Here is a 144,179-nt window from a genome sequence, read left to right as displayed (position 1 = left end):
GTAATTTGAATCCCCAGTTAATGAATCCTCCCAGGGTTGAATCTGCAGGTGCAGCACCCAGGGATACAGAGAGCCGCTTGCACATTCCAACAGAAAGAGGAGGTAAGCTTGGACAAAAGAGTCCAGTATCCCAACTGAAATGCTTGTAAGACACATTGTGGTAGTGGAGCCACTATGAAATGGCCTAAAGATATTTTGTTGAGATTACAGAAGGGCAGCAAAGGAAGTGGAAGGGGAAATGGGGAAGTGGAGATGGGGGATGGCAAGAGAGGGTACAAGGGAAGGTGGATGTGATCAAGGGACATTATGTGCATTTATTCAAAGGTTGCATTGAAACTCATCAACACGCTTGGTTTATATATGATAATAATTACATTAACAATCTCTATTTACGAATACAGGAAGAACTTTTTGGGTCTTTTATCTAATGCAAAAATCACTTATCTGTTAAAGGAGTTTTTTTGATGTTTGTTGTTTTTACATAAAATGAACTTTTGTAGTTGTTTCAACTCTTTGTAAGTATTTTGTTTTATTGTTATTTTTATTTCATTTTATTATTTTATTTTATTGTTATTTTTTTTCTTTTGTTTTGAGTCCTGTTTTATGAAATTCTCTCCTTGGCTTATGATTATTGCTTCCTCCTCTCTGTCTTGGTCTTCCCTGACCTCCATAGGTAATGCAAAAGTAGGGCAATGACAGATGGGTCCAAGGATCTGCAGGGGAGTTTAGGATATCCCAGCTGGCCTTGATCCTCAGTTAGGGTGACCAACTTGTCCCCGTTTGCCTGAACTTTCTCACTTTAGAACTCAAAGTCCTGCATTCTGAAAATCCCCTTACTCCATTCTGGACAAATCGGGAAGATTGATTACCCCAACCTAATGGGATGAAGGATAAAAATTGGTCTGGCTGCGGCCTGCCTATAATATTAGCATAAAATAACCAAGAGGCATTTACCTAGAGTTCCTTTCCTTTGGAGTCAGGAGACCTTCTATAGGTCAGAGTCCCCAGGAGGGTGCATGAAATATGTAGATTGCTGAGCCTACCCCAGGGTCTCTGATTTCCTAGGTCAGAGTGGCAGGGAGAATCTACCTTCCTGACAAATGCCCAGGTGCTGCTTCTGCTGCTGGCCCAGGGACCACACTTTGAGAAGCAGTGTTCCTCCATGGGTGGACCTTTTCTGCAAAAAGTATGGGATTCATCCAACTACTATTATGGCGGAACCATCTTGCCACTAAGCCTGACCTTGTACATGCCCATTGAGCCATTTTGTTCTTGCTAAAGTCTTTATTGTTCAGAGGGAGGGTGAGTGAGAGACCAGCAACATGACCACCATTGATTAATGAGCCCCCTGCTGCCCCTGTGCCTTCGGGACACTCTGGCATGCAGCTTTTGCCCTCGGAGCCCTGCATTTGGGGGAAAGAAATAAGAGGTCTCTTTAGAAAGCCTTGAAGGGTGAAGGCTAGAGGGGTTGGGCAAGGCTACAGATCACTGGAGCAATACCAACCTGACCCTCTCCAGCCCACAATAAAAACCTTTTCTTGAGTGATTAGCCTCAGAGAAAGGTGATTTGTTAAAACCCTGGGTTCATGCTTTTGTGTCCTGGGCCTAGGACATCTGGCAGGAGCCAGAGAGCTCTCTGATACTGGGCTTGAGCCTCCATTCTCATCCACTGGACTGTGCATCATTGAAACACTGGCTACTCATTCTCATGCTAATCCGTGAACTCAGAGAGCAGATGTGAAACATTTGGTTCTGTTCTTGCTCACTTGTAAAGAACTAATGCAACTTTTTTAAAGGGAAGGGCAGAGTTGGACTGAGAGAGGGGTGAAGGTGAGGGGGAGGGAGGCAAGGAGGGGAACGGGGTGAATTCCAGAAAGAAATGAAAGTTTACTTGAATGGCTTGCTTGTGGGCCCAAGTGCTGCTGTTCATGTGAACTTCAACCAGATCAATACATGTAGGAAATGCAAATTCATATTATGAGATATGCCCAACTTGCAATGCCGATAATATTTATATACAAAAGGCAGATGGACAGAAGTTTCTCCCCAGGGAGGCCTTATGAATTTTTTCTCCTCCCTCCAATAAAAGAGGGGGGGGGGTGGAGAAGAAAACTTTATTCCACTCCTCCCCCAAAGACTTGCTGGACAAATTATGGCATACTTTAATTATTTGTATTTAGAATGCATTCAAGAATTGAGAATAGCTTCAGTAGAAGCTGGTGGTTGTTCAAAAGAAACATCTGTATTTCTATATGCATTTCTTTTTTCTTACTAATAAAGAAATATATATATATATATATATATATATATATATATATATATAGGCTGGGGATGTGGCTCAAGCGGTAGCGCACTCACCTGGCATGCGTGCGGCCTGGGTTGGATCCTCAGCACCACATACAAACAAAGATGTTGTGTCCGCTGAAAACCAAAAAACAAATATTAAAATTTTCTCTCTCTCTCTCTCTCTCTCTCTCTCTCTAAAAAAATTAAAAAACCCCCATAGTTTAAAAAAAAGAAAGGAAATGTATATATATTTATAAAATATATTTATTTATATATTTATGCATATATATAGAATAGATACAATAGAAGAATAGATAAATAACTTGTAAACCTGTCAGGTATTTAATACTGTCATTCCTACATGGTTCATTTGACTAAAGTGCCTATATTATTGATGAAATTGTAAATCTGTTAATGACAACATTGATTCAGTGGAATATCTAGATTTGTTTCCTACACGGTCATCGGGAAAATTCTGAGGGAGAAAGACTTATGATACATTTGCTGATGGCAACTGTCCCTCTTGCCCAGGATTTGTGGTCTCCTTAATGCCTGCCACAGACGCAGGCTGACATCTGCAGAGCACGCCAACTCAGAGTGGTTTATCACTCTCCCCCCAGTGCCCTGTGCTTCACACAACTAGCATCACTCACGTTAACAGTTCTGCTGTGTCGATAGCCCCGGCCAGCTAAGTGGCCAGGCATCCACCTTCCACCCTTCAACTTTTGTAGAAGTCTCTTAAATGAATGGTGCCAAAATTTCTCTGGTGATAAGAATGAGCAGGGTGCTTGTTAAAATCCCCAGAGGGTCCCCTAGAGAGTCTTTTTCAATAGGTATGGGTGGGTAGGGGTTCTGACCTTTCTATCAGACATCCTCTGTGAGTTTAGTCAACCAAAAATCTGAGTCACGATGCCCTAAAGAGTGTGTTGGTGGCTCTGTGTACAGGGTGAACAGGGGCTAAGATATCAGCTGGACTGTGTACTTTGTTCTGGCCATCTCTCCTCTCCCAATGTCTTCTTGTCCACCCTTGCATATCAAGTGTTTAGGGACCATTTTTGACCCCTGATACCATGAGACACCTCTTCTCTTCCTTCCATCACGTCGTGTTCTTGGCTACTACTCGAGAGTGGTTCTTTCTCATCACCTTTATGTGTTTAAGAGGAGGGGCAGGGGGACCTTGAATGATTAAGTCCTTCCGATCCTCTGCAGAAAAGATTCTCTCAGTGATTTCAGACCCCGGTAAGATTATTATTTAAAATTTCTCCACCCTGAGAAGGGAGTAGTTCAATCACAATGTGCCACTACTCTTAAAGCCACCCCACCATGATTGCCCTCTCCAGAGTTAAACCCACACGTGAGTCCTTCTTCTTTCATGGTGATTTTCTAAGAAAATCTTCTTCTCCTTGTTCATACCTGTAAACGAGGTGAATGTGCAGGAGTGTCCACACAGGGTGTACCTCAAGTGCGTCTGCATGCACATAGACAGACTTCAGATATATTTTTTAAAAATATTTATTTTTTAGTTGTATTTGGACACAATACCTTTTACTTTATTTATTTATTTTCATGTGGTGCTGAGGATGGAGCCCAGGACCTCACACATGCTAGGTAAGCGCTCTACCGCTGATCCACAACCCCAGCCCTCAAATGTAATTTTTTAATGTCTAGCTCTACCCATGGGGTAAGTCACATTTCTCGAGGGCTACGAGGATCACCCGAGGCAGACAATGCAAAGAGGAAACTGTTCAGGTGATCTCCTCCGTAAGGAGAATTTCTCTACATCTTGAGTTCAAGCAAGACCTCACAAAATGGGGTCCGTCACCCTCCCAGGTAGGTGTAGGCAACTTAGCCAAGATGCCTTGTTCCCTACCTTGTAGAAGGTCTGCCGCTCTTCCTAGTGCCTGTCTGTCCATTCTGCCCTATTTTTTCCTGTGTTCACTCCTGCCCTGATGATGCTGCTGCTCATGCAATTCTTCTTCTTGCTTGGACCGTCTCTCCCTTTCCTTCCACCTAGCCAAACCCCAAGCACAAATACAGGAACTCTCCATTCAGCCTTCTTTATTATTGAGATAACAGCAAGCTCCTTCTTTTAATGAATTTCTATTACTGTATAAGATCTTTCACACAATTGTGCACCTAATTACATACTATTTCTATCATGAAATAGCATTCAGGTATAAATTTTAGGCTAGGCCTCTTAATTCTGTGATGAATTAATTCCATTTTGACATTTGGTTAGCCAAATTCTGTTTCTATTTTTGAGTATTTACTTTCTTCCATTTGTAGTTAATAAGGTTTTCAAGTGTCTATCTTATGTTCCTAACTAAATTTTAAATTAGTGGATCCGTCAGCAAAGACCTATTGAAACCAAGCTTATGCCAGGGGACAGTCATTAGCAAGCAAGGCTTAATGTCACCTCTGTGGTTCTGACAATCTTTCAATTTCCTTCAATTAAAAAATATTTTTATTTCCTCAACAGCAATGACACATGCTAAAGTCTTTTATTACTAATGCTAAAATACATGCAAAACAAGACGTAATACGAACATCCTGTATGTTTAGCTATGGAAATAATAATTCCCATTGACAAGTCTAAAGAGTTAGTAAAGTGAAATAATACCAATAATAATATTTACTTGTATTGAGCACTATGAGCCAGATACTCTACTAACCATATATATAATACATTAATATAACTGATATTATCTTTTACATATTATATAGCATATATCTGTTGGTTATACACACACACACACACACACACACATACATATACACACACACACTCATGTATTACTCATAACAACTTGATTACGATACTCTCATGTAATGCCAATACTATTATTGTCCCCATGTTACAGATAAGGAAATTGGATCTAGGAAATATAAATAACTCAGTTCAGGCAGCTGAGAGCAGGTGGAGCTGTTGAAACACAGGTAGTTCATCTCCAGAACTCAAACTCTTCACCACTGGGACTCTGTCTTAAATCCTAATGTTCCAATTTCCTGTGGATTACCTGGAGTACTGAGATGACCATCTGATCATTATAGTTGCTCAATAAATACTATTAACCAATGGCTTATTGTACAGTTGGGTTTATCATTGTCCAAGTATTCATTAAGAAAGCAGTAGGCTTTAATTATCATTGTCTTATTGCATTGTAATCAGAAAATAAGATTTATCAAATTTGTTGTTTTGAAAAAAAATTGAGAATTTTTTGTATTTTAATTTGCTCAGTTTTTGAAGCGAGATATTGACTCATAGGGCACAGGAAGGATGAAAAGGTAGATAGGTGGGTAGATAATTAATCTTTCAATTTATCTTTTGACCAGATTTTTAAAACTCTAGGTTCTAATGGATGAGTGTGTCTCTTTTATCCTAAGATGGAACTCGTCTATTTGGTTTAATTTGAATCATTTTAATAATTTATGTTTTCTTTTTCTTAGGCTTTCATTCTGTTTTCTGCCTTTTTCATATCCCACTATCCAATCTAGGAAATTCACTATATGTGTGTTAATTTGGAAGATATCCTGTCTGCTTTTAGTCTTACTAGTGAGGTCTTTCATATCAAATAAGTACATTTAACCCTATATCCATTAATTTTAAAACTACAAAACCAAAACGATCATTGTTAATTCCCCTCCCTGAAATGTGAATTCAGTTACACCGTCTCTCGTTTTCTGTTACATTTTGAAATTTTTCTTCCAGTGTCTTTAAATGATTGTTTAATTTCAAATTTGTTAAATTTTTTTCAAGAATTATAAATTATCATTTATATATAAATTATAGATATAAATTTATATATATAATACCAATAACAATATTTACTTGTATTTTTCAAGAATTACTGCTTATTTTTAGCCATTCATTGTTAATGAATTTTAACATCCTTTTGATGATGATTTTACCTTTCAAATTTTTAGTTAATGAAGTGGTATTGGGTTGGTCAGCTTTTCATCGCTATGACCAAAATATCTTGGACATAAACAACTAAAAGGAAGAAAGATTCCACATCCAAGTCACAGGACACCCTTGCTTTGGGCCCTAGATGAGACAGAACAGCACTGTGGAAGGGCATGGAGGAAGAAAACTGTGTACCTCACGGCAGCCAGGAATAGAGAGAGAGAGAGAGAGAGAGAGAGAGAAAGTGCCCAGTAACCAACTTCCTTCAACCATGCCTCACCTGCAGAGAGTTTCTACAGCCTCCTGTAATCCATTCAACTACCAATGGACTGATCCACTGATGATGTCAGAACCCTCAGGATACAATCACTTCCCAGAAGCGCACCTCTGGACATTGCCACACTGGGGACCAAGTCTTCAACACGTGAGTCGTTGGGGTACACTTCATATCTAAACCATAACAAGTAGCTTTAATTAGTTTTTCAGTAGTCATCCAATCATCTGCTCCAGTTTTTGCTAATGTTCCTGAGGAAATATTTGAATCTGATGGATGAACTATGGATAGTTCCCCAGATTTATTAAAAGTGGTTGGTTTCAGAAATATTTCATCTTTGCTATATTGGTTTCTTCTGATTTATTTCAGACAGCCATGTATACAGGAGTTCCATCTCTCCCCAGTTTTTGAGGAAATTTAAATGTACATACATGAACTTTCATAAATAGCTGCTGCCAAGAGTATGCCTAGAATTTTCTGGCATATTTCAAATCCTCTTTTGTATTTTAAATTATCATATTTTCATATCAGATATTTTTACTTGTATTGAAGTCCCTAACCATGTACAAAAAGTTGGGTCTTTACACAAATTCAATATTGTTAGTAAATTTAAAAACTATTTTTCACTTGAGATTTTTTTTAACTCATATATTTATATTTCTAATAGTATATTAAAATTAAATGAAATTAAATTATATTTAAATATAATATCTTTAATATTATAAATATATTTATATTTTTTCTCTAAATATAAATGTACAATACTTTCTGAATTTCTACATATGTAATTTTTACATTGCTTTCCTGTGAGGAAAAGAGCTTTAATATGTATTCAACCCTTTGCTTACAACAGCTGTTCTTTAAAACTTTCCTGTTGTTTGTGAGCATTTGCAGTTGTAGGAAGCTCTGAGGCCAACCTACTTTTCATGGTATTGAAATAGCCTTTCCTTTCTACTTCTCTTTATTAATTTTCTGTTACCTGGCCACTTCTCTTCATCTGGAGATTTGCTTTGTTTATTTTGCTTTGTTCGGATAAAGAATGCTGTCCTGTATTAGACACTGATTCTTGTTTGTGATACATTTGTTTTGGAACAGACTTCAGGAATGCTGAAGATTTCCATGTTCAGTTCTTTCTTCTCCGTTTTTATTTCTTCTTGCTCATGTTTTTATTTATTCTTCTTTCTCCTGCCATTCTAGCATAAGTTCTCTAATTTACCCTCCATTTTCCATTTTCCAAATCTATCTTCTTAAGGGTAAATTTGGTCTCACTTTTTCTAGTGAATTTTAATATATTTGTCACTTGGTAGGATGTCATCAAGTTTCTCTCTGGTTTCTATTGCAGAGTCTCCCTCTTAATCTCAATTTTTCTTGTTTTCTCATTCTTTTGTTTCAGAAAGACAATATGTGTTTTTAATTTTTTTTTGAGAGTCAAGCAAATGCCTTCTGAAACATACCAGGAAATACAATTTTGAAAATTAGATTTTTCATCATTTTTTATATCCTTACATTTACATTTTCCTTTCTTCATTCATGCATGATGAGACTTCTATCTAGGAGGTATTTTTTGATTTCTGATACATTAAATTGGTTCTCGTATTCTTTTGAACTTGACCTGTATGCTTGATTACAGTCTCAATGTCATGTCATCCTCATAAACAATGAGCATGGGGAACATGAGAAGATTCTGTAACATAAAGGAAAACAAAACAAATTTCAATTCAGATTTCTTATACGTGTAAAGGAGATGATAATACTCCAGTCTTGTAAAATACTGAAAGACTAACTGAGCTAAGATGTTTTATATCCCATGGGAAATATTTAGAGAATATAGCTCTTGTTAGTACTGAGTAGCAAATCTAGTTGTTATCCAGAATATTAAATTGATGCAAAAAAAGTACCTGGCTTTCAAGATTTTGAATATGTAAAAATAGCATTTATAGACAGAATCCCATTTCTTGCTAGTACCATTGTACAGTTGCCAACACAGCCAGTGATACTTTCTTTTTTTTCCCCCCTACCCTAGAAAGAGTTTGAGCAACGTACCCCCAGTGATTTTCTTTTTAAAAAATATTCTTCTGCATTCTTGGAGAGGGAGCAGAAATTGCGTTGATTAAACCAAACTTAGACAGGTGCTAGTAAGTCTGCGGTGAAAAACACAGTAAGTAAATTAAGTTCACTTAATGATGTTGGGTGGCCAGTCTCACCAAATATTTTTTACCATCTGCCCTGTCTGAACCCAGTAATTTGTTGGATTGTTTTTCCATAACAAAATCCTTTCTCTGCTGGCACCATGAGGTATTCTGAGATTCTATAATCTCAGAATCTTGGGAGGCTGTGGCAGGAGGATCACGGGTTCAAAGCCAGCCTCAGCAACTTAGCAAGGCCCTAAGCAACATAGCAAGACCCTGTCTCTAAATAAAAAATATTAAAAAAGGGCTGGGGATGTGGCTCTGAGGTTAAACACCCCTGGGTTCAACCCCTGGTATTAAAAAAAAAACATTCCTTTTCTTAGAAAAGACTAATTGTTCCCTCTTATGCTAGTCTTCTCTTTACTCTCAACCATGGTCTGAAAATGTTAAAAGGGAAAATGTTAGAAATAAACAATTTGTGTGAGTTCTAAATTGAGTACTGTTCTAAGCAGTGAGATAAACTCTTGAACCATCCCACTACTCCACCCCATCCAGAACACAAATTGTCACTTTGTCTGGTGTATCCACACTGTATACACTACCCCACACACACACTAGTCAGTAGTCATCTTGGTTATCAAATCCATGGTCACAATATCACAGTGTATGTATTCCAAGAACACTTATTTCATTTAATAATCGCTGCAAAGTATAAGCATGATGATGCTGGCAATTCCAATATGCTGAAAGAGAAGCCTTCATCTCTTTCCCCTAAATATCATCTCTCATAATCACAAGAAAAAAAGGTGAGTACAGTACAATAAGACAATATTTGAAGAAGAGAGAGAAAGAGCACATTCACATAATTTTTATGACAGCACATTATTACAACTATTGTAATTTAATATTAGCTATTGTTGTTAATCTCTTAGCTGTATCTAATTTATAAACTAAACATTATCATAGGTATGTATGTATAGGAAAAATACAGTATACATAGGATTTGGTATTTTTTGCGGTTTAATACAACCACTGAAGGTCTTAGAATTTAGCCCTCTTGGATAAAAGGGGGAATACAGTATATTCATTTTCTTTCCAAGTCTTTAACATTTCAAAAATATATATTTATATTTCAGAAAGTTTTCACACTCGGACACATAAATAATTTTCTCTTCTCTCCCCTCCTGAAGTAATATTTGAAAATTTCATGGCTTTATAAGCTTACCAGTTATAATTTCCTTTCATATTTTCTTTCATCATAAGAATCTGCTCCTACTGTTTTATAAGGACACAGTATATTGATTTATAAGTATCATTTCCCTCCAATAAATATAAAAAAAATTATTACAGAAAGGAAAGATGTCTACATTTCAAAGGCATTTTTTAACAAAGCGACTTCCAGTTCAACAATCTTATAATTTATTTCTACTTTTTCCTTTCCTTGTCTGAAGAGGGGTACACTCAAAATAATGTAGAGCAAAAAAGAAAGAAAGAAAAGAAAAAGAGAAAAGAGAACAGCAAGATGGAGTTGAAGTTCACCAAGCTGAGAAGCTCTAATGTTCAGGGTTATACTTCAGGCTCACGCACAGCAGCAGAGAGTAGTCACCAAGTACTTAGAGAATGAACCTTGCTGTGGGATTCAAATCCTGATCACCCTCCATAGCACTTTAATCTCCATCTCAAAATGGGAATAATGATTGTTATTTATTTTTTTGGTTAGGTTGTTCATAAAGGGCAAAAATATTGACATGAATAAAAGAAACTAGAGTAGCGCTTTATAAAGGTGAGCTACTCTTTCACCCAAGCCCTCAGTTCCTCATCTATAAAATGATGTTACGTATGAGATGTTAAATTAGATCAGATGCAGTCCATCTCTGATGTACAGAAAGGAAAGATGATGCCTTTCCTTGATGCAACTTGCATTTTTTTTGGGGGGGAGGGGTTTACAATGGTGCCAGATCAATACACATTCAGTAGAAACTGTGCTGTGAATTTTGAATTCTGATCTTTTCTGAGACCAGCAGTATGTAGTTTGAAGCTCTCTGGTGATGCTAGGCAGCAGCAAGATGTCTCAGTTCCCAATCAGCTCCCAATCAGCCACAGGATCACAAGGGGGAAACAGCTAATACCGTGCAGTGTGCTGTATTGCTGAGCTTGGATGCTTAATAGGTTAGGTAGATTATATGCATTTTTAATTTGTGATATTTTCAATTTGTTGGTTTTGGGGGGTGGTGTAACTGCCTTGCCATAAATCGGGAGCATCTATATATTCCAGTTGATTTCTACAAGGAGCATATGAGCAGAATTTCATCTGCCTAAAAGTTCCAAGGATTTTTCAAAATGAAAACTTTATTGAATTAAGAGTGTTGACACTTAGTAATTAAGTATTAGATTATGAATCATCCATGATTCAAATGTACGTGAAAGTAAATTTTATACCTATTTTCCATCTGTTGGTAATCCTTCATTATGTCGGTTTGGTGATGTAAATTAAATGGAGTTAAATTTCAGCAGCTCAAACTTGTGTGAGTAATGATGGTGCATGACAATTACAATTGGTATTTGATCCAAGCTTTTCTATATCTGGCAAGTTTAGTGGTGCAGCAGAAACCTTAGGCTGTGGGCAAGAGCTTGCTGCCCTGAGATGTCATAGGAACCAGCCAAATTGATAAAGAACATTTACTAATGAGCCTTCTTAAGCACACCTTTGACCTTCAGAAAACTTCAAGTGCATATGAGTGGAAAGACCCCAGGCAGGCAGATCCCAGTTGCACCCAACATATACTTGTTCAACTTTCTGAACTTGACCCAGCATTTTTAAGATCCTAGAGGAGTGCTCTAAGGATTAGTTGATACAAATAAAGAATCCAGCATCCAACTAACCCTATTACCAATTCAATAAGTTGTAGAATTGAGGGTTGAAATTAATGTATAATGGTGAATAATAGTGAATAACAACACAAGGCAAGAATCACTCAGACTTTCAAGTTCAACGACCTTGGGTATATCTTCAGCTCTTCCTTTTTCTAGGTAGATGACTTTGGACAATGTACTTCAAATATCTAATCCTTGGTTTTCTCTCCTGCAAATTGGGAATGATACTAGGAGGACTTGTAAGTCTTTGTTTTGGGTTCCAAATCTATCTACCACCATAATTAGAAAAAAATTAAAGTATGTGTAGCATGATTTGGCTGAATGTATCACAATGTCAATGCTCAATGCAAAATGTCCTATCTTATATTGCTTCCTCTTAACCACTTCTCTTATTGTGTCTTTCTCATTCACTATTTCAACCTACTTATTTCTTGCCTTGTTGTGTATCTTTCTGCAGCCAGAATTGTGTCTTGTTCTTAACTCTATTCCCAACAACTGGTATATGTAAGGCAATTAATAACTGTTTGCTAAATGAACACAGCAAATTATCATAATGATTATTATTGACACAAATATTCTATTTGACACAAAATGAGTTCCTCCAGTTTTTCTATATTTTCATTGTTTCTTGTATTAAAATGATCTCCCAACCCTTTCATAAGATTGGTGTCATGAGTATGTTTCACTGTAACAAAATATTTTCATGCCCTTTTGCCTAAAGTTCAACAACTCAAAATTCATATATTATACTGTAAATAGGGCTTGTTAACATAAAATAGGTTTCATAGTCTGTACTTTAATAAGGAGGATCTGCATTTAATTATGTGCATTGACGAGAAAGGGATTCATGCAGGTGGAGTTAATTACGGAGATAGATAGATTTGGCCTCAAATAGAGAGATCCAGCAATGGTTTTAGAGATTAATGACCCCATTATTACAGATACCAAGAAACTTAAGCGAACAGCTTCCTGAATGTCTCTTGACCTCTTCTGACTTCATAAGGAGGCTAGGAAGACTAGGGAAGTGAAGTGAAGACAAGAAAGTGAAGATGAGAAAGACATAGAAGAGATTTCAATTTTAAATGTATTCTCCTAAAGAGAAACAAACTGGCTGGGTGTGGTGGTGCATGCCTGTAATCCCAGCAGCTCAGGAGGCTGAGGAAGAAGGATTGCAAGTTGGGGGCCGGCCTCAGCAAGTTAGAAAGGCACTAAGCAACTTAGCCAGACCCTGTCTCAAAATACAAAAGGGCTGAGCATGTGGCTCAGTGGTTAAGTGCCCCTGGGTTCAATCCCTGGAACAAAAATATTTTTAAAAAATTAGAAAAAAAAAAAAAAGAAAATAGAAACATACAGACTATTGACCCAAGTTTGCCTCTTTTTAGATTATGTTTGTACCCTGAAATTCTATAATAGCACACAAAGTTTGTTTATATAGGCCACCATGTTTTTAGAGATAATAATAATAGCTATCAGACTCCGCTTACAGAGATTTATTAAATTACCTTGTCACAAAAGCCTCTGAGCTATGTCATATCATTTCCACTTTAGAGATGAGGAGGCTTGGAATAGCCCGCCTGAGGTCTCACAGGTGCTGGAAATGACTGTGCTGTGATTTGAACACAGATGAGCCCACAGTTCTATGTGCTATTATAAGGGTGCTCAAAATGTGCCCCTTCCACCAGAAACCCTTGGTTAAACTCATTAGAACTGCAAGCTCCGTCCTACCTCAGACTTCAACTAAGTTAGAAATTCTGCGGTGGGGCCAGCAATGTGTATTTTATGTGCATCCAATGCAGAGTGACATTTGAGAACTTCTGCTATATTGCCCACTTCTGTGGGTGGATGTAATTGAATGTATCTTTGCTAGTTGTACACTCATAACTTGATTTGTTAAATGATCCTCTGAAATCAGTGTTCATATTTGGATCAAACAGCCCAACTTATGCAAATTGCTGATTTAATATTTTGCCATATTATAAAATGAGTATAAAGTTGGAGTGTCAATTACAAACATGCAGAAAGAAAAGTTGTATTTCCCTTCACTAGAGGCAATTACACTTTTAAAGTAGAATTTCTAGAAAGATATTGGAGTTGGGATTGTGTGGGTTTTAATCGCAGATCTTGGGCAAATGTAGCTGTGATATTGGATCGTGGGACATTAAACCTTCATTGATATATGCAAATAACCAAAGATTCAATTATAAAGACTCCAAAGTTGTCTTAGATAGTCTAGGCAGAAAATCAGCTTATTTGTATATTGATTCTTCTTTGGAGGGCAAGGCATGTCGATTTCTATTTGAAATGGAAAACATATGAATGAGCAAAAATGATAACAAGCATTCATAGTTACTTACTGAGAGACATGAAAGCATACTTCCATATACAAATGCTTACAGCAACTTATCTGCAATAGCCCCCAAATGGAAAAATCCAATATGTCCATAGCAAGTGAATGAATAAACAAACTACAGTGTATCCATACAGTAGCATACCACTTAGCAATAAAAAGCAACAAACTATTGATACATACAACATAGATAAATCTCAAAGTAATAATACTGAAAGAAGTCAGACTATAGTAGTCATATCCTACTTACATAAAATTCTAGAAAATGAAAAGTAATGCATAGAGTCAGGAAGAAGACAGTGCTGCCTGGGTCAGAGACAGAGCAGGGAGGTAAAGGAAGGGAGTGATACATGTTTAATATTTTGTTGGGAATATGATATGTGTGTGTGTCAAAAGCTATAAGATTATAATTTTAAGTATGTTCAGTTTACTGTCAGTCAATTATAACTAAAAAAAGTTTTTAAATTTCCATTTAAGTAGTCACATGTGAATAGTGGCTACAGCCTAGATAGAAAAGAAAAAAAGATGATTCACCATCAGTTGTAGTGAATTGAATGTCCACATTGATGAAACATTCTAAATCCTTTTCTCCCGATTGTTTGATCATTTCCAACAATTCTTTCCTTCACCCCATTTCTGCCACTCACTTCTACAGTTATACCCAACACTAGTGCTGTACCAACTATGATCCATAACCCATTAAAATACCATTAAAATGGAATATAATAGGTTGCAACCCGCAATTTAAAAAATAGAATAAACTGGAAAAGACAATAGTATTTTTAGTATCATGTGAGTGCATTTTAGTCATAAAGATCACACAATTCGAACTTCACCAATGATATGTAGAGAGGGGTGTGGGGGGGGGGGGCGGCGCGCGCTCGCATGCATGCACGCACATTGAGTTAGATAGGCTTTTTTTCTATAAGTCAAGGTAAAAAAAAAATATTAAATACTGTGTTATATCTTCTCATTACCCATTATAGTCACTCACCCCATATAGTTTTTTTCCTATTTTTCACTGATACCCACTCATGCCTTCTCTTTTCTCAACCAGTATGCATCCTCCTTAAATTCCCCTTTATTCTTTCACTTCATAGTGTTTATTTAAAACATTCCTCCCTGATCGATCCCAGATCTTGAACTATTTTAGCCTATACACTGGCGTGTAATCAGGGATCAAGAAAATGCCCCTGTGCTGAACTGTCTTACTTTGAGTTCCTGATTACAAATACCAAGTGTGCTGTCTGCATTAGAATTCCTGGGTAATTCACTCTCCCAATAAGAAAGAACCCAATCTCACACTTTCTCTCCCCACCTCCCACCTCAAAACTCCTCTATAGAACTCCTCACTCTATCTTGGAAAAACATAAATGATCTGGGAAAAATGCTAAAGAAAAAGTGTATTGGAGACCCATTGAGATAATAAAACGTGATTATCTGAGAAAAGTGAGCATGCACAACAGAAAATAATGGGTGGTACTTGAAAAAGTAGCCATGCTTTATCCATCCACACCAAATGTCAGATCCCCTGCATGTATGCTCAGATACACTGTGTCAATTTCTGCTTCTCTCCATTTCCCCCACCTGGGTACCAGATCCCCCCACTTCTCACCTATGGAAGGACTTGATTTCTATAGTTATCTCTCTTCCTTATCAACATGAAATATACCATATCTCCCTCCTAGTTCCCACTCCATTTCTCTGCTCTCCTCGGTTTGCCAAACCTTCCTCAAAGGTTACCTGTAATTATGTTTCCCTCTATTAGATTATTTCCACAAAGAAACAAACATACTATCCATATGTAATATTTCCCATCTGGAAAATATTAAACCCTCCCTAGACCTTACCAATCTAATAAAACTATTCTGATCAAAGCTCCAGAACAAATTACATCTCACCAAATTCTGGCCAATTCTCATTTCTAATTCTGGCTGGTCAACAGCACCATTGGACCCAGTTGACATAGCTGATTCTTCTTGAAACAAGTTCTGGCTGTTTCTTCTTGCTCCTTGTTATGGTAGCAACATCTCCCATCATATTGGAGTTGGAATTTGCTCTACCTGTAAAATGCATCTCAAATATCCTCTCTTATCAGTACCTTCATCAATAGCATCCTAGTTCAAGAGGGCAAAGAAGGCAAAATCCAGGTATTGCCAATATCATAGTATTGAGAGGTGGGGTCTCTAAGAGGTGATGAGGTTATGAGGCTGTACCCTCATGACCCTCTAAGAGGTAATTTACCCTCATGACCAGGTTTGGGACCCTTATAAAAGAGGCTTTGATGGCATTTGGCTTTCTCCTGTGCCCCTTCTGCCATGGGAGGACACAGCCTTCCATTCCTCTGGAGAATGCAGCAAGAAGGCACCAACTTGGAAGCAGAGATGAGCCTTCACCAGACAACTCTCCTACCAGTGCTGTGATCTTGGACTTCCAGTCCTCCAGAACTGTGAGAAAATACATTGCTGTTCTTTATAAATTATCTGGACTTATTTTTTATAGCAGCGCAAACAGAAGAAAACATTCTTCCTTTTTTCAAATTTTACTATATAATTACTCTAGATCTCAGGGTTTTCACTTTTCTGTTTTACACTGTCGTCTATTCTTTCTTCAGTACAACATTAAATTTTTCCCCATGGTTTGGAATGCATCCAATAAACTGGTGTCTACACACTAACCTCTCTAATCACAGTTTCTCTTCTGATCTCCAGACATACCTGTCTCTCTGACAGCTCCATATGGAAAACTACTAGGCATCTTAAACTCGCTATGAGTAAAACTCGACATTTGATTCCTGCTCGGGAGGTATTCTACTTGAAACCATTCATTCATTAGCCAGTATGAGCCATCTGGATTTCCCTAAATAGGAAATAAGGACTGTTTGGATAAATGGTATAATCATTCTCTGGGCTGTTAAGGTCAAAACCTAGAAGCCATTCTTGATGATCCTTTTCTATTTATTCCTCACTTTGGATCCATCAGTAGATTTATCGTTTCTACCTGCAGAATACATCCTAAATATCTCCTCTTATCAGCAACTTCATCAATAATAGCCTAGTTCCAGAGAGCAAGGTTTTTCTTCTGGAAAACTGCAACAGTCTCTTCGCTGATATTTCCGCTCCTTCTGCTCTTCCGGTTGAGTATTTCCTCTCTCTCTCTCTCTCTCTCTCTCTCTCTCTCTAATTGATTTTATTTTTTAAAATATACGACTGCAGAATGCATCACAATTCTTATTACACATATAGAGCACAATTTTTCATATCTTTGTATATAAAGTATGTTCACACCAATTCACGTCTTTATACATGTACTTTGTTTTTTTTTGCATTACAATTCTTATTATACATATATATCACAATTTTTCATATCTCTGTATATAAAGTATGTTGACACCCAATTTGTTCCTTCACACATGTACTTTGGATAATGATGTCCATCACATTCCACCATCCTTGCTAATCCCCTGCTCCCTCCCTTTCCCTCCCACCCCTCTGCTCTATCTAGAATTCATCTATTCCTCCTATGCTCCCCCTCCCTACCCCACTATGAGTCAACCTCCTTATATAAGAGAAAACATTTGGCATTTGTGTTTTGGGGGATTGGCTAACTTCACTTGGCATTATCTTCTCCGACTCTATCCATTTACCTGCAACTGCCATGATTTTATTCTCTTTTACTGATGAATGATTCTCCATGCAACATTAAAGCCATCTTTTAAATAAACAAATCACATCGCTTTACTCTTATTTAAAATTCCTCAATGTTTTCCTACCCCTCTGAATGTTTTCCCTGTCTCAAGAGGGTATAACTGATGCTCACTCACTTCAGCAGCACATAGACTAAAATTGGAATGATACAGAGAAGATCAGCATGACTGCTGCATGACTGTGGCACACAAATTCTCAAGTGTTCCATATTTTTTTTTCAAAGTAATTTTTTATTTTTTGTTTGTTTTGTTTTTGTGGTGCTGGGGATCAAACCCAGGGCCTTGTGCATACAAGCAAGCGTTCTACCAACTGAGCGATATCCCCAGCCCCTAGGTGTACCATATTTTTTAAAGTGGAAGTATCAGGGACTAAAAAGGAGCCAATTGTATTCCATGCATGTATGATTATGTCAAAACAAACCCCACTTATGTGTAACTATAACTTATAGTTACACATTACATTATGTGTAACTATAATGTACTAATATAAACATTCAAAATATGAAATTTGAAGAAAAAGACATAATTATGTTGCAAAGTGAAATATAAAGAGAATTTCAACTCTACATTAATATATATCATATTTAATACAGAAATAAAATATTTCTGGAGAGACCTAAAAAATAAGAAACTATAAATGATCTAGCCTATATCTCTCCAGTGTTATTTGTGTTAAATGAATGAATGAATGATAATGCATTAATAGAGACCGAAGATGTTACTGATTATGAGTAAAAGTACTAGTATTGGATTACCCATGGACACATTTTGGAACAACTAACTAATAGTTATAGGACCTGGGGGTATCCATTTTCTAAGGACTGTTTGAATTCTAAATAATAGAAAATTATTTCAACTTGCCCAAAGCAAAAAAGAGAATGCATTGGCTTATAGAAACTGGAAATTCAAGGGATGATTTTGGCTTCACAAACATTTGTTTGTTGGTATTCATATGGTAGTTACAGATGGTAGGTACCCTTAAAATGTGTCTGATTTTCTCCATAAATCAACACAGATATCCACGTGTGTGTGTCTTCAACATCAGACAATCCCTATCCACAATTGTTGGGAGTCACTCCGGCTCCAAAGACTAACTTCCCCATCCCCCAAGAAGAGCCGTCCAATGGTGAGCCTTGCTGGCTCACATGATCCTTACCCACCAATCAGACTAGCCCTGCTGGCTCACATGATCCTTACCCACCAATCAGACTAGCCCTGTTGGCTCACCTGATCCTTACCCACCAATAAAAAAGTACCCCATGCCAACTGTCACACCATCCCCGGCTCTATAAAATATGCAGAGCTATTCCTCAATAAATGGGCATTTTCTCCTATGGCAAGCCTTGATGGTTCTTTCAACAATGGGGTATATTGTTTTATAACTAAAGATTTCATGGGATACAGTTTTTTTTTTTTCTTTTTATATTTTCCTGGGAATTCCAGCATGACTAGGTTTGGGTCACTTGCCTTCTCTTGAACCAATCTCTGTGGCCAAGAAATTGTCATTCCTGGCTCATTTGTTCACTGGTCCCTGTAGTCAGGCTGGACCCATGTGTTCGAAACAACAGGAACTAAAAACAGATGTGGTGGTTTCCCAAACAGAGGCTTCAATCTCTTTATACTTAAAATGCAGCAAAAGTGTTCCTACTCTTAAGGTTGCTACAATGGTTAAGTGGGACATTTTATATTAGGCTCAGAGCACAAGGCCTGCCAAACAGCTTTTCATCTATTATGGTCAGATACAAACAGCACATAGAAACACTTTTGAAGGAAAACACTGTCTTACACTGATGTAACTTGCAACCTCAGATAAAATTTACAACTCTCAACACTTCCACCAATGAATGAGGAAAAATAAGAATTGATGCATATGTTCTCTGTTCTTGCTTAAGATGCTAGAACTGCATGACAAAACACATCTGAGGAAAGAAGAAAGGAAATAAAGCTACAAGCAAAAATCAATGAATTGGAAAATAGGAAATAGTAGCTATATTTCTTAGTTGCCTTTTTGAACAAAATAAATGAATAGACATAACTCTGGCAAGCTTTAAAAAAGGAACATAAAAGCATATTAAATAAGAATTCGAGTTATGATTTAGACAGATGCAATATCTTCTAAAATTACATACATTAAAATTGCGTACATTATATAGCATACATTACAAGCTTTGAATGTTCATTAACTATTAAACAAATGAAACATAAATATATGACTATGGAAGAAAGTCAAGCTATTAAGTATAGAGCAAATCAAGAATGTTCTCTTTTCCATATCCCTTGCTTTGTACTCTTCTCAAAGATATGGGTGTTCATTTTTTATCCTCACTGATGCAATTGAGTGTGCATGTTTTTATGTCTTGTCTGTCGCTTGGGAAAATCTACTTGTAAGATCATTTTGTCCATTTTGCTCTGAAACTTTTTTTTTTAACTTCAGCAAATAAGTTGGTGATAAACCTCGTAATGACATATAGTTCTAACTCATCCAACTTCAGAGCTTCAGTCTATTTTCCCAAAAGGTTGTCTTTTGAACTGTTAAACCACTTCTCTACTGATGGACATTGCAAACTATGTGGAAATTGAACATTTCTGTGTATCCATCTTGGGGCACAAGCACAGGCATTTCTTTGGCATGAATTCCTGGAGGAATTTATCATTTGTACTTTGATAAAGGGTAGCAATTTGCCTTCCTAAAAGTCAATATGATAACTTTTCCCCTCTTTTAGATTTCCTGGTTTTGATTGGTTCTTGAAAATATTTTCTATCTCCAGTGTTTTCACTCTGCAGTTTTTTTAATCTTTATTTTGTTGATTTATTTTTATGTAGGGCTGAGAATCGAACCCAGTGCCTCACATGTGCAAGGCAAGTGCTCTGCCATGGAGCCACAACCCCAGCCCCAGTCTGCAGTTTTTGTTTAATTCATTTCACACATTACACTGCTCCCCAGCAACAGTGTCTTCTACTCATTGGTCAGAAGATCAAAGGATAAAGACACCCCCTCACTTTCTTGTCTCTATGCTCAGTTACATTAGTAAAAAAAAACCAGAAATTTCCCAGAATGAGTTTTGGAGACTGAAGACAAGTATCAGAGCAGAATCAACCCTATTCCTCTACTTTACTTTAATTGAATTAGAAAACTCTTTTCCTCCTCCTTCTCTCCTCCTCCTCCTCCTCTCCTCCTCCTTCTCTCCTCTTCCTTCTCTCCTCCTTCTTCTCTCCTCCTCCTCCTTCTCTTCTCCTCCTTCTTCTCTCCTCCTCCTCCTTCTCTCCTCCTCCTCCTTCTCTCCTCCTCCTCCTTCTCTCCTCCTCCTCCTTCTCTCCTCCTCCTCCTTCTCCCCTCCTCCTTCTCTCCTCTCCTCCTCTCCTCCTCCCCTTCTCCTCCTCCTCCTCTCCTCCTCCCCTTCTCCTCCTCCTCCTCCTTCTCCACTCCTCCTCCTTCTCCTCCTTCTCTCCTCCTCCTTCTCTCCTACTCCTTCTCCTTCTCTCCTCCTCCTCCTGTCCTCCTCCCCTTCTCCTCCTCCTCTCCCCCTCCTCCTCTCCTCTTCCCCTCCTCCTCCTCCTCCTCCTCCTCTCCTCCTCCTCTGATACCTCCCCTTTCTTCTTCTTTTTTCTTTTTCCACCTTCTTCTCCTCTTCTTTGTCCTCCTCCTCCTCCTTCTTTATAATTGGTAGATTGGGCTTGAAATTGATGTCAATCATTTCTTAGTTTTTATCCATTTCATCACACTGGGAAAAAGATTTTCTATGAAAAAATTGCAACCTTATAGCAGAAGTCTAGTTGACTTTTTTTTTTTTTTTTTAGAAAGGCAATATTTTCTTGATCCTAATACTAATTTTACTTATTAAAAGTGTTTTTATGGTTGTTTCTTCTGTTCACTATTTTATCTCCCGGTGTTCTTTCTTCTTTTCATCCAATCAAATATTGGCTTTTTCCAGTGGTTCAAATTAGGGGGGACCAGATGTCATGACTGATGTTTTGTTTTCTTAATTGACAAAATCCAAAGTTGCACATGGTTCAGCCTAACAGTCGGAAAATGTGGTGAGAATCATGCCTTTGCTTTTCCATGCAGTTTGGTCACTGCAGTGAGGCACAAGTCAGGTGGGCTGGGACCCCTGAAAGTGTCCACTGCAGTGCCACACAAGCAAGGAGCCTACACTGGGGAGTTCAGGAAAGAGAGTTGAGCATCAGTTCCTGTTTCTCCACCTGCAGGAACTGCCCTTTGCTTTCCCAACATGTCTCCCCTGTCCACTTGGGCATTGGGACCACTTGGGGCCACATCTATCCCTGAGATGGTTTCCTCCTGGGTATTCCAAGCAGCTCTTGGCTCCATACACATGACCTATTCTTCCATCTTGCTGTCATGCAGTCTGCAACAGTTCTAGTATGCTTTTATTTTTCCTTTTTCTCTCCATAAGCTAATGGGTTCATTTTGAGTGATGGAGAATGTGGGTGTGTTTAGTTTACCATCTAGTTCTTACTTCTTATGAATGGTTTTAAGTAACAATTACTGATCAAAAAAAATGGCAGAAAATCTCAATATAAATACTATGAAAAAATATTTTTTAATTAACAAGGAGTTGCGTTTCCCATGAAGACTTCAGATCTGAAGTACTCTATGTATAATTCTCATACTATTCTCAAGAAATGTGTAATCTACTTTCTTAAGGAATCTCATTGTGTTTTTATTTTAATAAAAAGATTAAATTTTTATAAGCTCTAAAGTTTGAATGTTTAATCCCACATCAGAGGTTCTATTGGCATTTAGTGTTACGTTCATCTACCTAGATTCCTAGATCATCTCATTTTTTTTATTATTAGTTGTTCAAAACATTACATAGTTCTTGACATATCATATTTCATACATTTGATTCAAGTGGGTTATGAACTCCCATTTTTACCCCGTATACAGATTGCAGAATCATATCGGTTACACATCCACGTTTTTACCTACTGCTATACTAGTGTCTGTTGTATTCTGCTGCCTTTCCTATCCTCTACTATCCCCCATCCCCTCCCCTCCCCTCCCCTCCCCTCCCCTCCCCTTCCCTCCTCTCCCCTCCCATCTTCTCTCTCTACCCCATCTACTGTAATTCATTTCTCTCCCTTGTTTTTTTTCCCTTTCCCCTCACTTCCTCTTGTATGTAATTTTGTATAACAATGAGGGTCTCCTTCCATGAAAGGGAGAGAGAAGGAAATTGCATGGAAATGGAAGGTGTAATCTACTTTACTTAATCTGACTTATACTTAATCTGATGTATACTTTTTTCAGAGCACAGAAAAAAATATAAACAACAAAAACAGAAGAAAAAATTGAAAGTTTTCACATCATTTTAGAAACCCAGCTTAATCTTAATGAAAAACATGACAGAAATTGAACACAACAATAGGCTGGGTTTTTGAGTAGTGAGAATCTTATTTTGGGGGTTTTGGAGACTGAAGACAAGTGTCAGACTATAGACATAATCACCCCAAATAAAATCTTACAAAATGCATATGATAAAAAATAAATAATAATAAAACCACACACCAGTGGGTGAATTGAAGACACTTCAACATTAAAACAAATTGATTTAGAAACTTGATAAAATGTAAGAGATCACCAAAAACAAACAACTACAAAAAAGAAATATATCAGTATTAGTAAAATGTACTAAACAAAATTCAACCATTTATAATAAATTTGTATTTTTAATATTAGAAATAAGGTTGGCTAGTTCCTTATTAAGAAAGAGACTGTATATTGGAATAAAAAGAACACATGTTATAAAGATCACACTACAGAAGCATCAATATTGATAACCTAAGTAGAAGAATATCTATTATTTTACTATTACTAAACCAAAGAATATAAACCAAAGATTACTTTGCAATCTTAGAATTCTAACCAAAGTAACGTGGCATGAAAGACAATGATTTCAACTTTTTGAAAAGAGGATTTTTGAATCTTAATCATCAGCAGATTAGATGATCTTTCTACCGATAAACCATAAAGCTAGCAGACCTGACTGGTAAAGACAGCAGCTATGGAATATAAATTTGGAAAATATGGGGGAAAAGATTTATTCACAAAAGAATCCTATATCCAAGACATTTAGGAATGACTGTAATGACCACACTGGGATCTTATTAAGATAAAAAAAAAATTTCCTGTATGATAAAATGGTTTCATTGAATGAGGATAAAAAGGCACATGTTGTTGGAAGAAATCATATATTATTTTATAAATATGTGAAGCCTTCTCCCATGAACCAATAAAGGTAAAAAAAATTTAATGAAAGTATAAATAGCATAATTGGGGGGCGATTTATATAATATACCAAAAAAATGGGAAAATCAATTTGAAGAAATAATCATTTTTAAATACTGTTGTCTTCAATAGTTTGGTTTTAAACAATGGACCCTTATTTCTCCCAGTTCCAGAGGCTTGAAGTCCAAGGTCAGGGTGCCAGCATGTTTGGATGAACCCTGGTGAGGGCTGTATTTCTTGTGTGAAGAAGAATCTTCTTTTATTGTTATTGATTTTTTTTTTAAATAAATGACCGTGGAATACATTAAAATTCTTATTGCACATATACAGCACAATTTTTCATATTGTATACACAGTCTATTCACCCCAATTCGTGTCTTCCTACATGTACTTTGGATAATAATGACCATCACATTCCACCATCATTGCTAACCCCTGCCCCCTCCCTTCCCTCCCACCCCTCTTCCCTACCTAGAGTTCATCGATTCCTCCCATGCTCCCCCTCCCTACCCCACTATGAATCAGCCTCCTCATATCAGAGAAGACATTCGACATTTGTTTTTTGGGGATTGGCTGACTTCACTTAGCATTATCTTCTCCAGCGCCACCCATTTACCTGCAAATGCCATGGTTTTATTCTCTTTTATGGATGAGTAATATTCCATTGTTTATATATGCCACATTTTTTTTTATCCATTCATCTACTGAAGGGCATCTAGGGTTAGTTCCACAGTTTAGCTATTGTGAATTGTGCTGCTACAAACATTGATGTGGTTGTGTCCCTGTGGTATGCAGATTTTAAGTCCTCTGGGTAGAAACCGAGGAGAGGGCTACCTGGGTCTTCTTGCCATCTCGTCACATGATGGGGAGAGATCATTTCTCTCATATCTCTTCCTATAAGGGAAGTCTCCATCCTCATGATCTCCCAAAGGTCTCATCTCCAAATGCCAGAGCTTCAGCATATGAATTCTGGAGACACACAGAAATTCAGTCTATAGCAGCTGCTTTAGGGATTGGAGCCAAAAGGCAATGCATTAATTATGATAGTAACGTGGGACACAGATGAGAGTGACAGATCAATTGAAGAAAATAAAATGTCCCTGGGCATATGTCCAGTTCAGTATAAGATAAATGTGCCATTTCAAGTGATGAGGGAAAGAAGGAAAACTAGTTAATCATTTGTGAGAATAGTCATATGGTCACCTTATAACCAAAAGAGACCCTGATTAGGAAAGCGCTAACCCAAACTCATGCTGTGTTTCCATCATCATATAATGGTGGAGACCTTAAGAAGTGGTTTGGGTCATAGGGACTTTTGCTCTCATGAACGAGTTAGAGTAGTTTCCTACAAGAGCGGGTTAGTTACGAAGCATCTATCCCCTCCTCTTTATTCTACCTGCCCACTTGCCTTTCTGCTTTTTACCATGAACTGATGCAACAGGAGGCACTCATCAAATGCTGGGCAGATGTCAGTGTCATACTTTTGTATTTACAAAGCAGTGAGCCCAAACAAACCTTTTTCCTTTATAAATACCTAGTCTCTGGTAATCTGTTACAGCACAGAACAGGCGAAGACATAAGAAACGTTCTTTGAATCTCCTTCCCTGTAACTCTCTCTGGTCTTCTAGTATTACTCTCTTTCTTAGGATATTTAATACAGAAGGTTAAATTTCACTATTAATAAAAGTCCTAAACATACACAAGCAGAGTAGGGAATTTTTTTTTTTAATGTCACAATGTAGCCTTGCCTAAAAACATTATTTTGTTTCTATGAAACAGATAATAAAATGTCACATTCTTATATAGTTTGGGAGTTGAGTTATCAGAATCCTTTAAAAGAGTGAGTCCTGTGTCAGAGGTCAAACTGTAAAAGGATTAAAGGTAAACTTGGACTTTCAATGTTTAATTAGTAAAGTTAAGCATTATCTGTGCAGCCTCAGCTAATACTATTTAACAGTTAAAGGGCAAGATGCTAGAGCACAGAGACAATCAGATGCATGAAACACTTTTTTTTTTTTTGATTGGGAAATAAAAGTTACCTTCAGAGAACTGAACTAGCTCTCTCAATATCTCTCTCTCTCTCTCTCCCTCTCTTTCCTCTCAAGAATTATGAAAGCGGCAAAGTCTATAAGAAAATAATCTACAGTTTTTTTCCTAAGAAATAGAAAAAATAAAAATGAGAGAATGTCTAAGAGAAGATAGACCATAGAGTTTTAACATATGAGGGTATTTCTTTTAGTTCTACAAATGTGACCAAGATATAGCAAAGAGCTGCAGATTGACTTGAAAAGGTGCTTTTACTGAAGTCTGTGATAAAATTTGTGCAACTTTTTTTGATACCAGGGATTGAAACCAGGGGTGTTTAACCACTGAACGACAATCCCCAGTCTTGTTTATTTTTATTGATTTTTAAAATTTTGAAACAAGTTCTCACTAATTTGCTGAGGGCCTTGCTTGCTGAGGCTGGCTTCAAAGTTGAGATCCTCCTCTCTCAGCCTCCCAACTTGCTGGGATTATAGACGTGCACCATCACACCTGGCAACAAAGACCTTTGAAGAGTAAGTTGATTAACTAGGGAGATGCCCAGCCTAGTGATTAAGGTCATTGGATTTGGACAGAAATGCATGAGAGCCTGCTCTTGTTACTTATTCGGGCATGGTTACTCATTGTTGAACCTCAATTTCTCCATCTATCAAATGGGATAGTAAAGCCTCCTTTCAAGGGGACCTTATGAGAATTAAATGAGGCAACATTTGCAAGAGTCTAAAAATATTAATTATTATTACTAAACTAATTGCATTGATACATGTATATTATGGGCTATATTACGTTCTCAAAAGATATGTTCAAGTGCTAACCCTTTGTACCCATGAATACAACCTTGTTTGGAAGTGATATTTTTGCTAATTAAGATGTAAATTAAAGTGAATTGATACAAGATTCAGGTGGACCCTAAATTCAATATCTGGACTCCTTAGATAAAGAGATACACAGAGAGAGAATGGACATATCACATGGAGGCAGAGATTAGAGTGAGGATCTATAACCCAAGGAATGTAGGGTGTCAGCAGCTATTGAAACTTGGAAGAGACCAAAAAATTAAAAAAAAAAAAAAATTCTTCCCTGGAGACTTGGCTCTGTCAACACGTTGATTTCAGACTTTAAACTTCCAGAATTATGTGAAAACAAATTTCTGTTGTTTTAAGTATAAGGTGATTCGTCACAGCCACTCGGAAATGAATACAATGTGTGATATCTAATCTTTCACTTTTAATTGCTTTATAATAAACCTGGAAAAATATATACCATTGAGTGTTAGGTAAAAATTATAACTACAAATGGGCATTGTTTTATACTGTTGTACTCTATGTTTTTGTTGTCTAAAGATAAACAAACCAACCAATGCAATCATTTGTCCCTGGAAGGTCCATTGCGAGTAACTCATACAGAACTAAGAGATGAGGAAAGAGGAGGTGGGTATTCATTCTATGGGCCTGACATCATTTGGATCTTCCTCTTTGGTGGCAAAAGTGCCATGGAGGAGGAAAGAGAGAATGTGGCCAATAGTGCTGTGAACCTGATCCCCCTGTGTGGAAGAGAAGTCTGTGGAGGACCACAGATACAAGTCCTCAAGACAACCACAGCCTGTTATCATTTAGTTACCTGACTATGCATCAAGCTTTTCTTTTTTCCTCTCTGTGTGATTTTGCAGGTAATGCGGTACTCGCCTTCATCTCTATTTTATGCGCTTTCTCAACTAGTGACTGAAGTTGTGTGACAGTTTGGATCTATGAAGTCCCACAAAGGCCCTTGTGTTGAACGATTGGTCTCAACCTAAGATGTTGATGGGAGATGGGAAAACCGACAGGAGTAGGGCCTAGAGGGAGGAGAAATCAGAGGTTGGAAACCCAGCTCCTTCCTCTCTCTTTCCCTTTGATTTGTTGCTTCCACAAAGAGAACTGACCCCCTCTGCCCCCACATGCCTGCTGGGACCACAGACTGAAACCTCTGAAATGATAAGCCGGAATAAATCTTTCCTCTTCTTAAGTTGACTATCTCAGGTCTTCTGTTGCAGGGACAGAAAGCCGATGAACACAAGGTGGAATCTGCTTAAGTGGAATACTAAATCACCCAAGGAGCATCTGCAATGATCTTTCTAATTTCAGTTAATATTCATGCTCAGGCACATTCATCATTTTTTTTTTTTAACGATTAAAAAATTCAGTCTCCGGAAGGGAAATGAGATGAGTCCTAAGAGGACAATCAATTCAAATCTCTTGCAATAAATATGAAGCTGTTTGTGTTTCTGTGTGTCTGTATGCTGATGCAAGATGTGTTTCTGCCTTCACTCAGTATTCCAGAGAACAAGGAATAAGACATTGTGTTAGCAAAGAGAGTAGAGGAGGTATCTCATCTTGAAAGGATGTCAATCTTTACAAACCTTATGAACATGTAATAACTGGACCAAATGAGATTTGTTTACCCTGTTGGAGATCAAACCATCCAAACTTTTAAAACCGTATTTAGATGTGACCAAGTTGATGTGCAGAAAGATCAGCAGTAATTAATCTTTCACTTTTAGAGCTTCATATGACTGAAGCAACTCTTTGTTGGGCAGGAAATAAGAAGCAGAACTAAAGAAAATAAGAAGTGTTGAAAAGGATGGTATGGAGAGGTGTTTCAAGGTATGACTTACGTGCTATGTGTTAGTAAACTCATTTAATCTCCATATCAGTGAAGGTTGTAGACACAGAATCCCAGGCTGGGCAATTCATGTGCGAAAGACAACGTCCATGTGCTTTTGGAAAACTGAACTGCATTTCCATTTTGAAGGTTGCCAGTCTGCTTTCTATTGGTAATGATGCTATACCTCAGGCTAGGAAAATAAAGAAAAGAGCTTTATTTTGGCTCAAAATTCTAGTGGCTGCCTCTGTTCATGGTCTTCTTACTGTTAGAATCTGGAGGATGTGCAGAGTATCACATGGTAGGAGATGTGCATTTGTGTATACACAAGAAAGGGGAAGAGACAGAGAAAGAGAGAAAGAAGCATCACATTTAAAAAATAAATAAATCATAAAAATAAAGGAAGCAAGAGAGAAAACCAAGAAAGCCGGATTTACTTTAGAACAGAATGATGTGCTCTCACAGTAAGTAATCCAGTCCCAATTTCCACGAGGAAAACATGAATCTCTCTAAAGATCCTGCCACTTCCATTTCCATATGGCTACTCAGAGGAATGAAGCTTCCCTGTGAGTTTTCGTGGGTCGCACCACATTCATACTACAGCTGGAGTTTCCTGAATTCATTCTGGGTTATATCAGGATCTATGCCCCCCCACCTCTTCTCCCACCAAGTCCTTTGTCAGTTCTTCCGTTTCTGTCCCCAAATCCTCGGGGTACTCTTAGAGAGCACAGAGACATTTTAGGGAACTGGGGCTTGGACCCAATTCCCTAGGAATTGGGTCCAAGCCCCAATTAAATATTAAATGTTCATAAGGATTGTAAAGATGAGATATCTCCTCTACTCAAGTTGCTGCAGGCCACTTTCTGCTGAGGAAATCCAGGGCTCTTCTTTTCTGCTTCCAAACTGCCCTGGGGTGGGGGTATCTCTTTGAGATTTCCCCCTCACTGTAGTCTCTCAGAGGGTCAAGAATAGGTAGAGGTCTCCTTTGCAGTCAGAGTCCCTTGGGCCTATCTAGAGATCCATCTCTTTCCTCCAGCTCTTGCTAGACTGTGGTTTAGGAAGGGAGTTTTGGTCAGGGACTGCTGGGGAGCATTCTGATCCTTTTCCTCTTGTCTTGAAACACAGGATTTCTTTTAAATCTCCTGCAGAGGAGAGAAACCTATGAAATTCAGATTCTCTTACATTTCAGGTGTATTATTCATACCCCACAGCCTTCTAAGATTCGCCTAAAAGATAATTTTATTTACTAGGAAAAGTACAGGATATCTTTAAAACAAAAGAAAATGACAATATTGGAGTAAAACCAAGATAATTATGGACCCAGTGTCCTCAACTTTCAGAAAACAAGCTGGGACGAGAGAAGAAATAAAATGACCACAGCATCCTCGCTGAATCAACTTTTGTCACTAAGGGATATGTTTAGCTATATCTCATTTTCTTCCAACCAAGAGTTCTTATTTCTTCTGATGCTTAATGTTTATTTCAGCCAATTTTGAAAACTTGGATGATTTATTAAAAAGTGGCTCTTCATTCTATTGCAATATAAATGCATTTCGTGATAGGGTGTCTTTCCAAAACCTATACCCATTGCTTTCATATGTCACATAATACAAGAGATTTAAATTAAAATAGAAGCAAGAGGATATCCCAATGTAATTATCAACCTTTCCAATTATTTTTGGCCAAATCAATAATTCATGAAAATTACCATTTGTCAAGACCTTAGTTAAAACCTCATCCCTTAGGGGGAGTGGGACCCCAGAGAAATAATAGAACAATGGAAATCTCAGATACTTGGTGAAATATGCCCCACCTGGTCTCTGACTAAACCAATCCCTCACTGTATGCAGCTGTGTCCCCAATGTGTTCAGAGAATGCGCATCTTGAGTTCCAGTCAACAGCAGGCTTATACGGATGAGGGTTCTGTTTCTTTTTTTGTTTTAATTTTTATTTGTTCTTTTTAGTTATAAATGACAGTAGGATATATTTTGACATTTTAGACATACGTGGAGAATAACTTCCCATTTTTTTTCTTTTTTTTTTTTTTTTGTACACAATGTGGAGTTACACTGGTTGTGTATTCATATAGGAACAGGAAAGTTATGGCTGATTCATTCTACTGTCTTTCCCTTCCCTTCATTCCCTTTTGTCTAACGCAGTGAACTTCTGTCTTTCTCTGCCCCCCCCCCCACACACATTAATGTGAGATAGCATCTGCATGTCAGAGAGAACATTTCTGCTTTGTTTTTTGGGATTAGTTTATTTCACTTAGCATGATAGACTTCAGTTCCATCCATTTACCAGCAAATGCCATACTTTCACATATTCCTGGGTAAGACATGGGTACAGGAAGTCTGTGGCCTTAAAGACCTGGAAAACATTGGTATTAGACAAAATTTAACTAGTTTCTTTTTGCAAAATCATCTCAGTGATTATAATATGCATGCTTATCATGAAAGTGTCTTAGCCAGCTTGTCTTTACCACTGTGACCAAAAGACCTGGCAAGAACAACATAGAGGAGGAAAATTCATTCGGTGGTCACAGTTTCAAAGGTCTCATTCCATAATGGCCAATTCCATTGCTGTGGGCCCAGGCAGCTCAGGACATAGCTACCTCAGAGAGAGAGAGAGAGAGAGAGAGAGAGAGAGAGAGAGAGAGAGAGAATGCCACTCACCAGGCATAAAATATGTACCCCAAAGGCAAAACCCCAGTGACTCACCTCCTCTGACCACACCCTACCTGCCTATAGTTAATACCCAGTTAACCTCTATCAATGGATTAATCCACTGAATAGTTTACAACTCTCATTGTCTCATCTTCTCACCCTGGAACACTCTTGCATTGTCTCACACATGAATAAGGATGCTAAAGAAGGGGATATGGCTTCCCAAATTTATATCATCACAGAATAATATTTTACAGAACTTTCCTAGGATGAGGGTTACGTTTGAACTCACTCTCTCTAACTCCCAGTCCAGCAATGAACACATTTCTTTTTTAAATCATCATCTCACCAGAGATTGAGAAAGTGATTTGGCTCCCAACATGAGATCAGTAGGAATTGGGTATGATTTAGACAGTGGTTGAAGTAATCACCGTGGACTCCATTTCAGGCCCACTGTGTTCTTGGGTGATAAGTAACTGGCAACCCAGGCTGTGGGCTCAAGTCTGATAACCTTTATCCCTGCTTGGCTACTTGTCTGCCACCCACTCAGTCCACCTGTCCAGTCCTATTGGCACATCCCCAAGTCAATTTAGAGCAGGGCATCAGCATGCCCGACTGCAATGACAGATGCCAAAGCCAACTAGCAAACACATACCAGGCTACTGCGGAAGGACAGATTCAATGGTGGTGCTTGAAGTGACTTTTGCCTCCTGTCTTAAAGTTCACCAGCTGTATTTGCTCTATCACAAACTTTTTAAAATTATTATTATTAGCTGTTCAAAACATTACAAAGCTCTTGACATATCATATTTCATACATTTGATTCAAGTAGGTTATGAACTCCCATTTTTACCCTGTATACAGATTGCAGAATCACATCGGTTACACATCCGCGTTTTTACCTACTGCTATACTAGTGTCTGATGTATTCTGCTGCCTTTCCTATCCTCTACTATCCCCCCTCCCCTCCCCTCCCCTCCCATCTTCTCTCTCTACCCCATCTACTGTAATTCGTTTCTCCCCCTTGTTTTTTTTCCCTTTCCCCTCGCTTCCTCTTATATGTAATTTTGTATAACAATGAGGGTCTCCTTCCATTTCCATGCAATTTCCCTTCTCTCTCCCTTTCCCTCCCACCTCTTGTCCCTGTTTAATGGTGATCTTCTTCTCATGCTCTTCCTCCCTGTTCTGTTCTTAGTTGCCTTCCTTATATCAAAGAAGACATTTGGCATTTGTTTTTTAGGGATAGGCTGCCTTCACTTAGCATAATCTGCTCTAATGCCATCCATTTTCCTGCAAATGCTATGATTTTGTCATTTTTTTAGTGCTGAGTAATACTCCATTGTGTATAAATGCCACATTTCTTTTTTTATCCATTCATCTATTGAAGGGCATCTAGGTTGGTTCTACAGTCTAGCTATTGTGAATTGTGCTGCTATGTACATCGATGTAGCTGTATCCCTATAATATGCTCTTTTAAGGTCTTTGGGGAATAGACCCAGAAGGGGGATAGCTGGGTCAAATGGTGGTTCCATTCCTAGCTTTCCCAGGAATCTCCATTCTGCTTTCCAAATTGGCCGCACCAATTTGCAGTCCCACCAGCAATGTACAAGTATACCCTTTTCCCCACATCCTCGCCAGCACTTGTTATTGTTTGACTTCATAATGGCTGCCAATCTTACTGGAGTGAGATGGTGTCTTAGGTTGGTTTTAATTTGCATTTCTCTGACTGCTAGAGATGGTGAGCATTTTTCTGTGTACTTGTTGATTGATTGTATGTCCTCCTCTGAGAAGTGTCTGTTCAGGTCCTTGGCCCATTTGTTGATTGGGTTATTTGTTTTCTTATTGTTTAATTTTTTGAGTTCTTTGTATACTCTGGATATTACGGCTCTATCTGAATTGTGAGGAGTAAAACTTTGTTCCCAGGATGTAGGCTCCCTATTTACCTCTCTTATTGTTTCTCTTGCTGCGAAAAAACTTTTTAGTTTGAGTAAGTTCCATTTGTTGATTCTTGTTTTTAACTCTTGTGCTATGGGTGTCCTGACAGATGAAATAAATTAAAGGCATAAAGATAGGAAAAAAAGAACTTAAATTATCACTATTTGTGGATGACATGATCCTATACCTAGCAGACCCAAAAGGTTCTACAAAGAAATTACTAGAGCTAATAAATGAATTCAGCAAAGTGGCAGGATATAAAATCAACACACATAAATTAAAGGCATTCCTGTATATCAGCGACAAATCTTCTGAAATGGAAATGAGGACAACCACCCCATTCACAATATCCTCAAAAAAAATAAAAAATACTTGGGAATCAACCTAACAAAAGAGGTGAAAGATTTATACAATGAAAAACTACAGAACCCTAAAGAGAGAAATAGAAGAAGATCTTAGAAGATGGAAAATATACCCTGTTCATGGATAGGCAGAACTAACATCATCAAAATGGCGATATTACCAAAAGTTCTCTATAGGTTTAATGCAATGCCAATCAAAATCCCAAAGGCATTTCTTATAGAAATAGATAAAGCAATCATGAAATTCATCTGGAAAAATAAAAGACCCAGAACAGCAAAAGCAATTCTAAGCAGGAAGAGTGATTCAGGTGGTATAGCGATACCGGACTTCAAACTATACTACAGAGCAATAGTAACAAAAACAGCATGGTACTGGTACCAAAACAGGCGGGTGGACCAATGCTACAGAATAGAGGACACAGAGACCAATTCTCAAAATTACAACTATCTTATATTAGACAAAGGTGCCAAAACATGCAATGGAGAAAAGACAGCATCTTCAACAAATGGTGCTGGGAAAACTGGAAATCCACATGCAACAAAATGAATCTGAATCCCTTTCTCTCGCCATGCACAAAAGTTAACTCAAAATGGATCAAGGAGCTTGATATCAAAACAGAGACTACGTCTGATAGAAGAAAACGTTGGATCTAATCTATCACAAACTTTTACATTTCTTTTTTTGTAAGTTAATTTAGATTTTTTTCTTTTTCTCTTTTTACCCTCTGCCAACATTGCATTTGGGATTGTAGGATTTCATGACTGGCATCGGATTGTAGCTTCAACACTGGGTGGTCTACTTTAAGCTGTTCCTATCTATCTCTCATATAGTTCTCAAAGTTTTCTAGAACACTCCCTTTTTATTTTATTCCTGGAACAGAGAACAAAAATTAGGCACTTGTATTTGAGGTCTGAAAATCCTGAACTCTAATATTTTTTTTTTGTCTGTTTGTGTTTAGCTATAAATACACCTGAGCTTTTGAGAGCAGGTAGCTTTACATTCCAAGAAGTACTGACTCAGACTTCTAATATCTTAACACGGTTGTGATTGAAATAAGTTCAGAGATGCGAATAGCTTTCATGCATGAATAACTGAATGTTTTAAAAACTGTATTGGAGAGGTATACACACATAATCCAAAGAAGCAGATGAATTTTTGTATCCAAATTATGAATTGGATCTCAAAGAACAAAGGATCTCATAGTAAATAATTTAGTAGTATGTTAAATATATTATAGGGTAAATAAAGAGGTGGGATAACTACCTCCACTTGTGCTAGGCTCTCTGGAGTCAGGCTAGGTTACCACAGTCCAGGTCAGGCTGGTATGCTGGAGCCCAGAGAACAGGTACAGTCAGACAGGTGAGAGCAGACGGTGCCTGGCGAGTCTTAGCTGATGAGCAGACAGCAATACTGGCTGAGGTCATTTATAAGACCACCACCAGCAAGGACACCTGTAGGGTGGGATAGAGAACCAAATCTGATAAAATCAAGACAGACATGATGCTCTCACATCCCGATGAATGCTGAAAACAACAATCAACAAAACATCAATGCATACAACTCCAAGCACCCAAGTATATATGAATCCAGAAGCCTAGACCACATTTCCTAGAATCAATCTCTCTCTCTCTCTCTCTCTCTCTCTCTCTCTCTCTCTCTCTTTTACTCACCTCTTCATGCCTGTGTTGACTCCATCAGAGGAATGCACAACCTGTAACAACTCTGCTGGTACCCTTTCAGCCTGGCATTTCTAGAGAAAAGGGTACATTTTTTTCTAGTAATTCCAGAAAAGTCTTGCAACTGAACCTCTGTTCCTGGCTTTATTTTCTTGCACCTTCTAAATCAAACCCTCTGGACATAAAGATGGCTACTTTGATACCTAAACCAAAGGATGAGACTTGCTTTATTGGGAAACTGGAATTTGTAGCATGCGTTAAGAGAAGCATTTACCCGCCACCCCCCCAAAAAAAAATTAAATGTGGGTGCTTATAATAGAAAAAGAGAAGACAAAAATTAGAGATGGTCATTGTAATAGCTACAGTTGCTAATCTTTCCCTCATCTCCCCCTCTCTAGGCTGCCTTCCGGTACATATAGTAGAAAGCACCTCTCCCCCAGGTCGGGGGCAAACCTCATCTGGGAGAGTGTTATAATACATGAGTCTACTTGACACCAGTGTACAAATTAGATTAAGGTGCGGCTTCTTCAAAACATTTTACTGCCAGAAAATTGTCATCATAAATTACAAATCTGCAATGACTAATAATATGGTTTGGAAGTTTTCCCCCCAGAATTCATATGTTGGAAATAGAACACCAAAGTCACAAGTTAATAGCAATTCAACTTGGGACCTTTGGGGAGGTGATTGGCTCATGAGGGTTTGGCCCACAAGAATGTATTAACCCATTCATGGATTAATAGGTTATCAAGGGAGCCCGTTGGTTATGAGAGGAAGACTGTTTTAAAAACCAGTTTGGCCATTTCTTATGAGCCCTTCTCACTATGTGATGCCTAGTTGCCTTGCCCTAGAACTCCACAAGATACTATTGACCTGCAAGATTATCTAACCAGGTGATCTTCCCATCACCTTGGATCTCCTAGTCTCCAGAACTGTAAGAAATAAATTTATTTTCTTTGTAAATTCCCTAGCCTCGGGTATCCAGTTATAGTAACCAAAAACACAGTAAAGCAACTATTACATGAATGATGTGCCCTGGGATTAATGTGTGGGCAAAACCCATACAACCTAACTACGACACAAAGTTTGGCATTCCTTTGTTCCCCACGTTTTAGGTAAACAAGGCAATTTTGTGAGGTTCCTCAAGATGGTCTTCAAGATTGTCACTCAAGATGCAAGTTGAGATAGATAGATAGATAGATAAATAGATAGGTAGATAGATAGAGAGAAAGAGAGAGAGAGAGAATGAGAAAGAGAGAAAGAGACAGAGACTGACGTAATCAGAAATGATGGGTGAGAATATGAAGAAAAAAAGAAATATGTCTTCTCATCTGGTAACCTCATTTTCAGTAATGGGTGTAAACTAGAAAAAATAACAAGAAATATGTGCAACAGGAAACAGAAGCTACAATATAATGCAAAAGACTGCTAAAATCAAACTTCTGCTCCCAGGAAGCTTTTTCCTTAATAGATAAGAGAAACACTTAAAGATAAAACAAGAAAAATATGAAGGTCTAGTCATAGTCAAACATCCAACAAATACTTTTCAACTACTCCTTTGGAATGTCACCTTGGTATTTATTGCTTCTGACACAATATGTAATATCCATCCCCCAATTCCTTCAAGGACCATTTTAAAATCTGCCATCTCCACCAAACCTCCCTTTCAATTGCCAGCGAGTAATTGACTGCCACCTATGCTCTCCTCTAGTGAGAACTGGTTATTCAGCTTGAATTCTACTGTGTTGTCTTGACAATGCTATAAGAGAAAGTTCCCTACAAAAGCAAATGTAGCCATGTCCCTGTTCACGTACTTGCAACAGAAGTACAGACTCCCAAGAGCATCCTACAAGTCTCCTGGTTTCTTCTCTTTCCCAGGTCAATCACATAATCCATTCCCACCCAAACACAAACTGCTTACAATACACCACTTCCTCTCATCTTCTGGGTCTTTCTGTATGTTTCTCTTTGCTACTAAAATGCACCATCTCCATCTCTTCTTTTGATGCAGTACATCTTTATGGGGTACCTCCTTGCATCAGGTAATATCTTAGACCTTCCAGGTATATCAATGAGCAATGGTTGTGGCCCCATGGGGCACATGTATTCAAAGGGGAAGGCATAGACATAATTATCCATCTATATAATTATGAACCCTCTCTGAGAATCTGTACTGGGAGCTTTCATCAAACTAGGAGCAGGAGATGGACAGGGAAGACATCCTTGAAGATGAGTTTTGAGCTGATAATCACAGAACAGGTTGAGAGAGGTGCATTCTAGGCAGAAACTCCACATGCCTTGAGACAGGAAGGAAAAAGGCACATCTAAGAACTGAATTTGGAGCAAAAATATCTGGTAGTTCATTCTAAGCGGTGTGTACATGTTTTGGCTCATGAAGATGATAAACTCTTGTAAGTCATGTTTCCCCACAGACAGGACATACTGAGAGCTCCTAGATCCATACTGCCCTCTCCTCATGCTTTAGGAAATTGACCTGGATATATGACATAAATGGTCTCCTGAGCATTCTGGCTTCCAAATCAATTTAGTTAGTGTGGTGCCTTGGGAGGAGATGGAGGTAGGAATGAAACTGGGGGAGAAAGAGGAAAGAAATGGGGGTGTTGGAGGGCTATAACAGGTGTCTCTTAGATCTGCTCATATCCTGGGAAGGGAAGGTAAAAAGTCCAGGAAAGCACTATATATATATATATATATATATATATATATATATATATATAGAGAGAGAGAGAGAGAGAGAGAGAGAGAGAGAGAGAGAGCGAGCGCCGGGGGTGGGGGATGAGAAATGAAATTTAAGGGAAACTAACCTTATCACTTGAGTTTTTAGATCAGTGAAATTTGGGGAGTGATTTTTTTTCCTTTGTAAATTTTTATATTACATATTAAATTGTCATTTTTAAATGAAAGTGCCTTATTGATACTTTAGCAGGTGGGAGGAAGTCATTTTAAAACATATTCCTTACTTTAGAATGTAAACCCCATGTGGTAAGATGTAAGAAGAGATAAATAACCTGTTTCACAACAGCGTAATGGATCCATAATATCCAAGCTGGGAAGGATTTGATGTTCAGATGCCTTAGAGGACTTAGAGTGACATCTCAGGAATGGACATCACATTAAGGAGTAGAGAAGGGGACAGAGAGGCGATTCGAAAGTCCCTGAATATAAACCTCACCTACTTCATCAAGGAGAAGCCAACCAAGAGAGAGCTTTATGCTTTTTTGAGGAGTGAGATAGGCTTTAAGATGGAATTACAAAGAGAAAAGGAAAAACAGGAAGAAACTGGGTGGTAAAGTCTATTGTACTTTCCGGTGTTTGGGTAGACATTTTTTTTTCCCCCTTTAAAGAACCATAATAATTATTAGCTCTGACTTGCTTCCATTCTAATCAATACTTCTGAATACATGAAAGAAAGCATTTTTCTAAGAGACTGTGGAGTAAGACAATACATAATGCGATCGAAAGTCTTTTAATCCCACGTCTTGGGTTTTGTCATGATCAGATGCAACACCACCCACCTATCCCCTACTGTCATGTCAAGAACATTTATTTTCCTGACTCTTCCCCCTAGGAGACTGACTTCAGCAAGCTGTCTCACAGTGAAGCATGCTGCTTCTATGTGACTTTCGCCTTCTAGTTTCAATTAGCTTTCCTTTCCTTTATGCCTTTACATGCTCCCCGCTTCTAGACCAGGATTATAGTCAGACTCTGTCTTTGCTACTCCTTTGTAAACATTTTTATTTTTATTTTTGTCAATAAACTCTCCATAAATTAGCTTAATTTAAATGTGTTGTCTGACTTCTAATGAGAACCCAACACATATACTCCTGCCACCAAAACAACATCTTCACCTTTGTGTTCTACCAGAGTAGCCACTGGCCCCCTGTGTGTATGTAACATTTGAAATGTGGTGGCCAGTTCCAATCAAGATGTTCTGGAAATATAAAATACATTGGATTCCAAAGACTTACGATGGAAAAAAAAATGAATGAGTATTAGTCTGTTTTCTGCTGCTATGACAGAATATCACAGATTGGGTAAATAATAAATAATGAAAACTTATTTGGAGCATTCTTCTGGAGGCTTGTAAGTCCAAGAGCAAAGGGCTGGCATCTGGCAAGAACATTCATGCTGAATCATGCCAGGGCAAAAGGTAGAAGGGATGGCAAGTAAAGCCTTAATTCATTTGTGAAGGGAGAGTCCCCATAACCTAGTCATCTCTTAAGGTTCCTACCTCTTAATACTGTCATGATGGCAATTACATTTTTTTAAATATTTATTTTTTAGTTTTGGGTGGACACAATATCTTTATTTTATTCTTATGTGACGCTGAGGATCAAATCCAGTGCCTCATGCATGAGAGGCAAGTGCTCAACCACTGAACTACAATCCCAGCTCCTGTAATTAAATTTTAATATGAGGTTTGGAGGGGACTTTCAAACCACAGCAGAACTTAAATGACCTAATAATTTTTGTACTGACTACATGTTAAAATCACACATTTAGAGATGAGAAGTAGTTTTACCTGTTCCCTTTTACTTGCTTTTTAGATTACAAAATTCAGTCAAAATTTTTAAGTTACCTACATGGCTCATATTTGTGACTTATAATTCACAGAGCTGCCTTAGATGTGTGAGGGGTGGTGAGAATCATATTTCCAACCCAGTATGAGTCTTTAACACCCACATAAAAGAAATACTCACGCTTACAATGAGAAAGCAGGAACACACCATATCAGATCACATTGGAGCTACAAACAAACTTGGAGCCCAACATTTTCCAGATGAGGAAACCCAGCCATGTTTGTAAGCATGTATGGAATTGCACGCTTTTAGTTTAAGATGGTCTTTGTTTTCTTCCTTTAGCAAATCAGGCTCAAATAACTGGAGAAAAGTTTGGGAATGTATTAAACTTAAAGCTGGTATTAAATCTCAACTGGTTTGTCAATATCCAATTTTAGGACACAAGAGGATATTAAAGTTTGCAGGATTTGCTGTTCATTCTCGTAAAAGTCCAAAGGTCTATAACATCAGAATGTAATCATTGATGGTGGGATGGTAGTTTATACATAAAAACCATATTCAGCAATGAGTACTTTTCTAGCAGGGAACAAATACATCCTTTCCATCCAAGCCCCGAGTTAGGTTTCCCCTTTAAAGGCGACTTCCACTTCCATGGCCAAGTAGAATATAGGAAGTAAAATGAGGGAAAAGCCATCAAGCCCCAACACTGGGCAACAAGAATTCCTAATGAATTTCCTTACACCTGGGTGGTGTTGCAGCTGTGGCCTTTCCAGAAAACTGCCTCCACAATTTAGAGGGATTGGAATGAAGCTGCCAGGCCACCACCCACATTGCAAAGTGTCCTGGGGAGACAAGGAAGCCTAGGAAAAAAGGAACAAATAGGAATGGAACAAAAACCCCACCCCATGCGGGTTCCACCGGCCACCTCCCGCCATTAAACAGCAAGGCGGTAGGTATCCTTTTCAGACCTGCTCTCTGGGGAGTGAGTGAAGAGGATATAGGGTCAGGGAAGGCAAGAGAAAGAGGAAATCTCTGTTTATGAAAGGGCATTTAACCCCTTGAAGCACACGAGCGCTCGCGCACACACGTAAACACATACACACAACATTAACTAAAAGACATTTCATTAAAAAAAAAAAAAAAAAAAAACTAGGCATATGGATTTGGAATCAGAGCTGATTTTTTTTTAAATCTTTAATTTCTGTCTTTGATTTATTTACTGGTTCACTTTCTAGGCTCTGAAGGATCCTGGATCATTCTAAATAAATTCAAGGGAATATATATATTATATATATATATATATATATATATTCTGCAAGAAGAAATGACTTCGTTCAAGGGTCCGCAAAGGACAGCCATAGCGATAAATTCAGTTTGCCCCAGACAAATGGGGACGTGGCGTGCAGCATGATACTGGGCACCACTGAAACAAAACTTCCAAAGGTTCAGGAGATAGAAGGATCAAGGCAATGGGAAGGGGTAAGGGGTTGACCGATGTATGTGGAAGCAGAAGCAGGAGGGAGGCAGAACGCCGGGAATCTGGAAAGGATCAAGGGTGCAAAGTTCTGAGCAGAGTTGGAAAGGTTTGGCAACCCCTAAACGAGCGAGCGGCCCTCTGGGTGGAAGGCAGGCCCTAGGGATAGGACTGGCTCTAGCTGTCAGTCAGACAATCCCGGAGCCCCGGCAGCCCCCAGTTCCGCTGTCTGGAAAGGGGCAAGACAATCGGGAGTGAGTTGGATCAGTGAGGAAGGGGCGTCTCCCCTATCGCCCCCGCCCTCTCCAGTGCCATTGGGCCGCCGCTGTGGAGCCCGCGCCACCTTTTCTCCATCTCACCCCGCCCGCCCGACTGGCCCAGCCCTACGCCGCGGTCTGCGCCCCAGCGCGCTAGTCCGGGGGCTGGTCCCGCCCGGGCCGTTGACGTCACCGCCAAGTTTGCTGCCCTCCGCGCCCCACGTGTGGCTGCAGCGGCCTGGGAGGCGGCAGGGGAGCGCCTGCGAGAACTGGGACCGCAGCCGCTGACAGGTCCCGCGCAGCCAGCCTGCGCCACGCGGCTCACAGGTGGGGCCCAAGAACAGTTTGCAGCCTCCTGGAGCGCACCAAGCTGGGTGGACCGCCTTGGGGCGTAGGCCTTCTGGGTCACACTCGGACAGAGGGACTAGGGGGCACCTCGCACCAGAAGGATCCGAGCCCAGACCTAGAGGGCGCGCCCAGTCGGGCAAGGAGACTAGAGGAAGCAGGGTCTGGGGCACTGTCGCTCTACGCTGTCTGGAGCGCACGCAGCTCAGCGGCCCCGGAGCCGCGCGTCCCTTCTACGGGGACCAAACCCAGAATGCACGACCTCTGAGGGAGATCCGCGGGAGAGGACGCTCAGGATCCGGGCTGAGTCGCTCTTCTTCGCCACTATCCCAGCGACTCTTAGGGAACTGGGGCGCGAGCGCTGCCCCCCAAGCCTCAGGACTTGGGCGAGTTTAAGACCTAAGACGATGGTTTCTTAAGCACGGCATCGGTCCCCCCTCTTCTCCCCTTCGACTGGAGGCAGGGATCCCGCTCAGGGCTCCCGGCGCTCGGTTCCCTGGAGGAGCCCGGCTGCCGCCTCCCAGGGTAGCTCGCACCGCCGCAGGGGCGCACAGCCTATGTGGCCTCGGTCCAGAGCGCAGGCCAGCCTAGGGGATGTCATGGCACCTGGCGGAGTACCGGCCTAGCATGGCCCGCGCGCTGCCCCAAGTCGCCTCCGGCTAGGATGGCCCCTCCGGGCCCAGCCGGCGCCCACCCCACCTCGATCGAGCCGTTGTCCCGCAGCATCTTCCGGAAGTTCTTACTGATGCTCTGCTCCCTGCTCACGTCCCTTTACGTCTTTTACTGCTTGGCCGAGCGCTGCCAGACCCTGTCCGGCCCCGTCGTGGGGCTGTCGGTCGGCGGCGAGGAGGCGGGGGCCCCGGGTCGCGGCGTCCTGGCCGGAGGCCCGAGGGAGCTAGCGGTGTGGCCCGCGGTGGCGCACAGAAAGCGTCTCCTGCAACTGCAGCAGTGGCGGAGACGCCGTCCTCCCGTGCCGCGAGACGACGGCGACGACGAGGCAGCCTGGGTAGAGGAGACCCCTGGCCTGGCCGCCAGTCCCGGAGGTTCAGGGGCGGGAAGCAGCGTGGCGGAGGCTCCGCCGGGGACCTTGGCTCTACTTTTGGACGAAGGCAGCAAGCAGCTGCCGCAGGCCATCATCATCGGCGTGAAGAAGGGCGGCACACGGGCTCTGCTGGAGTTCCTGCGCGTACACCCCGACGTGCGCGCTGTGGGCGCGGAACCCCACTTCTTCGATCGCAGCTACCACAAGGGACTCGCTTGGTATCGGTGAGCGGGCGCAGGCCCTGGCGGGGAGAGTCAGAGCGCAGGGGTGCAGGGCTGGTGGAGACTCCCGAGAGCCTTTGGAACCTAGTACATTTCCCTCCCCGCTTCTTGCCGAAGGCAAACCCGTCTCTAAGTTGAGGAAATGAAACCCATTCCTCAAAGTACCTTCTCTTCTGGGGGAGCGGGGAGGTGGGTGTTGAAGGAGGGAGCGAGTGGGAGGGAAACTTTTCTCTTAATAATTTTGGAACTTGGGATTCCCTTTCCCCCAAACCAGTCTCATCCCTTTCTCCTGCCCTGTGAAAGTATGCGCTTACTTAGCTAAAGGGGGTGGGGGAACCTCCCCCCCACTGCCTCCCAAGCCCCATAGTTAGAAACCTGTTCATCATTACTAAGTTACCTCTCCCAAGGAAATCTGTTTTTATTTCTTCTTTATCTTTTGGGCAATTCCCTTTGGCTAACACAGTCCTTATCATCAGGTATTTATTTACCTTGACGGTTTGCCAGATAGTTATCCTAGGTGGTAAGTCATATAGAAACACAGTGCAAGTGGCAGAGAGTGGACATAGTTTGGATAATCTAAGTCTCAGCAAGTGCCAGCAACCAGTCACCATGTTTTAAAGAAGCTTCCTTGGTAATCACTTTTGTTTGGGGCGAGGAAGTGAGTTCGGTAAAGGGCTTTTGATATTTACAGGGAAAAGGAACTTTTGTCTCTGGACTAGCAAAAAGTTTTCTAAGCAGCTTCTAGCAATCCTTTTTTACAAATAAGGTAGCTAATTTTAAAAGGTAGGGGAGGGTATGAAAAGTAAAAAAGTACATTGTGGAAAACTCTGAGAATACAGTTTAGGAAATAAGTCTCATTTAGACATTAATGTTCAATTTGTCAAACTCTACAAATTTCGGCCACCTTTAATAAAGGAATTGGCCAAACTCATAAATTGTAGTGTCATCTGGATTTTGTTTGCCATAAAATATTGACTTTTTTTTTCTTCCCTCCGAGTACAAGGAGAAATTATGGGACTACAACTTTTACTTTATAAAGTTTATTGTGTTCATAAAATATTCATTCTTGTTATTTTAACTGAAACAATATTATCAAGAGTTACAACACAATTTACATATACTCCAAAAGTCTGCTCAATTAACCATTCATTCGCCAAACAGAAATGGACATAATTTGACAAGTTTATTTACTTGAGGGGTCAAGCACACCCTCAGATTGATTTCAAAAGCCAAATTTATAGTAATTCAGCTCACGAGGAAAGGTTTGGTCCTAAAAATCATATCCAAACATTGAATGCTTTTAAAAGAGTAACTTTCCATTTATTGGAAAGAAAAACAAACAACCTTCCCTTAATATAGAATATATATCATTTAAAATCATCGGCCACTTAAAACTATCCCCTTGTGTTTCTGTCATTTATGTTATATCCTCTGGGAAGTTCTTATAAAAATGACCTGTTGAATCTGGAAACAACAGGTCCTTCTTTTAGCACAAAGGCAGCTCTGTTTTTTTCATCAAGGACACAAGAAAGAGTGAATAAAGACCCCTAAAACTCTTATCTGTAGCAGCGTGCATTGAATTTGGGTTCCTACAGTTCTAGAAGGGAACACATTTCAAGCCGACAGTCTGAACCATCTAATCCAACATTGGGCTCTGAGGTGCTATTAAATATGGTGAAATATTTAGTACTAAACCCCTTTATTTTCGTTTTACCATATAAACTTTATTTCCACAAAGTAGGATTGTTTCTTCTCACTCCAGCAATGAGTATTTGAGGACACAGTATATCTACAGACCTGGATCTTATTTTCTGTAGAACTTTTTGAACAAATGTAAGACAGGAAGGTTTCAAGGTAACTAGAAACACAAGTATTAAAAAAAAAAAAGAAAGAAAGAAATAGTAGGAAAGAAAAGAAAAAGAGTCATAAACTTTGAGGCCTCTCCTTTGGAAACTGGATGCATGCTGTAAAGTAAATCTCTGCTTGGATTGTTTACGCCGGCAGAAGAGTTCTATAAAACAATTTATGGTGGTTACAAAAATAACTGCACAGTAGACTTCATGGTTTGGTGAATTTAATTTTCCAAGTGTTGGAGCAATGTCTTTGTTTTACCATTTGCAACTTTTTTTTTTTTTTATTGAATGCATAAATTTAAGCTTAACTCAATTACATAGAAAACTTTTATTAAAAAAAAAAACTATGGAGCCTGGATTATGTGATTATTTAATGAAATTTCCCTATAGTTCTCTTTCATCTTGGCTCTGAACTTGGAGTGTAATGTTTGTAAGAAAGACTGAAGATTTAGCTATATTAAAAAAAAAAAAAAAGTACCACACAGAATGTCTCTTAACTAGTAAATGCATTCTCACCACTTATATTTAACTAATATTCCAGAATAGGGTATTCAGTTAGTCCTTCCTGAGTTGCCCCAAGTTTGCAATATAGGACTTCTACTCACCCTAAAGACCACACACGTACACATTCACACAAACAGAAAGAAAAATCCCAATATTGCTCCCTAAAGTGAATTATGGAAGAGAAAAATATCTAAAAAAAAATATTTTTAGGCACTCACTGACTTGGGAGAATCCTTGTGGTTTTTTTTTTTTTTTTTTGCTCAGTGGAATCTCTCATGTTGCCATAATAGTTTGCTGTGGCAGCGCCCCCTACTGTTCTCATAAGGAGACACTGCTATTAGGAAGTTTGAAGAAAAGCTTTTGGAGAAGGAGTTTGAAAGTTAGAAATGCCTGTTACGGAGATGTTCCAATAAATTTCCCTCACTCAGAAGAAAATAAAATTATTTGTAAACTGCATCTCTAGAGTCGAGTCATCAGCTCTTTGTTTTGTATTAAAAACAAAGAAAATGAGTCTGTTAGGTGAGATCTCCAAAGAAAAAAATTATTCTTATTGATTTAAAATGTTTTAATATCCTAAACAAATCTCCTGGCAAACTTTTATATGTGTAGGACTTTGTTAATAATAATTAGGACACTTCAGTGGAGTTCACTGGATATGAAACTCCACCCTGATAGGGTTTAAAAAACATTCCTCATTACTTAATTTAGCAGACTATGATATCAGTACAACAAATGTCTGTGGCTTGCATGTCATGGGAAAGCAATCCTTTTGCAATGAATAGTCTCCATTTCCATTGTATGTGTGGTGGGTTCACAAAGGAAAGTGGAAAATTGTTTCATTCATTTAAAAAATGTCAAGATCTTTCCTAGAGGTCTAGACCAATTGCCTCTACTGTAGTTCCAGAGCATGTGAGCTTACTTTAAGAACAAGAATTTCTTCTCTACTTATTTATACCTGCACCAACTAAAAGGTATGTTTTTTTAATCCTAAGATAATAGACACTTTTTACTTATAAAGTAGTTAAAAGATATATATATATCTATCTATATATATATAGATATATAGATATAGATATAGATATATAGATATATAAAATACAGTACACAAACATACACATATATACATCTAAATGTGTATATACCTCCCCACACACATAGGCACACTGTGGGGGATTGTTCCATGACCCGCTATGTATACCAAACTCAGATTTTCAAGTACCTTATAAATGGCATGATACTTTGTTATAACCTATGTACATGCTACTTCAAATTATTTCTAGATTACTTAAAAGATCAAATACAATGTAAATATGTTGTAACAGTCGACTGTTATACTGTATTGTTTAGGGAATAATGACAAGAAAAACATCTGTATATGTTTGGAACAGATAAGAATATTTTTCTGAGACTTTGTTTTGTTTTCTGTTTTGTCTTTTGAAGTAGAGTCTTGCTATGTTCCCCAGGCTGGCCTAAGACTCATGATCCTCCTGCCTCAGCCTCCTGAATAGCTGGGATTACAGGAATGTGCCACTACTGCCTGGCTTAGTTTCTGAATATTTTTTATCTGTAATTATGAATCTGTGAATTAGGAACCTGCAAATGCAAAAATCCTACTATGAGTCTGTCTTTCTATCTGTCTGTGTGTCTATGTACATATAAACACATATATAAGTAGACTTTATGACCCGTTAGTCTCTTATTTTGGTATAAGATAAGAAGTACTCATGAGTTTCTTATTCTGGCATGTCTGCTTCATATATTTTCATTTCTTTGATAAGTCTGGACAATTTCAGCAGAGAAGAATATCACTAGAAGCACTTTACAGTGTATAGGAAGATCAAAGATTACTCAGCTTAGAGTATGAAGTTAGTGCTCCCTTGACTTCATCAAAATTTGAAATCTTATGGTCTCTAGTGATCATGGCCTTATTTTTCGAGGCCATTGGAGAGACAAATTGAGCAGAGGCACTTTCGGTTCCTATAAGGAGAAATCGGCATTTTGTAGCAGCTGGGAGCAGCTGCAGAGTACCTCCATGTGCAGTTTCCCACCCTCCTGAACCGAGAGCCCTTCTGCGTGAAGGGTTTGAAATGAAATTGGAGCCAAGGGAACTGCAGGGCTGGCCACCCATGCAAGGCCATATGGACTGAAGTCCTAAGGCGCTGACCTTAGAGCAAGGGAAGAACATTGGGAGAGGCTAACGGCTGGGAACAGGGTAGGAAGAAATTGCTTTAGACCCTCAGTTTCACATCCATGCTCATGGAAGAAGAGGGTATAACTTCTTTCTTGCATGTAGTTCTCAGAATCTCTTAGTGACTAGACACTTGCAACCCAGCAAGAGGTTGATGTGTCAAAATGTTGTCATTTTTTCCCCCTCAACTCTGGGCTCATCCCCAATAGTGATGGAATGCAAGTCAATCAGCCTAGTTCCTGTGTGCATGCATGTGTGTGCACACGCATGCCCTCACGCACATGCATGTGTGTGCAAAAAAAAAAAAAAAAATACCTAGAAGGTAGGTAAAATGTAATGGAATTTTTAAGAGTAAAGTCATGAATTGGTTGGGGAGCTTCTAAGCAATATCAGACATCATGGATATGGAACAAGCTTTAAAGACATTTTTGGTGAATCTCAGAATTGGAATACCTTGTGTGAGTGTACATTCCCTTATTATGATGAGGTTTATGGTATACCAATATACTTTATATGAAAGCATAGGCATCTTTGGGTAGAAGCTCACTATAGCATTGTGTTCTCCTGCCCTCCCCTCAAAAAGAAAACACTCTGGCCAAAATATTTGTCTCATATAAATAAATCTGTTGATTGGCCAAGGAAGAATAAGTGCCAAGTCTGTATTTTGGAGGGGTCATGGGAATAAAATAAGCCTGTGCAATTAATGACAACAGGGACTAAACTTACATAGACCAGATGCTCACATAATGAGGAGAAGAGTGTCAGTCTCAGAGCAAACAAACCTTCCTGATATAAACAACACAAAAGGGGCCTCATAGATCTATTTGGAATGAATTTGAACAATCACAAATTGCAATTACCATCGGTCAAATTGTTAGGCCCATTCAGGAACTTGATATTCTTAGTTCTTTTCCTTAGGGGGAAATCTTCCACCATGAAGTAATAATAACTCGGCTGATAAAAAAGCACCATGGCTTGGTCTATGCTTCCCAATAACATGAGACCCTAAGCTTTTAGAAATTTGTTTCTTGCTTACACAATGAGTATAATTGTGAAAATAGATTGTATTAAATATATGACTTTTATATGTAATTGGAGGAAATTGCACAAAGTAATATCTTAGCTCCCTAGTCTTTGTCATTCTAAGAATGTCTTGAAATATTTGTCAGCAGTTTAAATTCTTTGCTAATTTGATACAGTTTTAAAATCTCTTGGGGAGTATATGAAGATAGTTAACAAACACACTTACGTGAAGCCAAAATTTAGATTATGTGAAGCCAAAATTTAGACTTGAGGCAAATGCTGAGTTCAGCGAATCAAAGAATCTCTCCAAATTCTTGCCTGTAATGATGTGACCCTTGAATTTTTTTTATTTCTCAAAACTATTCATGCTCAGTGAAAATTTACAATGATCCTAAGATCACTTGAGTACTATATTCCAGAGTTCAGATTTGGCTCATTTCAGAAGTTGTCTGGTAACAGTAAATTTGAAAAAGAAAAGGGGAAATGATTATTAATAATGCATTAAATGCTTGCCATTAGAGAAAAACTTGCAAGGTTATAAACAAAATCTTGTTCACTGAGAGCAGCTTAATTTGAATGTGATGTGTAGTGCCACCTAGTGGTAGGGGGAGCATCAAAGACCCCCCCCCCCCCCAACACACACACACACACACACACACACACACACACACACACACGGCCTCCCCAGAGGGAGAAATTGGAAAACTTCATCTCCATCAGGGTGTATTTGCAGTCTCATTTAAAAGAAGAAGAAAGAAACAAAACAAACTGCTCCGGTAGCACCCATAGCAAGTCTATTTTCCTAGCACTCTGAGCTTGTACTTTGCCTCTTTCACACAAGGATAGTTCATGTCCGTTAGGAAGGGAGTTTATTATTTGGAAAGAAAGAAAAGAGACTTGACTTGACAATAAACCTGAAAACCAAGATATAAATGATTAGAGGATTTATATTAGAAATATGTTTGGCGGAAAGGAATGCCATATGCCCCAGATTACTTTTGTTAGTGTGTTTTGCCTCTGTTTCTGAAAGCCGGCTTCAGATGAAAATACTTCCAGATGATTTTATTTCAACATCACGAATGCAGACTTATTCCTTCCCCTGTGTGGTACAGGCTGTGGAGGAGGGTCCCCTGTTTCCTAACAGGCAGCAAACAGAAGCCTTTTTAACCCTTAATGCACCTGAGATACCCTGTGGAATAATCCTGCCCTTTGCACAAGGAGACAGCTTCTCAGGGGACAGTGCTCTAGCAGTTCCACAGCAGGGAATTTCTAAGCTTGCAGTCCCGGGACTAGGGACAGTAGGTTGGGAGGCAGGGTGATGGTTAGGTTAAATCGAGGACAGGAGGAAAGAGATGAATAGAAACATTACATTGGGGGAAACCTGGCAGACACCCCCTTAATCAAGTGACCAAGGTTAATATCCCTGGTTATGTTGAGGTCATGTTTCCCTGGTGTAATCCAGAGAGAATGATGCTTCCTCTCTGTGGACTACTCTTCCCCCACGTCCATAAATCCAGTCTGACCATGAGGAAAACATTGGACAAACCCAAATTGAGGAACATTCTACAAAGTACCTCAGCAGTACGCTTCAAAAGCTTCATGATCATGCACAGCAAGTTAAAACTGATAAACTCTCTCAGATGAGAAGAAACAAAGGTGACTCATTAATATGAGTAAATAAATATAGGGATAATCCCTGATTGGATTCTTAAACAACAACAATGAAAAAAAAGAACTTAGGCATTTGTGGGGGGAAAATATGAAAGATGTGTGTAGTTTAGTTAACAGTATTAGACAGTAGCCCTCCCCCTCTCTTATCCAAGGTTTTACTCTCTGAGGTTTCAGTTACCTGTGGTCAACCACAGACTTGAGAATATTAAATGGAAAATTACAGCAATAAACAATTCGTAAGTTTTAAATTTCCTGCTTTTCTGAGATGCTACTCACACTGTCCCACTAGGATGGGACTCAGCCCCTTGTCTAGCGTATCCATGCTGTATACACTACCTGCCTGTTAGTTACTTTTAGTTACCTCACTTTCTAGCTCCATTGTTGTGGTCTCATAGTGTTTGTGTTTAAGTAACCTTTCATGTACCTAAAGTTCTCAACATATAGGAGTAGTGATGCTATGTGCGTACTAAAGAGAAGCCACAAAGTGCTTTCTTTAAGTGAAAGGGTGAACATTCTCAATTTAACAGGGGAAAAATCAGATATGGAGTCTGCTAAGTGACATGGCAAGAATGAGGCTTCTACCTTTGAAATTGTGAAGAAGAAAAAGGAAATTTGTATCAGTGTGGCGGTTGCTCAAAATAAACGAGTTATAGCTACAGGGTGGGATAAGTTCTTAGTTACAATGGGAACAGCATTAAATTTGGGTATATATGTGTAGGAAAAAATATAAGGGCTCAATAACATCTGTAGTTTCAGGTATTTACTGGGATCTTGGAACATGCCCTCCTACTGTACTAAGCTAAATGTCTTTGTTTGGATCATCATATTTGTACCCAAGGTAGTATAAGATGATATCACCTTAAGGGAGTCTGGGTGAATGGTATAGGGAAATTCTCTGTGCTTTTTTTTTTTTTTTTTTTTTTGCAATTTTAATATCTAAATTAATTCTAAAACCAAAAGTAAAAACAGTAAAGGAAGAGCCTAACCAGCCTCGAAGAAGGCAGGCTCATGCTGAAATACTCTGTGCTAATTTCCTTCATTCTGTGTTTCTGTGTTCCTGCTTTCCTTGGGAAGACTCCTGGGATGGGCCTGCTGGCCTACCTCCTTGAAGCACCTGTTGCTTCCAGACATGCTGATTCTTCCCTCAGAGCTAATTGCATAATAAACCTGGCTGGTGGCTTCCCCACCTATTCATTTTCATATCCCTTGAAACAGGCATAGAGAACTTTGCTTTTTTTTTTTTTTTTTTTTCCTTTCTTCCTCTGAGATAATTGGTAAATGTAAAATGAAGAAGGTATAAAAGAACTCCACCTCTGATTGATTCCCTCCAGTGATGGAGAGCAAAACCTTTCCTGTAAATGGAAGGTCTTTGAGAACCGAAAGGGCCCAAGTAGGGGTCAGAGGAAAAGTGAATTTGGGAAGCTGGTTTTTGCAGTGAAAACCTGGAACCAGGGCTGTAGATGTTCCTTAAGGCTAAGGTGACACCATGATCGAGATTTTTTCCAAACCTACTTAAGCATTCTGTCTACTTCCCAGACTTGGTTTTTTAACCCTTGACTTAAGTACTGTGGCTTATGGACCAGATGCAGGAACAAAACAGACCTAGAGCAATTATGGTGTTCAGTAGAGAGGGAAGAAGAGAGAGTCCAAACTCCAGAGCTTGCAGGACCAGGTCTTGAGCATCCTACAGCTATGAGTGGTCTGTTAAGCCCCGACCACCGGCATTGCCAGACTCCAAGTCCCCTCTCTAGGTGCCACGCTAGCAATTTCTCCTTCTGTTTTTAAACACAAGGGTGTGTTGCGGGGCTTTTGGGTTAGCAGAGAAATGAAAATCTCCCTCCAAACATTTCCCCTTTAATATTTATAACAACTGTAAAAATAGTTTTCTCCACATTATATTTTCACTTAAGCAAAACAACACCTGCTCCATCTAGAGACTCCAGGAAGCTAACAATATTTTCTTTTATTAGTTGATTCACTTATCTTTATTGAATCGATTTTATAAACCACTTTTATGCAAGGCATTGGCTACAAATGCTTATTTAGATAAAAAATAATTTCTGTGATTTAATACTTTTCTCCACTTGTAGTTTCTTTCATCATTCTAGTGGGTATATGCTGTTCTTTGTACCCTTTGAATCAGTTTTAGAATAGCAAAATACTTGAACCCTGTAATGTATATCTGATAAAATCCATCATTTCAGGTGAAAAGTGACAATAACTAAATATGTTGAGCCCTCACTAAGCACTCAATGAAGCTGAATGATCTGCTGAATGGTATTATTAGTCGTATTAAATATTTTTAAAGAGGTCTATCATTTTCTGCATTTTATATATCAGAAAACAGAGGCTCAGAATGGTGAAGTAAAAATCCCAAAGTCAAAGAATTAAAAAACTCATACAATTGGTGCTGAATCCAGAGCCACCCACTTGGGAAATGGCAGTACTTCCCTAGTAGAATATTCTATGATGACAGAATTTCCCATATATAGTTCCTCCCTAAATAGCAAGCCATCAGCGTCCACAAACAGAGTGGCCTTTGAAAAGCTGTCCCATGCTGGAGAGTTGATTAGGACACATTTGACCCTGATCTTTGACCTTCCGTTAGAAAATTGGGCAACACATCAAAATTCAGTTTAAAAAGGTGAATTTTAAAAACGGTTTAAAGATCCACATTAGTTTATTGGCCTATTATGTGGCATAACCAAAGTCACCTGGTTTTTGTCAACATTTTTTTTTTCTCTAATCTGATCACAGAACTCATCCTGTTGGACCCATCAGAGAAATCTTATTTTTGTTTTGTTGTCAAAATTGTTTTACTGATTCATTAAAAGTTGAAGTAACCGCTACAGAGACCTCTTCAGTAGACCAAATGAGCAACTTCTAAACTGTTTCAGGAAGAAGCCAAAATATTGTTAAGAAGTAAAATCAGCAGGATGCTTATGGCTCCTGTAACTGGGCAAGGTGAATTGATGGGCTTGGTCTCACCAAGTGGTCTGTGGTCCCTTCTGCACTTGCAGGGATAACCCAGTGAACATTCTCCAGGCTAAGTACTGTCTTTCTCATTCTTTATATATCTCTAAAGTGACAAAAAAATGTCAATTTTTATCCTTTAGATATGTTAATCCCTCCAAGCAGGGCACAGCCCCCAAGAACTATCCTATCTTCATTGCTTTTGTTATTGATAACTTTTATCTAAATGATTTCCTGACAGCTGGTCATTATTAGCACCAAGCCCTTACTAAAGTGACCAGGCTGTCCCTGAAGAAATGGCTGTTGATATCCTTTAGTTCCAGTGAGACAGAAATGCAAACCCATAGCATGTTGGACAGAATAGGTATCTTAGTGATAAGGATCAACTTTTACATATGAAGAAGCAGGGGTGCTTTGGCAAAACTTAAAAGACCAAAGAGACTATACATGGGAAAAAACTTTGTGTGCCCTGACTTTATATATATATATATAAAAGTTTTGGAGGCTTTGCAACAATGATACACATATTCCTTGAATGGAATCAGTTACAGCATTATCTTTTTCTTCTCCCAGAACTGGTGAATTAAAGCATTGAATGGAGTCGGATCAGGGGTCTATTCATCTTTAGATTTCTGTTTTTCATCTCAGATGTTTTCCTCAATATTTTGATGCATATAGATTTTGCAACCCAGCTAGCATGATTGGCCTTTGGATCCTTGTAAGTAATTTGTGTTTTATGGTTGTTGCCTGCTTGTAAAAGATTAGTGGGAGAAATCCGAGTACAGACAGGAAAAAGTTTTCTTTTTCTCTCTTGGGTGTTCAGAGTAGGAAGTAATCAATCAAATTATGGGAATAAAATTCCTTTTCCCTTTTGCAGAGTTCTTACTTGGATTCGATCTCTTCTTTCACTAGGAAATATCAAAGTTGCCAGGCAGGTTTGAATGACAAAGTCAAAAAAATGATGTGTTTGTTACGGTCATAAATCCTTGCAGATTCTCGTTAAATTCGGGTATTTAACAGAAGGAACTGGATTAAGCTACATAAAGTAACCTGCCCCGAGCTAAGAGCTGGCTCTCCTCATCACCTTTCTTAACTGAAGCCTTGTTGGCACACACTTTGTGTTTTGAAAAGTTCTGGTGGGAGGGAAGAAAATGCAGCGGCAAAAAGCCCTGATTTTATGTCACAAACAAAACTATTTAAGTAAACAAAAACGTGCATCTGTTTTTTCTTTCTTTTTCTTTTAATTTCCTGGTGGACTCTAATTATTCTTGTAGTTTCTTTCATCAAATGTTGTGGGTTATTTTATTTTAGTTTTTTTTTTTTTTTTTTAGAAATAAAGGCCGTTTGTTTTTCTTTCTAATGGGCCTTACTCTTTCTTCTTGGTGTAGGAGGCCTTGGGATTACAACAGTATCTGTTAAAAAGCCTTTCTCTGAAGCCAGAGGGTCTACTAGAATGCCCTACGAGGGTTTAATGATGGAAAGAAAACAAATTGGATCTGTTTTATATTTGTATGGGGGGAGGTTCGTGGGGAGCTAATGTACTGTGATGAAAATTCTTGGGATTTTCAGGTGCATTTGCCCTGTGGCGAAGGGTAGCAAGTTAGCAAGCACTGGAGAAAATTCTCCTCAGCTCCAACTGATGATTACTGGGTAGAAAAAAGGGGACTTATGATTTCCATGTCCTCTGATTTTTTCCAAAAGAACATCAGAATACGGAAATTTTAACATTTTCGAAAATAATGCATCTATTAAAAACCTGAATTAAAACACAACAAAAATTCTGCAAGGAATGAGTGAGTCCATCTCAACTGAAGCTGAACAGCTACTAGTTTATCATTATGATTTGTGGTGAAGACCAGAGTTAGACCATAGAAAGCTGTCCTGCACCAAGACTTTTTCAACCTGTGAATCACAGGACATCAGTGCATAAGAAATCAATCTTTTTATTTTATTTTATTTTATTTTATTTTATTTTATTTTATTTTATTTTATTTTATTTAATGGTACTACTGTAAAGGTAAAATCTGTAGAGATATAAGAGTTGATCCTGTGTAGTAAGCAAGGCAAAGGTTACTTTGAAAAATGTTAGTTCTGTTTGTTATTTGCATATACAGAAAGGGTTAGGTGTATAATCTACCTGTTATTGCGGATCTTAAAAATTTTTTGAAAAACACTGAATAGTGTAACACAAGTTCTGTTTGAAGAGGCTAAGGTCAGTGTGTTTCAAGGACCCTTTAGAAACTATGAGTTTTCTGTGCTATGAATTCTAGGTTCTTTGTCAACCTTGCATGCTTGGGACCTGGAACTATACCTACCTGTCACATAATGGGTTTACCTTTTTTAAATGAAAAAAAAAATTGTAAATAACCCCTTAAGCTAGGAGTCAGCAATGTTTTTCTGGAAGAGGCCGGATAATTAACATACTAGGCTTTGCAATTCTGCTTTTGAATAAATGAATGAGTGTGGCCGTGTTCCAATAAAACTTTATTCACCAACACCACAAGACCACTGGCTATAGTTTGCTAACTTCTGGGCTAAGCTAAAGTCCTCACACAGCTCGTGCACTCTTCCTTTGTATTATTTCACTTACTTTCAGATAAGCACCCCCCAAAAATATCCAGGGGAAGTGAGAGAATACACAACATAAGCAAATAGCCTCCCATTCCAGGTCCATTCAGAAATGACAGAGTCCCCTGCTGTTGTGTGTGAGAAGTGAACTGGGATTTTCCACCTGCAACTGCAGGACAGTGACATAGGAGGAAATTTTGGAAATATGCAGAGTTGTTTGGGATGATGTCATTTTCTATCAGTGTGATGAGTGACTCGAACTACAACCATTCTATTTTGGAATGGGCCCATAAGCACCAAAGAAATTGTGTTTTATGTTTTTAAGCTGACTAATCCATAGAGTGTCCATGACTCTATACCTGAGAGTGTTTCATTTACAGAGTGTTTCTTCTCTACTCACCCTTTTTTTTTTTTTTTTTTCATTTGGATGCTGGGGCATCATGCGGATCATTTGAAAGGATTAGTATATTACACTTATTCCCCCTGATCTCTGCATACAGAAACAATCCAAAAATGTGGTTTCCTTCAGCATTCTTTAGGTACATCAAATTGGGAAACAAGGTGGGAGAAAGAGTTTTGAGGATTATTAAATGGAATATTTGAGGGTCTTGGACTTTAGACCCCATCAGCAGAATGTAGAAATGAGATTTGAATGTTCCTAACACAAATGATTAATGTTTAGGGAGATGGAAATAATAGTTATCCTGATTGTTACACCTTGTATAATGTATCAAATTATCACACTACATTCCATAAATATATACAATTATTATTGAATAAACAATATTTTTTTAAAAAAGAAATGTAATGGAAACTGTATGTTTAAACTTTCTTGTAGCCACCTTAAAATGGTAAGAATAAAAAGGTGAAGTTAATTTTTAACAATATTATAATTTAGGCCAATGTCAAAACATAGTTCAATATGTGATCAAAATATAATTTAAATGAATATGTCTAAAATTTACTATAACATGTAGTCAAATTAAACATGATTAAAGAGATAGCTTGCATTTTTCATACCAAGTCTTCAAAATCTAAAGTGCACATCCCACTTACATCACATCTTTATTTGGATTAGCTACATTTCAAGAGCCCAATAGATCCATGAGGCCATTGGCTACCATATTGGCTCCACGTAGCTCTAAAGGCAGCATTGGGAAATATTGAAGCCTTTTATCAGAGGACTGTTTCACAGACCTCCTGGTTCTGCTTAGGGAACCTAATCCATAAGGTGGCTTCTGAATGCATAGTCAGGTAGGTGGCTGTTGAAGAATCTAGAGGATATTATCGATGGTGGAGGCAGGGACTTACACAACTCAGGGAGCATGGGAAGTGGGGAAAGATTAGCTGGATGTTTTATTATTGGGAACTATAAAACTGTGTATGGAATGCTAGCAATGAGGAAAAGGAGAGAAACTGGAGAATATTTGACGATTATCAGCTTAAGCATATTTATTAGTAACTATACCTCTGATAGTGAACCAAAAAGGGGAATAATAGCATCAAACAAACTGAACAACTGTAGAAATGGAAAGTGCCCTGGGGATGTTCAAGTTTGTGAATAAGGTCAGACTTAGGAGGTATCACAGGACATGGTTGCTGAGGTTGTGTCAGTTGTCAGCTAAGCCGAGGAGCAAAGGTGTGTGGCAGAACACGGGGACAGTGGAAAGACTTTATATTCTGGCCTCAAAGGGAGATGGGTTTCTGTAGTTTATGTCCTGTCTTCAGAAGTGTTTAAAGCAACTGTACCAATGCCTATGGTTTACTTTTGAAAAGTGGATTGATGGATGGATGGATTTCTTGAAATTTTTGATAGAAGGATGGAGAAAGATGTGTCAATAAAAGAATAAAAATACACATTTAGAATTAAGTTCATGGGGAGATAGGTGTTTGTTGTATAGTTCTCAAAACCATTTTTTGCTATATTTAAAATTATCATAGGTTGTTGGTGGGGGCAAGGATAGTTTCAAGTTCAGTCGTATCAACTGCTCTAAGGAAAAGCTGAAAAGAGATTTGAGGGTGTTAACTTTGTCAGTGAGGAAGTCATTGGTGATCCTGTCTCTGTCTCTCTCCTCTCTGTCTCTGTGTCTCCCTCCTTTCTGTCTCTGTCTCTCTCTCTCTCTCTCCTCTCTGTTTTTGTCTCTCTCTCCTCTCTATTAATTACTGATTGTGCTCTTGGGATGGATGCTGATGGTTTCCTGCATTAGTTATTGAACACAGGCATCTGATATGCCTGTTTATTTTTCTTGAGTATTTTGGTAAAAGAGTAGTGGCTACTTTCCAAAGTAGTTACTATACCAGCCTATTCTCAATTCCGGGACAAGAGTGAAAAGAAAATCAAACTTGCTTTAAGCATCTCCATTTTTTTCTTTTTGTGACTACTTGATTGAAAGTGAAGAAATTTAAATACTTTATGTTTTCTTTCACAAAAAAAAAATTGAAATTTTCCTTTGAAGCCTCACTTGTTGGCTGTTTGTCCATCAGAACATGGATCCTTATTTCTTCCCCATGAGCATCAAATACCGAATAAAGTTCAGACACTCAGTCCTGCTCCTGAGTCTTTCTCTTCTCTGGAAATGTTGGTATTGAGGAGAAAGCATCAAAAACAAAACAAACAGAAAATCCCTGAGAATGAAAAAAACCAAAGCAAACCAATTGACTTCCCTATTGTCTGACTCACAGATTTATTGCTTGTGCCCCCAAAGTACACATGGTGATAGGGTTTAATTTCTCATTTAATTGACAGTGACTGGGACTGGAACATTGCAAATAATTCATTCATTTCCCTATCAGTGGCCTTCTAGTCTGCTCAAAAATCTACCAGGGAGTCTTTAGCTGATAGATTAAGGGGGGATATATTTGGAGGATATGAGGGAGTTGGGAAGAGGGGCCCAGAGAGATGAAAAAGAAAAAAAGCTATTGGCTTAAATTGACACAAATAAGTGCAAAATATATATATATATTTCCATCTCTAATACCCTGATAGAAAATAGAGGCAGCCTCCAGGTGACCCTCTACACACGTATGACAGGACTTCAAATGTTTCACTGCGTGACCAGAAACTCCACAAAACTGGAGAAGAGGGGAAAGTAGGAAATTAGAACAGAAAAGAAAACATACCACTGATCAAATGCTTCACAGGCCAACCCAGAAAAGCACCAAGGGGCCACCAGGAAGGAGGTCGGTTTAAAAAGCAGTTCCAGGATTTTTCTTCGTGGTCCACCTGGATATTTTCACGGGGATAACTCTGGAGACTTTCATGAGTCCTGAAATTCACAGGTGTTGAAATGCGCGTCCTGACTCTCTCGCATCTCCCCAATTTCGTGCCTCTCTGTGGTCCCGGGTTTTAGTGAATGTTCTGGTAGCCTCAATTTATAGTCGTTTCAGTTTCCGCTGTCATTTGGTTCCCTGGGTCTGTGTTTCACAAAGAAGCATTTCTCCCTATTTCTGGAAAATGAATTGCTGTCCTGTGGTCCCAGGAATTTCAATGATCTACCTCTACAAAATTGTGCAGGGTACTTACACGTGAATTGTGCAGGGTACTTACACGTGAGCCGTGTGAACCTGTGCATGCTGAGGGTCTCTGTGGATGACAGTGTTAGTTTAAAAATATGGCATTTGGAAAGACGGTCACAGTGTTTCAAATACAGCTTCTAATAGAGTACTGATTTGTCAGTGGGAAGAAGCATGGAAATCCTTAATCAAGTATTATAACCAATGAGAAAGCAGTGCTATGCAAATATAAAAATGTGATTATTATGAAATGCTTAGAAATCTGTCAGATATGAAATGTATATATATATATATATATATATATATATATATATATATATTTTTTTTTTTTTTTTTTTTTTTTTTTTTCCCCTAAGCATAACCCTTTGGTCATTCAGCGAGCTACACAAATGGATTGATTGTATTTTGGTTTTATTCCTCCTAAAATTTATTTCTTAAAAAAGCAAATAACCAATAGTTCATTTAAACAGCTTTATGAGTATATTGATTTAGACATCTTAATTACATAGACTTATTATCATAATATGCAAACCGGGACTTAAAGGCTTAAAGAAAGTCATTGCCCTTCAAAACAGGAAATTGAAAAAAAAAAATTAACCATCGGATTTTTAAGCAACTGAAATCTATTGATTTCTACATCTTACATTTTATATGTGTCTGTTATCAGACTTTTGTAGAATAAGCTGGTTCGGTTTTGAAAGCTCAGGCAAAATCATTTTCCTTGAAAACAGAAAGTTCTTTTTCTTCCTCCCCAAGGCCTCTAGAAATTTGAACTATTGAACTCAGATTTGAGTGATGATGTACTATACTTTGCCAAACGAGTTGTTTCCCCTTTTATAACATCCATCAGGAAAAAAAAAAGGAAGTGTTTAGTTGGACAAACTGTTCTTCAGAAAAGACCTTTCTTGTATGTGTTTATTTAACTCAAGGTAATTTTAAAATGAGAGGAAGACTTCACACTGTTCTCAGGTAACATTTAGGTGTGGGTCTGTGGGTTGTACTTTATTGACCCAGAAATGCCAAAATAGTAGTTAAAAAAATACATGTTCTCCCTTACTAGAAGAGAGTAATTTAAACTGTCTAATAACATTGTGTTTGTAAAAAATAGTGAAAATGAGAGATATTTCACATATTAGCACCTTAGTTTTGAGACAACTACAATAAAGTGCCTTTTTAAGCATTTTTTTTTTTTATAAATTAGAATTATGAAGTCTCAGAATGGTGTGACTGAATTTACTTTCATTCTATTTTTATTTGAAAATCAAGGAGTTTGTACCAAATCTCCATCTTTTGGGAACTGAACTTATTTATTCTTATCTAAAAATAAAGTGCCTGAATATGAAGTGAAACGTGCACTATCATTAAATCTCATTATTAGCATTGGAAATGACCTGGGGGTCATTTAGTTCAGTGCTTATCTGATAGAACAAAGTTTATTAAAACAGTCCTATAGTTATTCCTGTCATAAAAAATGTTTTTAAGATAAGTTCTCAAAATATTGATATAACATAATTTATTTGGATTGTCAAATATTTAGTTGTTCCATTGCTTGTTTTGCCTACTCTTTGCCCAGGAGATTCTTTTTTCATGTGACTGGTTGTTTGGGGGATAGTGTAGTGAGTGTGGGCAACTTTGAAAATTTATTTTATTAGCTTGTATTAAAATTTCTTTATTAGGAAGATATCAGTTTTGAAATTGTGAACTGGGAAACCATTGGAGCATAACGTGAATTTTGCATGTGTCTTACATATGTTCGTCCACAAGAAAACACGGGATGAATGCAGAAAACTGCATCCAACTGCACCCAGCCATGCAGGAAAACACAAACATACACCTATATGCCTTGGTCACTGTGTGTGCTACAAGTCATACCCATCCATGTATGATATCTTCTAAATGTTAAATATTTTTGTAAAGTGCAACTTTAAATAATTCTCCTCCCATCACTTCACAGTAACTCACGAGCTGCATTCTTTGCAGTTCCCACTTCCACATGAAAACCTTAGGGCTTTTTCAAGAGCAAAGTGTCATAGTAATTATAGTATTTATAGGTTGCTTAACCATTTACCATGTGAAAATTTTGCTCCCATTGTTATTAGATCTTTTCTTTTTTTGGTTTTAGTGTGGGAATGAAAGAGTTGTTAAGTATCATACCTTAACCCTGTATTTTCCCATGAACCCTAAGATTTTTAGTTTGCAAAATTTTATATGGACCAGTGACTAGAAGTGCATACATTGGCATTATCACACAAATGACTGTCTTTGCTCATCCATTACAGAAAACGTAGCAAGTGCAAAAAAATGACAACCTTTACAACCAGCTTAATGTATTTGCTCCCAGGCATTTTTACTGTGGATCACAGTTTGTCTCGCTCTAGTGATGTGTGTATATTGTTTTTAGCCTAATTAGAATAATAATATACGTACAACTTTTTGTAATTATGACTTAGAAATGTGGCATGAACATTCTCTTACTCTATTGTTAAGTCTTTTGTAAATATTGTAATGACTTTTAATTTCTCTTTTAAGAAGATATCATATTTTACTTATTTTACCTTTTGGATACTTTCCAATCAGGGCTATTAGAAACAGTGCCTTTGATGGAATTTTTTGTAATGCTTATTTTACTATGGAGTTATTTATAGTGTATTTCCAGAAATAAAATCACAAGTTCAAAGGCTAAGGATGTTTGGTACATACCGATAAACTGATTTCCAAAATGATTATATAAATTTATATTCCCATTGATATTGTACGGACAAAACTATGATAGAGTTTGCCTGTCTTTATGATGGGGAAGCGAGAAAGATGGAAACATTCACTTAAATGGTAAAATATGTTCATTATATGAATGTTTTGATTTTTTAAAAAACATAACACACTCAATGTTAGGCATATGGATATTTTAAAATATACACTGTATGATATGGTCAAAAATGTTCATTTTATCTAATAATAAAATATTTTTTCTAGACATTTAGACATCAGTCAGCTACAAGTTGCTTGCACATTTTGTACAAATGAAAAATTTGGATATCACTAATAATGGAGAATCAATGCCTGTTTTCACAACATGAGGTAATTCAAACTCAGATAATTACCATACTTGCAAATAATTGTTTATATTGACATAATCTTTATAATTCCTGGGGTAAAAGTTTGTTGTTTGGGTGCATCCAGTGTCATGCTAGGAACCTAATTATCATGCATTCATTTACTCATTCATTAAGTATGACCAAGTCCTTCTCCCGAACTAAGCACTGTGACATGAATAGAAAGAGAAGCCAAGGGATCCAGACTCCAGATTGGGTTAAATCAACCTTAAGATGACACCGCAGAAGCCCTGTCTTTAAAGTAGATTTTAAACATTTATAAAAGAAAAATCGAAAGGTTGCATGATTCTGTTATCTGGATGTGTCATAAGTCACTTGAGCATCCATTGTTTAACTTGATTCCAATATTTCACGCTAACAAATACTGCTGCAGTGTGTTCCTTATAACTAAATCACTAATGCTCACCCATGATTATATTTTCTTAGGATAATTTCTCAGAAGAACGGGGTTGACTAAAACTGTACTTATATTTTTTAAAGATTTTGGAGATATTTTGCAAATTTGCCCTTTGAAAAAGTTGTGTCGAATTCTCACTTGGATTGTGTGGAAGTACATTTGATTGGTTTCTACATTGATACCAATTTTGAGAACTTGTTTACCAATATGTGTGTACATATGTATGTGTGTGTGTGTGTGTGTGTGTGTGTGTGTGTGTGTTGGGTATTAAAAGATTTCTCAGAACGTCTGCATGTATATGGATAGTACCTATATCATGATGTTTTGATTTGCAACTTTTTGACTTTACTGTAGTGTAAAAGCCATATGTATTCAGGAGAAATCATAGTTTGAATTGTGAATTTGGGTATTTTCTCTGGCTTGCAGTATGTGACCCTGTGATCCCATCCTCTCATACCACGCTGGGCAGGTCTAAGGAGCCAGGGAGCCTGAATTGTCAGTTTAACCCTGCCCCCCATCACATGGGGAAACTTTGAGACTCTACAGCATTTTTTTTTTTTTTTTTTTTTTTTGCCATTTGATTTTATGTTTTCATATCCAGTCATGTCTACAAAATGCCCATCTGTGTGTACATGAGATTTCCAACCCTTCGTTATAAAGTGGGCTTGTTTTAGATGATTTTGCTAAACCATGGCTAATATAACTATCTTGAGTATTTAAAATCAGCTGTGAGGTCCTGTCGGTCAGGTGTATTACATGGTATTTTCAACTTATGGTGAGTCAGAATGTAACCCCATCAAAAGTTGAGGAGCACCTGTATGTATTATTTTGTGTAAGTACACATTTTGTTATAGATATAAAACAAAAACTTATCAAAATTTCTTGGCTTTCTTCGGGTAGTCATTAGACATAAAAGTTGGTGCACACCTGAATTTGATGCAAATGGCAATCATATTGATTATGGTAATAATGTGTTTTCCAGTGAGATCTAGACCTGGTTTTGTCATAAATTAGATTTTACAAGACACTTGATTACCTTGTGACTGAGGTTTTTTCCAACTTCCAATTAAGAATGTCAAATCCAGTGATTTCGATCAGTTTCCTCCAAGCCTGAAACTGTGCTATTCTTATATATGTTCTGTACTGTGTTGAATGAATATGGACTGGGGAGAGCATGTAAGCGGGACTCTCTCCTTCTTTCTTAGGAGGGGCAGTTAGATTTGCAGGTTTCCTCAGACCTAAAGGCTGGGTAGTGTGGAAGCAGAGGGAAAGGCAGCCTTTCTTTAATGAGGTGGCTAGGAAACAACCCCATAGACACATTGGAAACTGAGAACCCATAGTGGCCTGGAGGACGGGGTACTTGCAAGAGCTCATGCAGACCAGAATCAGAATTTATGGAAACCTCAATTGCATGAATTAATAGACTGCTGGAGAGCTCGTCCTACCAAAAAAATACCTGCCACATCATTGGTGCTGGACACGAAAATTGTAATTAATCACATTAATCAAGTTCCTGCCCCCCCCCCCCCAAAAAAAAATTCCTTTAGAGTAGTTGCTTGCTCTAGGAACAATGAACTAATTCTCAGGATGTCTCTTGATCACCCACAGTGACCAATTCAATTTTTTGATGCTGGTGTTGGTGCTGATTGAAGCCAGGGTCTTGCACAGGCTAGGCAAGCGCTGTACCCTTAGCTACATCCCCAGCTTCCCATGGTGATAGCTTTTAAGTAACATTAAAATGAAAAGTCTAGATTCTCTGTACTGTTTAAGGTTGATGGACACCTCTAACATTGTTGAGTTGGTTTTAAGGCTCTGTCTCTCTCTTTCTACATATCCCTTCTATTATAATATGTGATATATTATATTGTATATATAATTATATATAATGTAAATATAATTATAAATATATATCACCTGGAGTCCCAAGTGATCCTGATGCTGCTATATAATTATTATATTTGCTATTATATACCATTAGTGTTCTTATTATTTTATATGTCATAATATATAAATATATATAATAAAATATATTCATATTTATATCTGTTGCGTCATTTTCAAGAAGCAGAGATTAATCTTCCTCTTCTTAAGTGTGGGTTGAAGCCTAACCTGTGCAAGACAAGCGCTGTACCATTAGCTACACCCCCAGCCTCTCACGGTGATCACTTTTAAGTAACATTAAAATGAAAAGTCTAGATTCCCTGTGCTGTTTAAGGTTGCTGGACACCTCTAACATTGTTGAGTTGGTTTTAAGGATATGCCTCTCTCTCTTTCTACATATCCCTTCTATTATAACGTGATATATTATAATGTATATATAATTATAAATATGTATCACCTAGAGGTCCCAGTTGATCCTGATGTTGCTATATAATTATTATATTTGCTATTACATACCACTAATGTTCTTATTATTTTATATATTGCAATATATAAATATGTATAATATAAATATATTCATATTTATATCTGTTACTCTTTTTTTTCAAGAAGTGGAGATTAATCCTCCTCTTCCTAAGGGTGGGCTGAAGCTAGTGACGCACTTAAAACAAATAGAATAGAGCAGAACTAATGCCATGTTTACTTCTAGGATTGGCTTATAAAAGACTATGCTTTGGGTCTTGGGGGTGCTCCTGTCTGGGGCTACTTGGAGTGGGAAAATCAGCTGGGATGTCTGGGGACAGCCCTCTGGAGAGGCCCACGCGGCAAGCAACTCTAACCTCCTCCTGGCAGCCATGTGTATGAGCCAGAGATGGATCTTCCAGTCTAGTTTTTAGCTTCATTGCAACTGCAGCCCAAGGTGACCACTGTCATCTCAAGGGATAGGCTGAGCCACAGCTACCCACATGAACTGCTCCAGGATCCTTAATCCTCCACAGTGGTGTGAGCTAATCAATGTTTGCTAGCTTAAGTTATTAAGATCTAGAGTCCCTTGTTATGCAGCTGTTGGTTAATACAACCAGCACGTGTTTGCTAAGGCACTGCTTCTCAAGCCTGAGTGTGTGTTTAAATCACCTGGAGAGTTCATTAAACCACAAATTCTTGGGCCTTAGTCCCAGAGAAGCTGATAAGGGTGGCTTAAGGTAAGGCCAGAGCATTTGCATCTCTAAGGAGCTCCCAGGGGATCCTGTTGCTGCTCTTTAGGCACCATCCTGTGAGGGCGAAGGCCTTTATCTGCTTCCTGGAGTGCTTGCTGTGAGTAGGCTCCCCTCGGCAGGGGAGAGCTTTTCTATTATGCTTTCCTGGGAGATTTTCCCAGCTTTCCCAATCCACCTGGAGTCCGTCTGTGTTTACTCCTCAGCCTAGAAGGGAAGGAAGTGAAATAGTTAAATTGGCAGCCGGCTCATTCTTTCCCTCCCTTCATTAACTTCGGTTAGTTGGATTCCTTGAGAACTTTTTGCATGGTCTTGTGCTACGAAGAAATCCTTTAGACGAATGCAGAAGGAGCTAAAATCTCTTAACCTATAGTATGAAAACTCTGAGCTAAAATGATTTTTCCTTCCTTCCTTCCTTTCTGTTCCCCACCCCCCAACAGAAGTCTCTACAATTGGAAGAGATGGAAAGAGCAAACCTACTTAGTTGAAACTAAGAATCAACTAGATATCAATTTATGAGTCCAGAGTTTCTGTGGCTCCTTCTTCCAAGAAAAAAAAAAAAAAAAAAAAGTCTCTGCTTTTATCTAACCAGAGCAGTTGCATTTCCAACGTCTTATCAATTTGGAAAAATTATGAAATCACAATCGAGGCTGAGAATTGCATTCCTTTTTAACTCCAACCATCATTATCCAACTTTCCTGAGCCCCTTAAAAGCACTCCCCACCCCCATAGTGATGGAGCTTGCAATTTATGCAAAGATCAGCAAAGAATCTCAGGGTAGCACAGCCTATGCAATGCCAGGTAAAAGTTGCAAGTCACAAGTATCAGGGGATTTCAGAATCCAGAGCGTGGAAGAGAGCTGGGCATATGGGAAAAAAACTTCTTGAAGCCAATGATATTGTTTATTTATTTATTTTTAATGGTAAAGATATGGTAAACAGACATTGGAAAGAAATTCCAGGAGGATCAGTTGCAAAATGGGGTGGGAAGGGAATAATTTTAGATTTTTTTTTTCTATATGGATATAGAGAACTTTTTTGGGTAGAGTAATGACTCTTGCCCTTAAATTTATTTTTAATTATTTTTTATTTGTTCTTCATGAATACACATGATAGTAGAGTGTAGTTTTGGCATATTATACATACATGGAGTATAACTTATTTTAATTAGGATCCCATTCTTGTGGTTGCACATGATGTAGAATTTCACTGGTTGTGTATTCATATATGAGCATAGGAAAGGTAAGTCCCATTTATTTTACTGTCTCCTATTTCCATCCCCCTCCCTTCTCTTCATTCTCCTTTGACTAACCCAATAAAATTCTATTCTCCCCCCCCCACCTTATTGTGTGTTAGCATCTGCATATCAGAGAGAATATTTGGACTTTGGTTTTGGGGGATTGGCTAATTTCACTTAGCATGATAGTTTCTAGCTCTATTCATTTACTGGCAAAAGTCATAAAGGCATTCTTTTTTATGGCTGAGTAATATTCTATTGTGTTTGTATATATCACATTTTTTAAAATCCATTCATCTGTTGAATACCCTTAAATGTTTTAGGAAGATTTATATAACAGTATGGACAAACTGAAGTAATTTGGAGAGATGTTGAATGAGGGGACAGAATATTGGAGGTAGAAGCTCCACCATGGAAACTGTCTTAGTCCATGTGGGCTGCTATAACAAAAAATACTGTGGAGTGAATGGCTTACAACAACAGATATTTATGCCCTATAGATGTAGAGACAGGAAAATCCCAGATCAAAGCACCAAGCGATTTAATGTCCAACAGGGGCAATCTTCTTATTTGCAGACCACTGTCTTGATATATTCTCATATGGCAGAGAGAATAAACCAGAAGTAAGCACTCTTACTTAAAGGGCATTAATCCCATCTTGTCCCCCGCTCTGTGACCTCCTCTAAAACTAATTACCTTCCAAAGGTCTGACCTCCCAATACCATCACACTGGAATTTTAAAGGAATACAAACCTTAAATCTATAACATCTGGGTAGATGTCGGCTGTGAGGGAAGAGGGTACCAAAGGTGGGTACTCCATCAAGGGATGACTGTAATCCTTTGATGGTTCTCAGGTAAATGAAGACCTGGGCCAGGAAGATTGGAGAGGAAGGATCATCCGGTTTTGGAGTCTGATTGGTTTGGGAGAATAAAAAGGAATAAGAAAATAGCATGACTCTGAGCTTTCTCTGTGGCAGTATGGGAGCGGGTGAAGCAGGTGTATGGAGAGGTGGCAATTCCAGGTGGACAGAGCGAACAGGCCAGGGGGATGGTTAAGTTCCACCTGGAACCTTCCATATCAGAGAGGGGTGTAATGTTGCAATGCAGACTTGGAGTGACCTGCTTTGAAGGAGAGGTTTAGAGATAGAGGCCTTGGAAGAAAACTTAGTGGGGTCATTGGGCTATGCAAAGATGTTTTAAAATGCTAAGAGAAACTGAATCCGAAAGAGGGCTTCTAGAATGCCCTGGGACTGAGGGCAGGGGATGTTTTAAACGTGGGCGGGAAGGAGGCTCTGTAGAACCAAACTAACTAAACATTGAATGGTTGGCCATTAAGAGGTCAGGATCAGCAATCTCACACATATTCAATATTTTGACCAAAGTCAAGATATAAAGGTAAAAGATTTACTAGAGTCAGTTGGACCTCCTGATCTCCAACCTATACCCAAAGAAAGAAAAGAAACAAACAAAAACCCTTTCTGCCCACTGGGGACCAACCTGTTAAATGAGCAGGATCTAAATGGTGGTAAAGGGTCATCTGTTTTGTCCGATTCAACATATAAAATTTTAACTTATCCTTTTTGTGTCTAACAGGATGTTTAGTTCCTTGAGTCTGTTTTGCTTGATTTTTTAAAAAAATTTTCCTGTGGTTTCTGGCACGGTGCCTGGCACATGGTAGAAACTCAGAAAATAGCTGTCGAATTCCCCATCTCCTTAATCCTGTAAAATAAGAGCTCAGGTCTGAAGACTAGGCAGGCAAAATGACCTTAGCAAATTAAAATGCAGCCAGGAACCCCTCCTCTGGGATCCCAGACACTGGGAACAGAAGCCAGAAGTTCGATAGCAGCCAATTCAATTTTGTTATCAACCTCGGGGGCTCCAATCCCTGTAGCAGCTCTCACATCTCCTCCGCTAGCCTTGTTCATGGGTAATCCCTGTTAACCCTAACTTTTTCAAAACCTCCATGTACATTTTCCAAATGCATTGGCTCTCTATGCTTTCCAGTAAGGCCTGAATAAAAAGAAATGCAAGTGGTCATCCTCTCCGAAGGGACGTGTTTATTACATTGTCATCTGGGAGATAAAAGACAGAGAAGCTTAACTTCTGTTGCAAACTTGCCATAGAAGACTCTGTTTGGGATCCGTCATCTCTCTTCTTTAGGACTCAGTTTTGTCCTCTCAAAAATGGGTTCATCTCAGTACATTCTGATCCTATTGGATCAGAAATATAGTAAAATGTCCCTAAGCAATGCATAGAGGGGAAAATGATATATCAAGGGGTGAGATGAAGAGATATTGGGGGGGTTGATCCATCTAGCAGCATTTTGTTACTCAGAAAAGCATTTTCCTATAGAGTCTTCATATTGTTTAAAAAATACCACTTTATTATTTTTTTATTGTGCCTTCTCTTTTTTAAATAATTTTTTATTTATATATGACAGCAGATACATTACAATTCTTCTTACACAGCACAATTTTTCATGTCTTTGGTTGTATTCAAAATATATTCACACCAATTCGTGTCTTCATTCATGTACTTTGGATAATAATGACCATCACATTCTACCATCATTTCTAACCTTCTGCCTCCTCCCTTCCCTTCCCACCCCTCTGCCCTCTCTAGAGTTCATCTATTCCTCCCATGCTCCCCTCTCCCTACCACACTGTGAATCAGCCTCCTTATATCAGAGGAAACATTCGGCATTTGTTTTTTGGGGATTGGCTAACTTCACTCAGCATTATCTTCTCTAACTCCACCCATTTAGCTGCAAATGCCATGATTTTATTCTCTTTTATTGCTGAGTAAAAGTCCGTTGTGTATATATGCCACATTTTTTTTTATCCATTCATCTATTGAAGAGCATCTAAGTTGGTTCCACAGTTTAGCTATTATGAATTGTGCTGCTACAAACATTGATGTGGCTGTGTCCCTGTAGTATGCTGTTTTTAAATCCTTTGGGTATAGTCTAAGGAGAGGGATAGCTAGATCAAATGGTGGTTCCAGTCCCAGTTTCCCAAGAAATCTCCATACTGCTTTCCATGTTGGTTGCACCAATTTGCAGTCCCACCAGCAATGTATGAGTGTGCCTTTCCCCCTACATCCTCACCAACGCTTATTGTTGTTTGTATTCTTAATAGCTGCCATTCTGACTGGAGTGAGATGAAATCTTAGAGTAATTTTGATTTGCATTTCTTTAATTGCTATCGATGCTGAACGTTTTTTTTTTTTTTTCATGTATTTGTTGATTGATTGTATATCTTCTCTACTTGATTATTGAACTTTCCAATAAACAGCAAGTTAAATACTTTACATGAACACCCATCTCCCCATCTCCCCACTGCCCAGATTCTATTCTTAACATTTTCCTCTACTGGTTTTATCACATATCTTTCTCTTATCTATCCAGTTGGGGATATCCCATTTTTTATGTTTTTTTTTTTTTTTTTTTTTTTTTTTTTTTAATCCTTCTTGGCATTATCGCCAATTAGCCATGGAGACAAACTGGAGTTAGCAAATTGGTAATCCACACCATCTTGGATGCCCTCTGAACAAGATTTCCTTCCTATAATCTCAAGAGCAGTGCATTGCTAAAAGAAGAATCAACAGAACAATATAAAATACTAAGAGGGGAAAATTGAGTTATAAAAACAAAATAAAACAATGTATAGATCCAAATAAGTAATATTCATCAAAGCAGTATTCAGCAGAGGTTATATATTTATTTCACTATTCCCATCCCACATAGTACTTTGGGGGAGTGGCTATTTTTCTTCTGGAATTTTTCCTCAGAAGTATGTCTTACAAAAAAACAAAAAAACAAAACAAAAAAAACACCCAACAAAAACAAAAAGCAAACAAAAAAAAACTTACTTTATTGCTTCTGAATAGGCCACGAACTTATTGGGCCTATAATCACTACTACTCAAAACCACTCTTTTCTCCCATTAATTCCATCTGTGCCTCTAGTTTTTATCACCTGTAAATTGGTGTGGGCTGAAGCAGCCCATGTGGATTCCCTACCAGCAGTCCCACCAGCAGTGTATGAGTGTACCTTTTCCCCCACATCCTCACCAACACTTATTGTTGTTTGTATTCTTTTAAAAAAAAAATATTTATTTTTTAGTTGTAGTTGGACACAATACTTTTATTTTATTTATTTTTATGTGGTCCTGAGGATCGAACCCAGGGTCTCGCATGTGCGAGGCGAGCGCTCTACCGCTGAGCCACAACCCCAGCCCTGTTTGTATTCTTAATAGCTGCCATTCTGACTGGAGTAAGATGAAATATTAGAGTGTGCAGACATCTAAGGAGAGAGCTTAAAATCACAAGCTTCCCCAGACTCTCTGGGATCCTGGGCAATTCATTGTCAAATGCCTGTGCCTCTATTTCCTCTTCTGTAAAATGTGGCTAAACTTTTTACCTTGCCCTTAATAGAGAGTTGTTGTGATGAGAGAGAGATTGGGTTTTCTTAGGAACATAAAATCCCGGTAAATATGAAAAATACATAGACATTAAGATTTTAACTATGTTTAAATAAAAGCCAGAAGGAAAACAAAAAAGAGGAATACAGTGAAATACCAGCATGCTAGAATTATAGACGAGTGATGATTTCTTTTTCTTGTTTCCAAAGTCATTTATAATATGATATTATCTTTATCATGAAAGAGTGTATTAGAACAAAACAGTGGCTGTTCTTATCATTTTCAGACAAAAAGCAATGATTTTTGGAACAGTTGGCTGCAGCAGGAAAAAAAAAAAAAACCTAGCCATTCGGGAGAGAAATTTAAATATCATAGAGCTGAGACAATGTGTCGAATAATAGTAGCTCCGACCCTGATTTATACCTTCCAGGTCCTAAGATCATTCTTTTCCTTTGCATCCCCCCTGGGGCAACAGCTGGAGGTTCTCAAATGTGGGGAGAATATCCGAATGTCACTAATTCTTGAAGATCTTATCACTTTTGAGCTATAAGAGGATTTGAGGAGGTTAGAATAACTGTTTATTAACCTGCTCACTCTTTATCTTCTGCATTATGCTGCTTTCCAAGTGGGATTAATGGCGACTCCCAAAATAGACTTGCCAGCCTACACATCCAAGACAAAGCTCCTGTGAGCAGGAAGGTGGGTGGAGTGTGGAATGGCTAAAGACCCACTTTAGATGGATTTGAACAAAGAATGTCCCAACAGGGAGGTTACAGCCAGTGCTAATGATAAGCCCGCTCCAAGAAGGACATAGCTTGGAGATTCTTTGGCTGGGCTCTTCTGTTTTACCATTCTTTTTCGCTCCACATCCTTTCTCCAGGGGTTGAGGTTACATCACAATTTTACTTTCAGGCTTGGTCTCTTGCATTGAAGTTTTAGACGTTGATAATTGTAAAAAAAAAAAAAAAAAAGAACATTTTTAAAATTGTTACTTGTTGTATAAAGTGAAATGGAAGGACTGGCAGGGTCCGGCCAGAGGACCCCAGCAGTGAATCACCTGATTCATTCCAGTTCTGTGTACCTGATACCATCCTGTGCCATTTCACACCATGGTGTGTATATGTGCCATTTCACACCATGGTGTGTATCGGTCCTGTCTTACAGTAATGCATACAGATGGTGAGTGCTACCCTGCTCTGCCAGAGTGATGCGGTACCTAGACAGCCTCATAATTCAGACTTTTCATTCTCTCAGAAACATTTCTAGCAATGAGATGGATTCAGCTAGGGAAAGAAGGGATCTGCTTCCCTCCTCCCTCTATCCGCTGACAATGAACACCTAGTTCATAACATATAACAACCACCATCAGAAAAAGGAGGACACTAGCCCAAGTTCAAAGAAAGGTGATCTGCGGGGACAGGAAGTGACGGCTCAGGAAGCAGGAGACAGGACCTAGGGCTGAAGGCTGATGTTGTAGGATTTGGCAATAACCTGCATTTGTCCTGAGAGACAAAACTCTGTTCTCAACATAAAGCCAAATGTCTTTCCAAACATCTTGGCTTCATAGATTAGAAAGCTTTCCTTTTCAGGTTCAGAAGAAATTACAAGGAAGCTTTCTCCTTCTCTGTAGACTTTTGGACAAAACAAACAAACCAAAATCACCCCCCACAGAATTAAAACCCCCAGATCCAAGCTCTGTGTTTGCTTGTGGTCTGGGTTCCTGCTTCCTGTGAAGTATGAGAAACCAATGAAGAACTGGTCTCAGAGCCACCAAAACTCTTGGTGTCAACGGCAGAAGAAAGACAAAAACTGCTCTGGGTGATTTTTCACAAGTTGGTTCTCAAGAGACTTCCCCAGAATGACCCACCACAGTCAAGGACGAGTACCCAATTAGAAATTTCAATCATGTGAGGAAGGAAACCAACCATGAGGATAACCACGTAGACCCAGCAAACCCCAAGACAGATGTCAGAAATATAACCCTTAGAAAGACATTCACATGCTTGTCCAAAGAACTAAGGAACTAGAATACAAAAATCATGCTGAAAAAAATCAGCAAAAAAGAGATCTGAAAATGAACTGAATAGAATGTGAAATGAGAAATCTGGAAGGTTGAAATGAAATACGCAAGGGCTAGGACACATTGTGGATTAAAGCATCAGAAAAATCTTGTAAGAATGAAAAGTTAAATGATCAACTTACCGAAGAGCAGAACAAAAACACCTGAAAATATTAATAATGGAAAGATTCGAGAAACTTACCAAGGAGATAAAGACATGGGAACTATAAAAGGGTGATTTGCACAGAGACTAGACTGAATAGGTCCAAGATTCATTTAATAAGATTTGCAGAGGGCAAGATGTGAAGATCTTTCACATAAACAAGGAGAATTAACTGCACGTAGACCTTTGCTGAAGCAATTACTAAATGACATGCTACTGTAAGAAAAAAAATTGAATCCAAAGGGGAAGCAAGATGTGATAAAAGTAACAGTGAACCAAGAAACTGATAAACATGCTTATACATCTAAATGTGCAATAGCTAGAAAATTAATAAAAGGTAACACATGAGTTGGATGAATAACATCTTTATTAGTGCTAAGGTTAGAATAAGTGCAAGGTGGAGTAGAGACCACAGTCAGAATGTTTTAAACCCTTGTATTGATGGAAGGATTGCAAACTTGCATTAGATTTTCTTAAGTTAATTACCATACTCTCCCTCTCCCCCTCAAAAAACCTCTTAAATATAACCATTTTGACAATAAAATAAACTTGGCCTGCTGGGGTGGTGCACACCTGTAATCCCTGACAATTTGGCAGGACAAAGCAGGAAAATTGCAAGTTCAAAACCAACCTCAAAAACTTAGAGAGACTCTCAAAATAAATAAATAGGTAGATAGATAGATAGATAGATTGATTGATAGATAAAATAAAAAGGGCTGGGGTTGTGGCTCAGTGGTAGGGTGCTTGCCCCTCAACCCCTTCAATCTCTAGTATAGCAATAAATAAATAAATAAATAAATAACTTCTAAACTAGAGGAGAATAACACAAAATTAAAATAAATTTGGTTACACCAATAGAAGAAACAAAGAAGCAAATATCCTATGGTCAGGGAACATGTCCAAAGCTGTAAGTCATCAAAATAAATGTAAATGAATTAGAATCAAATATTAAAGTATTCTCCGATTGGATAATTGCCCTTGGAAATAGAAATCTCTGTCCAAAAGCTCCCGACATTTTCAGAACTTGCCTTCAAACTGCTTCAAGCTATTTCAGTTCTGTTATCTTCTATGCAAGGGGTAAAAATGCATGTTTCTGTGAACAGGCAGAAGAAAGCTCAGTATATAATATATATATATATATATATATATATATATATATATATATATATATATATATATATCATAAATATCATTAACCATGACATGAGGGGCTGCTGATGGAAGCAAAATTGCTTTCTCGGATTAAGAGTAAAAACTTCATAAAAGTTGTCTACGTTCTTTAGCTTCCTAAAAAGGAGAGGTAATTCAGCCTTTGGGTCTATGGGACTAATCCAAATGTTTCATGATGTCATTGACCCTTTCATTCAACAATAATTAATTAAGACAAGCTATATGCCTGGTGCCAGTGCTTACAGTTGCAATTGTGTGATTTTCAAGTTGCTCTCTCACATCTACTTAATAGTACTTAAAAAGTACAGAGTACTGGGCAAAGTGGCAAGTGTCTATAGTCTCAGCTACTTGGGAGACAGAGGCAGGAGGAACACTTGAGCCCAGGGGTTCAAGAGCAGCCTGGGAAAAATAGCTAGACCCTGGCTTAAAAAAAGTAAAACAAAAGAAAAAAAAAAGAAAGAAAGGAGAAAAAGAAGACAGTGTAGAAATGGATACTCAGGAAAGAGCTGCAGCCATGTTCTCTGGCAAAAGATTTCCACAGCCCGAAAGGGAATAGCAGCCTTCAATCTGATTCTGGGGACCTGTGGTCCCTCAGGCAGGCTTTGAGGCTTTGCTGGACTTCTCTATCCTCTGGACTCTATCCACTTAGTGATTCCTAGTATCAGAGTGTGTCAGAAAGAACCTGCATCATTTCCAACCCATGAAACTTTGACAGAGACGAAGAACAACTGAGCCCCCCACCTCCCAGTCCATGCACCAGTGCCTGGGGGATCATCATCGCAGAACAGGAGAACAAATGGCATCTTTTTTCGTTTGCTTATGTTCTTCTCCTATATTATCCACAAGAACCCTACTCCATTTCCCCTGGTCCTGGCTGACGTAAGATCCATAGGTTTGATGATTTGAGTGAAATGAATCATTGAAACCAGCCCACATAGGAGCACCTCAGTTAATTGTAGGAGCAGAGAATTTGTCCTCCTCTTTCTTCAATAATTAGTCCCTTCTAAATCCCTTCCCTCCTCTTGTGTTCCAAAGTTCATTTTCCTTCAATACCATGACCAACCTCAAAAGATGTGACTGTGGGACTGGGGTTGTAGCTCAGTGGTAGGCAGATCACTCGCTTTGCATGCGTGATGCACTGGGTTCGAATCTCAGCACCACATAAAAATAAATAAAAAGATATTGTGTCCATCTATAACTAAAAAAAAAAATTTTTAAAAATTAAAAAAGATGTGACTCTGCCTGACCCCAGGGTTGAGAGACCCCTAATTTTCTTTCTTTCCAAATGAAATCCTCTTGTCTCTGGAGGTAGCAGGATCTGGGAAGAAGAAAATGTCATCTTCTTCCACCTGCAGCATATGAGATAATAGATATATAATTTTCCACCTTTGGGTACACCCCTGAGAACCTATGGAATCTTGTTTAGGGTCCCTTTAGGTCTGATTTGGTGCCTTTACCCCACCAAAGTGATTGAGTAACCGATGGCAGGCTGTGCGTTTTGCATTTGATACACAATCCTCTTGTTTTAAAAAAAAAAAAAAAAATCGCTAGGACCTTTCAGGCAACCAAATGTAGGCAAAAATCATCTTTTTATGAACTCCAATGCTGGCTGTCATAGTAAATACAAGATGGTTTACAGTCACAGGGCACACTGATTGGCTTCATAAAGACAGACTCCTGGAACTCAGCTGGGTGCCTTGATATTTGACTCTTTGGATGGAGTTTGGCCCAGTGGAAATGTTTGCCAGTGATTTCCATCAACGTAGAAAAACAGAACTTGCAGCCCATAAATTCTCTGCCTGGCCAGGGAGGATGGGGGTGGGGAGGGGTGGAGGTGGAGTGTGTGGGGGGGGTGGAGGGTGGGCATAGTTGGGTCCGGGGGCAGGGCCAGAAGACAGAGGGTGGAAGATGTTAAAGAACTTCCATCAGGATAATGTTTCTTGGGTTTTTTTTTGAATCTGTCTTTCACGCTGGACATTTTTATAGGGCCATTCAATCCCAGGATGTAATGGAGATCAGAGCCAGGAGGGAGGGGGCTGCGATGTCAGGAATTGGATAGGGTTACTGTCCCCCTCCACCCTCTGTCCCTCGTGTGTGCCCTGGCTGCCACACTGGTGACAGGATGTTAAATGTTTGCAGAATGGACCAGGGTGTCTGTGCACAACAGACACGTTTGCCCCCGGCATGAGAGAGAGCTTGGCTTGTCCCAGCCAAGCCATGCATGTCTGACTCATCTCCTGGCACATGGAAGGAGCTCAATAAACTGTTGCAGGCTGTGGGAGCTCCTTTTTGACTAGAGACACAACCAACGTTACTATTCTGTTATTCCCCAAAAGACAGTGGTAAAGGTGGTGGAGAGAAGGAAAAGAACAGGCACAGTCAAATCTGTCATTTGTTTCTGTTTTTTAGGTATTTTTGAGAAGGTAAAAACAGTGGTGTTTGCTTGCAGGACTCACTGTCTAGAAGGGACATTTCCACTGTGACTTTATCAACTGTGGGTTTCTCTTCCAGTAGAGCTCCCTGGCCCCATGGGAGCCCATCACCTCTAAGCCCTTCTGAGTTGGCTGGGAGATGCAAATTCAGATGCAGATCAGGGTCACCAAATCCTCTCTCTCTGCCCCTTGTTGTCTCCTCTCTGCACCCTTGTGATTGAATTTTGGCACTGGCAAAATGCACAGCTCTGTCTTTTTGATGCTTGTGTGAGTGAATTGCTTGCCATTTGGTATGATTTTTTTTTTTTTTTTTTTTGTCTCCTGTTGGAATTCCCGTGTCTCCAGCCTGGCGGCATGTCTGATACAGTTGTTGCCAATGCATTTAGGAATGGTTCTGGCCTGGCAGTATCTCAGGGTGAATGCTTTTAAGAAAATCAGCAGCAGAGGCAAAGAAAAAATGGAGGCTCCTGTTACCTCCTAGGAAGGGAGACGACTTGGTGGTAATGGAGAAAAGTACACTACACCCAAAGTTTGAGCTTCCCGTGCACCAGGGCAGTGGGTCTCTGTGCTGGCTGCTCATTTCAATCACCTGGAAAGCTTGTAAATGCCAGTGTATTGGTTTGGTCCTTAGAGACTTGAATTTTATTGGGTTAACGTGGGCTCCAAGGCATCAGTGCCTCTTTTAAAATCTCCCAAGATGATTCTATTATGCATTAAGGAATGGGGACCTCTGCCTGAGATGTGTTATAAACAGAAACGGGGGATATGGAAGCAATTTGATTCTTGTCTCTTAGTGTGTCTTTTATACCTGAATTGCCCATGGGCTAAACATTTCAAGGTTTTGCACTTTGCTGAACGGTATGGCTGGGATTGAAGTTTGAATTTCACCAATACTTCCTCAGTGCGTGAATTTGAGGAATGTCACTTTAATGCGCACATTTTTGTTTCTCTTTTAAAAAGGAGAAAATGTTTAAAGTTTTTCCTGAAGTACTAAGTACTTTTAGTTCAAAGCCAGAGTCTGGATAGGGCACCTGTCATGCAATTGCACTTTGAACAAAATAGAATTATAATGTTTAATTATTTAGTGATACTTATCTATGATATTTACTAATAGAGTTAAATTGGCCTTGAGCAAAATGGTTGACTTTCTCATTTAGTGCATTTGACCTTAAATTCTGCTTGGTCTTCTCTCTCTCTCTCTCTCTCTCTCTCTCTCTCTCTCTCTCCTCTATCTATCTATCTATCTATCTATCTATCTATCTTTTACCCTTATACAATTGTACTTTATGATTTTTTTCTGCTTATCTAACTTCTTTGCTCTTCATTTTACTTTTCAAAATTGTTCAGGGATGCTTTGTTGCAATCTCTCATGTATCAGACTTGTTATTTAAGTGTCTCTGCAAAGCTGCACATTGCTCGTTATCTTTTGTTGTTTTCTTAATACCTGTACTGATGTTAGGGGTTCATTTCATTTTCCTTTGTGCATGTGACTCATATTCGTTGTTTAACACAACTGTATTCCAGATCCTATTCATTGAATTGCATAATTGTTACAATCACTCCATGAGACATGTATCATTATGAGTCCTCCTACAAGGGGAGTGACAAAGGCATTGTCCTTTGCCTAAAGTCACACAGCCATTAAGTGGTAGAGGCACAATCTGAACACAGACTGATATTATTCCTCAAGTATAAACCATTGGATGATACCTCCTGAGACATTTTTTATTACTTTTAAATAACACTGGGTTTTTTCGTGGGCTAATTTTTCACACTGATATTTTTAAAAATTTAGATTTTCACATTCAGCTTATTTGATTATTAAGCCTTTTATTCTCCTGTCTCCCCATTATTCAGTTCTTTAAAAAAACAAATTATATATAATGCATCAAGCATACAAATGATTCAAACAATCTCTCATGTATCCGACTTGATATTTTGGCCATATTGGCTTCAGACACAGCTGTAGTTGGAGATTTTGTGTAAAGAAGTAAACTGGTAGAGTTATAGGTGAGCCTCTCTGTGCCTCTCTTAGATTCTGCCATCTTCCCTGCTCCCCTGGTGGTAACCATCATCTGAATCTGCTTTTATTTTTAATCATCTATTTGCATTCCTTGATTTTTAAAAATTAACTATTATTTTCTGTTTAAAATTTTACATAAATTTTTATACATTTTTATTTTGATTTCTATGGATTCATTGTAGTTTAGGTAATATCTTTAGCATTTCATTAAGATTCTTTGGAGGCACTGAGATTGTAGCTGAGTAGTAGAGCCCTTGCCTAGTATGTGGGAGGCCCTAAGTTTCTTTGCCAAATCTGAAATGAAAGAAAAAAGGATAAAAGATTTTTATACATCCAGTTAATTTTAAAAAATCTTCCTTTACAAATGAAATTTTGTAAAACGTATTCATAGGTAATTTCCTTCAAAATTCTGCAGTCTGATTATCTGATTCCTGATCTTATGGTATTTGGTGGTATGAAGTAAAGACTTTAGACAGTTTCTTTTGTCTTGTTCTTAGTTAACTTGTAGAATTCTGCCTTTATTCTTAAAATCTAAAACATTTACAGCCAGGCACAGTAGTGCATGCCTGTAATCCCAGCTACTTGGGAGGCTGAGGCAGGAGGATTACAAATTCAAGGCCAGTTTCAGCAATTTAGCAAGGCCCTAAATAACTTAGTGAGACCCTGTCTCCAAATATTAAAAAGGCTGGGTGTGACCAGGCATGGTGATGCATACCTTTTGTCCCAGCAGCTTGGGAGGCTGAGGCAGGAGGATCGTGAGTTCAAAGCCAACCTCAGCAATTTAGTGAGGTACTTAGCAACTCAGCGAAACCCTGTCTCTAATAAAATATAAAAAGGTCTGGGGATGTGGCTCAGTGGTTAAGCACCCCTGGTTCAATCCCCAGTACCAAAAAAAGAAAGAAAGAAAAGAAATTGAAAACGTTTAATAGCACACATCGCATAATCATCCTTGCAAGTAATTTTGTAAATGGTGAACATTTTCTATCTGCAGATGCAAGGCTTGGAGTGTTTCTGCCAGAATTTCAAGTTACTTACATGGTGAAGCTGCATTCTCTAATCCATCTGCCCTTCTTTCTTCCTGTCTTTATCTCCTGATAGCTTTCCTCTGCAACCTGGGAGAAAAATGCTTTTAAGTTTGCCTTCCACATTGATAATCCATCTACTTTTGCATCGTTAGTTTCTTTTCATGATTTTACCTGACCCCTTTTCCTTTCTATCTACCTCTTAGGCTATTCTTCCTGTTCGTATTTCCAGTTCTGTCTTTGTATTGACAAAGCTCCTTTTTTGATTTTTGTGAATTTTGGACAAGTCTTATTAAAAATGTACCTCGGGTTCTGTTGGTTCTATTTTTCCTCTAAAACATACCTTGGCCGTCTCTTCCTAGTTAGGATTTTTTTCCTTTCCTCTAATCTTGCGGCTTCTCTTTCTAGAACTTAGGTTGGTTGTTATCTGTTGACTCATGCTTGACTGTTCAAGGTTTTATTCAGGCTTTTAATTTGCTCAAAAAGTAGAGTGTGTGATTCACTTCAGATAAACAGGAGGTTCAGCTAATGAAAAAATCCATTCTAATTAAGTGATTCAGCCACTGCCAGGAGGGGAAGAAACGCTGGATCTCAGCACACACCCACAGGGAAACATCCCTGGGTCTTGCTCATTTTTTTTTTTTTTTTTTTTTTTAATCAGCTGGGTTGGATGGTTGCTTTCTCCGTGTGCTCTTCTTCCTCTGGAGTTTCTTGTTTGTGTGTTCAATTTGGGTCAGCTGCTCCCTCTCTCTGGCTATGCTGTTTGCCTGGGTCTGACCTACTGGCTATACCGATACTCTGCTCTTTCAGGGAGAATTCCCAAGGTTTTGAGGATTTCCTGCTGGGGAGAAGCATTGCTGTCCTTGAGAACTGCGGTTCTCTGTTTGTCCTGTGACTTTTCCTTATGTTCGAACCCCTCCCTAGATGTAGGGAATTTGAGGCTCTGGTGTAGCCCCTACTTACCATTGACCACACAACACTGTTTTACCAAAGGGACCTCAAGACCATCCCTTAACCTGATTCCATCTAGATTATATCCACAGAGGTATCTGGAAGCAGAATGTGGATTGTTGCTGTTCACTTCTGTTCAGTGCTAAAAGGAAGGCTTCCCAGAATTTTATTCTCCTTTCATTTTGTTTGCATGGGGTTGTAGAAGGGACATGAGAAGAAGGAAACATCATGAAGTCAATAGCATCTCTTTATTTCATAATTTGAACCTTGGCTTTTATGCTTAGAAAACACCTCTCTAGGAATGTGTGCATATTTCTTCATCAAATTCTTAAATTAATATAACTATACATTTAACTCTTCACACCTCTGGAATTGACTTTTGTATGTGGTGTAAGGTACCAATGGAACTTTATTTCTTAGTTAGGTGATTGTCCCAGCGCCATCTGTTAAATATTGTTCTAGTTTTCATTGTTTTGTGAAACAAAACATTTACTTTGTAAGAGATAAAGTAGATGTCTTCGGTGGAAGTTAGGTCTTAAACTCCAAGTGTTGGTCCATAGTTCTGTTGTTATAACAAAGTACCTGAGACTGGACAATTGATAAAGAATAAAGGGTTATTCAACACACTACTCTGGGGTTTGGGAAGTGCAAAAATATGGTCCTTGGCACCTGCTGGGCATGTGGCAAGTGTCTCGTGCTGCATCATGAGATGATGGAGCATCACATAATGAAGAAAGAGCAAGCTTGCTAATTCAGGCTTCTCTTCTTCTTCTGATAAAGCCACTAATGTCATCCTCCTGGCTCTACTGTCATGACTTCCTCTAATCCCCAAGGTCCCACCTTCAAATACACTTAACATATGAATTTAGGGATTGAGTTTCCAGCACACAAACTTTGGGGAACACATCGGAACCATGGCTGGCCACATATCAACAAGTTCTTAGGTGGTCTGACATCAGCTGAAGAAAACTCTCTATTCAGGTCTAGAGAGATATAAGGCAAGCTGTTTCCACTCCAAGGGGCCTTGTGGGATGTGGAACCTTGGGAGGAGACTGGCAAATCCCAGCACCCATTCCTGTTTTGCCGAGAACCCGCTCCCAATTGAACATCCGTCCAAGGATCTGGCACTATGTCCATTGTGTGTGTCTCTGAGTTGCTGAAAAGAATATGTGTAAGTCACCAGGACTCACTGTTCAATGTGACACATCCCCCCTTTAAACAAGGGGAGGTCCTGTTTTTCCTTGCACCTGTTCTGATCCCTGCACTGTGAACCATGTGGTAGGAAAAGCACTTGGGGGGAAGGTTCCTGGAGCAGATGGAGGGTGGATGAGCTCCAGGCAGACCGGTAAGGAGGCAAGAAGTTTCAGTCTGGGCCCAGGAGCCATGGTGTTTCGGATCAGCAGAAATGCAGGTCGTAAGCTGGGGAGAGGTGGGTGATAATGCTGTGGAGGTAGGTAGCGTGGGACCAATTGGAAACAGACTGGAGTTCCAGATTGAAATGTTAGTACATTATTTGCAAATCAGCCAGGTGCCTCTGGAGGAGTTTAAGTAGCACTGTTATCAGAGAGCTTGAGGAATAGCAATTTGGCACACTTCCCTGCAGGATGGAGTAGAATGGGGGGAGATGATATATGAGGATATTGCCACAGTTTAATTTCAAGATAATAAGTTGGAGAGGTGGTGGGGATGGAGGAGATGGTGGCGGGAGGTGACATCTCTTAGAATCTCAAGGATGGCATCTTATCCTATCCCAGCAGGTCTTAAAAATCTGAATGAGCATTTCCTTTTCCTGCTTGAAAACACAAAACATTGGCCTTATCTCTCTTCTGAAGGAAGGCTGAGCTTGCTTCTAACTAGTTTTCCCTGGAAGGTTTGGGGACTTGACAGTTCCAGTTAGCCCCCCGCTCAGTGAGGAAGGCAGTAATCAGCCCTGCACCATTCAGAGGTTTGCAGGGAGCTGCCCCTGAGCTCCCATCCTGTGACAGTGTCACAGAGATATCAGCTCCTCGCAGGGCCTGGCGGCTGTCAGATGTTAGCTCTGGTAACGACTGTATCTTGTAAAACTTCGCAAATTTTTCATCCCCCTTGTGAGCACTTTTATTCTTCATTTTTTATTTTTTTAATAAGCTTGATACATTATACATTGCTCATTTGCTGCTAAAATTGGAACCAGTAGAGCAGTAACTGGCAATTACCTCCCGAGCACTGTGAAATTCCCTGCTACCTTTCTGGAATTGGTGGAAGGCTCAGGGCTGCTCAAACCAATGAGACTTTGGCCTTGGGCTTTGCAGCTAGACTGAAAGAATCGCAAAGCTTCTGTCCTGTTTGAAGCGCATGCTGGCTGGCCATTCAGTAGAAACTCTGAGAAAAACAAAACCCTTCAGTTAAATGTCCACAATATCTTGTTTATGGGGCAAAAAGTCTCCAAGAATGTTCTTTCTCCTTTTCATTATGTGATTTTTTTTTTTTCTAGTCTCCTTGTGTCCTATTGAGATCTACCCCTTGCCTGGATGCCTAGTTTACTTTACAGATCCCTCCCTAGAGAATTGATAGAAATAGTCTCAGATCATGCATTGCCCTACAGCTCCTCTATGTAAGGGGTATCAAAGGAAGACATGCTCTTCTGGATCATTTTAGGAGATGTATTATAAAGAATTAGATATTTAAGCCAAGAGCCTACTTATAGTTTTTAAAGAAAATATGTGAGGGGGGAAATGGGTGAGAGAATAGGAGAATGAAGAACTTAAAAAAATACATATTTTGGGCCAGGCCTGATGGCACACGCCTGTAATCCCAGTAGCTAGGGAGGCTGAGACAGGAGGGTCACAAGTTCAAAGCCAGCCTCAGCAACAGAGAGGCGCTAAGGAACTCAGTGAGACCCTGTCTCTAAATAAAATACAAAATAGAGCTGGGGATGTGGCTCAGTGGTCGAGTGCCCCTGAGTTCAATCCCCAGTACCCCACAGTATTATTTCATGTGTCTAGAAAGAACTCTAGGAGCAATCAGAAAGGAGTCAATTAGCTGACCAGGGATATCTCAGAAGAGAAGGCTTTAAAGAGTGATGGGCACAGGTATTTGGCTGGTGAGGAATCAAATTAAAGAAATGGAGGGGGATTTGAACTTCCATTTAGATTTTGGAAATGTGGATTTTTAAATTTGGAATGTATTCCGATGTGCACAGGTCTTGAGGACCTTGAAGGAACCAAGGCTAGAAAAGATCTTAGTTTGCGTGCATGTATTTATATACACTTCACTGTCATTGTCGAAAGTACAATGTCGTCACAAAGGGAATCCTTGTGGATGCTGTTGTGAAGCTGTTGGGATGAGCAGAGAGACCTCTGATGGCTTAAACCGCTAGTGGGTGCAGCTGTGAGATCCACTTTTCTCTGGAAGCAGCTTCTCTTGTATCGGCCCTATCAAGGAAGTCTTGCAGCCATTCTTAGGGCTGCCACTGGTGAGACACGGGTGGGTGTTCCTGTGCCCTGGACTCTCATCACACTTAAATTCATTCACCTCATCCCAGCCCTTCACTGTCATTGTCCAAAGGAGGAACATCCCCAGCTTCATGCTCAACCTTAAAGACACACTGGAATCCCTTGTCTAACTACATTTCGTATGTGCCTTTGGGCCAAAGCAATCCTTACTTATTGTGTAGACTCTGCCTCATAAAAAAAGAAAAAAAAAAAAAAAAAAAAGAAAGAGAATTTAAATTTATAGGACCATGGAAAGACCAGGAAGCAGCCTTGAACTTATGACACTAACAGGCCACTTTTCTAGATAATTGATTGCAATTTCCCTCGATGCTCAAGGGGAAGGAGAAAAAGTCAGCACCCTGGGAGTGATGGGTTCCTTGACTTGAGGCTCAAATTTATTTCCATGCAAAGGAAAAATGTACAAAGCATTAAGCCTTTCACCCCCCGCTCTACTGTCATCTATTTCCACTTCACAAGTATGTGAGCTGATGCTGATGCTGGATTAGGAGAAGTGTTAGTTGTACTTTTCTCTGTCTTTATCCACACTTGGAAAAGCTCTCCAGACCTGCCTGTAGTAGTTGATCATTTTTCGGTTCAGCGCTCTCTCTTTGGCCAGTAGGCAGAATTCTGCAGAAACACATTTCCGTATAGACAAGATAGAGCCAAAGTCAACCATCTAAGGAAAAGCAGAAAGATCCTCCCTTGGACTCACCGTCCATCCTGCCCTTGAGAATGGGGAAGATGTGTCAATCAATACCATAATCATATTTTGCCCTGACATGCTTGGTTCTTCGACTGTAAGTACCCTGGTCAGCCAAAGGGAAATTAACATGTTAAAGAACCAAGTACAGTAATTGCTAATCAGACAGTGATAACATCAGGTCTAAATCAAATCAGTAAGTGCCTATGTCTGTTGGCTCTTTTTTATAGAGGGGGAAAAAAAAAAAGAGAAATAAGATTGTCCACCCAATGACAAAGCATGCCGCTTTGGTGGATAGAGGAGGCTGAGACCTGAAATCTTACATAGTAACTCTTGAATTTAATAATATTAAAAAAAGCATAGAAAACAGGAAGGGAACTTTCACAGGAAATTCTACGTGTGTACAGAATAGATCCTATGGTAAAGTTATACAGAGGAAGTAGTTGGACCTTGATTGATAAGGGTTTCAGATGAGGATGAAGATAAAGGATGAAATTCTTGGCGTGGGAAGCAGTTTAAACACAAACATGAAAATGAAAGCAAAAACGATTTATTTAAAAGAACATAAAGAATGCCACTTTTTTTTTTTTCTTTTTAAAGAGCAAAATTCATTTTATTGGGGAAAAGAGTTTGGAGTTTGAAAGTGAAGGACTCTGGCTGAGCAGGTTAGAGTTCTTGAGAAGCAGGACAGTAGCATGGTCACATGAAGGGACAGTTCATCTACTGCTATGTGCAGACTACAAAGCTCTTGTCAGTTCAGAGGTGGCTGCTATAGCAAATAAATGGTCATCTTGGGAGTATTTAAAATATTAATAGTCTGTTCATGACGGATGTTGCCACATTGACTAGAATTTTTAAAATATTGCCTCTTATTTATCTTTACATCTGAATCTTTTTGGTGCCCTCTCTCCCACCCCCTACCCCCACCTACACTTAAATTTGATATTCAAGGCAAATACTCGCTTTTCTTTTCTTAGTCCTGGCCCTGAATGAGTTTCTACATAATTTGAGTGTCCACGAGAATAAATGAATAATGAAATACAATTGTTTTAATTTAATCTGATGTTCCATGAACACACACACACACACACACACACACACACACATCACACATGCACACGCATATTTATACACACACATATACATACATACATACATATGAACACTGACCCTTTTTTTCATAGAACATCCATCAATAGCCTGTGGGAGTTTTGGCAGATGATGGGCTTAGAGGAAAGGGGTGTTTCGAGGTCATCAATAAGAAATGAATAAAGGATCCTGTAACATTACCTGTTCATTTACAGGAGTTGGACTATTATGAAGTTTAGGAATAAAATAGACTGGAGATCAAAATTCTAGTTGGTTTGTTAATCTGAACATTCTCCAGTGTATGGAGAAACCTAGTGGAGACATGCTGTGAGCTAAATGTCTGCATGCCCCCTAATTCTATTTTTTTTTGTACCAGGGATTAAACCGAGGGGTGCTAAACCACTGAGCCACATCCTCAGTGCTCCACCTACCCCCATTTTAAAAAAAAATTTTGTTTTGAGACAGGGTCTCACTGAATTGCTTATGGCCTCACTAAATTGCTGAGGCTGGCTTTGAACTTGTGATCCTCCTGCCTCAGCATCCAAAGCTGCTGGGATTACAGGCATGCACTGCCATACCTGGCTTTCCCTAATTCTTATGTTGAAACACTGACCTCTAGTATGATCATATTTAGAGGCTGGGCCTCTGGGAGGTAATTGGAATCAGGTGATGGCAAGAACTCTCAGGGTGACCTTAGTGCCCTCAATAAGAGCAAGAGAGGAGATTCATGTGAGGAAAACCCGAAGAGATGACTATCTATAAATCACAAAGAGACAGTGAATGTGGCCACACCTTGATCTCATACCTCCCAGACTCCTGAGTTGGGAGAAACAAATGTTTGTTGTTTAAATCATCCAACCTATGACATGGTGTTATAGGACCCCAAACTGGATGGTAACAATATAAAAGATATTGAAATATGTAAAAGTAATATAGCTACAAAGTCATTTAAGACAATGAAAATGTGAAACATGACAGCATGAAAAGTGAGACTTTGAACTTAAGAGTATAATATTGAAATGAGTTTATCAACATTACATTTGACCCCAAAGGGGTTGACCTTTTCCTAACCACCCACCAATTCCCCAACTCTGGACACTTGCTGGGTGTCTGACAATTGAATTCAATCTTGACATTTTCTATCTAGGGTTCGTGTTCGATCCCAGGAGTTAAAGTCTCAGTCCTATTAGAATGTTTCTTCTTCATACGTCAACCACAGTTCTCCTGGACTCCTGACGGACTCACTATAAATTGGGGTTTCCGTGGCTGCCTTCTTAGATTCAACAGTACACTAGAAGAACTCACAAAATTCAGGAAATCAAGTTACTCCCCAATACTGGCTTCTTTTAGAGGATACAACACAGAACCAGCCAAATGGAAGAGATGCTTAGAATAAGGCCTAGTGGAAGGGAAGCTTCTACAAATTCTAGGTGTACACCATCCTCCAAGGTGGACCTTGATGTGCACCCATACAGATGATCTCTGAACCTTAGCTTGGGGCTTTCATAAATGGAGGTTTCATTATGTAGGAATGATTTGCGGAATCTTTGGCTTTTGATGTTTAGCTCAATCTCTAGCCCCTCTCTCCTCTGCATGGATTGGAGGTGGTGCTCAAAAATCCAGTTCTCCAATCATGCTGTGTTAAACCGCTTTTCATCACTGTGACCAAAATATCTGGCATTAAACAACTTAAAAGAGGAAAGATTTATTTTTGCTCAGGGTTTTGGCCCCTGGTTGACTGGTTTCCAGAAAAAATGAGGGAGAAAAAAGACCAAGGACAAAAATACAGTCTCCAAGGGCAGACTTCCAAGGACCCACACCCTTCAGCGAGGTCCCACTTTCTGTGGTGTCCACCACCTCCCAGTAATGCCATCTGCTACAAACCATCAATAGGTTAATCCACTAGTGAAGTCAGAGTACTCACAATCCAGTCATTTCCCAAACACCTTCACCTCTGAACACTGCTGCACTGGGGACCAGCCCTTCAACCCATGAGTCTTTGGGGGAATCCTTCATATCCAAACCAGAATACATGAGTTGGTCTTCTGGCAATCAGACCCCACTCTGAAGCCGTTCAAGAGTACTTAGCCACAAGGCAGTGCATACAAAAGGCACTTTTATCCCTCCAGAAAATCTCAGGGTTCTAGGGACTGAATGCCAAGAACAGGGTCTTATAAAGACCAAATAGATACTTTTTATGGTCGTAGGACTTAAAAAGACAGAGTGTTAGATGCTAGGGTTGGGCAAGGACCAAGTTGAAGACTCCTTTTCTTCCCCTGAGATGGATGGGAGTGAGAGTTTGGTCTCTGTATAAGAGATGTGGTCACAAAACTTAATAACCAGAAGGAAATGTGGTAGTCACTAAGTCTAATACGTGTTTTGAGAGGGGTGCCTAGGCAACATGCAAAACACGAATCCCGTGGTTAAATGATGGTTAAATGAGCCTGTTTCTTGTTGCATACGATATAGTCTTGGGGTTTCATACGGATGATTAAAAAAAAATCGGAGGATCATGGTTCATGTATTTCTTCATTCTCAAATACTTATTAAGCATCTCCTACTTTCTCTGTAGAGGGAAGGCTGGTGTTCTAGAAAACATGGTTTGAGAAATGGTGACCTTGTCCAAGTTCCTCCTTGTCTGTGTGAAAAACTGAAGTCTATAAATGATCAGATTTGGGTAAAGGGAGCAGGTGAAAGGTTGAAAAGGACTGGGGGGGGGGTGTACTTTCCATAGAAAATTCAGCAGGGAAAATCTACAGCAGGACCTTAGAAATCAGAGCGGGCAGCCATGAAGTCCAGGAGACAGATTTGTTTTTTTTCTAAGAGTGACATATAAAGATAAAGGACCAGAAAATGAGAACACACAACGTCTTGGTGAGGAGAGCATCTGCCTGGTAATCATATGAAAGTGGAGAGGCATGGCTGGTGGAAAGAAGCAGAGAAATGCACATAGGTACTCCTACCCTCAAGCAGTCCCCATGATAGTGAGACTGGAGTTACACACTCACCTGCTAGTTTTTGAGTATTATGCTGGATGCTTTATCTAGACAGGGACATGAGCAACAGCGGTTTCTTCCACGGATGCATTGGAAGAGGTATTGCAGGCTTGGCTCAAGGCCTATACTCATTCATATCCCAAGCTCCATTGTGTTACTTCGGAGGTCACAGGACACCCAGGACCACAATCCCAGGAGCCCAGTTCAATGTGACAACTGACAAAAATTCCTCTCCTAGGCATAGAGACGCTTAGCTCCCAAGTACAGCTTGGAAGGACTGGGGGAAGCTTCTCAGATGGTGAGGGCATCCTAAGGGAAGAGAAAAAGCCAGAAATAAATGCTCTACTTTGATAACCAGCAAATTCTGCCATGAGTTGTTCAGGGAAGCGCTCCCATGTGGAGTGAGCGCTGATCTCTCCATTCATTGTGCCGCGTCCCTCTGGCACAACTTTCATTATTCGGGCACTATCTGGTGTCATTAAGATATCAATTTTATTTAGGTGTATCTGCATTGGCAGTTTAATTATGTCTGGGTAAGACTCTGTATTTATTCATGGGTGATCTTTGGTAGTTGTCAGACACCAGCCTGGTGATAAAGGCAGAGTGCCTGAGGAATGCTAATGCTCTCCTCCAGCTTGCCACTTGACAACACACATGCCAGTTATGACCAAACTGATTATTTCAATCATTAACAGCACATACATCAGCCTCCTTCACCCGAGATTGCCACATGCATCTGTCTTTTCATAACCAATTATCTGACAAGGGCACTGAGAATTGATGCTCTATGGGGAATTGTCCCACTTGGGTTGGCCACAGGATGCAGCAAGCTGAACACCCCTGTTAGCATCATTGTTTCATTAATCAGATTAAGACAATCACCCGCGGAGGGAGCGCCATGTTCACAAACAATAACCAATCAGGGTGCCTTTGTGTTGTTTGGAGTTGTGGATGCATTTCTTTCTGGAGGATGCTGCTTTGCAGATCCCCTTGGAAAACCTGGATCTCTGCTCATCCTATTATCCATCTCATTTATAATAATTAACTCTTGTGCTGAGGAGCAGGATGTGAGAGAGACACTGCATTTGTGGAGGTGCCATCTGCTCCTTATGGCTCACCTGAGTCACAGCCTTCTGACACCACTTCTCCACAGTAATGTGAACTAGACTGAGCCCACAAAGAGGCTGGGCTGTACCAGGCAGCACAGGGCCTGAACCGTGATGAAGGAAAGAAATTAGAGACAGAGAAAACTGCTCCCGGAAAGAGGGCTCTTTCTTCAAAGGGTGACTCACAGGAAAGGAGTCATGTGTCCAGACCTTTAAAACTGAAGGACTAATTTGTGCTACCTGTGCTTTTCTGCACTTACCACTGGTTCGAGTGCCATCTCACCCATTCTGGAAAAGAGAATTCTGTCTAACTTTCCTTGGGCTTTTGGTTATTCTCCTGAGATAGCACAAACTTCCAGAGTTGGGTTTTTAATGATTGTATATGATTCCCTTTTTTAATGGTCATATATTTATATATTTCCAGCACACCCAAACTAAGAAAAAGATATTATTTTTATATTTTTTTATTTTATGCATGTAAGGTCTAATATGTATGGAAATATATTATCTTTTCACTTCTGGGGGTATTGTCATTGGATGCCACATATAGTGTGATGATGATGATGGTGATGGTGATGGTGATGGTGATGATAGTGGTGGTGATGATGGTGATTGTGTTGATAGTGATGATGATGATGATGCTTTCTATTCATAGTGCTACACGGATACATTCTTTTTTGATTTTCACAAAATTACATGGGCTTCAAAAGATGTTTTGTAAACTGAGATTAAGAGACTCTTATGCAATTTTCCCAAGATCAGGAGCTACTTAAAGATAGTCCTTGATGAGAAGTTTTCTTAATCTTACTCTTATTACCTTAAAATCACCTACTATTATAGACTGATATTCTATGTGATGCTTCAAAATCCTGAGAAATGGTTACTTATGTGAGGAGTTCTTATTTCCTTTGGGTATATACTCCCTTCATCTTCTTCTTTGAGCAGCTTTAATAGTTGGAAATTTTATTTTATAATTGTGCCAGACTCTTTCTATTTACACTTTCCAAGCAGTTCTGCATTCCTTTTTAGGTGCACAGAGAACAAATCTGATTCTCCCTATAGGAGCCCCCATCTTCAGATGCTTAAAAAGCAGCCCTAATGTCTCCTATAAACTTCCCTTGCAGGTAATTTCAGGTATCTAAGCTGTGCAGTAACGCACTATTGGGCTGTGTTAGACAGGAAAACGGTTCTTTTCCTATTCCCGCAGACCACTCAGCACAACACTCCAAACACTAGATCCCCCAGCAGACCCCAGCTGAGTGTCCTCCTACCCCATTCAGGTTTTACACTCTTCTACCTGTACATACTCATACCATCAGATTCCACAGGCTAAGAACTCAGTCCCACAAGACTGTCACCCATTCAGATTCCAGTCTTAATTAGTAGGTTGTCACCTCTACTTCTGACCAAAAAATGGCTGGCTGTATATTGAGGTTTTCTACTCCTTTATTTTGGGATTCAATTTATTGTCTCCTGGAAACATTTTACTTGTTTTTTATAAAAGCATTTCACTTGCTTATTATTTACTGTATTATAAAAGGTGTTACAAAGGATATATAAATGAACAGCCAAATGGAAGAGATTCACAGACCTAGATGTGTCAATTTTCAGGGAACACAGTTGAGTTCATGACAGGGATAGAAAGTTTCCATGCTTTCTCCAAGCACCTCCATGTTTTGAGCTAACTAAAGCTCCCTGAATCAATCCATCCATTCTTTCTTCTTTCTTCCTTCCTTCCTTCCTTCCTTCCTTCCTTCCTTCCTTTCTTTCTTTCTTCCTTCCTTCCTTTCTTTCTTTCTTTTTTTCTAATAGTCTTCATTATGATTGATCACATCATTGACCAGTGGTGATCAACTGAACTTTCAGCCCCTCTCCCCTCCGGGCTGGAGAGTGTGTTTTGGGGGTGTAGAAAGGTTCAGCCCTGGGATCTTATTGGTTGCCCTGGCAACCAGTCTCCAAACTAAGGCTGTCCAGGAATCCCAGTCAGGAGTTATCTCATTAGCATGCAAAAGACACTGACCACTTCAGAGATTCAAGGGTTTTTGGGGCAGTGATACAGAAGGAAAACCAAATATGTATCTTAATAACAAGTACCATAGATGGATTGGCTTAAAAGAAATTTATTTTATCACAGTTCTGGAGGCAGGAAGTTCAAGGTCAAGGTCTTGGCAGATTGGTCTTTCCTGCATTCTCGCCTTGATTTGCAGATGGCCATCTTCCTACTGTGTCATCAGATGGCCTTTCCCCTATGTGGGCATGCTCCTGTTGTCTCTTCCTTTTCTTATGAGGACATAAATTCCAATAGATTAGGACCCCAGTTTTATGTCTGCATCTAACCTACTTATCTCCTTTAAGTCCCTCTATGAAATACAGTCACATTGAGGGTTAGGACCTAGATGTGTCAATTTTTCAGTGGACACAGTTGAGTTCATGAACAGTTACCAGTGAAGTCAAGGCATTTATTTCTTCAGTGTACTTTATTAAATATACAGAAACCAGAGAAAGCCTACACCGTTCACAGGTGCAGGAGGGTTTTGGGGTCTGTGTGAACTATTTGACCTCCATTTCCTTACTTCAAGTGGCCAGTCAGGATTTGTGTCCACTGAATGAACACTGTGTAAACAGCCAACAGATGCTCCTCTGGCCAAGATGTTCAAAGGCTCAACCTCAAACAACATTGAAACTTGTCAAGGCGAAGGCAAGGAATATGATTCTACTAAAGAAAGAGAGTTCTCAAGGGGCATGAGCGTCTTGGAACTGACTGTCCTGCAGCTCAGGATGTAGATTTGGAAGAATCACCCTTTCAAATCTCAAAGAAACTGGACTCGGGGGATTGTTTTCTTAGAATAGGTTTGGAAGTTGGAGACGGTGATTATATAAACTGGCCCTTCCATTCTCCAACATGCATACCAAGAGCCAGCGAGACAGTGATGAATTACCCAGGATGCGGTTCGAATAATTTAATAAAAAAGAGGTGGAAATGGGGTCTTTAATTCCTAACCTTTGGCGCTGTGGCTAAAATCCATTAATAGAACATGGATTAAGAAGTCCAAAGTAAGATTACTCTGCATCACCCGCCAGTGAATCACTCTGGCACTTGGGTCAGAATTAACATCTGAGAATCCTTTGAAACGTTATGGCTGGGATTTCTCCCCTCCCCCTGGCTTGGCTTCTTGGCCTCTTTAGCAGAGGAGATAGGAAATCTTTGGCATCCATTCAAAACTCATTCAAACCACAGGGTAGAACCTTAAAGGAGGCCTTTGGGGATAGACGAGGTCAATCTGATGGCTTATATCATAGTTTTCATTTGAAAAAAAAAATTCTTTTATAGAGTATCAGGAGGGAGATCGCAATATGTAAATAGATACAGCAGGATTTACAAATCCACATGCGCTCCCTGAAGCAGTAGTTTTTCAAACTTTTGATGACCTTAGAACTCTAAGTTCAAAGGAAACTTTACACTAAAATAAAAATGAACTAAACTGACAAGAAGTTGCTCTGCTTCAATAAGAATGTAGGGGTCCCTAGACCTCCAGCCCTTTCCATTTCATACTTTTGAATAATCTTCTAAGAAGAAAGATTGAATGCCTTTTCTGTAGGAATCTGATCTCTTCTACACTGAAATTTCTCTCAGTGAACTGCAAAAATGTGTGCAGGAAAGCTGACTGTTCAGTAGGAAGTCACACTTATTAAGTTTAGAAAAATATTTTGAAAATGAAGTGTGGTCTTCCTACGTAATGCAGATATTAGAGGAAATACATTTCCTCCACTGTAGGAGCATTTTAAAACTCGTTGTTGAAGGCAAATTATTTTTTTAAAAAAGTATCTTTTATCAATTAAGCATGCATTTTGAATTTGCTAAGGCTTGCAATGTTGAAGATGTAAGGAGACCCTATAAATTTAAATCAAGGGAGATAATTACATGAAAGTACTTTTGACCTACAGCATATTTTGCAATAATAAATGTTGATGAAGATGATATTCTACTCCTTCTTTTAACTAAAGCCATAATGTGCCTTTAACATTCAACCCTAAACCCCTTAATGGAAATTCAGAAAAAGGAAAATTATCTTGCCCGATGTCCTGCAGTTAGTTACTGACACATATAACACTAGAACATAATAGATCGTTGCTTGAGGACATTGTGATCTGTCATAAAAACCTGATAATCAGAGGTCAATTGGAAATTAAAAAGGAATAATTTACTTTGTCTTGTACAAAAACATGTTTCATTTATACTTAACCTTTTCATTGGAACTCCAAAGGATAAATCTGTCTAGACCTGCAAGTATAAACCATGTTTTATGGAGAGACCTTAACTTTATTTACTAAGTAAGGTCCAAAGCATTATACAATTGCAAGTTGGGAAACTTATAGAGTGGAATCTCATCTTACATGATTGGTAGTGAGTTTTTAAAGTCAGGGAAGAAGGTAAAGGCTGTGCAAAATAATAATTATTCTGAGAATCCTTTGGACTTTTAGAATCTCAGTGAAAAATCATACATTATTTTGTCCACGGAAATTTGGCTTACGTGTTCCTTTTCCTGTGATATTGGAAGTCAAGGTCTCTTTTGAATTGAGAAAGGTAAGATAAATGAAGGGGAATTTTGTCCTCTTTCAGCTTGACTGTTTGACTATGCTGAGGATTTACGTATGATCAGATTCCTATACAAGTTTAACTGTTCGATTCACACATTGATGATTGGTGATAGCACAGACTTGAAACTCAAATCAATTTGAAATGAGGATATAGTAACAAAGACACAGTGATGTTTAAGGAAAAAGGTGTTCTCTGGTAAATGCCTCTTACCTGTGGAGTGAAATTATGGATCAGGACCATTAACTCTGCCAAGTGACCTTCAGTATCCTCATCTGTGCTAGAGTCTGGGTTCAGAAGAACATTGAGGGTTGCTTTGGTTGATTGTGTCCCCAGGTCGACGAGCAATCTCTCCTATCTGTGTTTGTGTGTGATGTCAATCACAGGGAGCAGGGCAGCACTTAGCCAACCCTTCCTATGCTTCAGAATCACGAGCACATAAATGTCACGTAATATATTAAGCATGGAGTTTTGGGGTGCTTCGTTCTATAGCTGCAACTAACATTCAACTACAGGAATGCTGACAGATTTTGCTTCGTAGACTCTTCCCTGACCCTCTTCAGATAGGGCCTTCTGCTTGGACATCCTCTGATGTTGCCCAGAATCACTGTGAAGAAATGAAAACCAAAATCAAACCCCCAAGGTCTTTCTCAGTGGTGGACCTTGGATGAACTTCCCTTCTGCTCAGATGATGGAGCTGGGGGAGTTTGCCTTTTGGAATCCCTTGATGTGGTGCTTAGCTCTGTAGGAGTGGTCACCGATGTAGATCCTGGTTTCTTAAATTTCACACTCCATTTTATTTTACTGGTGGTCGGTTTTCAAGACCCATTACCAAGGTGGCATATAAAGACCAGAAATAGGAAAAAGGGACAATTAAGGAGTAAGCAGGGTTAGCAGAATGAACTTCCAGGGAAAGCTGATGTTACCATTAATAAAATAACAAGAGGCAACTTCAATGACTTACAGAATGGTGAGTCTACTTCCGTAGTGAATTTGGATGAATTTTGGAGCCAGACAGTAATCGTGTCTTTTCAATCATTTGTAAAATAAAATTGTCTGGGGAAAAAAGAAAAAGTTGAATCACTATGTAGAAACCCAGAGTATCTTATCCTTCTAGTACCACAGTAAACCTTGTTCCCTGAAACACAGTTGTAGGATGTAACCATCACCATTAAATAGTAAGAACTACTTCTTTTGGATGGAAGAAACACTATAAATGTGATGTGCCCTTTAAAATACACAACTGTAGACCAGATAGAGATTTCTTGATAGAAAACACCTTCTAAAATCTTGGCAGGGTAAAACAGCCTGCTAAATATTGTTCTCTGTATTCGGTTAAATTCAGTGTGTTGTCACCTAATCCCAGATTTTAAATTTACAGAAATAATGATGACATCAAGAATTCTTATTACCTTCAGTGCCTTGGAATAATCTCATACCTGTGAACTATAGAAAAATACTTTACCACTGTCATCTGCGCTCCCTTGTCCCCTCCCCTGTATCAGAGGTAGTTCTATCCTCTGTTGATTGGTGTCTGGTAGAAATTTTATAAGAGTTTGCAGTGAGGCATCAGTTGCCTTTAATACTTGGAAGAAAATTGAATGGAAGGATTCAATTACTCATGTGAAAAATGAACCTTCTACCCAAGGTTTGGCCACGGCTAGTATGCTTGTTTTAAAACTGAATTATAGTTGCAATACATTTGCCAGAGACACAGACATTAATTTCTCTCAAACCATTTGAGATGGGGAGGACAGAATAGGAAGGAACAGAGAGAAAATAAGATAATAAGAGCTTCCCATTGATTTATTCACCTTTGTGCAAAGTAATGGGGACAGGCAGGAGGCTGCCCCGGGAGTCTGAGAGAGAGAGATGGAAGAACTGTGAAGGGAAGGATTTCAGGGCAGCCTGCCAAACACAGAGTTAGATTGTTGTTCTTAGATGATATAAGATCACTTTATTTCTCTAGCTGCTTTATAAAAATACATATGCATAAAATATGCCGCGTGATGCCGCTCGAGCGAGCGAAAGCCACTCTGTTTATACAGGAAAAGGTTGTATTCCTAACCTGCCTGTCTGTTAACTCATTCTTTAAATAAAGATAAACTCAGCCTGTGCATAGGGGAGCTGAAGTTGTGATTCCAGTGCGTTTGATTCTGGTAGTGCGTGAGAGATTGGATCACAGCCTACCTGGGCAGAGGGATGGATCCAGAGGCACAAAATTGACAGCACACACATCTGTGTATGAGAGCTATCCTGGATCCAGGGGAGGTCCTGTCCCTCACAGATGGGATCAGATCAGTTAGTGCAGGTGGGTGAAGCATAGGATCACAAATTCATGTAACTCTTTCTCAGACATTCATGAGCTCCTTGTAGAACCCGGGTAATAATTTGAGTGGCCCAGCACAATATGCGAATGTAGGGCTCCTTTAAAAAAAGATTGATAAATTTAAGAATGCAATGTCAGAGCATTAAATTAAAGACAGAGCCCTTTTTAACATGGGGCCTGTCTGAGTGTGGCGTCTGTACGATGGCACAGGTTGCAAACCCTGAAAATCTATCTTGGCTTCATGATTGTATGACAAGAAATTTCTTGTGTATTCAGATAAGCTAATAGCAAGTGACCAGTTCTTTTACTCTGGGGTGTGGAGCACTGGTGGGGACAGTCAGCAACGTTATTGGTCAAGTTCGACCTGCTTTATATTATGGAATATGTATTTTAATTTCCAAGGACTTCTCTTCCTGTTTTAAGAATCATGCAGAGGGTCCATGCATCCTCTTTGTTACCTAGGTGGCAGGGTACAGAAAGCTGGTGGCCATTGGTCTCATGGAGCGCACGCGCACACACACGTAAAAAGATTTACATTAACAAAGAAAAATCGTATTTCCCCATGTATAAAAGAAAATCAAGTTCTTTCAGTACATTAAAAATTAGTCCTAGCCTTTCTTTTAAAACAACTTATATACCTCTTTTTGTCTCCAAAGGGAAATATTACAAAGTAGTATGAGCTTATTTATTTTGGAACTGACATTATAGGTAAAGTTGGCAGGTTTATCTATGTGAAAAGAGAAATTCAAACCTAAAATCTTCCTATATAGTTTGGGCTCCGAATTTGAACTTCTGGGAAAAAAAAATGAGAATGGTTGGAAGTATAACTTTTCTTGCTTGAACCATAGAAGTATCTCCAAATCCAAGTGTATGACTTTGACTTGTGAGTTCTGAAAAATATCCTTCTCTGCCTAGCAGCTGCAAAATACATTACTCTGAGGTTCCCTAAAACATTCTGTGAAGGTTCTGGAGTCACACAAAAAAATTTGCTGATATTTCAGTTTGTGGGCTTAATGAGAGAATCTAGTCTAATTGTGTGGATTTGTTCTTTTTTCCTGTTTTCATGGCCCAGAGTGTAGCCCGTGAGTTAGGAAAAGTCCAGAAGCCATTCATTAGCAAAAAAAAAAAAAAAAAAAAAGACATATGATATCAACTTGCTATTTGTCATTGAATTGAGTGTGTTTATAGCCTACACACATTTTTATAAGAGGGGAAAACTGATTTGGGAGAAGAAACCTACCATAATAACTTTGGTCAATTTTTTCAAGTTTTAAATTTTACATTTTTTTTTATTCCTCCACCTAACAAACATAGTCTATCCTCAATTATTCCCAGATTTGCATTTTCAAATTTGTCTACTCAATTAAAATAGATTTGCAATTCCAGGATCAATATTTGCAGCACTTTCACAGTCATTTGAGGATATGCTTGGAGTTGAAAAAGTGAATTGCTTGAGGTTTGCAGGAGAGGTGACAGTCTGCTTTTTTGCTCAACTTTAATGCCATAAATTGTTTTTCTTATTTTAAAAAATTACTTAGTGACATGTTTTTCATATTTTTATGCTTTTGGTTGGTAATTTCCCTGCTTAATCCATTTTGTTCTTTTATCCCAGATGAGGAACACCTATAAAAACTTTAAATAGTGTTTATAATATATGACATAATTATATAACAGCTAAATGATAGTAGGAAGAAAATTATACTATAATCTATTATAATGATATACCTAATAAGCTCTAGAATATTATTTACAATCTATTTTAATGTATCTCTGTCCATTTCATTGAAATATCCTCAGAATTGAAAACTTGAGACTAAGTAGGTTAAACTGACCCCTAAGCAGAATATTCTAGTGCAGCCTTGAATCTCTTTAAACACTAGAAGAGAAAATGCGTGTGTTAGATAAGCATCCTGAGGCATGTGTTGTAGTGCTTTTGGCAGTGGCTCAGTGTTAATGAATTGATAATGTATACTAAATAAGATTTCTTTTAGTATATACACATAAAGCAAGGTTATGAAGGTTATTAATTCAACAGTTGACAAAAAAGTAGAAGCTCTTAAGAACCTAGCCCTGTGTTTTCTCTAGGAGCAATTGTTCAATATTTAGTTCAATATTAGTTGTTCACAGTAGCTTTGTAGAACATAAGTGTGGGGACAAGTGCATGGAGTACTGTATACATGGCATTTGTTAAGGGCGTCTGAGTGGCAAACCACTCCCCTGTGCTAGGCATATGAGCGGCACAGTCCTGGGTGTGCGGCCGCATGTTGCAATCTCTGCACTTGCTCCACAGCCCACTCCTGGATTGGTCGCTGCAGGGACAATTGGCCAGAAATTGCATTGGTGGCTGCCTGTAACCTGCTTAGTTACTGCCTGAGTACATATACATGTTAGCTGCGCAATAAAATCAGATCTGCTTCCTGCTTGGTCTCCAGAGGTCGTGATTAGTGACCCTGCAGCCACAGTCTCCTCTACCCTGTTCCATGGACCTCCTTACTGGATGAGAGAAAGTCCACGCACATAACTAGTTAGAATAATCAGAACTGACTCTATGGGTGAGTCCATTCAAAGCCCCAAGGATTGCAAAGTGTGACACAAGGTATCCTATCCTCCAAGAGTGTTTAATAACAGTAGTAGGCATTTTGTAGTCCTTATTTCAAGCACTTTAAATGTAGTATCTACTCTAATTCTATCAGCAGTACTGTAACTTTAACTTCATGTGTAGAAACAAGACTCAGGTTAGCACAGCTACTCAGTGGCACAGACGGGATTTGAACTTGAATCACTGACTTTCCACATCTGTGCATTCACCCATCCTCTTGTGCTCTTCTGTCTGTGCAGCCCTGAAACAGAAACCTTGCAGGTTGCTATTGTATAAAACGAAAACAACAACAAAAAAAAACTAATACTGTGATGGCTCCAGGATCTATTGAGTTGAGAAGCTACTAAAATAGATATTTTCTGGCTACTTTTCTTGAGTTCACCCTAATTTCTTTCTCTTCCTTGCTTCAATACATCATTAAAATGTTTTCAGAGAAGCTCTGGAATTTACAGTCCTTGCTTAATATGTTCAGTCCATGATTTTCCAATTTATGTCATTAAATATAAGGCAGGAGTTTTAAGCAAACAAGAAAAGAACTTTGTGCATGATCCTATACTATAATAAATGTCACTTTATGGTGTTTTTGGTTGTTTATTTTTGCTTTGGTCTTCTATTTTATTCATTTTTATCCTATTTGAACAATATATACACCCCACCCAAAGCTTTAGGAATTTGTTTCCATGAAAGTAACATTTTTCTATCCTTATACAATCAGATTTCTCTTATATTATGTTTATATCTATCATATTTTTTAGATTTATAATGTGTTTTAAACTCATTACCAGTGATGTAGCTCATATTAAATGTCTTACACACACACACATACAAACACACACAAAGTATATGTTTGTGTGTATGGATGTACATATATGTATATACTATATATGTGTATCTATCTATCTATCTATCTATATATATATATATGCCTTAAAATAGCTTTTCAGTTTATTAGAATTTTTATTTATTTTTTTCTTGTTTTCACTTTAAAGGTTTGGGGATTATTTTAAAGCAGGGTCTGTGTTCCAGACATTTTTCTTCCAGACAGAACTCAGGACAGTGGCTTTTAAAATTTATTTATTTATTTATTTTTAAATTCTCTTGCTCCTTCAGGGTTGTTGTAAGGATAAAGTGAGGTAACTTCCACAACTCACCTTATCTAGATTGTAGCATATACCTGTTAAATATTAGTTCCTTTCTTCCTTTCTCAGCAGTTAAACTTCTGTTCAGCACTTGGGGTCATTTATAAAGCTACTGTGTAAATGAGAAAGCCCAACTTGTACAGATGTTACTCTCTATAATAATGGAATTCTTTTTACAGTTCACAAAGGACCCCACCCCCACCCCCACCAAACTCCATCCTATTCAATTTAATCCTTATGAAAAGTATGGAGTAGGCAATATTGATCTTTTCTTTCTTTCTTCTATCTTTTCTTTCTTTCTTTCTTTTCTTTTGGTAAAATAATGAAATAATGAAATTGATATCTAGAGAAGGCAAGAAGACTATTTAAGGATTAACCAAGAAATCAGGTGCATGTATGAGATGGATTCTCTCATGCTTTATGTAGAGCACACATAAAAAAAAAATATATGCTTTATACTATAGCAGGTGGAAATGATGAGTCATGATGGAAATGGTGGAAATATAACAAGTTATTTTCAGTGACCTAGTAACACATATGCTTTACATTTTAAATATATGCATGTCATGTGCATGAAATACCATTTTGTTTAGTTGCAAATATTTCATAGAAATATTCAACAGAGATTATTAAGAAAAAAAAATCTGACTCCTACATGCTGCTTTTATGCTTTTATCTTCTCTGCCCAGAAGTCCCCAGTTTCAGACTTCTATCTGATAGGATTATGGAGAATGGTTGTCTTCCCTCATCTTTTGTGTCCTGTCAACAGATACTGAAGAATACTTCACTCTCTTGTAAATTCCTAATACCCACTTTCCTTTGCTGCATTGATTTCTACCATGTTTCACTTTCATCCTGAGGCTCCTTCAGCCCTTGGATTCTCTTGGAAAACTCCTCTCCTTGTCACCAGGTCTTCAGCTTGTTCCTGCAACGCTGTTTTTTTTTTTTTTTTTTTTTTCTGATTTTTGTGACTTTGGCTTCCTCTTTAGGACTTGCTTCTTTCTCCCTGTTTGTCAACCTAAAAATGTTTTTGGTGGAATTGAGCTCTGAGCTTCCTCTTGACTAACTCCAGGTCTTCCCTGTGTTCCTTTGCTAACTAAGGTAACGCTATTTGTGTTCTCTCATGTTGTTCGATGACCATCAGTCCGTTTGCAAGTGCAATTGTAAAGGAACCTGGGTGCAGCCAGCCCTTGCAAGGGCACAGAGCATGGAAGATCTTTATGAGCACGGGGAGACCCCATGTCCAAGTTTAGCGGGGGCCCCTCTCCATCCTGAACAGCAATTACTGGGAGGAATCACTGGTGAGGGGTCTGTGGCTTTTCCAACTCTGAGTGGGCTGCTTCAACTCATCTGGCTGATTGTGCTTGCAGAGAGGCTTGGTTTTCAACTCTAATTACCAGCCACTAATTCAAGCTTGGCCTTCTGATCATTCATCTTTTAAGTGTTCAGCTTCTGAATCCCATTTGGTTCCCTGTCCTCCCTCTCTTTCCTACCACCTCCCCTTGATGTGGCCAGAATAGTTAACTCGGACAATTAGTAAATGCTGAATCATTGAGTCCATGAATGAAGCAAGTGTCTGTGTGAGGTATACAACTTCCTGAGTGGGTTTAATGGGAGCCTAAAGAGATTTTTCACAGATTCATGGGTTTTCAAAGGAGAAATTTGCATATTAATAAGAAGCTGTTCAGACTGATTCGCTTAATGTGTTTGGAGTAAGTATAATTAAATGTCAAGGGAGATATATCATGAAGTAATGAAGCTGAAGCCAATTTATCAAAAATAAGGTCTGGAGAGAGACATTTCAAATAATAAACAGTTCTCTAACCTTCCTTTTTAAGGTGATTTGCTTAGTCTGGGCCAAGATTTACATGTTTTTTTTTTTTTTTTTTTTTTTGAGACTCAGTTCAAACAAAGATGCTGGGAACGAGGTGGGGGTGGGGAAGGAGAATGGACATTTTTCCTATTCAAGTTTATAACGTTCAAGGAGGTCTTTCCTGTCTGAACCACTTTTAAAGGAGACACAACCTATTTATTCTCCATCAGATATTTGGAATATGATTAGGATCGTCACCCTGTAGGCTTCCCTCCCACCCCAAATATAGCCGCCATTTGCAAACTTTTGTTCGGATGGAAGGGGAGGTAATAAACATAGGAATTGTCTCTACAAGCAACATTGATGAAACATCTCACCCTGGGTTCTTGATCTTGAAGAGCAAGTGCTTGACTCTGTTGAGCATGTCTAATGAGTGGTCACTGACTCTTTGAACACACTCAATTCATGCTTTGCTTAAAATTCTTATAGGAGAAGTTGTGATTTTTTTCTTTCCTTTTTCGCTTTCTTTCTTTTTCTTTTTTTCTTTTCTTTCTTTTTTTTTTTTTTTTTGTAAGCTATCTTTTTGCACTAGGTGGATTCTTTGACCACATGGAAACCTGACCACATGGAAACACCCAAGAGCATCTCGATTGTGTTTATCAGGAGCCATTGGGTTTGTTTTTAGACATAGCAGAGCAATCAAGACCCTCCCTGGCCCATCCTGAAATGATCTCAGGAGGAAAGAGAAGGGAATTGAGTCAATGACCTAAAACCACTACACAGAAGAGGGGCAGTGCCTGCCTTGTACTCATGTGTCACACTCAACAGAATGAAAAACCACATACACAGAGAGATTGAGTTGTTACACTTTGACCGACTGGATCATGTTGACTGTGGCCAGTGGGAGGACTAAGCAGAGAAATGCTATGACTGATTCAGGAATATAATTAAATTTAAAGTTTGCATGGTAGCACATTCTCTCAACTCCCACAAAGGGAGCTTATCCTTGAAAAGCATTGAGAAAAATCTATTTTGTTCTATATCCTAACAGATTTTTTTTTTATGCACAATTTTTAAAATTTGGTGTGATTCTCTGCCTTGGTCACTGTGCTGTCTTTGAAGTCGGCCTGTCTTGATTTCAGGTTCTGCCACCTCCCCTTGTCATCTGGGTAACTGTCCCCAAGTTACTTTAGTTTCATCATCTGGAAAGTGGAGATAATAATTCCTGTCTCATTAGGCTTTTGTCAGGATTAGAGGTAGTGTGTGTGAGCTACCTTGTTGTCATTTCTGTTGTGATTTTTTATCATTCAACCCATGACCTTATGTAGCCACCTTTTTTGGACTTATTTATAGACATCCTTTATATTTAAAAATGATTGGAGGCACTGAGCCCTGCAATTTCCTGTTTATTCAAAGCTAAAAATAAGAACTAGATTTCAGATGGGATTGTGTATGTCTGAGCAGGAGAGTATTTGGGGAACTCTGTTGTATTTGTTCAGAGAAATGAAAAATAAAACATTTCTTGCAGATATCAAGCCTGTAGGCATACCTTTTTTTTTTTTTTTTTTTCTGATGACTTGGCTGATTTGTTTCTCTCTGTATGTGTAGTGTATACCTAACTAGATAGAGAGACCCCTAGGTCAATTACAGTTGTGGTTTCAACTGTAGAGCTCATTCTTTAAAGAACAATCTGTGGCCAACTCTGAACATATAATAGAACTACTACTGACTGAATGGGGAAAGTATTTAGCACCCATCTTTTTAACCGCTCTCTTACCCCATCAGGTGAGTCTCAGACTTTTCCATGGAACTTCTAGGGTTGTGTTTAGTTTACTTTGAATGCAAAACTCATTGGCTTGCATTTTTTTCTCTAGCTATGTGGAATAGGTTTGAATGGTTTAGTAATCATTTTAGTAATGGACAATTGTAATTCCATCACTAAAACTTAAAAATGAACACATGAATATTATTGCATTGTAGTCACAAACTAGAAGATGACTTTATATAAAATGTGCCTGAATTTTGCACTCTAGAAGCTCTTTCCACAGACGATGGTTTGGCAGTTCAGCAGACCCTAAGACCTGAATATCTTATTCATACATTCAAAAGTGTGTTGCCAATTGTGAGTTTTTCTTCTCAGAAACAGCCAATTGAATACTCTCAGGTCCTGCTGTTAACAGGAATCGCCACTGATTGATGCTTGGAAGAACCATCCCAATACCTGATTGGGAAAAAAGTCCTACCTTTATTCTTGGGTCTAGAGGTAGGAAGTTTAAAAATAAGAGATGAAGCTTTGTGAAACTAGAAGGCAATTATTTTTTTTTGTTTGTGTTTTTACTACTATCAAATTTTGATATGAAAGGCCATTGAATTCCTCAAAGTCAACCCACAAAAGATATTCCATGTGTTATTTCCATAGTGCTCACAGAAGTTACAAAAATAGGAGGATTGCATGATCGAATATGAATGGGAAATTGATTCAACTAAAGTTGACTTTTAAGGGGTGTTTCCAGGGTTCACAGTGAGAAGTCAAATGGGATTTGTCATACAGTTTTTCCCATATGAAAACGATTGGGTGACATTTATCACATAAACCTCATAGGACTCTGTTCTTGGCACAGTTTGGGGAAGGCATTATTTTTTGTTCGTTTGTTTTTGTAATCAATGCAAATCTTTATTTATAAAAAGAAATCTTCCTTATTGTTAGGATCTGGTATTAAGGAAATTATTCCAGGACCCCATGAGCGGGTCTTTTTTCTGTCCTGGAGAAGTAGACTTTGAATTTCTTTCCTGAAAATGTGAGCCTGGAGAGTGAATTTTACATGATAGATTGATGTTATAATATGATTGATTTTACTGTACCATGGGACAAGCAATTCATTCTCTTCCCTAACAAATAGCAGGTGCTATTCGTTCAAGGAAACCACCTACATAGAAGTAAAATATCTTTTTTTGAGGGCTGTCAAAAGTACTATGCTATGGAATTCTCCATATTTTATTGCTTTGGGTAGCTCATTATTCTCCCAGGGCTACCATTTTCCTTTATCAGAGTCTACAAGCCAATAGGAGCGTATATATGAGGCATTTATGACAGCTGTTTATATTGGATCCCATATTTCCAAGCTTTACTCCCTGCTCCACCCCCACCACTGCATATGTCCACACTCTTTTTTTCCATTCTCTACCCATGGCCTCACATCCTGCAATTTTATATCTTTGTTCCTTGGTGCATGTGTTCACCCATCTGATGACAAGCCCCGATTTCTCTTTTTCTACCCCTTAAACTTCCCACTGATTCTTCAAAGGTAAATTCAAATGCCACTCCCTTCATGACTTTGCATTCTCCAGTCCCCCCAGTATGAGATTCAGGACACCCTCTCTGGGTTGTATTTCTCTTGGTTTGCAACTCACCGGTATACCACTATTTGAGTTTTCTGGGAAGTAGATCTGAGATGGAGCTAGAGGTACAGAAGGTGTTTGGGGGGAGGCACATCTATAAAGGAGAAGGGAAGGATGGTGCTTTGGGCAAAACTCTTGGATTCTTAACAGTCTCTTCCTGCCTGGTGAGGCACTCTGGAGTAAAGATGGCTCATGCCAGGAGTCCCAGTACTATGCTAAAGTCTGGGTACCACCACTTTGTTCTGTCATGGATCAAGATCTACCTGGAGGAGAGCATGTGCTGAGTTGGAGCCTAATGGCTGTAACAGCTGAGACCTTTCAGCTAACTCTAGTTCCAAAGCTGGATGGCATCTGAGTAGCTGGTGCACCTCTGTGTCTGCCATATTTCCCATCTTTTATTGTCTATCAGAATTTTTATTTCTTGACTATAAACCTAGACTGTTAGATGGATGTAGAAGGGACTTTGGACATCATGCATCCCGCCTCCACATTTTGCAGATAGACAATTTGTTGCTCACGTTGGATTATGATTTCCTTGATTGTGTGATTCCCTACTGAACTGAATCCTACATCAGAATCTAGTAAGTCAGTCTAGTCATTCCCATTGCTATGTCCTATCCCGATCACATGCTTCATGGTATCTGCTTTTCTCAGGTCACCCCAGGAGGCACTGCCTTTTCCAGGGGGCCAAGAGGAAGGAGTGCTGATAGATGTCAGGTAAGAAAATGAGAAAATGATTAGTGCTATTTGCACCATGCGTTGTAGTTCAATGATACATTTTTTTTTTAAACAGCATTTATTGACACAAATCATTAGGCTTTTGTGACTTGAAGTTCTCAAACCATTACAGATAATGAGAGGGAGCTGTAACCCGCAAAACCAGATCCGCTACAGAAGAGTGGGGAGTTCATGAACAAACCTTTGTTCATGAAAGGAAGAAAAATCAGTGAGCAGAATGGGAATCCATTGCAGCAGAGTTTGTTTCCATTTCTGCTGGTCAGTCACCCTTCATAGAGACGGCTCGGCTGCACACTTATTTTAGATGCATTTTCAAAAACTCCGCCTGCACTCTTTGGCACTGTGTGGTGAGCCGCCTCTTTGCTGGTGGCAGTTGGAGCGGGGAGCGCCACTCCTCACCAGGGCTCTGCCCCACTCCCGGGGGTGACTGATAATGTCTTAATTACCAAACCCAAAGCAGGTGATGTCTGTCTGCTGGGTCCTGAGGGCTCTTGATCAGCTTCCTCCCTCAAAGGAAACTCTTTCCACATCAATAATTAAACAGAGCAATTAGGGGAATTTAAAAAGTATAATTAGACAGAATCAACTCTATGTCCCTTGAGCATTTTATCTCTCTTTTTTTTTTTTCTACTTCAACTCCATTCCCTCCCCCTTCTTTCTCTAAAGTATCCTTTTGTGGAGGCAGCAAGCCTCTGTTCTGGGTCTTTAAAGCCCAGACAGGAGAGAGGAAAAAATAATCAATTTATAAGGATGAACGTGAGGAGCCGAAGGTAGGCACAGACCCAGCCTATCTGGTTTCTGCCCTGGGCTTGCTGCGTCTTAACCATCAAACAGCCTCAGCTCTTGTGGCTGCAGGAGTGGAAACAGGGTAGGTTATTTGGGACTGGCACTACAGTTTTGCAGGAGATCTCTGGCAGTAAGGTCCCCTGTCCTTGGAATACTGCTGAGGCGGAAACACAGTGTGCAGCAAGCAGCCCTGAAATCACCCTAGGAAACAACCTTCGCAAGTACCTGTCACTTGCTTCATCCATCTGTCTGGTACCCTCAGGTACAGAGACTTTGTTTTTCTTTTCTTTCTCCAGGAAACGAAAAATCAGTCTTGCACGGTCTTAGTCTGGTTGTGTGGCTGTAACAAAATACCCAAGGATGGATCAGAACAAAGAGGCTGATTTGGCTCACAATTCTGATGGTAGAGGGTTCAAATAGCAGGGCTGTCACCCTGGCTAGGACTCTCTGGTTGCTTCACAACATGGCAGAGAAACACAAAGGAAAATAGCCCCAGGCAGAAGTTGCAAAAGTCAAGTGTGTGGCATGGCCTTGCTTTTAACAACTCACTCCTGTAAGAACCAACCACTCTCACACACGCTAATCCAGTCAGGAGGATGGAGCCCACGTGATCTCTATACCTTTCACTGGGACCCACTTCTTTTTTTTTTTAATATTTATTTTTTAGTTTTAGGTGGACACAATATCTTTATTTTATTTTTATGTGGTGCTGAGAATCAAACCCAGTGCCTCACACATGCTAGGTGAGCGCACTACCACTTGAGCCCCTGGGGCCCACTTCTTAAAGTTTCCACCGAACTATAATATACCAAGTGTCCAGGATGAAGAGGCATCACCCAGACCTATAGATGGCCAGTTTGGGGGTGTAGCACTGATCTTGGACCCTCCTGGGAGATCATGTCAGGGACAGTTGGATGCTTAGTGCAGCCTACCTTAGGTCCTGCTCTCACTCATACTCTAACTCCTCCTTCTGGGATATTGGACTTTTAATTGGACAACGGAAATCACAGACAAAAGGTAGCCATTCTCTTCTCCCTCCCTCTCCCCTGACAGATTTCCCGAGGAACTCAGAAAAGCACAGTACCTTTCGGCCCTAAATATGTATAAATATAGATTCACCTCTGGTGCCCTTTGTGGTTGGCGAGGAGAAACGTGATCAAACATAAGAATCCGTCATTTGAAAGAACAGAACCAATTGGTGGAAGCAGAGTGAGTGTCCGTCTTTTCTGTTCCTCTGTGTTATAGAGTTTCAGTGTAAAGTGGGAGAAATGTTGAGAAAATAGCCAATTTGTGCTTTCAAGCAATTTTACAGCCTGCAATTGTAAAAGATTAACTGAATACCATACGAAAATAATGAAAATGGCCCCAAAGTATCTTGATTCCAAAAAGAGCAATTTAAGGTTATAAAGGGGACAACAAACACACCGGAAGACCCTTATGATCAATTAGATGAGAAAAATGGGTTGCCTCAAAGAAGAAGCAGGAAATGGGCACTGGATGCCTCTCCCAAAATATTATTTCTGAAAACATTAGCCTAAGATTTGTAGTTTTAAAAGGAAAAATATTTATGGCTTAACAATTTTAGCTATCCAAATGGTTAGTGTAAAGAACATGAAGCCATCCAAATAAAAAGGAATGAACTAAAATTATATAACACAAAAGGAATTAAACAGATGTGAGAATTATTTTATATCAGACATATTAAAACACTATACAGTAAAATCTAAAAATGTGAGGATGGCTAAAACTGACTTACCAGATTTGTGTGTGTGTACACACTCAAATAGATAAAAGAAAGAAAATAAAAATTAAGCAAGATGGGTCCAATTAACATCAGACTATTTTTAATTTAAGGTAAAATACTTTAAATGAAATAGAGTCGTTTTTATCAATCTACCACAGAGTTTGTAGCTTAATATTCATGAACCTGAATATGCTAGATGATATGATCATTGAACCTCAAAATATGTGAAGTTTTGATGCTGTCAGAAGTGCAGTTTTTTATTTTATGGGTTTTTTAACTTATTTATTTGACATGACAGCAGATTTACATTATTGCAAATAAATGTAAAAATAGACCTGTCTGCCTTTCACCCAGCCTCCCACAATGTCACCATCTCGTGTAACTATAGTAAAACATCAAAACCAGGAAACTGATATGCATATAATACATATAGCAGGCAGAGATTTTTGAAAATATAGTTCTGGTGGATAACTCTAATACACCCATTTGAATCTTTGACAGAGTAACTGAAACAGTGTGAATACACATATGGAACTCTAAAAACATACTAGATTTTAATAAGTAGCTATTAGAAAGCTTCCTATTTTAACTAGCCACCTTTTCAAATGTCTGTGGAATATTTATAAAACACTTATATATTTAGTCACAGGAAAATGTAAAAGATTTTCCTGAAAATTCAAATAGTATTAAGCTTAAACTCTGACCACAAGTAAAAAGTAATAATAAAGGAAAAATAAAACTCATAAAATCAATACTTTTGCTGGGGAAGGGTGGTACTGGGGATTGAACCCAGGGGCAGTTACCATTGAGCACAGTCCCATCCCTTTTCCTCTTTATTTTTAGACAGGGTCTTGCTACATTTCCCAAGCAGGCCTTAAAGTTTGATCTTCCCACTTCAATCTTCCTGGGGCAAGTGTGACTGGGATTACAGATATGTGCCATAGTGTTCAGTGAGATCAGTACATCTTAAAAACTATTTTCAAACTTGTCTCAGTAAGGTAAAAAAAAAATAATAATAATTACTCATAGACTTAGATGAAATCCATATTAAGTTAAAAAAAACCAACATAATGCATGCAATATATTACTGATGACAAAGAAAGTTTCTAAGTGGAAAACAAAATCCATCTCTTAGCATAGGTAAATAATAGTTTGGGTTTTGTTTTTTTTTTTTTTAAGAATCAAGATACTCTTATCAGTGCTTTAAGTTAGATTTTTTTACATCATCCACATTATTTATATGAATACACATATAAAGTCAGGCAAGGGAGGGTGCTTTTGGCATTCTCCTTGCAGGGATGTTCTCAAATCCCACCATGCACGAAGACAGTCCCACAACTAATGTCAACAGTACCAAAGTTGAGAAACCTGGACAGGGGTGTGCACAGATCTCAAAATGTTTCTCTCTCCCAGTTCTGGGGTTACCAAGAAGGGAGAGACATCACCTGTAATGATAATGCTCAGTTCTTCCAAGAGAAATACGTAAGAGCAGTTTACATCCTTATGAGGACCTCACAAAGTGAGCCCCATTTTCCCTTATTTATAGTGCTTGATGACCTACTCTTTCTTCAAGTTTATATCAACTTGTGGAACTCTGATCCTCAAGGCCACACAGGGCACTTTGAGGTTAAAACATTAATGAATGCCTCACTAAAGTGTCCATGAAAGCTGATTCATCACTCTGGGTGATTAGCTGTGTTGGGTTAGAACTAATGAGCTTCGGGTGCCAGTAGCTGATGTTTGAGCTTAGTGGGGCATTGAGACTCAACAGCACTCAACTTCTTTCTGACCTGCCTGGGCCTTTATTACTTCAATACCCAGTAGGGAGAAAACTGCTGAAATGGCTGTTTATTCCCCATCAGGCTAATTACCTCTTTTCCCAAGATCAAGACTATATTTGGGAAGGGCTGAGACATCTGAAAGCAGAGAACATCCTGCTTACTGGGGCAGAGAAGCTCAGGCAGTTTTTGTGCCCCTCTAAAGAAAGAGGCTATTAGCAAAGAATCTGAAAGCAGAACACAAAATGGAGAAACTTCCAATGTAGTCTTGACCCACTCAGCCAAGAGGCAAGTTTTGAGCTAAAATTAAGAAGCAGGAGTCCAGGAGGTCTAACACCTTGGACAGCTGTCGCCACGTAGGGATGACTGAGGGACCAGGAAAGCCCAATAGAATCTTCACGAATGATGAAGAATTTGGAATGATGCACATGAAGTGTTTGGGGTTGGAAAGTTTGAGGTCGTGACAGCAAACGCTAATCAAACTGGATACATAGGGATGTAGTTACTGGTTGTCTTATAAGTAAGCAATCTTCTAAAAACTCTCAATGGAAACATTTGCATATTCATCAGCATTGTCAACTGGAATCAGAATGAATTGATTTGATTGACATACATGGATGGGAAATATTTTAGAGCTTGCCCTGGCCTGAAAGTTAGTGTCCAAGATTTTTGTTTCTATTTGGTCGGTATAACATTGACAAGTTACTTTATGTTTCCTCACCAGCATCTCCCAATATGTGAACGTGTGACATAACTTCTACAGATCTGTTTCCTCTCCAACATACCATAGATTTAAGAGGATTGGCTGATAATGGAATGGTTCAAAATAAAGTATATCTGATCTTGTTTATATTATTACTCAAGCAGACAGAAAATAAAAACATACTGGAGAAAAGAAAGCTAGTAGTGAGTCAAAATTTTCTGGTTAAAAAATTATAGAGTGTCAATTCCACCAGCCTACTAAGTCTCCATGTTTCTTTTACAGACATTTTAATAATTTCAGGGTAAAGATAGGGAGCTGGTAGCAAATAACCAAACTTGACTTCTATAGCAAAAGTACCTTCATTATTTCCATTCAATGGCTTTTGAGGGTTAGATATGGAGAAATTAAGACACTATAGGTCACACAGTTATCAGAAGATGAAACTAGATACTCCTGGTCCTCAAATCTGACCGATTTGCTTGTAATTTTTCCATTCTACTCTCTCTAACAAATCTGTGCCTCATGCCAAAAGATAATTCTCTGATATTTTAGATGCCTACCATTATTTTAAGTGCCTTGCAGGCAGTTAAAAGTATTTGTTGAAATTTAACGTAGGGTGACTGAACCAATTGAATCAATAATAATTTGCAATTACATTTTTTTCCTGAACTTGGTGAAGTTTGAACAGTAACCATATCTTCTCTCAGACCGTTGGCATGAATGAAAGAAATAACCATACACCTCAGTTATTTGTAAAGTAACTGAACTATTTTAATAATCTGGAAGGCCAAACTAGAACCACCTAGAGGAGTTTGATAGATCTTATGGTGATCTGCTATTCATTGGCTAAAATCATTGTTACCTTCATCATCATAATAATTGCCATCGTCACCATCATCGTCATCATCACTATCCTAAGCACTCTCAGTTGTAAGACTTTTGCACAGCATTTCAGGTATTTTAAACACTCTCTTACTAGGGCCTTCTCTAGTCATAATAGACATAATCATGAACTTGGTGGCTCCCCGCCCACAATAGAGGGGTGATTGCATTTTTGCAAAAGAAAAAATGGGCAATATAGAGATGAAGGGACACTTTCACTACAGGTATTTTAGACAAGAATGAAAACTATGTATTCTAAAACACTCAACAAACAATCTCAAAACTACCTCTACTCAAACATTATCTTTGGGTTCTAGGCAGTTACCAGGATTGACTTGTTTTTCTCTTCTAGTTTTTTTTTTTTTTCTTTTGGCATTTTAAGAATAAGTTAAGGAAATAAAATGGATAAAACCAAAAGTACTAGCTATTCTATGTCTGAGGATGTATCAATACATTCACTACTTGGAAACACAACAGTGGTTAACGGTTTCATTCCCTAGAGGTAACCATTGTTAGTAGCTTGGTATGCATCTGTCTATGCTTCTGGTAAGCTTACATTGTATATAAATACAGCAGATCAGTTATCTATAACTAAATTATGTTCCATAACATTACCACAAAACCTTAGAGACACACAAGAGTTATTTATTGTACAAGTCTGCAGGGCTTAGCTGATCCAGGCTCGCTTGGGATCTCAGCTGGTGTTTCTCATGTAGTCAGCTATGGGTCAACCAGATGGCTCTGCTGATCATGGCTGGGGACTCAGCTGCTGAAGGCTGATCTAAGGAGGCTTTTGCTGGGATAACAGGGGTGACTCAACTTTGTATTTCATCCTCCAGAAGTCTGTTCCAGACATATCCTCACTGTGATGGCAAGGCACAAGGGTAAGAGCCGACTATGTAAGAGGTTTTCCAAGCCTCGTCCTAGATTATAATTACTAATGTTTCATTGGCCAAAGCAAGTCACACAAATGAATTATAGATCAAGGTATGAAAAAAAAAAATCCGCCCATGTTGAAAAAGCTGCAGAGTTCATGGGAAAGGGCAAGAATAAAAAGCAGGATGAAGACTTGGGACTCACCAAATCGTGTTCTAACACACATTGTTTCCTTATTGCCTGTTTTCACAAATGTAAGATAATAGCCTATTATCCCATGGCTTATTTTGTGACCTACTACTATTTTACAGATCTTTTTAAGTCATTACAACCAGACGAAGTTCCATCTTTTTAATACTATAAAATTGTACATTATATGAATATTCCAGAAGGTTTTTCTTTTCTTTTTAACATTTTTTTCTAATGATGGATTAGGTGAATAATGACTAAGATATTTCCTGTGTTGGGAACTTTATAAATAGGACTACAATGGACAGACAGTCTTTTACATAATATGTGCACTGGTTTTTCTATAAATTATTTACTGTCCAGCAAGACTGAGTCACTTATAGTTCCCTGAATATGCCACAATTCCTTAACACTGCTATATCTTCAAACATTGTTTTTTTCTAAAATCTTCCCTGTCCCAAGTTGCCCTGAGAAACTGTAATGAAAATTTGTGATAAGATGAATTTACATACATCATGATTGGTGATTAGCTCCCATCTTCCATATCTGATTCACTCTGTATTTTCTCAAATTTATGGTCTATGCAATCAGATTCTTTGAAGGCCACTCACAGGCCCACTCTCATTATCTGTTAGCATCAAACACTTCTTTATTCATGAAGCCTTCTCTAAATCCCTTAGGCATATTCTGTACTCCTTCTGTGAATATAATAAACATCCCCATTACATTAGCTCTCCAATGAGGTACATTTGTTATTATGTCAGTCTCCCAACTAGATGGTAAGCTCTTTGAAGGTAGGAGCATTGTCTTTTATTTCTTTTCCCCATGTATTTACATCTTCTACGGGGATAAATGGCCAAAGTAGACACTTAGTAAATGTTTGCTAAATCAAGATCTTGCACTTAAGATCAAGCCTGTCATTAGCAACATACTAGCAATTTGATAAGTACTTATTTATTCATTCACTTAATAAATATTTAATGGGCATGAGCAGTGAATTATACAGATGGTCCCTAACTTACAGTGGCTCTATTTATGATTTCTTGACTTTTGTGCAAAAGTGATGCACATTCAGTAGAAACCATAATTCAAATTTTGAATTTTGATCTTCTCCTGGTCTAGGTGTATGTAGTAGGTTACCCTCTAAATAATGCTGGGCATCTGTAGCAAGCCACAGTTCCCAGCCAGCCCCAAGATTGAGAAGGTGAACAACCGGTACTGTGTTGTTGTACCAGGGTGGTGCATAGGTTAAGTGTTACATTTCCAGATGATGACATTTCCTGCCAGCTTGCAGCGGTCTTATCAGAACATCTCCTATCATAAGTTAAGGAGCATCTTTATTTGAGAGGAGAAAGAGGAGAGAATGCAAATGTGCTCTATTGAAATGTGATGGTCTTTTTAGAGGATCTGATGGAATTTCTCACATGCTCATTGTCACATGTTTAAATATACTTATTGAAAGAAAGGTCACTGATTCTTGATACTCATTCTTGGCACTCAAGTTAAGAACTTATAACTTAAATTGATCGGAACTTGTCCCAGTGTCAGACTTAGATCTAAGGACAGATATGGGGGACAAAGTTTAGACCATCTGTCATGACACCCTCAGTATGATTTTTCATTCTTTTATTCTTACTTCATAACAGGTGGCCTAAATACAGATTGTGTCATATCCATATCTTCATCTACATTTTAGATATCTTGCCTATCCCATTTTTAAGATTCACATGTTAGTTTAGGCTACTGATGATGAACTATCTACCGATAGAAAGATTTACCCCAAAGATGTCTCATGGCTCATGTGACATTACTAACAATAATTCTGTCAATATATACATTTATTTGATTTATTGGAAGACAAAGAGTGTCAAAAAGATCACTGGATAGGAAATACAATGTCTGTGTCTTTAAAAAATGTAATTGTTAAGGTTCTAGATAAATGAAACATCAATATCTCAATCAAAAAGATGCAAAAAAATAGAAAATATTTTGGAATAATCACAATAAGAGGGTGGGTGACTTGCTTATACAGAGCCATCCTAGGTTTCAAACCTGAGCATAAGCAAAAAACTCTTATATGAGTACTAAAGCATAATCCACAAAATAAAATGATACACTGAACTTCATTAAAATAAAATATTCTACTCACCCAAAGACTCTGTTAAAATAATAAAGAGAAAATTGCAAACTAAAAAAAAAATTTCCAAATCCCTTATCAAATAAAATACTTCTAAATTATATATGAATTATATATGAAATATATAGTGGTCACACATGTGTGTGTGTGCATGTATAAACATTCAACAGAGGCAAATAAGCACATGAAAAAATGTTCTGTATCATTAGCTATTAGGAAAATATAATGAAAACCACGATGTGATATCACTACATGACTATTAAGTGGCTAAGATTAAAAAAAAAAAAATCAAAAAGTACCTGACAATGTAAAGTGCCGACAAGGATGTGGGGAAAATGAAATTCTCATACATTGCTTTGAGAAATACAAAAGGGTACAACCAATCTTTAAAACAGTTTGGCAGTTTGTTATAAAGTTAATCATATAACTATCAGATGACCCAACAACTCCTTTCTTTGCTATTTTTCTGCCTTTAGAAAAAATTTGTTTACTTATAAAATCCGTACTGAAAGTTTATAATAATTCTGTACATAACTGTTGGAAACTGGAACCAACCCAAATGTTCTCTAACAGCAAATAGATAAGCAGATTGTAATGCATCTCCACAATGAAATGCTTCTTAGCCACAAAAAAAGAACAAGCTATTGATTCATGCAGCCACCTGAATGAATTTTCAAGGCTTTATCCTGAGTAAAAGAAGCCAATCTCAAAAAGTTATAAAATTCCACTCATTTGACATTCTCAAAAAGATGAACCTATAGTGACAGAAAACACATCAGTATTTGCCAGAGGTAAGAGTTGAGGGGAGAGTAAGACTACCAAGCAATTGCACGATATAAGTGATGGAATTCTCATATTCTGATTGAAGCAGAAGTTACACAAATCTACACATATTTTGCATTTCAGAGTTGTACTCCAAAAAAAGCCAGTTTTACTACATGCTAATTTAAATATAAAATAAGAGTTCAACTGAACATTTGTATAAATGAAATATATCATTTTCTTAGATTGATGGGGCTTGGTATAGTAAAAATGTCTTTTCTTTCCAAATTAGTCCTGACATTTTATGAAATTCAGATTTCAGTGGAAGTGAAGAAGAGAAAGGGAAAAAAAATTGTAATTCTGCAGTCCATTTGGAAGAGAATATATCCAGTAAATTACATGCGAAAGTAGAATAAATAGAAAATTTCTTGTTAGATTTGAGATGTATAAAATTGCATTAAATGAGGGTTCTACTAGTGCCAAAATAAACATAGAACAGAATATAAAAAGTTCATGCACAAAATGAGGGTTATAAGAGAATTTAGTTTCTGACACAGTGGCATACTGGATGAAGGGTACATACCTGGTTAGTATTCCAAAAGAAAAAAAATACTTTGAATTCAACCACAACTGTAATTTAAAGTGGATATCCAAATGAGTAAAAATAAAATCAAACACAGATATTTATTTACTTAATATTAAGTTAAGAAAGCCCTCAGTCAGAAAACATAATGGAGGTAGACCAAAAGACACAGGAAAAAGATGGATAGATTTCAAATCATAGAAAATTGAAAACACCATGAACAAAAGAGAAATAAGAAATGAGAAACCAGAATAATGGGTAAATGACATTAATATAAAGGAAATATTTAAAATCTAGGGAAAAAAATCATGCCAATGGAAAATAATAGGTAAAATACTAAGCTGAACGAAACCAAAACATAACCAGGAAATAGCTCTTAAAAAGCATATTCTTCATAAATAATCTGGGAAAATGTTCATGCATTAAAAATAAGTATTAAATATTGAAAAAAGTTTCCCTTATCTTTACTGGTAGCAATCATGCAATATAACACAGTATTAATGAGTACACAAGAAAACACACATATACTGAAACAGAACTAAAATATTTAAAATAACATGGCAACATTAGAAGACAAAATTTTATAGAAAGTTACATGGCAATATGATTTAAGAGCCTTTAAAATAGGCATGCTTTTATTTCTACTTCAAGGAAATAAACATGTGAATGAAAATATAGGTTTCAAAAACAAGCTAAGTATTCAACAATATAGGATTCATTAAACACTTTATTGGCACTTAGTATATAGAATACTGCACAATCATTTGAAATGAGGTAGAAATGTATTTAATAGTAGGAGTGATGTTTTCTATTTATTCCTAAGGTCAAAAGCAATTTAGAATAAATATATAGATAATATCATTTTATTTAGTAAATAAATTATAAAGATCTACAATAGATCAAAGTTTGGATGGGTGTATTTTAAAATGCTACACCAGATGGATGGGTGAGTTATTTTATTATGGACAATTTTGTGCCCCTCTGAATTTTCTAATTTTTCCTCTAATGGACCTTTTTCACTTGTGTGATTTAAAAAAAAAAAAAATGTTTAATTAAGTAAGAGAAAACTCATTTGGAAGGCAACTGTGTTCTCTCTGGTCTCATCCTAGAATTTGTGGTGTTTTGTTTTCCTGTGCTGAGAGGGGGATCCCTGTTTAGTCAGTCAGATGTGAGATGTGGGTGACATCTCCGCTGTGGTGGAACCTCAGAGCGCAAGTGGAGTGCTTTGTTTGAGAAGTTCATTTGCTGACAGCCCTCAGGCTTATTTGGAACCAAAAGCCCTATCTGTCTGCCTTGCTTTTATTATAATGGCTTCTCTGAGTCCTGTTGGATTTTCTTCAGGCCCACCCTTAACATTTTCAAGTCCCTGGACAAAAGTGTAGATGAAGGCTCACATATCATATGTCTAAACATTTAAAAAGTCATAAATCAAGCTAATATACGATTAAACGAAATACGGTCTATTCTCCTATTTTGACAAATATTCCTTCATAACAACAAAATAGAAAAAAAAACCAGGCTTCAATCTATTGTTTCTTTTTTATGTCAGAAAGTTGGCAAAATACCAAAGATGACTCAATTTAATTATTATTGCTCATTTGGGTATTCCATTGATGGCCAGCAACGTTTGGATGAGTAATAAAATAAAGACATACACAAATCATGACCTATGATATACTTACACAGCACGATTTATTTTTCATCCCTCAATTTCAGCAAAATACTAATTATGTTACAATCATGATTTTTATATTAATTTTATTCTATTGACGGTAATGGTCTAAATCACGGGTGGAGAAATGTTTTCTGAAAAGGTTCAGGCAATAAATGTTATAGACTCTGCAGGCCATATGTTCTCTGTCACAACTACTCAATCCTGTTCAAAACTCCTTAGACAATACATAAGCAATTGGGTATGGCTTTGTTTCAATAAAATTTATGGAAATAGCTGATCACCAACACTACCTAATTCCAGAACATCTTCATGACCTCCTCCCTTCAGTCTCTGGCAACATCTAATCTGCTTTTTTTTTTTTTTTTTCATTCTGGGCTCAATTATCTTGATGTTTCATATAAATGAAGTCATCCAATAATAGAAAAAAAATATCTAGGTTTAGCTTGTGGGTCATAGCTCATTGACCCTTGATCAAAAAGATTTTTTTTGAAGGGCAAGTGTATGAACTGGAATATATTCTGATTAAAATTTTAAATTAAAATAAATGTAAAACTTCAGAAATTTTGTTGCCAGGCACAGTAGTGCATGCCTGTAATCCCAGCAATTTGGGAGGCTGAGGCAGGAGGATCATGAGTTCAAAGCCAGCCTCAGCAAAAGTGAGGTGGTAAGCAATTCAGTGAGACCCTATTGCTAAATAAAATATAAAATAGGGCTGGGGAGGTGCTTCATTGGCCGAGTGCCCCTGAGTTTAATCCCTAGTACTGAAAGTAGATAAATAAATAAAGGAAATTTTGTTCATGTCTTCAAAAGTTGTGTTTTTTTTCAAAAATATTCCAAGTTAACTATCAAAATCCAAAGACTAAATACAAAGTATAATTAATCTGTATAAAATTTTGAAACACAAATATTTAAAATGGACTTTTTATGAATTTTTTTGAAAATTGTGATTCTTACTAATTATTTTTGTGAAATGAGAACTGTTCTTAGTTTCAGGTTTTGACATCCATCTAGCTGCCCATAGAAAGAATGAGTGTCATGCTTGACCTGTTTCACCAAGACCCAGCTATGTATGAGTGTCCGGGTAGCCCCAAACATTTCACCATATGAAATGCCCTTCTGCCTCCATGTGCACATGTTGTGAGTACTGGGGTAATGGGTGGGTTCCTCCAGGACAATTAGCTAGAATAGGAGGTGAAGCAAAGAAGTGAACACTCATTCATACTAGGAAATGATACTTGAATACTGAGAAGTGGTTTCATGCTACCTGATGTAAAACACTTGGTAAGTTGCTAAATTTGTTTTTCTTCTTTTCACTTACCTTACTTACATCCTTGTGCATTCTGGAAGCATGGTTCCTCTTCAGTGTTAGTAGCAACAAAACCTGTGCACATTTTCAGCATTCAGAACTTTCGGTTTGAAGGTTACAAGGCAAGGTATTTGGAGAAGCATTTCCCTGGGGCCTGATCAGTATTAGCCACAAGATTGGTTGTTTAGGGCTGCAAGTTGCACTGTGCTAATGTTTGAGTGATGATTTCTGTAATGAATTTGTGCATGTGAGTATGTGATTTGTGGTTCTTTCTAAATTGTGGACTTAAACTAGAATCCCCCTTGTCTGTCTTTCTATGGCTAGGTGGCTTTACCCCTTTGTGTTGATGCAACTCATCGGTTACTTTCCTGAAGGTTGTCTTGCCTGTGTGCCTCATTTCAGAATGACTTTTTTATTCTGGAGATTTGTTTTTTTTTATCATAAGAGTGAAATTATTCCAGAAGTTCTGTTTGGATCTTAGACACAAAGTATATCATTTTTCTTGTTCAAGGAAGCTGAAATATTCACTAGAATGCTCACAGCAGATTTTAGAAAGAATAACCAGGTAGTCCAAGTCCCACACCACCCACAGCCCTACTAAAATCATGCCAATAAGATACTTTTTCCTATTTCAAAGTTAAAAGACCTTCTGACTTAGCACCTATTTTGTGTCTAGATCTTAATGAACAGAATAAAACAAACAGAAAAAAGGAAAAAAAAATAAAGAAAAAGAAATACCCATCATGGCCAAAATATAACAAAGATCCTTTTTAAAATTTCAGATTTATCTTTATCATGGTCCTCTCTTAGCTTCTCCACTGTCCTTTGATTGTTGATTTCCAAACAAGGAAAGCACGTTTTTTGCCCCCTTTATCTTCAGCTGCACATATGCAGAGACCTGATAATTCCAGGCTGATGAAAAGACTCTATTCTGAAGCAGCTGTCCCTAGTAGCACAAAAGCAGATAGCGCAGCTCTTGAACTAATCATTTATAAAACTCCTGTCAGGAGCCAAGATGAGCCTACGTGGGGAGGGTTTGCTGTGGCAAGAGAGAGTGCCTCCCCTTAGAATTCCATTTCCCTCTTCTAAGTTGTTGACCTTATATTGTGGTTAAAAGTACGAGATAAGTGTAAAAAAAACGGCTCTCCCTTAAAAGTGAGGACACACATTTAATATGACTTTTCTGGTTCAAAATATGACAGGGAATTTTACCTCCGTGGATGAATTAAATATTTTATATTTCAGGGACTTGAAACTTCAGGGTGGTGGAGCCCTGGGAACATTATATTTCCAGAATTAAGGCAGAATGACAACATGTAGATGGAACAGTGACCTAAGTGTCAGGAGACAGAATCTAAGGCCAGCTTCAAGTCCATTTGGCTACAGAAAGTAAAAGAGGCAGTTCTCAGATCTTTTCAAATCTGTGAAATTAAGGAGCTGAATTTTAGGGAATTTCTGAGACTCCTCCTAGTTCTAATGTTCATTGGAGCCTTTTAGGAAACAGCAGGCTTTGAACTTTCCTGTCTCTGGATGATTTCTCTCTCTCTCTCTCTCTCTCTCTCTCTCTCTCTCTCTCTCTCACACACACACACACACACACACACACACCTTCTTGATTTCTTCTTCTCTTTCTGCTTGTAATGTCTTCATTTATCCCTCTCTTTATCCTCTTCCCATTTCTCTCTGTCTCTCTCTCTCTTACACGCACGCTCTTCTAAGTGCTTGTTAATACCAGACTTTAGATTCTAGATCTAACTAGTACAGTTCTATTTCATTCCTGATATTATTTGTACTCATTTTTATAGCTGCATTAATAATAATTCCTAAGGGCCTATTTTTATTCTACATGATATATATATATATATATATATATATATATATATATATATATATATTTTTTTTTTTTTTTTGTACTCAGACTTCCAACTTCCTCATTCTGGGGTTTTTAATTTTGCTCTTTTTGTTGTTCAGTTTGTTGTTTGCTTTTGAAGCAAGGACTGTATGCATACTAGGCAACTTCATTACCCCTGAGCTACATCCCCAGCCCTCTGCTGTTCAGTTAAAATGAACTTGTAAATTTGTTTTTTTCCAAAGTTTACACAGGTGTTAAGTTTTTTAAATCTTTGCATATCCAAAAATGTTGTTTTGATATTACTTCCAATGAATGAAACTCAGCTGAGTATAAAGATCTTTTTCTCCTTTTAAGTTTTACTATCTTTGGGCACTCCCACTGAAGTTCAAGGTACACTCCCCAACCTCTTCATTTGTCAGTATCTGGGTTGTGGTTTCTTTGTTTCCATTTGTCTATGAGTGCTTATGAAATTCTTTAATCACAAACTCTGAAAAAAAAAAAAAAAAGAATTCTAGTATTTTTCAAAATACCAGGAGCAGGACAGGGATAAGGCAAGATACACACCCAGATTTTAAAAATTTAAGAAAGCACTTTGCTTAGAAAATGCAAGTAAGTTGAAGAATAATCATTACTTTTTGCTCCAATACAACTAGTGTCTTAAGACAGACAGGCCCCCACTATGGGGAGGCATGACATGTATCTATGTTCTCCAAGGGGCTTCTTAGGCTCTGTAGACTAAAAGGAACACATTGGTTCCTAAGCACACTTGAAACAAAGTTTGGGACAGTACATACAATGTTATAAATGATAATTTAAATCTTAGGGATACATGAATTTTCCAATGAAGTAATCATAGAAGGGATGATGCTGGTGAACGCAATGAGCTTTTGAAGATATGGTTCTATTTATAAAATTTATCCCTCAATGAATGAGATAATGAGTGGACTCACTTGGGAAACTCCAAGGATCAACAAGAACGATTTTTTTCCTTGAACTGATCATCAAGGTAACTCTTACTCCTTCCCTCTCAAGATAGCTTTTTGACCTGAGCTGACCACAGATGTATTCATTCTCTGTCCTTTTTTTTTTTTTTTTTTTTTTGCAACCTCCCAATATTAGCAATCAAGAATTCTCAGCTTGTCTCTCCTCCTCTGGAGTTCAAGGAACGTTGTATTGCTTTTCTAAAATCGGCTCTGGTTTTGTGCATATCATATCTTAAATCCTGGTGAGAGTCAGAACCATTTTTTTTTTTCTCTTTTCGTTACTCGATCCTTCAGAGTTCTGGAAGGAATCTACTATCCGTAGCACTGCAAAGGGTCTAGGCTCTAAATCGGATGTTTAGCTTGATGACAGTTTGATTCTTGGACTTGCACATCCAGGCTGGCCAGTGTGGGAGCCGGTCAGAAACCTCAATCTTCCTCTCCTACAGAAGCCAACTCAAACATCATCTAATGGGAGTTTTCTTTCCAGCCTCACAAGTCACGTTTTGAGTGAGGTCTCACATAGCAACAGCAGGAAAAGAAATATGAATGTGAGTGGGGCTTGGCTCCAGGGACAGTGGGCTGACAGCCCTGTGTTTGCAACAGTTTCCTCCCCTCCCAGGCACATGCCATCAGGGACCCCCTGGATCTGCCTTCATGCAGTGGCCATGAAAAGAGCATGCTCTTTCTAGCATTTGCTGCTGTTGGAGGCTTACAAAAACAGACACAAGTTCTTGTTGAACTGTGCAGACTAAAAAAGAAAAAAAAAAAGTATGTGTACATGGGGCCCGATTTATTTATTCCTCAAGGTAAATTGCTTTTGCATTACAACTCGGGAGTTCCTCTGGCAGTACATTCTTCACAGACAGAAGACAGCTTTTGAAAAACATGTTATGTGTATTAGTTGCTTGTGAGATTCAGGGAAGGGTGATTTGCATTCTACAACAAATAGGGAAGCCATGTACTTAGTCCTCAAATGTGTTCTTTCAGAGTGTCAAAGTCGGTCGGTGACAAAGTCGGTGGGAGTCACGGTCATGTTGCCTGGCTTTTGGGGGAGATTGAAAGAACATGCACTTTAAGACTAAACAGACCTACATTTTCACTCTCTCTCTCTTATTCATGACCACTTACCTTTGGACAAGCCATTTTATCTCCCCGAGCCTAGGTCCTCATCTGTGAAATTAGGAAAATAATTCCAGTTTTTCACTGTGGCTGGGAGACTCAGGGAATATGACACCAGGTCTTTGGTCCACGGTAAAGGCTTACTAAATATGCATTTGCTTTTGTCTTTATCACAGTCTTCCTAAAGCCTTTGAACTTGAATTCCTGGCTGCCTTGCATCTGTTATTTTTATTGTAGCCCAATCCATGAACTTCATCTTCCAGAGTGACATCTTATTTGATGTTCCAGGCATGGGGGAAGCATGATACAGACACAGGTCTCCTTTGTCACAAACTTGCCTTATCAGATATACTAAGACCACGAAGCTGATGGACTTCCTGGTTTTTCTCCTGCCCCCAAGCACGTGGGAAGTGCCGAGTTAGACTTCACTTGAACTAACCTCAGCGCTTTTTCTCTTGGCATCAATTATCTGAACTACATTCTTTCAGGCTTCATTGATTTTTGAAATCAATTCTGTCGATGTGGAATTGCCCTGCATAATTATTTATACAAATCTCTTGATTTGATTGGTGGAATTGCACTGGAGAACACAAAACTCTACAAAGCTGTGCAGAACTTTAAATTTGAGAAATTAACAATGGATTAAAGTCCCAAGCCCCACGTGGGATCTTAGAGGTGAACACTTCTAGAGACATTGAGGACAATAGCTTTGTTTTACTTATGAAGAAACTGAAAGTAACTTCTTCAATATTACAAGGTTTAGGTGGGGCACATTGGCACACCTGTAATCCCAGTGGCTGGGGAGGCTGAGGCAGGAGGATCAAGTGTTCAAAGCCAGTCTCAGCAATTTAGCAAGGCCACCTGCCTTCTTTTCCTGCTCCACTCTAACTTGAACCCTGCCTCAGATTTGATGCATCCCTGATGATAACTATACATCATTTCTTCAGTCTTATTTCATACAACTCCCCAGTCCAAACACGTAAATTCCTTCACCTCATTTTTATTGTGTTAAGAATTTTGGTCTTTCAGGATCTTCTCAGCTATGTTCTGGATAACTCAGATTCTCTTGGTCTCCATCTGTTGAATTTATTCCATCTGAACATTGTCTGTTTACTCTTTGTCTGAGCCCCTTTGACTGATGACTACCTCTTATCTGATGTAGCAGAAATAATGTTGTAGCAGCATTGGGAGGATCCCCATCACCTTCCATGTTCTGACTATGAGAAATTCAACATGCTCGGAGCTGCTCTGAATCTCAGCTTCCTCATCAGAAAAATTGGGGGATCATTATACTTACCTGATCTCTAGGACAGCTATGTAACTCCCCACCTTTTCATGAGCTCACTGAACACTTGAATATTGTCCCTTCTATGAAGTTGTTATTCAAGGTTCTTGTTCAATTTTTTTCTTGTGCTGTTTAGTTTTTCTGTGACTAAATTTCTATGACTAATTTATAGGATCCCTGCACACTATGGATGACTTTTATCAGAAAAATGTATTTTAAATAGTTTTACCCATTCTGAATTTTGCCTATTGGTCAGTTAGTAGTACCATTTGATAAAACAAAAGTCCTTATTTTTAATTTAGTCTAATTTGTCACTTTTATTATAGTCACTCCTTTAATAAAACTTAAAAATCTGCTTTTTTCCAAAATCATTGTGTTATTCTAGATTCCCTTCCAAACATTTCATTGATTTATCATTCATATTTACATAGGCAAACAATATAAAACGATTTTTATGAATAGTAAGAGGCAGAGGTCAATCTTTATTCTTCCTTTGGAAGGACCCATCGACAAAACACTATTTATTAAAAAATGCAATAAGGGAAGAAATATTTATTTGTTTATTTATTTAGGAGGGGCTACTTACAGAAAGGTCCAATAGCAATTCTAGAGAGAGGGTAGAGAAAGGAGAAGACAACATGGGGGGTAGTGAGAATTTAGTGGAAATGGCCCAAATGGATTTCAAGAAGGGTGAAGCAATGGTGGGTTCTTTTTAAATACTTATTGCACATATTAGATAAATAACAAATATTTGTTGCATCTACTGAAGGCTCCTCTGGATGGTGCTCCTAATCATAGAAGTGTCATGGTGTGGCCAGCACTAATGTATTGGCTATTTTATCCAAAGGAAGGATGGGACTCTTAGACCGTCAGTGAGGCAGGTCCATCCTATGAGCAGCATGTCAGAGGAAAAGCCTCATTTTAGTACTCCAACCTTAAACTACTGACTTGGTCTAGGGCTTGAATAGAAAAGAACGGTCTATTTAGCCTGTCTATCATAGTTCCTCCTTGGTCCTAACATTTCCCACACCAGAGATGGACAGCTGCACAAACAACTCGAGGCCCACAGAGATTACCCAGGGTGGTGGATCAGATCAAAAATGAAATCTGCAGCATAGCAGGGTGGCACGGCGTTTGCATCTGATGGATGTGTACGGAAGGAAATAGTATCCCCTTAGAAACTAAGCTCCTGTCTCTCACACCGTAACAAGCTAGTCTCTGTCCTTCCAAAGAAAGCGGCCAACTCATGGCCTTCAAACCAGACTACTTCATTGTCTAAACATCAAATGTGCAGATGTGTGAATGCCCCAGGTCTATCTCTGACTTCCTCTGGACCCTTCTTATCTGTGCTGAATGGGGTTCTCCCCGCAGTGGGGAGATCACAGCATTGGACTTCACTTTCTTCAGAACAATGCTTGGTGTATTCTCTGTAGCCACGGTCACGCAGGCCTGGCTCTCCATTAAGATCCTGATTTCCTGGACATTTGGCTTGGTTTTTTTCACGGAGAAGAATAAACGGAATTTAATGACATTAAATTACTAGTTCGTGGTCACCCAAGAAGCAGTGGGAAGAGATAGGCCCCAGACCGCATTTTCTGATTTTAGATCAACTTCACAAAATGTCATGAATTATTTTATTTTTCTTTGGTCTAGGAAGAGGAAAGAAAAAAACCACAGCTTCCTCTAGTACTTGTTCTCATGTTTAATTATCTGGAAGGCCAAATGACCCTTTGTATAACTAAATCTTTTAATGTCATTAAAGCCTTTTTCCTTACTTGAGTTCTTTTTTGTTATTTAACAAAACTTTAGATAAATATATATAGATAGATAGATAGATAGATAGATATTTAATATATTTATATATAATATTATATATTTATATATATTTTATATTATATATTTATATATAACATAAAATTCACTATGCTAAATTTATTTTTAGGTTCAGTAGCATTAAATACGTGCACATTGTTACTCAGTCAATCTCTGAAACTTTTGGTCGTAACAAACTAAAAACTCTTGTACTCATTAAACAATTCCCCATTCCCAGCCCCTGGTTGCCATCATTCTTTCTGACTCCATAGTTTTGACTAGCTACCTCATATAAGTGGAACCAGGCAGTATTTGGTCTTTTGTGACTGGCTTATTTCTCTTAGTGTGATATCCTCAAGGTTCATCCATTTTGTAGCGTATGATAGAATTTCCTTTCTCTTTATGGATGAATAATATTTCATTTTGAATGGATTTACCACCTTCTGCCTACGATTCATCTGTTGGTGGACCCTTAGCCTGCTTTCCAATTGGGGCTATGGTGAATTCTCAGTGAGCCCTTTGGAGACAAAGAACAAATATATATATAACTCATCTTGTAATAATCCTTAATTTGCATGTGAAAGCTCTTCTTACGTTTGACTTCTTTAAGAAAATCAACTATTCCTTTCTAATTTCTTTTGGTAATTTTGTTCTCTACAATATTCTCCATCCCTATACCTATTATAGAATTCTCCATCCCCATACCTATTATAGAATTCTTCATAATTTAGAACTGAAGTTGGAATAATCTATACTATATAGTCTGGAAATAAAGTCCTCCTCAGGCCTCATCTTCCCACCTTTTAATTCTCACCTGCTTTACCTTCATGGAAACATCATGTGTCTTCTCTCACACCTTGTTCTCCCACAGCCTGTCTAGTATTTCTTCAAACCTCTCCTTCTACTGAAACAGACTCTTCATTGCCCATCCTGGGCCATGTGCTTACACAGAGTCAAGTCAAAACATGGGCCTTACTCAGATTTAAAAAAAAAAAAAAAAAGGACAATTTCCAAGTTTTCCTAAACACCTGAAATGCAGTATTGCAATTTACACGTGCATTTTGTCTTTTTGTGAAAGATGAGTACTTTGGGGGCATACTAAAATCCAAACTGCAATAAGGAAATGATCTAAAAATTGAAAAAAGGATATTACAATGTAAAGAATCCTGCAGTGTGGCCATTGAAAAAAAAGCAACTTTTCTTTACAATCTAAACTTTGTTTAGGATTTATTTAGACTATCACTTTATCCTTTTTGACAAAAGTAACCTGCAGGCAGCTTGTAGTTCAGCCCAAATCTCCCCCCACCCCATGCTAACCAGTTGGTTCTCCTTCTCCTGCAGATGAGAGTATATAGTTCATGTGTTTTCCTTTTAAAATTCTATTTTAGCTGCTTCCTCTTCAAACTCCTATTTGGGTTAGCTCTTTTCCCTATTCTATTAAAATAATTTAAAGTATGGCTTTTTTTTTCAGAGATCTTAGTATTTTTTTTGGGGGGGGGCGGTGGGCAGCATAATCTATAGCTTCAATCTCTGAGAGTAGTGGTAAGTGTACTTCTCCCCCCCCCCACCCCCCAAGGGAAGCCATCCAGGAGATCCGGAGTGAAATCAGCTATCAGGACTTTAGATTTTGGCCAAGACTTGAAATAAAGTAGTCAAAATCAAAGATTATAGGAAAGAAGAAGGAATGCTGACTTATTATATTTTTTTTAATCAACAATTTTCTTTCTTATCACTTCATGTATTCGATGTTTGCTTTTTTTTATAGCCTGAAATTTTTCCATGCATTTGGACAAATTTCAGAGAATTTCAGCCATCTCTGCATGGCTAAAATTGCATTTTGTCTTTGTGTGAAAGACAAAATTGGATACTAAAATCCAAACTGCAATAAGAAAATAATCTAAAAATTTAAAAAAAAAAAGGATATTACAATACAAAGAAGATTACTCTGACCAGCTTCTCAGTTCTAGGACCAGAGTCATACAATGGAATAGGCATGCATAGGTGACAAAGGACAATGTGTGTCCCCTCTCAAACTCCCTGTTCTTTGTTTAATATACCCAAACTTTAAGGTATATTTCATAGGTGGCTAGTTGAGGAACATCACAATTATGTTAACAAAAGAAATTGCAAATTTATTTTGACCATAAAAAAACAAGAGAAATCAAATATCTAATTATCTCTCTACCCTCTCCCCCAAAAGATAAAATTAACCTCATTGAAATTACCGAAGAAAATGAAAGTAGCAGAAAAACTGTGTCATTAAGAGGAAAGGATTATCAGTGACAGGTCATCATAAAAGTTGCAGGATTTGTGTCAGATAATCATACAGATGGAGTATTTACAAACCAAGTGATATGCTAACCTGTGTTGTCAACATAATCCAGTTGACATGGTGGGGCTATGGAAATGAAGGGATTGATAAATGAAAAAAGCTATAGTTTTTAATTTTTGAAGCATAGTTTTTAATTTTTGAAGCTGACTGTAAGGTACCTGTAATTCAGTTTACAATTTTCTCTACATTTATGTTTGACATTTTCTGCAATGGATGCTCAATAAAGGGTGTAAGCGGGACATAAGTGTGTAAGTAGGACAAAATTTGAGGCAGTTACAAAGTCAAACTCACAACACAATATATGTCCTTTCGTTGCAAATGCATAACAGACGCTGATTACAAAATTAATAAGATGATGAATCAACAGATTTAAAAATAAGCTCACCCCTGGATAATGCTTGCCTGAATCAAGAGGGAAATCAAAACTTTAAAATGTAATCACTAAATATTGACTTAGTTACCGTCATAACAAGAATGTAAGTCAAAGCTTTGGGGATTTTTGACCAAGACTGTACCTAAAGAGAAAAATATAGCCTGAAAATGCTTTTATTACTCAAAAAATAAATTGGAATCAATGAGGTAAGTATCCATAAAGTAAATTTGAAGAACCATAAAAAATATAACTTTAAAAACTAAAGAGAGACATTAGAAAAATAAAAATGAAAATCAGTGAATTAGAAAAGATAACTGAACCAAGAAGGTAGAAGAAAAGGAAAAAAATACAAAAACATGGTTGAGAATGGGGACATAACTCTAGCTACTTAGTGAATGACTTTTAGAAAAAATGATTTCCCAAATCAACAAAACACAAGGCAGAGCATTGCAAAAGGCTAATATGTATACAAGAAAGTGAGAAAATATTTAAAGATCATATTATCTTTGCTACTTTCATTCCCCAGAATAGGAATATGAAATAGCTTTGTAGATGACTGCCAAGAAATATTTATAGAAAATTATTTTGTTAAATTTTTGAAAGACACAGAAAAATATGGAATGGTTTCAACCCATTTTATATGTAGAATAATTTATAGTCTAACAATTTATTAAGCTATTAACAGAAGAAAAATGTTAGGAATATTTCATTAATGAATGTGGATGAAAACTTCAAAACAAAATAATGACAAGTCAAATCCAAAATGATATGCAACTAACAACACACATCAACAACAGAGTTTATTCCAGGAATAAATGTAAATGCAATATAAGGATATATATAAGTGGGATTCTTTTTATCAGTAGGTCAAAGGACAAAACACATTGAGTCATTGTAATAAATTTCCCAAATTCATCTTATCTAATACTGATTGGAGCAACATCTATTTCTTAGAAAACTTGGAATTAGACAATGCTTTAATGTTAGGAAAAAATACACAGCACATTTTTCAAATAAATAACGCTTTTAATGGAACCATACTTAAATTGGAAGAGCAAGTAGGTTTTCTCTCTCCTGCTCATGTTTTTTTTCCCTATATGCCCTGCAGCTCTGTTACTAGTACCAGAGTTAATCTGTACTTTCATTTGTATGACCTGATGCTCTTGCACTTTGGGGCTCTTATTTCATAAAATAGGGGTTACTTGAACAAAAGCACTGCCAAATGTGACAGTCAAGTTGTTAACTAAATTTGTTACCAAGTTACTAATGGATAGGAATGCAAACATCATGGCTACACTGGGCCAAGGAACAATTTATATCCTGGGCAAGTCAGAGTGGGACATGGTGAGATTTCATCATGCTACTCTGAATGGCATATGCTTTACAGTTTTTTAATTGCTTAGTTCTGGAATTTCCCATTTAATATTTTTGGACCACAGTCAAGGGCAGGTAACTGAAACCAAAGAAAGAAAAATGGTGGATAAGGGAGGACAACTCTGTTAACAGATACAATGTTAAATATCATGGCTTTGTCCGTAGGAATACCCTGAGAGAAATTACTGGGTTGTTGTGTCAAGGGCAAGATGGACAGTTATCAGGAATAGAGTAAAATGTGGATAGGAAGAGCATGGATAGTAAATACCATCTCATAGCAGTGTAATTGGGTTTATTACTGCTCCATCCAGACTCTGGTGGGATTTCTATTCAAACATGACTAACTGGTAATATTATTCTTCAGGAATAATTAACAAGACAAAAATCATCATGATCATGTTAAATAGCAGAGTATTCTGATTCACCTAAAGAATTTGACCAAGGTTATTTTTCTCCCAGCATTGTAGATCCATAATAAAAAATGAAAACTTGGGCTGAGGCTGTGGCTCAGAGGTAGAGGGCTGCCTAGCATGCATGAGTCACTGGGTTCCATCCTCAGCACCACATAAAAATAAAATAAAGATATGTGTCCATCTATAACTAAAAAAAAAATAAATATTAAGATAAATAAAATAAAAACCTTAACAGAGTACTTATTCTATACCTGGGGCATATTTCTAAGTTGTTGAGGTATATTTACTCAAGGAATCATCTCAACAACTGCATGAAAAAGGCGGCATTATTCGCCACTCTCTGCATGCGGCACCTAGAGGTCAGAGTGATTAGGTGACTTCTCCACAGTTAGTAAATGGGAGGTGCAGTTGGAACCCAGGAAGTCTGGATCAGATTGCACGTGGAGCTGCCTGTCCTTGGAACCACCTCTGTACGTAAAGGTAAAGCTCTTCCGTCACTAACTTAGATACTTCTCTGCTTTCCTCAGGGACCTGATGCCCAGGACCCTGGACGGGCAGATCACCATGGAGAAGACGCCCAGCTACTTTGTCACGCGGGAGGCGCCCGCGCGCATCTCGGCCATGTCCAAGGACACCAAGCTCATCGTGGTGGTGCGCGACCCGGTGACCCGGGCCATCTCGGACTACACGCAGACGCTCTCCAAGCGGCCCGACATCCCCACCTTCGAGAGCTTGACGTTCAAAAACAGGAGCACGGGCCTCATCGACACGTCGTGGAGCGCCATCCAGATCGGCATCTACGCCAAGCACCTGGAGCACTGGCTGCGCCACTTCCCCATCGGCCAGATGCTCTTCGTGAGCGGCGAGCGGCTCATCAGCGACCCGGCCGGCGAGCTGGGCCGCGTGCAGGACTTCCTGGGCCTCAAGCGCATCATCACCGACAAGCACTTCTACTTCAACAAGACCAAGGGCTTCCCCTGCCTGAAGAAGGCCGAGGGCAGCAGCAAACCCCACTGCCTGGGCAAGACCAAGGGCAGGACCCACCCCGAGATCGCCCCGGAGGTGGTGCAGAGGCTGCGCGAGTTCTACCGGCCCTTCAACCTGAAGTTCTACCAGATGACCGGGCACGACTTCGGCTGGGATGGATAACAAAAATAATTTAAAAAGAAAAAAAGAAAGTATGGAAATATAATATATTTTTTTACCAATCGGTAGAGAAAAGGCAGTTTAATATTTGTGCTGACAATATTTGTTTCAGTATTTTTTTTGCAATGAATGATTGTTTACTCCGCCCCATCTTAATGTACAATCGACGTCATGCATTTGGATAAACGGAAAAGGAAACCTTCCTTCTCTCACATAAATATGTTCAATTTTATTTTATGTTCTACATACCCAATCATCAAGTATATGCATTTTAATTTCCATTAAAAAGAATTTTGAAGAAAATCATGAGGGTAATCCCCCCACCACCACCACCATCCCTTTTCTCTCTCTCTTTAATACAAGACCCTGATAAAATTAATATCCATCCTTGTGTTTTTCTCCCTTCTTCTTCTGCCACATTTTTTCCCCATAAGTCATTTATCATTTAATAATACTATATGTTTGCACATCACTTCAAGGTTTTTATAGTGCTTTCAGATACATGTTTTGATCCTTATAGAACTAAGTGGTTGGTATAAGAACATAGTACATGGAGATCATAATCTCAGATTTTACAGATAAGGGAAACTGAGTCTCAGGGAGGTTAAATGACGTAAGGCCAGATGATGAATCCTGGACAAAATCCCATCTTCCATTTGTTTTCTATTCTATGCCACTTTTTTCTAGGGAGAATGAGAACTAAACTTTCCAGTTTAGAAGTTAGTTTTAGGATGATCTGAAAAGGGACAGACAGAGATTTCTTATTGCTTTCTAAGTTCCAGGCTAGCCTTATGGCATCCAGTATCATTACATACTTGTACTCCAGAAAACCACTAAGACCTGGACACAACCTCTTTGGAGAGCCAGTCTTAGCTATTGGCTGATCAAAATACCTTGAGACACAAAAATTTAACTGACCAATACTTGACTTGAGTTTGCCAGAAATCACTGGATTCTTGTATTTTTGGCTATCCTTTTTTTTTTTTTTTTTAAAGAGAGACCTACTTCAATTAGAACCTACAAGTACCAATCTCACTTTTCCTTCTCTCTCTTTGAAGAAAGAAAATCTACCTTTCTTTGTAATATCTCACTCTTAAACATTGGAGCTAGTACTAAAGAAGTGATCAATTAACAGCTCATTTACAATGCTCTTATTTTTCATGGGTGGAGGATTGATACTTGGTCCCTTTATTCTTTCTTTCTCCATTTCCTCTTTCTACCAATTATCACCTACTGCTCATTCACATTTGGAAAATATTCTAAGACATGCAGTTCTGGGTAAAATGGTGACTTTCCTCTTCTCCCGTCTGTTCTTTGCCTTCCCGCATTTAAATCACTCAAATAAATCAAGAGTTTATTAAGAGTATTCCTTTGCTCTCTGAGTGGTATTAACAAGATTAGCATTAATGGGAATTAAATTGGTCTAGAGAGGAGGCACATATGCACGAAATATATAAAACATTTATAATTAGCCTGTCAGCAACGTTTTATTATATATTTAAACCCAAGAGGAAAAATGTCTCTTTTTCATGGAAGTTTCCTTTATCTGCCAAGATTTAAAGGACCAGATACTCTAGTATGAAAAACTATTGTTTCTTCTCCAATGTTGTCCATCAAAAACAACAAAATTTAGTTGTTTTTTTTTCTTTTTAAATATGCTGTGCAATTGTGCATTTATCATAAATGCTATATCCGGGGATGTAAATATTTCTTGAGAAGCCTAACACAGGATTAAAATGAAGGGAAAAAAATGTTTTAATTTTCCAGATATTTTTGTCATTGCTCCAAATCTGTGGGTTTATTTGTTCATATTTCATTTATGGGAGTTAAGTAAACCCCAAAGCCAGGTCACCTTTTCTCAGTTGATGTCCTTCACTTCTGGGCCCTCAGTTTTCCAACATTTACAGCCCGTTTGTGTACTACTTGAATGTCGCTAGCAACAAGAAGATATTTATTTTAAACTCTCCTCATCTTTTAACTCATTTTGTCTGTGCTTCTGAATCTTTTGTGTTTGTTTGCTTGACCTTATGCAAAAAATGACTTGCACAAAGAGACAATTGCATCTAACAATTGCATTCAGTAACCTTCCTCTTTTTGTGTGGAAGAAATAATAAAAGAACAAAAATTGAGTGCCGAACATCTCTTCTTACCCATAGATGTTTTTGTTCCTGTTATTTTTAAAAAAAACACTGCAGGAAAACTGTCAAACTTCTAAGATTTCCAGGAGGAGTGTTTGAAGTTATAGGTCTCAGAAAAATGTAAAATGATCCAGACTCACTATCCTTTAAGATTTACCCACAATAGGACTGTTCCATTTTCTGCCTTCAATATGGTTGTTACTCCTGCTGTGCATGGAGTTGGTCTCCATTTTTTTTTTTTTTTTTTTTTTTTGTCTATTTAGCTGCATCAAATAATAAAGTGTCTGGTCTTCAATGGACCATTTTAGCCATACTTTCTCCAAGTCATCTTCTCCAAAGTCATGACTACCAACTTCCTTCAGTTTTCTTAAAGGTAGAATATCTTTGCAGGAGAATATCCAGAAAACATCTACAGCTTCAAGCTGAACAGATTGCTTGTGAGACCATGTATAGACATGGACAGCACATAGTTTTAAAGCAAGTCAATTTTGTTCTAACAACCGGGTATCAATAAGCTTCTAGAGAATGGGTATTTACTATTCTGGAAAGATTAATCCCACACTATTTTTATTTCCCTCCCACAGGATCTGCAAAGCTAGAATAAACCTCAGTGGTAATTTGGATCAAATATCCATTTCACACTCAAATCATAGATGTGTCTGTAAATTCTTAACTATTGATTTTGCAGTTAAAAAGGGGATACATTTCTCCTGAACACCCTCATCATGTTCCGCCATCTGAGACCTGTTACCAGTGAAGATTTCTTAAAGGCAATGTGAATAAACAAATGTGCCTCTAAAACAGTAACACCTAATATTTATGTAACAGATGCATCATTTCACCTTTAAAAAACAGCCTCTCTCCACTTTCATTAGGGTCACTTTACAGAAGAGGGAAAGTCAGGCTGAAGACTGTGGTTAACAAAAGGAGCTTTGCATCCCACGGCAAGGTCTGGGGACATTTTGGTTGTGTCAAAAGTGGGATATAGGATGTTACTGACATCTCATGGGAAGAGAGGCCAGGAGTGCTCCTAAACCTGCTTTAATGCACACACCAAGCCCCATGACAAAGAATCATCTCAATCAAAATGCTAGTCATGCTGAGGTTTTCCTGGTTTAAAACAAGGAAGTCGCACAGCTAGTGTGTGCGCGAACTAGATCTAAAAGCCACTTTCTAATTAATAGTGATTCTTGCATTTGCCATTTTAATGTTTCTTTCAGAAGTCACAATAAGAACAACATTTAATGTTGTGCTCTGCCTTCAGGAGTGCTAAAGGAAACTGAAATGGATTTTTCCAATGGAGATATAGGAGTAGCTCATAATAAATGGATAATTTCTGTGGAGTGGAATCAATCAGCTTGAGGTGAAAAAAACCCCAACACTCCAACAATGCATTTCTAAAGGCTCTTTCAAGTTCATGTCTTGCAGTTTCCATCTGCCTCCATGACAGTGCTGTGACAATATTTCTTGTCACCTGAAAAAAACCAAAGTGTGGAGAGAGAGAGAATTAAATATCTCCACTTTTGTTAAACAACTAAATTCAGATGGGTGTGCTATGGTTACAGATATCCTCGGGTTGCTAAGTAATAACAGAGGAAAGCAAATTCCTGGTGCACATATCCTAGAAACGCGGAACTTGGTGCATAATTTCTATAGAATCAGGGAGAGAAGAAAGTTATGCTTCCCAAACAGGAAGAGTGTTTCTGAAATTCAGTGCAATGCAAACCTCAATGTAGAAATAAAATTGGAACCTGTAATCATTGAAGAAGAGTGGGACTTTAAAATCCCAGACCTTAAGCTCTGTTGGAAAAGCGTTGGTGTTATTGTAGAATCTGTGGCCCTTGAAATATCTGCAACATGCAAAATAGATTTGCATTCAGCGTCTCCATTAGACGGGAGAAGAACACGAATAGGGAAATTATAAATCTGTTTGTTACATAATGGAACGTAGAAATGGCAGGTCTTCCCTTTAAGGCTTGAAAAAGGATGAATTTGGGGAAATTATGAAGCAGTGCAACGTTATACGCAAAGCAATAAAACGATGGAGTTTAGTTATGCCAGGAGAAAACAAAACTGTAAATAGAAATTGCTCCTTATATATGGATCTATTGTGGGATATTAGGGAACATTAGGCTGTTTCAGGCTATAACCTGGATTTGTTTAGTTCAATTTCCAACTGTTTGTGATGTTCTTTTTTTTTTTTTTTTTTTTTTTGAGTGTCTTAATATAAGGAGGATTTATTTGCAATACTAATTTGATAAGTAATAATTAATTCACAGTAATAAGTAATATATATATATATAATGCATTTGAAAATAATTGTAATTCATATTAGCATTCTTATTAATTGTGTATCAGTACTGTAGGATTTTTTTTTTTTTTGGTTTTTATATATTTTTTTTTTATTGGTTGTTCAAAACCCTACAAAGCTCTTGACATATCATATTTCATACATTAGCATACATTAGCTTCAAGTGAGTTATGAACTCCCTTTTTTACCCCAAGTACAGATTGCAGAATCACATGGGTTACACATCCACATTTTTACATAATACCATAATAGTAACTGTTGTATTCTGCTACCTTTCCTATCCTCTACTATCCCCCCTCCCCTCCCCTCCCATCTTCTCTCTCTACCCCTTCTACTGTAATTCATTTCTCACCTTGTTTATTTTCCCATTCCACTTACAACCTCTTATATGTAATTTAGTATAACAATGAGGGTCTCCCTCCGTTTCCATGCAATTCCCCTTTTCTCTCCCTTTCCCTCCCACCTCATGTCTCTGTTTAATGTTAATCTTTTCTTCCTGCTCTTCCTCCCTGCTTTATTCTTAGTTGCTCTCATTATATCAAAGATGACATTTGGTATTTGTTTTTTAGGGATTGGCTAGCTTCACTAAGCATAATCTGCTCTAGTGCCATCCATTTCCCTGCAAATTCCAAGATTTTGTCATTTTTTAGTGCTGCGTAATACTCCATGGTGTATAGATGCCACATTTTTTTAATCCATTCATCCATTGAAGGGCATCTGGGTTGGTTCCACAATCTAGCTATTGTAAATTGTGCTGCTATGAACATCGATGTGGCAGTATCCCTGTAATACGCTCTTTTAAGGTCTTCAGGGAATAGTCCGAGAAGGGCAATAGCTGGGTCAAATGGTGGTTCCATTCCCAGCTTTCCCAGGAATCTCCATACTGCTTTCCAAATTGGCCACACCAATTTGCAGCCCCACCAGCAATGTACAAGAGAACCCTTTTCCCCACATCCTCGCCAGCACTTGTTGTTGTTTGATTTCATAATGGCTGCCAATCTTACTGGAGTGAGATGGTATCTTAGGGTGGTTTTGATTTGCATTTCTCTGACTGCTAGAGATGATGAGCATTTTTTCATGTACTTGTTGATTGATTGTATGTCCTCCTCTGAGAAGTTTCTGTTCAGGTCCTTGGCCCATTTGTTGATTGGGTTATTTGTTATCTTATTGTCTAATTTTTTGAGTTCTTTGTATATTCTGGATATTAGGGCTCTATCTGATGTGTGAGGAGTAAATATTTGTTCCCATGATGTAGGCTCCCTATTTACTTCTCTTATTGTTTCTCTTGCTGTGAAAAAACTTTTTAGTTTGAGTAAGTCCCATTTGTTGATTCTTGCTATTAACTCTTGTGCTATGGGTGTCCTATTAAGGAATTTAACAGCTATATGCTCAACTACTCACTTTCCTCTAGTCTTACTGTCAAGGGGAAAAAAAAAACTGTGATGATAAATGGGGAGCATATGTTCTATTGTGAATTCTTTTTATCCCAAAATATCTGGGGATGATGTTTTAGGTAGATTTGAAGGAACAGATAGGATAAGATATGGTCCTTTGTTAGCTTTGCTGGGTAGTGCATGAGAAGGCAATGTTTGGTGCTTGGTGCTAATTTGATCATTCTTAAGGTCCCCAGACTGGTAAGCTATGGTCCATGTACTCCAGACCTCTCTCAAAGCCACTTTACAGTAAACCTGGACTGTTAACCCCCACTCCCTACTGGGGTCTTGCTTCATTGCAAATGCAGTGACATTTCCCTGCCACCCCTACATTCATACTTTCTTCACATTCTGGTCCTTCTCCCACCCCCATGCCCTGCTGGCCTCCAGTGATGATTGGCATCCCAGCCTCTACTGGCCTCCATTCTTCCCTCTCTTCAAATGCGCCATATTGGGGGATATGCGTTTCCTATTCGGATTCCTGGGGAACCCCCGCAGTCCATCTTGAGCAACCGTTCTGAGTTTCAGCTCTAGAAAAATCAGTCTCAATATCTGATTTTAATACCCAGGGAGACAAAGGTCAAATAGATTTAACTTTTCCCAGAGGTAATGTCATTAGGGAAACAGGATCTAAAGGAAGAAGGATGAAACAGAATATGAACGTATGAGGCACTTTTGAGATAGGAGAGGAGAATGTTGTTGGAACGGCACTTACCTGCCTTCCAGTACCTACCTCTCTCCTCTGAACCAGCGACAGAAATTTGTCATTCCACTTCTGAAAGGTTGTCCGCCTGTAATTTGGGCAGTGACACTTTTCTTCCACCTGTTTCCCCAGAAAGCCTTATCTAAGCTCAGATTTCTTTATTTCAAGCCTGCAACAGCTGGTGAACCAGAGAACAGTAGGAAGCAAGGAAACTTTATAGGCATTTCACTGGAACTTCTCAGAAGGAACAAGGGCATTTGATTAAGGACCATCCACCAATACCTTTGCAGTCAAACCTAATTCTTGTTTCTGACAACTTGATCTTACTCCTAAATCCCAGATCAGTTTTTCTTTGTTATAAAAAGTCCAAGAAAATAATCTGTAACGGTATTACCTGACCTTTATATAGGATGATTAAAAGCAAGTTTTCATTGTATTTTAGACTCAAAACTGTTTCCTTTTTACTTTCCTTCCAGATTAAAAAAAAAAAAAAAGTTGATATGATCTTTTGTAGCTCTTTCCCATTTCAAATAAACCTAACTAAATTACTTATAAAAGCATCTTTCTCTCCATCTTTCTTTCTTCCATTTCTCTTCTGAATAAACTTTTACCTTTCAATATTTTCCCATATCAAAATCCTTATATCAAAAGTCATCTTACATATTTTTTTTTGTATTCTACCTTTCTTCTCAATAAGACCTGTAATGATTACTTTTTTCCCTTTTTGTAAGAATCTGGTCCAAAATGATACTTTACTTTTCACTTTAAACTGCTTTGTTTTTACCCGACTTTTTTTTGTTATCGTCGTTCATCTTTTCTCCCATCATGACTTTGCATTTCAGGAATAGTTCTCTTTTAGAGAAAATCTCTCCTTCTTCCCACTAGCCATCAACTCTGTGGGATTTCAAAGTTTCTTGTGACTGTAGCTTTCTTATCCCCTCTGCTGTGCTGAATTGGAAAATCACCAAACAGCACTGGCTTCCGATTGTAGATTCCACAGTGAAAAGGTCCAGCTATTCTTCCATCTAGACATAAATAATGAGCTCTTTTTCAGACTCTTTGGCCCCGGCTATCTGATGAGGCCATTAATAAAAAGTTATGCATCAACAGGATGATAAATTCTATTATCCCAAGCCATATATAATGAATACACAGAAAAATTGGAAACAGATCTGTTTTGACCAGCCTCTGTCTTCTGACTTCGGTTGCAAATCTCCCACGTGGTAGCAATGCCTCTCATCTGTTTCCTTCATCATTCTTTCAATGCTTGCTCCCAGGTATCTTACCATTTGGGTCTCTGCTTGCTCATGTCCATTCCTTCCTGTGATGTTTTTATTGTTAAATGGCCCCCTGTTCAAATTTCTGCAGCCTGACTTCAACATTAAGTTATGGCTCTTATTTATGCTATTGCCATAATGATGTTTTCCAGGAATCTAAAATTGGACTGTTTACCTGTCCCTGATACTCACCCTCTACGTGAATTCTTCTCTACTTATCATACATAGTAGTGAATAAAACATCTTCATATGTTTATTAAGCTTATGTGGCACTCTACTCTGTATTTATCTTGAAAGATGAAACCATGGCTTACCTATATCACTTTCTAGGTCCTACCTCCCTTTTAATTTTCTTAGATTCACCAGCTCTTTCGGTGCCCTCATGATAAAAGCCCGTGGCATGTGGATGGTCTTGTGAGTAGCTCTGATTTATCCACAGAGAGCCAAATCTTGCATGAATCACTCAACACCACTGACCCTTAATTTTTTTTTTTTCATTAATTAGAAACAATAAAGAAGAGTTTTGGTTGTGTTGTTAAGTTCTTTCCAACTGCAACAGGTCTGGAAACGTTTATGAGAGGGGCTGTCAGGAATAATTACTTTCCTTCTGTTTTTTTTAAAAATTATTATTATTAAATCAGTCACTCTTTTCCATAGGCTACTGGAAACTATGACCAAAAATTTTGCTTTTATTACTAATAATCAGTGCTAGCTGACCACAAACCTTTCTTTCCTCCAGAATGTGACCATATCTGTCAATGTTGTAGGAGGGGTTACCACCATTGAATGGTGTGTTTCTTCCTATTTTTTTTCTGAAGTCTTGACCATTATTCCCCTTCCTGAACACTAATGTCCTATCTTTTCTGGCTTTTGAAACAGTTATATACATATATATATTTTAAAAAATCCATAATAACAGTTTCTAAATCAGGGTTATTTTAATCCACTCATTTTTGGCCCTTTAATTTACAGACTACCCCCCACCTTGAATAGTAAAGTATAGCTATAAAGAAACTCATTCATTCTGTGTTAACCATTACTTCTCTCATGGCTTTGATCTGGTCAAGACAGACTGTGTTTTGTTTTGTTTTTTTCTTGGACATATGCTATTTTCTGTGAATTCTTATGCTCTGTTTTTTTTTTTTCTGCCATTTGCACGATTTCCTGGTTATATAGAAGAAAGAGAAAGGAATCTTACCTTGTGAATCCATCCTACAGAGTGTACACCACTTATAATCATCTGGAAATGAGGACTGCGATTCTTGTCTCTGATCAACCACACAAATGCTCTCTGAATTTAGAATTTGCCAGAAGATCATCAATGAGTGACTGGAAAAGTGAATATCCACTGCTTCATGACCTGGCCTCTGTGATGCCTAAATTAGACCCAGACAGCTTTGTTGCTGAAATTTATTAAGATTAATTCAGTCTTCTGAACTTCATAAAAAAAAAAAAATCCTTTCTCCTTTTCTTAAAATACATGTAAAATTTACCACTCACTGTAACCTTTCAGTATAAAAATCCAATGCACTAAGTTCATTCAGGATGTTGTTCTAGATCCATCACCTCTATCCATTTCTGGATTTACTTTACAGGCCCAGATAGAAACTCCATACTAACTAATCATTCACTCCCAATTCACTCCTCTCCTGGCCCTGGCAACCACCATTCTCCTTCTGTCTTTGTGAATTTAACTACTCTAAGTACCTCACAGGAGTGGGATGGTTAACTTTTGTCCTTTTGTATCTGATTTGTTTCATTGAGCATGAGGTTTTTTAATTAACCCATGTTGTGGTATGTGTGGGTCTTTCCTTCCTTTTTAAGACTGAAAAATATCCCATTATGTGCATAGAACGCATTTAAAAAATCCATTCTGCCATGAGTGAGTACTTGGGCTGTGTTCATGACAATATGAGCATGCTGTAGACTTATCTTCCCAAGCGTTTGCTTTTAATTCTTCTGGGCCCATGAGTACCAAGGACTAGAATTTGCTAGATCATAGTAATTCAATGCTCAAGTTTTTGAGAAGTTACCAAATAATTTTCCACAGTAGCCAGGCCATTTTATATATCTCCCCCACCCCCACAACATTCAAGCATTCCAATTTCTTTGCATCATCACCAACATTTCTTATTTTCTGTTGGTGTTTGGTTCTGACTTTGTAATAGCTACTGTATCCTAATAGGTCATGAAGGAAAAGAATCCTTTTGCTCTGTTCCTAGATCTAACTCTGTGTTCCTGAATTCTCCTTTCCTCTTGTAATTCTACTTAGGGACTTTATAACTTCTATTTTTTTTTTTTTTTTTAATGGAAGGTGAATTTGATTCTCAATCTCCTGGTCCTTTCCTGTCCTCATTCTTTCTTTGACCCTTAGATAAAGTCAGAACCCCCTCCCCTTTCATTTTCTCAACAGGAACTATCTACTGCTCTACCTTCTTTAATTTCAATTGCTTCCTTCTTTCAGACTTTCCATGTCTTGGTAATCCTCCTGAACATTTACCCTGAATGGATCCTGCTTTCCCAGCTCATCTGCCCTTTCCCTTCTGGATTCTTGAAACTGACCATCTCATACCTTTTTGTCTTCTCATCACAGAAAACACAAGTCCAAGGTGCCAACACTTATTAGCCCTCATGCACATTTTTCCCACCTCCTGGAGAGACCATGCTAAATCACATGTCATTTGAGGTATTGCCAGATCCTTGTTTTGCAAGTTAGGGGCACTCTCCTATGGAACACTTGAGTAACCTTGCAACCTGCTCCTGGCTAAGGCTGAATGGTCTAGGTCTCTGAATCCCAGACCTAACCCCACAGGTTCCCCTAAGACACCATTTCCTTCATGCTATTCCACTTTGGCACAGCATAGTGATCAACATAAACCCTAGGCT

General features: G+C 38.5%; 1 protein-coding gene and 1 non-coding gene across 2 annotated transcripts; both read left to right on the top strand.

The window, feature by feature from the left end:
- The first annotated feature begins 17,625 nt into the window (after nt 1–17,625).
- On the top strand, nt 17,626–17,735 carry LOC143411049 (U6 spliceosomal RNA). The gene has a single exon (XR_013092776.1). It is a non-coding gene; the product is annotated as a U6 spliceosomal RNA (small nuclear RNA).
- A 24,633-nt stretch (nt 17,736–42,368) lies between these two features.
- Nucleotides 42,369–133,434, top strand: Hs3st3a1 (heparan sulfate-glucosamine 3-sulfotransferase 3A1). Its single transcript, XM_076870995.1, has 2 exons — nt 42,369–42,970; nt 132,813–133,434. Exons 1-2 carry the CDS (start codon nt 42,369–42,371, stop codon nt 133,432–133,434), a joined length of 1,224 nt encoding a protein of 407 aa, XP_076727110.1.
- Nucleotides 133,435–144,179: the final 10,745 nt, after the last annotated feature.

This window comes from Callospermophilus lateralis, chromosome 11 (genome assembly GCF_048772815.1).
Source record: "Callospermophilus lateralis isolate mCalLat2 chromosome 11, mCalLat2.hap1, whole genome shotgun sequence".
NCBI lineage: Eukaryota > Metazoa > Chordata > Mammalia > Rodentia > Sciuridae > Callospermophilus > Callospermophilus lateralis.
The sequence above is the reverse complement of the archived record's forward strand: the minus strand, read 5'-3'. Positions and strand labels throughout refer to the sequence as shown.

Bases quoted from the DNA above. Each gene is read 5' to 3' on its own strand.
- Hs3st3a1 (XM_076870995.1), top strand. From the start codon at position 42,369: ATGGCCCCTCCGGGCCCAGCCGGCGCCCACCCCACCTCGATCGAGCCG. The intron at 42,971-132,812 runs GTGAGCGGGCGC...TGCTTTCCTCAG, and splicing joins AAGGGACTCGCTTGGTATCG to GGACCTGATGCCCAGGACCC.